Raw genomic sequence first — 144,179 nt, 5'->3', positions numbered from 1 at the left:
TAAATGTTTCTTGACAATCACGCAGGCGGCGAACGCTCTGACATCCCTCCGGCTGTCCCTCGCGCAGTTTGGAAAATGTGCTACAGTTCTCCTCCAAGTCGGGTTGTCGCAAAGGCTGGTATTGAATTGGACAACAGAGGCTGGACTTTCCTCTATATTTTACGGCCAATTCCAGTAACCGTTTTTACTTTTCGGAACAAGGAACAAAGCATCAACAATAGCGACCGTGGAACAGTGTCTGGTAGAACAAATCCACCTAGTTGACCAGATGATAGGTTTAATTATGCGACAAAATGCAATGGTACAGTATGTCGAACCAAGGGGAATACTCAGTACGTCAACCCAGCATGTGAATTAATGGATCACGTGAAATTATATCTGCGGTATTCTACAGGCAGCAATAATTTTTTCAGTGTCCATGTCAACTGTTGCAATGGGGTCGCACGGCCCAAAGTTGTGATACAATGCGGACACTCGTGCAACTGAGAAAAGGAAAGGACAATAAAAACCCGATGGTATGGTATGATGGTTTTGGACATGCTGTAGATATGCTGTAACAAACATTTTTTGAATGCTTTGATTCTTAATCAGGCTTTATTATCCATCTATCCATTTTCTGTACCGCTTATTCTCACTACGGTCACAGGCGTGCTGGAACCAATCTGAGCTATCTTCAGGCAAGAGGAGAACACCCTGACCTGGTTGGTGTCAATAGTGAGCACATATAAACAATCATTCACACTGATATTCACACCCAGGGCAATTTAGAGTCTTCAATCAACCCATGATGCATATTTTTAGGATGTTGGAGGAAACCAGAGTGCCCAGAGAAAACCCACACACGCATGGGTAGAACATGCAAATTCTACACAGGCCGGGCTGGTACTATAACTCTGGTCCTCAAAACTGTGAGGTTGATGTGCTAACCAGTCGTCCACTATGCCTCCATGTTTGATTATTATTACTATTATGTTATTATTATTTGTGTGTGTGTAATGTGTGTTTAATTAATAAAGAATAAGCTGTGGTATTAATACACTTTTTTAGAGGAAACATCCAAGAGTTGTTGTTGTTGATGCATTCATTCAAAATTACAAAAAGTGATAAAACAATATTGAAATGTATTCAATTATTATTATTCAAGTATTTTCACATATTTTTTAAATCTTAAACAGTGCAATGTTTTTTTTAATTATTACTTTAATTATTTACAGTACATAGAGTGAAGAAATTGAGTATTTGAACACCCTGCTGTATTGCAAGTTCTCCCACTTAGAAATAATGGAGGGGTCTGAAATTTTTATCATAGGTGCATGTCCACTGTGAGAGACATAATCTAAAAAGAAAAATCCAGAAATCACAATGTATGATTTTTTAACATTTATTTGTGTGATACAGCTGCAAATAAGTATTTGAACACCTGTCTATCAGCGAGAATTCTGGCCCTCAAGGACCTGTTAGTACGCCTTTAAAAGTCCACCTCTACTCCATGTATTATCTTGAATCAGATGCACCTGTGTGAGGTCATTAGCTGCATAAAGACACTTGTCCACCCCTTACAATCAGCAAGACTCAAACTTGTAACATGGCCAAGCCCAAAGAGCTGTCCAAAGATACCAGAGACAAAATTGTACAACTCCACACGGCTGGAAAGGGTTATGGAGAAATTGCCAAGTCGCTTAGTGAAAAAAGGTCTACTGTTGGAGCAATCACTAGAAAATGGAAGAAGCTAAACATGAAGGTCAATCTCAATCGGAGTGGAGCCCCATGCAAGATATCCCCTCGTGGGGTCTCAATGATCCTGAGAAAGGTGAGGAATCAACCCAGGACTACAGACAGAACTTGGTCAATGACCGGAAAAGAGCTGGGACCACCGTTTCCAGGGTGACTGTTGTTAACACACTAAGACATCATGGTTTGAAATCATGCATGGCATGGAAGGTTTCCCTGCTTAAACAAGCACATGTCAAGGCCCATCTTAAGTTTGCCAATGACCATTTGGATGATACAGAGGAGTCATGGGAGAAAGCTTTGTGGTCAGATGAGACCAAAATGGAACTTTTTGGTCTTAATAGAACTTGACCGTGTTCGGAGGAAGACAAATGATGAGCTCCATTCCAAGAACACCATCCCTACTGTGAAGCATGGGGGTGGTGGCATCATGCTTTGGGGGTGTTTTTCTGCTCATGAGACAGGACAACTGCACTGTATTAAGGAGAGGATGACCACGGCCATTTATTGTGAGATTTTAGGGAACAACCTCTTTCCCTCAATCAGAGGATTGAAGATGGGTAGTGGGTGGATTTTTCAACATGATAATGACCCGAAGCACACAGCCAGGAAAACCAAGGAGTGACTCCGTAAGAAGCATATCAAGGTTGCAGCCTAGCTAGTCTCCAGACCTAAACCTAATTGTAAATCTTTGGAGGTAGCTGAAACTCCGTGTTTCTCAGCGACAGCCCAGAAACCTGTCTGACCTAGAGAAGATCTGTGTGGAGGAGAGGGCCAAAATCCCTCCTGCAGTGTGTGCAAACCTGGTGAACAACTATAAGAAACATTTGACCTCTGTAATTGTAATCAAAGGCTACTGTACCAAATATTAACATTAGTTTTCTAAGGCGTTCAGATGCTTATTTGCCGCTGTATCACACAAATAAATCGTTAAATAATCATACATTGTGATTTATGGATTTTTCTTTTTAGATTATCTCTCTCACAGTGGGCATGCACTTACGATGAAAATTTCATACCCCTCCATGATTTCTAAGTGGGAGAACTTGCAATATAACAGGGTGTTCAAATACTTATTTTCTTCACTGTATGTTACTTTGACAAAGTACTACTGTTAACTATAAGTGCAGCCACCAATATTTCCAGTCATCTAGTCTCAACACTGACAGTATTACACACACATATGCACACACAAAATACAGTACTCGTGTATCAACCAGAGCCGAGGTCCATGTATCTACATTTGAGGGTGCGACTTAAGCAGGTGAATCTTTGACAATGAATAAAATCAAATGTAATGATGTTCACTTTTTGAACAAAGGCAATTGGGCACACAAGAAACATGTGTAGCTCACGGATGTCATTATTTTGGTGACCATTCAAAAGACTCCGATTATCTCGACGCAATCAAATTTTATTCAAGAGCTCAGTGGGAGAGGGACCGTTTGGTGGCAGTGCGCTCCGTTCGAAGGAGCTCAAAATAAGTTTGGTTATCATCACAGGAAATGGAGCGAAACATCCATTTCTCTGTCTCCCTGTCAGAGATCTTCCTCACCGGTGCTATCTTTCTTTGTTCATTCAACCTTTCCTCCCTTTTTCTCCCTCTTGAGCTTCCGCATCTCATCTTTTAGTTTTCATCCCTTCACTCAGTTTTTTTTTTCAGTTTTTGGCTCCTTTGAACTTTATTTAATTGTCTATGACATTTCTTTTTCCTTCCTTCTATACTGTAACTGTTTTCCATTATCTTGGCATTTCTTCAGGCTCCTATGCCCTTTCCACACATCCGTGGATCTTTTCAAAAACACAATTTCTGTATTCTGGAGTCCAAGACATTTCTTCCCATGCTAACGACAAAATAAATAAGTGAATACAATCCTTCCATCCACAAGTAATTGCAAATTGCAAGTTGCAAAGTACAAGCCAAACTCGAGTAGAAGTTTAAGGTGTTCACGCTGAAACCTGATACATATCCATTCTTGAAAATGTAAAACCTTTCGTAATGAGAAGACTATCTATTAGAGTAGAGACTGTTGTATTGCACCATGTGAAATTACTTTCTGTATGCTATTATGTTATTTCCGTATAGTACAAATTTTCATTCATCTGTAATTGATGATGACCCGAGTCACAAAACACTACTAATCATACGTTTGTGAAATTACACACGTTGTTTGTTTTCTCTATTGATTTGGATTTATCTGCAACTCACATATCCATCCATCAATTTTGTTTGTCACTTATCCTCACAAGGGTCGCGGGGAGTGCTGGAGCCTGTCCCAATTGTCAACGGGCAGGAGGCAGGGTACACCCTGAACTGGTTGCCAGCCAATTGCAGCACACATGGAGACGGACAACAGTCGCACTCACAATCACACCTCGGGCCAATTTAGAGTGTCTAATTAATGTTCCATGTTTTTGGGATGTGGGAGGAAACCAGAGTGCTGGGAGAAAACCCACGCAGGCACGGGGAGAACATGCAAACTATGGGAGGAACGTGCAAACTCCACACAGCCGGGTCCGGGATTTAACCCGGACCCTCAGAACTGTGAGGCCAACACTTTCCAGCTGATACACCATGCCACCCTGCAACTCACATACATATGTAATTACAGCAGGACAATAAGACCCTGACCTAATTTTGACCAAATTACATGCTTACTGGCATCAAGCTTACTTGTTAATTGGGTCATGTTACAGAGCACTATGATTTGTCCAAATGAGCTCTTCCTTGCCTCCAACGGTTTCGATGGAATCCAGAGACAGAGAAAAACATTGAAGAACACTCATGTTGTGTGGAAATAATACTCCTCTTTGTGGGTACAAAAAAAAAACTTCACTCCAAAGGCCTTTTCTTATTATTCAGTTGTTGTGCCTCTTAAATGATTTGGCTGTTTATAAGTGTAATTTTCTAGCTGTCCTTCCACTTTTTATCTGTACCGTCTGTCCATATACTGTGAAATATTGAATCCAGGTCTGAGGTCAATTCCATCTTCACCCAGGTCGGCTGGAAACCTTTCACGAGAGTTTCTTTGGGATCATCAATAAGCTATTTGAAACCCATCTTCACTTTTATCTGTTTGTTTTGCATATGGATCAAACCATATTCTGTAGAGCCAGCACAGATGCAGGCCAAAGCTTTGAACTGTTCACAAAAAGGAGCTCCTGCTTTGCACACCACACCAAAAGAGAAACTGAACGCAATTTCATCTGGTCCTCGCTTGGTAATTTGCATCCCTTTTCTCAGTGGCTCTCCTTCATTTTTGGTTTTCGCTTTGTTACTTTAATCTCAAGGCAGTGCTCATGCTACACACATAAAGTATATGCACAGCTCCTGTCATACCCATCAACAACAAGCACACACATCAGCATGCACTCATATTTCCAATAATTCTATCATATGCCTTTAGATAGATGGGCTTGCAGGACTGGCGCTCGATCGCTTAACATATTAGCGGCTTCCCGAGACTGGTCTTTGAGGCAGCTCACTTCAGAGAAGAGTCTGGTGGAATGACAGCAGATGTGGTGCATTAAGAGGGCCCCTGCTGCTCTCATCACACTACACAGCACTTTCAAATGTGTCAAGTTTGCCCAATGCAACAAGACTTGCTGACGATGTCAGCAGTGGTGTGCGATTATTGGGTATTGGCCCAATACCAAAAAAAACCCCACAGATGCTGATAGATACCCAAAAAAATGAAAATAAAATAAAAATTGAATAGATGCACAATCAAATTGCTAAATATAAATAAATGTCCAGCAGGAACTGCAGGCTCAAACCCAGGGCCCTGCATTTGGATGTTTGTTAACTGAAAATAAAAATTTCTGGTTTAATATTTCATGATCTCTGCAGAAATATTCCAACTGTATGCCTTGATCTCTTTTAGTTCGTCAAGTTTATAAGCTTTTTGAAGCGTTTCTGAGAAACCATGAGATTTTGAGAATTGTTGGACTTAAAGGAGCATGAAATGTGACTTCAACAATAAGCAACAGATCTGCCACGACCAAAGTTTAAACAATGAGGCTATGCGTGAGAGTTCAAAGTTGGGAGTCTTATAGAGTAATATGATTTACATATAAGCCCATTGCAGAGTTCAAATTTTACATCAGATCCCATCTGAAGGTTGTGGTCCTCCCCCCCAGTTTCTACGTCCTCCTTTGGATTATGCCTTTTGGTTATTTAAACTCCTGCTCCCTTTTTCCTTTTGCTCTTTGGGATTTCACTCTTTTCGGTCTTCTCTCTCTTGTTTCCTGCTGGTATCCCTCCAGCTGGGGAGGGGGCAAACCCCTGACCATTCTTTTGTTTTTCTTTCTTCTGTCCCCAGGTGTCCAGCCCCAGTGAGTAACAAGCGGCATCCCATGGGGTCCCCCAAGCTCGCCACCAGTTCAATCGGCAGGAAAGTGACGAGCGCATCCAAATAGGACAGCAGCTTTCCTGGTCCATTTCTGATTGTTTTATTGTTGGGAAACCTGCTTCCTTTCCACCTGAGGTACACAGGAAGACCACTCCCCAAATACAAGCTGATCTGCGGGCATGAGTCAACACAAAGCAATTCTTGACATCAGTGGCTAAAAATATTGGAGAAATTAGTAGCTTAGTAGTACACATTTATCTTCGCCCAGTATCCACACACATGACCAAAGGATTCTTGTCACTTCGCCTGAATGTTGTATGTCTAAAAAATCTACATGGTGCCTCTCAAGACAAACTTATTATGGTTTTAACGCTAAACCCTAAATTGGACTAACCTTGCATTCACAAGCATTCAACTCTGCCAAATTTATTTCCAAATTACATGACTTTTTATTCAAAGGTAATATGGCTATAGGTTGCAATACTTGCACCCTGTGTTATGTCACATTTTTACACAGAACTTAATTTCTGATCTTATTTGCAGGCTATTACAAGTAATGGTTATACCACTAAATATTAAATGGTACTCCATTTTAGTTAATTTAATAATGGTTGCTCCTGCCATGCGCTCTGTTTTGGTTGGGTTGGTTTTTTTTTTTATGTTTTCCTGCGTGTCATGTTTTCCACATCTCATGTGGTCATTTCGTTACCTTCATCCAGCTGCTCTTGCTAACCTCCTCCTCCCTTGTGTTGACCAATTAGCTCCCTCCGACTCCTGGTGTCTTGTCCAGGTGTTTGCCCTTGTCTGGTCAATTTCTGTATATTTAACTCCCTGGTTTCTTTCACTACTGTTCGCTCCATTGTTAGTTGATATAATTGTTGGTTCCTGGCTCTCTCTCCGTGCCCATCCTATTGTTTGTCTGTGCAACATCATGCCTTGTTTCCAGTTTGGGTTTATTGAAGGTTTTCTTTGTTACTTTGATTATTGGTTGTCGGGCTCTGTTTAGCTTGCCCATTTTGGATGTTAAATATCATTTTTTGAGACTCCTGAGCAGCTGTCTTGCCTCCCTGCTTCCCCACACTTGGGCCCTCCACATCTTTGCCTTCCTCGCTTTCACTAGGCCCAACCGTGAAAGTTCCAATACTTTTACTCACTTAAAAAGTGGGTGGCTTCAAATAAAAGGGGCTCTGTTCTGAGTTGTTTAACACATCTCGATGTAAATACCATGAAATGAAAGTTGTATTTTTGAACTCTTTGATCTGAGACCCAAATATCTTCAATATACAACTCAAAATTGGAAGGTATTGACCTTGCCGTTCTAACACACACACGCACACACACACACCATTTTCATTCTCCATTCAAGTGCATTTTATAGCATGCATACATTTTGATTATGTTCACACACTCACACCAGTCCGACTGTCAGAGCAGCAGACAACAACCATGCTACAGTACCGAGTCACACTGTTCACCACGCTCAAGTCAGCAGTGCATTCACATGCTCCTCAGTACAACGGGGGCTCTATGCTGCTGTGTCTCCTGGGACAAGGAGTTCAAAATATATCCAAAGGGCAGTGGCTGAGACAACAGAGGCCCATGTTATCCTCCTGCGGCGGTTCTGCTCCTGGCCTCGTGGAGGAAGCACAGTGGCTGCTGATGGAGAAGAGTTTCAGGTTTCAAAAGGTATGCCCCCCGATCCCTTTTCGTACTCCAAACCGATTAGAGTAAGTGTATGTGAGTTGTGTGTTTATTATTTCATTTGGAGTAAAACATAAACACAAAAAGAAAAGAATGTATCATATGAACGTCCTTTCCTGTGTGTACACAGCATGAAATATGTCTATAATAGATAGAGTGAGGAGAAAGTTACACAGAGTCATTATGTCACAGAGTCAATTCAACTCATATGTGCCTTGTTATCCTGGTTTCTCCTGACTGGGGCACAAAGCTCCATCATAGTGCTTCCATCACATGGTGAAAGTGAAGCCAGCCAGGAGATATCACCCAAGGGATTTGAGACCAGGAAGTGTTTGAGTGAAAGCAGCAGGGTCTTCCCTCCCCCTCCTCCATTGTACTTTGCCTGCCAGCTTAAAAACATCTGTCCACTCCAGATCACCCTCTCGACCCCCACATCCACACATCAACTCCAATAACACTGAAATGTGATTTGATGGAATTGAAGCTCAAACACCAATAAGCGTAATTGGACAACATTAAACAGATTGGATCAAAAATACTAAAGTAGAATTAGTGAAGTAGGACAGGATCTACTTCAGAGTACTCTGCACAGGTGGAAACCATGGAAATGAAAAATGACATACATAGCCCTTCAGAGAAGTAATTGTTTAAAATGGGATATATCACTGCTTAAACGATATGGGAAAATAAAAGATGCTGATTAGTATTGTATCTAAAACATTTCTGGATTTTTATTTTTTTTAAAAAGTTTTGTCATTCCGATTTGGCTTCAGAACAGGGTATTTATACCTTTAAAACCACAGTAATGAACATTGTACACAGATTTCAATTGCATTGGCATCCAGCATTACCATTTGACTCCTTCTGTAATTCTGCAGCAAGCACAGCACACAATATTGAACTGGATCCGCATTTAACATGAATTATGCAGCTGCAGGATTGGGACAGTGTCCAAAAAATCAGGCAAAATTGCATTTTGCTTTCTTTTTTTCTTTTTTTCTCTGATGTCTGTAATGTTGTCATCCAAATTAAGTAATTCTGTGTAACGCTTTTGTGAGGATGATGTCTCAACTATCATCCACATTTTCACAATACATACATTATAAAAACGGTAGCAGCTCAGATACTAGTGGTAATACCTATTTTATAGTGAAGTCTTAACATATTTTTAAAATCTTAAACCGTGCAACTTTTAAAAAAATAAAAGATTGCTTACAGTACATACAGTGAAGAAAATAAGTATTTGAACACCTTGCTATATTGCAAGTTCTCCCACTTAGAAATCATGGAGGAGTCTGAAATTTTCATCCGAGGTGCATGCCCACTGTGAGAGAGATAATCTAAAAAGAAAAATCCAGAAATCACAATGTATGATTATTTAAAGATTTATTTGTGTGATACATCTGCAAATAAGTATCTGAACACCTGAGAAAACCAATGTTAATATTTGGTACAGTTGCCTTTGTTTGCAATTACAGAGGTCAAACAATTCCCGGAGTTGTTCACCAGGTATGCACACACTGCAGGAGGGATTTTGGCCCCCTCCTCCACACAGATCTTCTCTAGATCAGACAGGTTTCTGGGCTGTCGCTGAGAAACACGGAGTTTCAGCTCCCTCCAAGGATTTTCTAATGGGTTTAGGTCTGGATACTGGCTAGGGCATGCCAAAACCTTGATATGCTTCTCACGCAGCCACTCCTTTGTTTTCCTAGCTGTGTGCTTCGGGTCATTGTCATGTTGAAAGACCCGGCCACGACTCATCTGCAATGCTCTCACTGAGGGAAAGTGGTTGTTCCCCAAAATCTCACAAAACATGGCCGCGGTCATCCTCTCCTAAATACAGTGCAGTCGTCCTGTCTCATGTGCAGAAAAACACCCTCAAAGCATGATTCTACCACCCCCATGTTTCACAGTAGGGATGCTGTTCTTGGGATGGAACTCATCATTCGTCTTCCTCCAAACATGGTTAGTGGAATTATGACCAAAAAGTTCAATTTTGGTCTCATCTGACCACAAAACTTTGACTATGACTTCTCTGTATCATCCAAACGGTCATTGGCAAACTTAAGACGGGCCTTGACATGTGCTGGTTTAAGCAGGGGAACCTTCCGTGCCATGCATGATTTCAAACCATGACGTCTTAGTATATTACCAATAGTCACCTTGGAAACGGTGGTCCAAGCTCTTTTCAGGTCATTGGCCAAGTCCTGTCATGGAGTCCTGGGCTGATTCCTCATCTTTCTAAGGATCATTGCGACCCCATGAGGTGATATCTTGCATGGGGCACCACTCCGATTGTGACTGACCGTCATGTTTAGCTTCTGCCGTTTTCTAATGACTGCTCCAACAGTGGACCTTTTGTCACCAAGCTGCTTGGCAATTTCTCCGAAGCCCTTTCCAGCTTTGTGGAGTTGTACAATTTTGTCTCTGGTGACTTTGGACAGCTCTTTGGTCTTGGCCATGTTACAAGTTTGAGTCTTGCTGATTGTATGGGGTGGACAAGTGTTTTTATGCAGCTAACGACCTTACACAGGTGCATCTGATTCAGGATAATACATGGAGTGGAGATGGACCTTTAAAGGCGGACTAACAGGCCTTTGAGGGTCAGAATTCTCACTGATAGACAGTCTTTCAAATACTTATTTGCAGTTGTATCACACAAATAAATCGTTAAAAAAAGCATACATTGTCATTTCTAGATTTTTCTTTTTAGATAATCGCTCTCACAGTAGACATGCACCTACGATGAAATTTCAGACCCCTCCATGATTTCTAAGTGGGAGAAATTGCAATATAGCAAGGTGTTCAAATACTTATTTTCTTCACTATATGTCATTTCTACATAATGTCTTTGAACCTAAATACAATGTAAGATTCTGGTTATAATTTACGTGTGCTTTGTAGCGTTTAGTTATTATATTGGTCATCAACACAACCTGCCGTTGAACACTCTAAAGACTGTGGAGATGATTGTGGACTTCAAGAGGCATCCTTCACCACAGGTTCCCCTGATGCTGTCCAACAGTCTTGTGTCAACCTTCATGTTCTTGGGAAGTCTCAGAGGACCTGAAGTGGGGGACGAACATCAAGTCCATCCTCAAAAAAAAAAAACAGCAAAGGATGTACTTCTTGGGGCTTCTGAGGAAGCACAGCCTGTCACAAAATCTGCTGAGACAGTTCTACACAGCGGTTATCCAATCAGAACTGTGTACCTCCATCACAGTCTGGTTTGGCGGCGTCACAAAAAAGAACACACTCAGACTGTAATGGACAATCAAAACCACTGAACACATCATATATAAATATATATATATATATATATGTATTTTTTTTTTTAATTATTTTTTTTTTTTTAATATTTTGTATTGTATTTTGTACACTTTTACTGCTCCCTTTGCACAAGTCTGGTCAAGGTTCTCTGTACAAGCTTAACACAATGTGGGACGTTAACACACTTAGTTCCTACCTGTTCTAGATGAAGAAGATTTTACATCTTGCGTGACTCTTATAAGGAATAGTTCCTATAAACAGAAATGTCTCTTGTTCTTTGTTGTTGTTGCTATGTTGTTCCTTGTTCTTTGTTCTGAATGAATGTCGTACCAGGGCAGCACCAACTGCCGGAGGAAAATTCCTTGTGTGTTTTTACACACTTGGCCAACAAAGCTGATTCTAATTACATTAAATGGCAAAAGAGTATTACAATTCAGTACAGCCTCAGCCAGTGTAATTCATTGGGTCGCTGCCCATAAAAGTACCAATTATCAATTTTCTATTCAGTGATGTATAGAGAATCTAGGTTTTTTTTAAATATGTAGTATTGCAAACAATTCTTTATCTTTAGTTGGGTGCTTACTGTAAGACTACCACTGAGAACTTTTATTGCATCTTTTTGAGAGATTTACCACAACGAAACCTCAGAGGGAGCCTCGCATGCATGTCCGACTTCAACAAGAATCTTTCTTTACTCTGCTGTCCGTTTTAAACCGGGGTGGCTTTTATCTGATTGTCAATGCTAGGTACTTCTTGGCTAATACCTTTGAAAGAGAACGCAGGTAATCTTATTAAATCCTGGTGGTGATGGGTTTCAGGCCAATGTGGACAAAACCTTATGGACATAATGTGGCGCGAGGGGGCAGGATGGCCAAAAGTGACCGGCAGTGACCGCTGCTCTCCAGATTCTGAAACCATCAAAAAAAGCTGCCATCGCTGTGACAGTGGAGATGACAAACCCAGTCAGTTGTAGTAAAGAAGATTGAACAGAACGAAACAAAGGGGGATGGGAGGCACATACAGTATTTTACTTGCATCTCATGATCCTTTCAGGTTTTGTCATATTCTGACAGGTTTGGGGTTTGGTATGTTTTGTCACAGTTCTCGAGGAAAGTAAAAGGATATGGCAGCCATTTATTCGCATTCAGTGAGGCTTCATCCCGGGGTATAGTTACAGTTTACAGCCGTGGTGTCATATAATGCGCTAAGTTCTAATCTGGTCTGACACACCCAGTGCAGTATTGGAGGCTGTGCATTGTAAGACACCTTCATTTGATTCTGCTGTGGACATAGACATGATCCAAAGATGCCCAGTGTCCTCTTGTAGCCTGTAGAAAGGCTTGACAGGACATGAAAAACCTGTAAGACCTTGATCAGAATATGAGACACGAGAAAGACCCCATTAAAGGGGGCCAGAAGGGAACTAACAAACTAGACACTCTAACCAGTTGCCCACCAAGCCAATGTGCTATGTTCTGCAAAAGAAATTACAGTACAAGTAAGTGGGTTTGCCATTAGTGGGTCACATAGAGTAGCTTTGTACAGTCATCTTTCACTTATTCACCAAATTCACATATTCACATAATATTTAACCAATCCTCTATAGTGAACAAAACAAACTCACTTGTTTGCATTTTTTTCTTCTTTTTCTACAACTTCCTTATATAGCACAAATTAAGATATACCCTTGTCTGAGTAGGAATTGGTCTCCAAAAAGTATGTTGAAATTATATTTTTCAAGGAAGAGGCATGTTTTTTTCTTGAGGAGGATCCTGCGCTGCGACTTCAGGTGCATTGCTTCAAAAAGCTAAACATATGTAAGCCATTTATTTTGATGATTAATACTGTAATATGAGATTGTAATGATAGTCAACAGTTTGGGATCATAGTTTGTGGTATGTTGACAGTTTAATCTATAATTATAGGAAAATAGAAACTTTTTTTTGGGAGTGGGTGTCAGTAATGGGTTTTTTTTTCTTCTCTGAGTTTTGTCCTGATCTCCCGTGAATAACGCATCATTACTGTACCGTAGGCCATATTTTGTTTGAAATTGAGTTATTGCTTTACGCAAGACTTCCAAGTTGTATTCCTGTTGTAAAGGGATTCCATAGATAGAGGGAAGCAATAATTTCGACATTACTTGAAGGCAGCAGGATTACCAGTGGCACTGCCCAGCCCCCACCCGCCTCCCCTTTCCTCTCAGGGTCTTACTGAGAGAGTTGTTAGAGAGCTGGTTGTGTTTTCTTTGTGTGGCCAGGCCTTGCTATCACATTACTGCACACATGCTGATGCAGCAGCTCCACCTCCACCCCAGCCCAACTCCATCCTAGCCTTTTTTTTTTTTTTTTTGCACACAGAACAAATAATGGAGGGCATTACTGTGTCAATTTGAGTCATGCAAAATCACAAGTTATCATGACAGACAGAAGGCATAACTTTTGTTATCCCCAGTTACAAATGTAAGATTAAACGGGAATTATCAAAGAACCACAACCAACCTCTGACTGCTTGCCCCCCCCCCTGATTAATTTTCATAGAATTACTCATTGTCACCTGATGAATCACACACAGTGGCTGAGTCCGCCTTTGCCTGGAGGAACTATGACTTTTATACTAATAATGAAAAAAAAGAGAAAATGAGATGACTTGGATTTTTATAGAGGATATATTTGATAATCATATGAGAAAATGTCAGGCTGTCACTATCGAATCTCTGAAGAATCGATTATCCGATCGATTTTTCACAGTCCTACTATACTGTAATAGCCAAATAGGTGGTTTAATAAGTTGCCTCATGTTAGTTCTAGTTTTAAAATCTGCAAAAACTACTTACTCCATTAAATAATTCAAATGAAAGGTGAACAAAAGTACAGTATAAACTTAGTGCAGTGTAAAATTGGCTGTAACAAAAGAGAGTCATAAGAAAATAAAAAAGGGATGCACCCATAAAGTCAGCTGTGTGTATGCTTTGCGGGGTTGCATGATTTGGGATGAAAATGCCCAGAATGTCCTAGTTCAAACTATTCCATTAGGTAATTTTTCCCCTGGCAGTTGTGACTTACTTTTGCAGGCTATGCAAAACTTTACACGAGCAATGATCATTTTTCCTGAGACAAGTGAATATGTTTGCATGTCAGACGTGGGATGGAACTTGAACAGTGAATAACATTTTACATCACAAACACACGGAAACATTTATTGTCTTTTCCCTTCAATTAACAGTGCGTAGATGTCAAACTTAAACCAAGTGAACCATTTTGAATTATGTTATGCATAAAACAGGAGACAAAATATTTAGATGGAAAGGGACCTTTAACAATGATTGTCTTATCTGTCTCTTGTCTAACAGATAATTCTTCTGAAAACCTTTCCCCTACTGTTACGAAGGGTTTTGTGTTTGCCACGATCTGACTCCGGTAGTGATTAGTTAAAGTCTAATTGAGCTCAATAGAAAAAATAATAATTCTAAACCAGAACAAACTGGAGGTCGAACAGTGGTTTGTCTGATCTCTAGTCAAAACAAATTTTCACATGTAAATATGAGAGGCACCACCGAGGATGTGGATGGACAGGAGGGGACACATGAAAGTGAAAATCCTCAGCTCTGTCATGGTACTGTAGCCAGAGTAAAGTCTTGAGTAAAACATGGCGGCATAAGAAAATGAAAAGGGATCAGTGAAGGGTGTTTATTTTTGCTCCCTGCAGACAAGGCCTCCGTTGATGGTTTGGGATATGCTGCCCATTTGGAGACACACAGTGGTTCAGACCTGGCTTTCTTTCCGTAAAACCAACCCCCCCTCTAAACGCTTGACGGGGCCTTGTAAAAGTCAATAGCCGCACGATGTGTTATTAAATAATCCACACTTTATTGGGATTGCCATGGGAGGGGAGCACGGGGGGAGTGAAGGTTAAGTGGGTATACAGCACAATGCACCTCTTTCAAGATAAAACTTAAGGCTGCCACTGTACTTACTGCCTGAGAGAGGAGTTACTACATCTTAAACTTAAAGGAACAGAAAAGTAGAGTGTTGAGGTTCATGTGTGTGTGTGTTAATGTGCTCTATGTGAAGAAACATTGATGTGATCTGATGTGTGCATTTCAACTGCTGCTGCAACAATGGGTTTTAACATTGTGGCCAGGACTGCAGTCTGTCTGTTAATGGTACCAGAAGCCTATACAACAGAGGGATTACAAATATCACATATAGTTCAGGTGCTTTCGCACCTTATGAATCAGTTAATGGTTATGTACATTTGCGCATTTCCATCCTTGTTGTTTTTTTTTTTTCTCAGATATTTCCCAACTGCAATGCACGCACTCTGCTCAAAAATACATGATTTGTTATTGACCTCTTTATGCTGGGAAAAACAATTTTATGAGATTTCTCCTAATTGCAACATTTGAGGATGCACATCTAGAAAAGGTAGAAATTAACATATTGCATGACGTGTATGATCCCTGGTCTCCATTTTGCTGCTGTGATCCATGTTCATGTCTACTCTCCAAAGAAATGTGTCCCCTCAACATGGCCAAGGCATCGTCAGTAATTGCTGTTTTTCACTGACAACTTACAACTCAGAGTCATGTCATGTCACCGCTTTTGCGTAAGTTAGTGAATTTGCATCGCTGCAGTGGAAATGGAATCACGTCATATACCCCTGTAAAGTGGGTGGGTTTTTTTTTAAATCAGTGTACAAATACCATACACAGTTACGTATTGATAAAACCTAATGCTCAGCTTTCAAATCATCCCAGTCATGAACACGTTAAACGCAAATTGGAGCCAAAGACCTACTGTCCGGTGGGAAACAATCATAACTCATACACAAATGCGACATCTTCCTGTAAACATACTATTTTACTTTAGTGGCAATATCTGACATTTTTCCAGGAGTCTTGCCATTTTGCAACATGGGAGTATGTCAGAATGTCATTTCAGACACAGGAAACCTCTCAGTCAAGGTGTTTTGACTAAAGGTCATTGAATAAATGTCTCCCAGCAAGTTCAAACATTGTGGAAGGCATTTCCCACATCAGAGCTGAATGTCGCTCTGCCCACGTAGCACTCAGCCAAAAGGACAAAGAGCTTGGGGAAAAATTGATAGATTAGAAAAGGCTCCTGTCACTCATTTATTTATTATTGGTTTTCCTATCAGAGAACCTCAGTGTTGCTATTTTACTGGCAACAACATAAACATAAAGGTTGTCATGCTTAAGGTGTTTCATAGCGGGGATAAGTATTGCCTCAGTTTTTCATGGCTGTGTCAGCTGCCCTTTAGGATTTAAAGATGCCATGGAAAGGCATTCATACGCCCAAGATCCCGAGAATGCAAGATATGGGGTAAGGCCAGGAGCTTTGGCAGACGGACAGAAGCTCAGTGTTTGGCCGGCATTGTCCAGACGTCTGTGGGGCCGTGCAGGGTCACAGCGATGGAAAATGCCGCAGGAAATACTGTCAACCTCACGCATTTGCCTCATCTCTAACAAGATGAACCTGTAAAATTAGCAGCCGGAAGGGGCCAGTTGCTTCAGTGGCAGAGGCATCGCTTCGACGAGGATATTTCTCAGGGATTGAATTAAAGCAGATGGCTCTCTGAAACCTCAAACCGGTGTGATTAGATTTCCACCGTGGAACAACTGATTGAAGAATGATTGCATTAGTTGACACTGTTTCATGGGTGGGGTGGGGAACAAGCTAAAAAAAAAAAAAAAAAAAAAAAAAAAAAAAAAGAAGAGATGGTTTCGAGCAATATGCCAGCGTTATAATCCTGGGAACCCTGTTGCTTGCATGTGTCTGTCTTTGCCAAGCCAGTGTGCATTGCCATCAAAAGTGTTATCTGTTATCACAGTTGGGTGGATGTAACCATGCTAGTCTGGGATGATAAGGATGTTAATCTGATTCATTTAACAAAATGTTTGTTTGGGGGATTTTGCAGTGATGTACTTACTGTAGGAACTACTATATCTGAAACAGCTATGATTTTGGTAAGCCAAGGATGATTTTTTTTTCAAGCACTCACTCATCTGAAATGAGAATCTAAATTCAGCCATAACACTGCTAAGAACTAAAAGACAGTGGGGGGAAAAAGGCACAATTTTAAACATTTTTCTCGCATTTGCATGAGAGCAAAAGAAGGCGATTCGTCAGTCTCTTTGCTGCAAGGATACTGATGAATCAGAGGAAGAATAAGGCTGATGTTTATTATAATTCTCCAGCTCAGGGGCCAAAGGAGAGGGGTTATTCAGAAACTGTGCCAACCTAAAACTGGTGGAATCCTGCATTTAGCCGACAGTTTCTTTGTAATTTAATAACACCATCAAACCCTTTCACCCCACAAAAAGACAGTAAATCACCACACTGTTATCCCATCCAGAGAAAATTAAGAGCAGTAAGGCAATCTGTGAAGACATCTAAATGAAGCGCACATCCAATACTGATTTATAGCTGGGTTACACGGTGAAATGAGGCACAAGAAACAGAGCTGTGAACCAGTGGTTTATCTATCCCACACACACAAATTCGACAAAATTAAGATACTTCCCATCTTACAAATGAGCTACCTGGACTTGAAAGGAGGCTCCTTCTTTAGTTTCTAATCAAACACCACTATTTCATCAAATAAATGAAGCATCTTTGTGAAGTGCCACTGAGAAGTAACTCATTTTCTACCATCTCAAAAAGGCTCTGATTAAAACCTTGCTTGTCACTTTCGATCTGGCTTGAATGAATACACAAGTTGGATCCAATTATGGTCTTTGAACTGTAATTTCCTTCTTCCGTTGGGGAAAGGCAGGAGCCACCCATCATACGGGACATGCTTTAATACACTCATTTCAATAGATATGAAGAGCCAGTCTGTTGTACAGGCAATGAAACATTGGGGCCATTCATTCTGGATTAAGCCAGAAAGCTTTCCCCCATGAAATTGAAATAATAATGTAAAATTGTGGAAGAAAGACATATGATGTTATAAAATAAAGCTTGACTATAACAACACTAGTTCTTCGTACGTGGATTTGATTACCCTTCTGTTCACTGATAAAGTTATCTATTGTATTCATATAAAAAATGAGGGCTCAGTACTGATTAAAGTAGAAGTTAAATGGTTCTGAATCTGAACAATTTGGTGTCCCAAATCTACAATAAACACATTATATGCATCATTTACAGACCTGCCTTCTTGCTGGCCTTTTTTTTTTTATGTCATGCAACTACCCAAGGGTACCAGGGATGGTAAATAGGAAATGTAGGCTGATGACCAGAGTACTGGAAATGATGTGTATTGCCGTGTTTAAAAAGGAGTGGTGCACATGACTTTCCTGGCAGCTCAGTGGTGTGCAAAAATCTGCCCTACATAGATTACACATACTCAATGTTTTTGTTGCTTATTTTGAACATGTATAAAATTGAAAAAAGATATTACAAGGACATATGAAAAAGGCAAACAAACAATTTACAGTACAATCAAATCAAAACAATCAGCAACGCAAATATCAAAGACAATAAAAACAAAGTGCAAATAGTATTTAAAACAATGCCGGATGATGATTAAGGTTGTAGGAAGAAATATAATTTTTCTGTTCATACTCCTTTAGTCTCCATTCTATTGTCATTATTGCAACCATGTGCCCTGCGATTACCTGGTAACCAGTTCAGGTCGTACCCCACCTCTTGCCCGATGGGTGCTGGGATAGGCTCCAGCACTCCCACGACCCAGGTGAGGATAAGCAGCTCAGAAAATGGATGGATGGTTGGATGAATGAATGGATGGAGGTTGTAGGTCCATATTCAGTCCATCCAAATTTTTACACACACACACACACACACACCTCACCACCCGTACAGATATTCAAAAATCTTCTCATTGTTGTGTTTGAGTACTTTTTGTTCAAATATGAAATGCTTGGTTGATATTACATTTTTCTAGGGTTGTTTTGTAGCATTATATGTGAAAAATATTACCTGAAACACTATCGGATGGCAACAATTTATGATGGATCAACTTTATTTAATTAACAGAAATCAATGGGGAAATTATGTTTTGGAATTTGACCAACTTATACATAACATATTGTACATACATAATATATGTTTCATATACAGCTCCAAAACTTATATGTATTCAGCATTAGTGGTGCCTTCACAGATGTGCAAGTTACCCAACCCTTGGGAGCAAACACGCCTCAAACCATTGCTGATGCTGGCTTTTGAACTTGGCGCTGATAACAATCTGGATGGTCCTTTTCCTCTTGGCCCCGGAGCAAACTATGTCAATGATTTCCAAAAACTATTTTAAATATCAGAACACAGCATACTTGTCCACTTTGCATCTGTGCATCTCAAATGAGTTTCTGCCTGTTGTTGATATACAGCTCGCTCGATATACAACTCGCGCCAAAATTATCCATTTGGAGCTGGATAATTTTGGCGCGAGTTTCTTAAATCTGAAAAAAATGCCTATGTCTCGTTTTGAAAACAAACTCTTCAATTGTACATTGAGAAACGTTCTTAAATTGTTGAATTAGTTTCTCATGGAATGGTACACAAAGTGGTGAACCTCGCCCCATCCTTGCTTGGAAACAACTCGGCCTTTTTAGACCCTCACGACTCTACCTGTTTCCAATTAACCTGTTAACCTGTAGAATGTTCCACACCGTTCCTGAACTTTCTTTTGTTGCCTCTGTCCCAGGTTTTTGGGAATCATCGGCTTCAAAATGAGACAATATTTGAAAAAAAAATAAATAAAAATAAGGTTTGTGAGTTTAAACATATCCTTGTCATGTATTGAAAAGGATTTACAAATTACTGTAAAGTATTTTATTGTATTCACATTTTACACAACATCCTATTATCATAGGTATCGGGATTTGGGGATGTGTAATGTAACAGATGATTACATTTAGACTATTTTAGAATGAATCCTCCTAATTGTGAACCATTTTGAGGTTTAAAACCTCAAAAGCAGTACTCAAACTACACAGACGGTATGATAAAAGACTCCATAAGATTAACCTTCAGTAGTTTTCTATTATTTATTTATTTTCTTTTTTACTGCGAGTTGAGCTGTATACAATGCACCTACTCTCATTGTCTTAACAAATCTCTTAAGCATTTACTGTCAAGATTTCAAAACTCAATGGAAATTTGGAGCAGGACTTCAACTGCTTTTTCAGTGTCATTCAATCAAGAAGACCCAATATGACCAACATGGGCATGTCGCTGCTTCGCCAGGCTGCTACGCCAGGCTGCTACGCCAGGCTGCTACGCCATGCTGGCCTGTCTATTTGTCTAGTCATACATGTGGCCAAATGGCATATGACCAGAGAGAGCCAATCACTAATGTTGCTTATAGAAGATAAATGTTGATGTGGTGACATGCAGTGCCTTACTACCTGTATGCTTTGTGGCACTATTTTGCAGTTATGCAAGCCAAAGGCTGCTCTTTTCTTATGCCTGTTTATGCCTGCATTATTATATTGAGCCCCCGAGCCCCTCCCGGATGATTGAGCTTCTCACCCTATCTCTCAGGGAGAGCCCAGACACACTGCGGAGAAACTCATTTCGGCCACCGTACTTGATTGGTATATTGAGAGTTTCGCGTTTTGACTTAGCTCTCTCTTTACCACAACGGATTGATATAAATTCCACATCATTGCAGATGCTGCACCAATCTGCCTGCCGACCTGCCGCTCCATTTTTCCCTCACTCGTGAACAAGACCCAAGATACTTGAACTCCTCGACTTGGGTCCAAATCTCATTCCGACCTGGAGAGGGCACGTCACCCTTTTGCAACTGAGGACCATCGTCTCGGATTTGGAGGTGCTGATTCTCATCCCAGCCGCTTCACAGTCGGTTGCGAACCGTTCCAGTGAGCATTGGAAATACCGGCTTGATGAAGCCAAGAAAAGCACACCATCTGCAAAAAGCAGATACTGAGGCCACCAAACCGGACTTTCTCTACATAAAATTATGAACAGAATTCATGACAAAAGGCACCCTTGGAGCAGTCCAACTCTCACCGGAACCAAGACTGACTTACTGCCACCAATCCGGGCCAAAAGGTCATACAGGGACCGAACAACCCATATAAGGGAGTTTGATACACCATACTCCCAAAGGACAACCCACAGGACTACCCAAGGGACACGGTCGAATGCCTTCTCCCAGTCCACAAAACTGAAAGTCAACCAGTATGATGGGATTTTGCTCATACTTGGAGGTTCCACAGTAAAGAACTTTTATTAGGTCAGCTCTTTCAATACTTAGATGAAAGCAAAATAACTTTTAATATGATTTTCATTTTTAATTTCACAGAAATATGTCATTCCCCTGAGATTTGAATGCCAGGTAAAAGTGATATTTTGTTTGTTTCACAACCAGAGGGTGAGGTAACATTGTAAAAGAGCTTTGAGCACCTCAGAGGTAGAAACGCATTATATAAATGAAGCCCATTTAACAATCGATGTCTCTAAGCTATAAATGCTCACTCAGAATTGACTGTTTCCCACATTATCTCCCAGAGTAAATTCCCTCCCAAGTCAACCCTGCTTGTTGAAGAGGACGGGAAAAAAAGGAAAAAAGAAAAAAAATTATAAAATTATGATCTACAAAGGAGATGACCTCTGCTCTGCTTCATAATAAGATATCACCCCAGATTCCTAGCAGTAGACCTGTTTTCTGAATGTGCAACACACTGTTCCTTGTTCAAGTTGATACTTCATCAAGCTTGGCGCCATCATTGTAGGATAGATCCCTGAAAGTGGAGTAAAAATAATAGTATAGCCTAATCTGGATTTTGAGTCCATAAATTGGTGATATGGAAGGAGATATTTTCATGTATTTACCAGCCTTTGTCCGTGAATATTTCCTCCTCTGTTGTTGCCGGGAAAGATTGACCTGAATCAAATCACTCATTTTAATCCCTCCTATGTGTAGTATATAAAGAGCTGGCTCTCCTGAGCCAGCCGGATAAGACCATTTGGAAAGCTAACAGCGTGGATTAAAAGTCAATGTGCACATGGTTGACGTCTGGTGGAAAATAAGATGTTTAACAGTTAAGTATCTTCAGCTATAGTCTGAACATGAAGCCTGCAGAATTTTTTCAGCACTTTTGTCTGGGAATTCACCATGCTGAGCATGAAGCACATCTTGACATTTTTATGTGCTTCAGCATATAGTAATATAAGTATTCATTGAACATGTTTATTCTTGCATCGGATGTTTGCTGGCAGTCGCAATATGAAGTGTTTTACCTGAACCAAGTCAAAGTTCATTGAACTCGTTCGTATTTGGTGCGAACGTGAACTGGACCAAGTGAATTTCTGCCTGATGCACATCAGGCAAAGAATAGTTTTGGAAATCAAAGTTCATTTTCTGTAACGAGTGCTTGAGTTTTGTTGGGGCTTCCAGGAACAGCCGTCTGAACACACTGCAGGACATACGAGCCCTCATATGTGGGAGGATACACGTTGTATGTTTTTTGTAATACAGTGCATAGTTGTAAAAATTCAGTTCAAGGAACTCTATTATTTATATCAGAATGCTTTAGTTAAAACTCTTTATGATCACACTGTCATCATATGGAATATTTTTCATATATTAAGGGAGAGCCGTGAGGAATGCAAACTTATAAATATCATTTCACCATTATTATTCTCATACTGAGTTGCTTGTTTTTGTTTGCCCATTCAGGACAATAGTCCTGCTTTTGTTTTGATTCCTCATTTTTTAAAAAAGACATTACAAGTTGCACATTTTTCCTCATGTTTTAGAGATTCTTGGGGGAAAATTGAACCTGGTAACTATTGTGGACTGAATGGGTGGGAACCATGGGAAAAAGAAAATGCCCCTATTTTTAGGGGAAGCACCTGTCAGCAACATATTGAGGAAAAAATACATACAAAGAACTATCAACGACTTCATTTCTGGAATAGCTAATTTACAGTACAGTTCACCATTCCCATGATGCTAGTTCGTCTAGAAACTTTCCCCAGTAGTGGTTAGCACAGCTGCCTCCCTCCTACATTCCAAAACATGCATGTTTGGTTCAGTGAAGACTCCAAATTGTTCATAGGTGTAAATGTGAGCATGAATTGATTTTTGTCCATAACTACCAAGCAATGATTGGCTTGCGATTGATCCATGACGTACCCGGCCTCTCTCCTACAGTCAACTGGAATTACATTTAAGATTGCCTGCAAGCTTAATGAGGACACTATAGAAAATATATCAGATGCTACATGTTATGGGCATCGTGTATTCCGATACCTCTCACCTTGTATCACATTGATGAACAAACGAGCAGATTAACAAATCTCTGGCAAAACTGATCACTCTAAAAGAGGCAGAGACCATACGACAAGGCTTCCGTCATAGCTTGTTGAGCGGTAAACTCCCTCCCATTTCAAATTTTAAATAAAACTCTTGGGAAATTTAGACAGTAATTACAGCAGTACAGAAGAAGCTTTGTCAGCTGATTGTAGTGAGGAGGAGCACAAACAAATGACCTGTTGTTGACAGAAGGCACCGCCCTAAGAACAATGTAAGTAGTGGGAGGAGCTTTCCATTATGCCTCTTCCTTTACTTTATATGAATGCTTCCTTCCTTGCCATTGTTGAGATGCTGCTGCTCTCAGATCACTTAAATAGTCATGCCAGTGTTTGACACACTTACACGACCTTAGTCCATACTATGCAAAGGTTACTCCAGCGCATTCATGGAGAAAGTTATTCTCTCAAATGTTATGGGTATTGTAACCAAAGGTTGTATGTGTAAGTTAATAGATGACATATATCACTTTGTACTATTACTACTATCCATTACCTTTTTACTGTTATCTATTAAGTTCTTCATGTTGCCTATCTGTCAAAAGATGTGTTTTGGCCTGCTCCAACAAGGAAGACAAAGATTAACCTATGCTCTTCTCAGTCATTTGTCTTTAAATTGTCCTTGTATGCTCCCAGTTGTTTATGGACAGGGCTATGGCTAAAGGTTTTGGCTTTCAGCTTGTTGACATTGCTGCACAATGACTCATGAACAAAAATACAAATACATTTGAGAGTGCTTCCATCAACCTCGCTGTAGCTGTTCAAACAAAATAAAAAATTAAAAAGCAATGAAAGGCTGCTGTTTGAGTGGATGCGCTCATTAAACAAACATAGCATGTTAGGATGAAATGTGATACAAGTTGAGATGTATCGGAATTCACGATGCATTATCAACTAAACACAGAAGCTTCACCTTGTAAAAAGAGTGATTTTATACATAAACATTAAACTGGATGAATTAAAAAAGAAAATAGTATCTGGGAGGAAACTGCAGAAACAACAACAACAAAAGAAAAGGAATTTTCAAAATGATACCGTGTACTGTAGTTCCATCATTAGGACAATGATATGGTGTCAATTAGCAGTAAATACAACAAATGACAGCTGGTTTGGATCTGTGACACTTGCAATGAGAAACTAACCCTTGTGGAAGGACTGATAGTAACCAATTAGAAAAGGGCACACACATTTGGGGGAAACATGGATGTTGATAAGCGAAAGATTCTGTCTAACTCTCAGGGGGAATCAACTGAAATTGTTCCATTTTTTAGCAACCCTTTAATGGGAGGCCGATCGCAAAGGTACGCCTCGATATGTTTGTGGGGGTTGGAGCGGAACGCTGCCCATCAATTGATGGAAAAACAATTGCACTGTGAATATGGTGATATAATCTCATGGTTCACATAGCTCACACATCCATCAAGGTTCCTCTTACACACAAGGTCGAGACTGGAACAGCATGTCTGATCGCGGTTTACCGAGCCAAAACCATACCATAACAAACGGACCTAATGCAATGCATCACGTGGTCCAATCATGCCTTTTGGGGTGACAAACCGGCCTTTGATGCTAACATTAACATCTCACAGCACACCTGGGCCCCAGGCACAGGGACAACATTTGATTTGACAGATTCCAACCCAGGTCCTCAGAACTGTGATCGAGACGTGCTAATCAGTGTTGAGATTCACTTTGCATTAAAAGGTTACCAGTAATCTGGTCATGCTGATATATATATATTTTTTTCATTGTGCAAATGATCCTCTAGCCATTTAAAGCAGTCTGAAATGACTAATTGGACAATAGTTTCTGGTACAGTGACCATTGTGAAATGGAAGAGTGTCAATTGTGCCAATGGTGCAGATACTTCTCAAGCACATGAGTAGCTAGTACTGGTCAGCAATAGATGTGAAAATAGTGCAGCATTATGAGACTACCACAGTGAGTGCACAAATAATGTATAATGTATACAAATATATAATAGATGGCATGGTGGATCAGCTGGTAAAGCGTTGGTCTCACAGTTCTGAAGTCCTGGGTTCAATCCCGGACCTGCCTGTGTAGAGTTTGCATGTTCTACCTGTGCCTGCGTGGATTTCCTCCTGGCACTCCGGTTTCCCTCCCACATTCTCAAAACATACAACAATAATTGGACACTCTAAATTGCTCCGAGGTGTGATTGTGAGTGTGACTGTTTGTCTCTATATGCCCTGCCATTGGCTGGCAACCAGTTCAGGGTGTACCCCATCTCGTGCCGGTTGACAGCAGGGATAGGCTCCAGCACTCCACCCTACCCTTGTGAGGATAATTAGAAAAGAAAATTGATGGATGGAAATATATAACATTTCATGGCCTTAAAGCTCTAAGTCAGTCAAAGGTATTGGAAATAAATGCAGGGGGAGTTTGAAAATGTTTAAAAGTTTCACATTTGATCCAAACTTGCCACACCGGTATGCTTCCTAGAGCCAAATCGGTTTTCAAAAAACAAAAACAAACAAACAAAAAAACTATTATTGCACCAAAAAAAAAAAAAAGTTTCAGACTTCAAAGACTTGTGTTTATTTTGTATTTCTCAGCGTTAATGCGGCACCCATGCCACTGTCTCTCTCTGCCAGTGCTCTATGCACACCAGACAATAGACAAAACCATTACTGTACACCATGACCGTCACACCAATGCCTCATATTCAACATGGCCACCACGTCTTTTAGAATTGGATCTAGTCGTGTTGGAAATCTGTGACCCAGAAATATGTCAGTCCCATTCGCTGCCTGCGTTTCATATACTGGGAATATGTTTTATCAAGGTGGCATTGTATGTTTATCCGTATATGTATATGAACAGAAATCATAATTCCCCAAATTGCCACCAGTCCCTATGCTGAGTCACCTCTTGCGTCACTTCAAAGGATTCTGATAAGTCATTTTGAACTGGTCAAAGACATTCCTCTGCAGTGAGGTTGGTAATATGGACTCATTTATGGATACAGTAATTGTCAACCTACTGCCTTTACTAGCGTGAGACATGTTGAGATCAATTGCGTTTTTGCTTCTGTAATTATACTTATCTGAGGTTTGCAGGAATTGAAAACAGGGAAATGTTTTGGTGGGAATCTGGCCTGCCAGATTAATTTTCATCAAGTCTATTTATTTAACGTCAGTCACTGGAATAAACATGGATTTTGTTTCACAGTTTACTTTGTTTGTGTTCATTTTCAAAGAGGACCAAAGTTAATGTGATGGCCAACTTTTTAACATGAATCCCACATTGTTTTCATAAACTGAAAGGGTTGTCGCTGCAATGCTTTTTCTTTTCATCTTTTACATGCTTCAGAATCCTAGTCAGGCTCCAAATTTCTGCCTTTATCTCAAACCCTTTACATGCCAAACACATCTGTGCCAGATCATCTTCCACATGATGAAAATGTGTAGTCGTGGGTATTGCACAATAATTGTGTGTTTATTATGATGCCTTGTTTGCTTGATAATCTGTCTTTGTAAGGATTTGAGTAAGAACCTTCATAGCGTTGCTGATAGTCAGACAGAAAATTCTGTACATTCAAGCGGCACAAGCAATTTACCATTGATGTGATGCATGCGCTAGACTACCCAAACAGAAATAAGCACTAGTCACTTTGCCGAATGTTTTGTTGCAGTTAGCGGAATTATAATGGATATATATCCACCCTTTGGGAACAGCCTATGCCCGTGTGTTTATTGATTTGGACTAGGGTGAAGAGCGCCCATGTCCTGTTCCATACTTACAGTACAACGAGACAAAATAAATATACTTAAGGGATGTTTTATTTTGTTTTTCTTTTCCTTCAAACATCCAATGTGTGGATATTATTACTCCACAGTTGGAAAACTTAATCTTTAGGTCAGGATTATGCATCTGGCATCATAGATTTAGTCTCTTTCGTGCAGACTGCAGACATCACGGAAGCAAATCATCAGAAATTCCATTTCTGAGCTTCATCAAAATTCTGTTGAGACACTGGATCGCGAGTAAACACAATTCAGGAGGCAGGGACCTTTGTCTTTGAACACCCCTCCATTTATTTTATTTGTGGTGTTGCCTTTTTCCAAATACATTTGCTTGGTTGCAAAGGAGGCCAACATTTTCTCACAACCAATCAACATACTGTGTTCCACCTCCAGTACTTATTTTAAAATATCTTACCCTTGTATCCCAACGGAGTCAAAATGTTGTACAATATGCATTTTTTCTTTTGCTTCCCTCAGATGGTGAAAGAATGTGTAGTCTATGTTTGCATATTTGTGTGGATTTTCTTCAGGTTTTTGTCAAGTAGATGTCTTGGAGACTAATTTCCAGACAGTTCCTTCAGCTGATGTTAAGTGGACCCACCAACACAAATTTTGATGTAAAACTTGAAAGAAATCTATAGCAATGTTGAGGAGTTTGTATGCTTGCAAAATTGTTCTTGGGTGATTGACAAATGGATCATAAAAAGGGTGTCCAATCATGTTTTTTTTTTTTTTTTTTTTTTTTTTCAACTGGAGCGGCAACTTTCTAGCGCGTGCCAATTGCTCATTTGGAACTCTGTTAAAAGGTCCGGGGAGTTTTCAAATAAAAGGTCATACCCAAAGTTGGGAGCGCCCCTGTACAAGCCTTCATTTTCCACAGGCTCACACGCACAAAGGAAGTGGTCTTCACTGGGCAGCTCATGACCGCTGGGGGCTCCTCTCGCCTGTGTTGGGGTCCTTGTTCACAGAGGCCAGTGGGCGGGGATGCATTTGTCTGCTTTTGAAAAAAAGAAAAAGAAAAAAGATCCGCCCAAGTCCTGCTGGGATGCGTGCTGCAGAAGCACACGCTGCGCCACGCACACGCACGCACGTTCCTACTTGCGCACTCCCTTTCGGCAGTGTGCAACATAGCGGCTGCTCCAGTCTTACGTGTGCCTTGTTTCTGGAACTTCTTGTGGAGGCGGGTTTTCAAACTCCTTCCAGACTCTGGATTCGGAAAACGCACTCAATTTTCTTTCCTTTTTCTCCCCCCTCCACCCCTCCCCAAAATTTATCCTCGTCGTCGTTCACGTCCTCGTCTGGTTTCCTGTTGCAAAGCCTTGGGAGGGAGTTGCGTGCACAGCCCAGTTCTTCCTTCGTAGAAACTCAATGACAGGATCGGTAGCTCTGATTTTTCTACATCGTCCGCACATGCAGGAGCAAAGAAAAGGAGAACAGAGAAGACATCGCGGAGGATGTGGAATGATTTATAACTTCAAATAATAACAATAATAATAGTAATAATACAAGAAATATATCCGCTGTATCGGAGAAGAAGAGGAGGAAGGTTGTTTTCGGCGTCCTGATATTAATAATAAGGTAAGTTTATTTTCACGTGAACGGGGATGCTGACGAGGCAGGCACTGGATAGTAGACGCTCCGAGTTGCTACTGTTTCCATGGCGCTTTTGGAGAAATGCTGGTATACGTTTTGTTATTATATCACTACTATTGTTATATTGTAATTCGTTGTGGTGCAACTTTATCTCCACTCGTAGCGCAGTGTAAACAAAACGCACTGCGGTTGGAGAGGATTCAACTCGGGAGCATACATCACTTCAAAATGCACTATAATGGAGCTCTCTCATCTTTCTATCTTTTCTTGTTTAACATAACTCCGCTACATTGATATGATGTCAACCATAGTAGGATTGAATGTCTGCGAACTTAAATGTGCTTTTTTTTTTTTTTTTTTTTTTTGCTGTTGTTGCCTGTGATTATATCAACAGTTTCTTAGCGTGCAGATGCTTTGCAGCTCTGAGGGGTATTGAAGCCAATGTAAAAAAAAAAAAAAAGGGGGGGAAAGCGATACATGTAGCGTCCTGCACCTTCCAGTCCACATTGGAATTTTGTTTTTAACTTAACATCAAATGTAATGATACGCCAGCCTAAATCTTTTACTCTTAAATGAAAACTTGTAATTTAACGACCTGTTGTGCCCCATGGTGTTTTGCCTTAATAAGGAACGTATGAGCTTTGCTTGAGTGTGTGATTATTGCAATTATTGAGCTGGGGGCAGGCGACCACTCATGGACAGCAAGGGGCATTTTGTTTGAGGCAAAATAAAGGGGGGGGGGCTCCTTTTACAAGTTGAATGGTGCCATTGCCTGTAAACTAGCAGACAGCGTGGGAGGGCTTGGGGGGTTGGAGAAGTTAGTGTTTATGGAATGGAGGTGGTTGGGGTCTTCGTTTAAATACTTTTGAAATTCACACTCGACCTCATGTGGGGGTCTTTGTTGTCATTTACTTGTTAGGAAGCAAGGAATCAATTTGCAAAAATGTACAGTGTAAAATATAAGAAAGCACAGTGTTGTATGGTTTAGTACATCTGCTTGAGCATTAAAAGGTCCTAGATTTGTATCAGGACCTACTTTGTGATATTCACATGCTTTCCCCGTGTTTGAGTGATTTAATGGGGCACTCTGAGTTCATTCTACATTGCCAAAACATGCACGTTATCTTCAGTGAAGATTCAAAATTGTCCGTAGGTGTAAATCAATGTTTGTTTATACAGTAGGTGCGCTGTTAGTGGCTGTTGACCAGTCCTGGTGTGTTGTTGGCCCAAGTCAGTTACAATAGAACAAGTGAAATGTAAAGTTCAGGAACGCCAACAGAATGCAAGCAGTAGGCTCTGATTGAGGATGACGGTTGGGTTGGATGTAGCAGAGGATAATCCATTTGAAATTCTGTGTATATTTGTAATTTGACAAGTCAAGTTCAAAGACCCTTCAAAATAGATATAATCCTTGTATATGACTAACCAGAGTGGATTATGCTAGATTGAGGAAGGTTAGAGTTGGATTTCACCAGGATGTAAATCACTTCCCCCGTCATCCGCATGATTCGCACTTGGGGAGGAAAACCTTCAAAATCAGTTTTCATTCAGGACAAAGACACAGGCACACACATACACACACACAAGTAGCCCTTGGCCCCAGATGTTAATGAGTCCGTTGTGAGCGCTACACCACTCCTGCCGACTTGATATCTTCATTGTCGCACAGACAATGGACGGCACATACTGACAGCCAGCCTTCTTCCCGTGTTGCCTCACATATCCTTCGTGTTCCTCCCTTCCTCGCTTTCTCTCTCTCTCTCTTTCTCTCTCCCTCTCTCTCACACACACACACACACACACACATGCACACACACAGACACACATGTACACCCATACTGTACTCGTCCCATATGTACAGTACACATGCAGTATGCCGTATATCCACCAGTACACGTAAACGCCCAGTATGCAGTATATCCTCTTATCCCACGAATAAATTTCCTCATTCAACATACGGCCATGTAAGCGGGTCTGTATTGTGTACATTATGTACTAAAAGTGAACATGCATTATAATTGATTAATTAATTGATCATCCTTCCATCCATTTATTTTATATACCACTTATCCTCATTAGGGTCGCAACCTACACAAACTGACTTTGAGTGAGAGGCTAGTACACCGTGGGGTGGTAAACAGCCAATTGCAGTGTAATCGATTAATTGATCATTAAGCTTCTGGTTAACTCTGTGGATTTGATTGTTTCAGAATTGTGTAAAATGAAGTACAATTCAATGAAGAATGCTGTTGTTGTAAACAACAGAAGTTTTGTTGTCTCCACAAGTTCCAATTCAATAGAATGGCAACATGATGGCAGCTAAGGGCAGTTGAGCGACTGAACAATGCAAAACTCCTCTATGTCACTCCATAGGGAAAAAAATTCTGCTTGATACAACACATTCACATTTCACATTTACTGAAAGTTTTCATCCCATTCAAATTGAGATTGGAAACACCCATCCCTAATATCAAAACGGACCCATTGATTTGCTGCCTTCTCCTCTGTTGATTTTTTATTTTCCACTAGTGTACACATCCTGTAATGTCACAGAAACTGTGTGTTTTGACACCAACGGGTCAACATTGCATCATGTCCGCTGCGTCGCCGCTGTGCCAGATGTCTCCCGCCTGCTCTATATTTAATTGTCATCAGTGTGTCACATGCATCACGTCAACGCAACAGATACCGGAGGCCACATGGCGAGCAAATGAATGCACAGTTAACTCCCGTGATAATGGGATGATTCCAGGTTATGTAACTTGAAACGACGCACATACAGGAGCACACACACGGTCCTTGTTCACGCCTGATATGTCTCTGAGCGAGCATGATGCGTTGGAATTTGCTAATGAATAGTTGGAAAGGCCTTTTTGCGTTCATCCTTTGCTGAGCAAGCGCTACGGCTCCCGCAGACAAAACAAGAGTATCGCAACCTTGATGTTTCCATTCATCGTCTGTCTGCATGTCGTTTGTTTTAAAAAGCTCTCTTAAAAGTCAGAGTCGATTTTGTTTTAGCCGTTGTGTGCTTTATCCTTGCTACTGTGCGCACATCAATTGTGGCACTGCCTCAACAGTATAACTTGACTCAGTTTGCTGTGACGCTTCACAGTGAGTGCGTGTGTTTATGTACCAAGTTATGGTTTATGTCAGGCAAGATGCAAGAAGGTCTGGAGAGTTGAACAGATGGGTGATGTTCGTGCGTTTGTGTGTGTGTGTGTGTATGTGTGTGTGAGACTATGCCAGAGGGGAACAACAGGAGGTAAGACTGGCCTGGACGGCCTGATGTTTAGAGATGAAGGAGCACAAGCAATTTTGTATGTATGCACATTTCGATCGTGGAACTTGTCAAGATGTACTTGAACATGCCAGCGTTATTAGTACGAAGGATTCATTCAGGAGACACGTCATTGGGTACTTCAGCACACATCTTGTGAAAAGCAGTACTTAGACTGTATTTTTTCCTCTCTGTATTAGCGTGTTGATTTTGCCTCTTTGAATAATGCTCCATTTTAACTGACGTCAGAGTGGTCTTGCTTTGAGAATGTGCAGTCTGCAGTGGTCTCAAACTACAATACAGCTTCATACCGAGACCTGTTTGACATTTATATTTAAACATGCATTTGACTGAGTTAATGTATGTTAAAATTTGAAATGTAATATACACTGCAAGAAACTAGTCAATTTAAAAGCTATTTTACCCTCACTCACAACACACTGCACAAACTGCCGTCCGCTCTGAGCACTTAAATGCCTGTTGAGTCGTTTCTGTCAGGCCGCTGGATGAATCCGGAGGGTTTTGGCAGGGGCTGTGATTGCAGTTGTTCCGAGACAAGAAGCTTTTGCTCCTCATGCAACTTACCCTTCCCTTTGATCTCTCTCTCTCTCTCCTCTCTCTCTCTCTCTCTCTCTCTCTCTCTCTCTCTCTCTCTCTCTCTCTTCTCTCTCTCTCCCTCTCCCTCTCTCTCTCTCTTGCTCTCTCTCGCCCTAACTCCAACATATGCCCCCATGCCTCCATCTTTGCTTCTTGTTGCTTGTTTTAGCTCACTCTTAGTAGCGTACTGGGGCGGTTCCTTTTTGCATTGCCAGAGAGTGAGCACTTAGCACTTATAGAGCTCAGATTTAACTGATCAGACGAGTGTGTGGTCAGCGTATTTCTTAAAATGAATGTGCCTTAGGAAAGCTGTGTAATAATCCGTATGGTGTCTCTAATTGGACTACTTGTGCTTTAAATGTCCCAGCAGAAGCAAATCAATTCAGTTAAATTAAATAAATGCTCGTCTTTATCATCTTCCAAAAGGCTTTCGTAAACTCACATTATAGAGCATGTGGCCGTAATATATATTTGTCACGCTCTATGAATGATGCAGCCCCCCCTCAAAACCCTTCAGCAGTAATCAATAAATGAATAACCCTTGAGGCCGGACTGTTATCCAGGAAAGTCATACTGGTGGAAAATTCAATATGGTGCACACTCGTGTTCCTGGAGGCAAATCAGAAGAGCAAGTACATTCGGCTGAACAAAATCTTTGGTCAGAATGAAAGCGCCTGACCCATAATGTGCTCTGCTATCAGGCTGATGAGTGTAATTTCCAATACTATGGGTAGGAGTATCACAAACCGACTCCTTTCGTCAAACACATTTGAATGGTTATATGGACCTTTAGATGAAGCGGAAGAAGCTTGGTGAGGCACTTCGACACTTCTGCATAATGTATAAATGGGTGGATGCAAGTAGAGGAGAGGCCTGACATCCTTGTTTCTTACCAGCTGACCACTGTTGGCCATCTGCTCCCTACCCGCCCACTCTATTTTTGTCTCTCAAGCTAGACCACATCACTACTTAATTTTCTGTATAATTTTCTCTATCTCTGCATCTGCAGTATCATCCTTTAGGGTCTTAGAATGTAAACCATCGCAATGTTCACGTTTTGTTCACAAAAGGAGGAGCAAAGAAGACAGCGAGCAACCTTTAAGATGAGCGCACCCATAAATGTTCTAATTTATGTCTTATCTGAATATTCACTAAAGATGTGGGAAGGTATAAGGTTGGAGCCACGAGGTCACTTTATCATCGTTTGCAAAAACACATTGATATTACAGGACTTACCTTGTCTTCGGGGCACTGCACTCTTCACTCTGTATAGGAATTAAATCTGTAAATCCTCCCTTTACCAACGACACCATATAAAGAAGTTACTGGGGGGTACAATTACTAGAACATTTATCAGGCAAGGTCTCTAGGTAGTCTGCTGTAGTTTTTACACCAAAAACAGAGTTTAGATGAAAAAAAAATACCAGTAGTACAACTTGGAAAATGAGATAGAAATAGTGTTGCCCTCATATGGAGAGGGAGGAAGGCAAAGGTCAAAAATTATAAATATCCTACTTGAATCTTACGCAGTTCTACTGACATAGCAGTTGATTGGAGCCTTTCCGAGCTAGGAAATTGGGTATACATTGCACCAGTCACCAGTCAGTCAGACGTCACATACACAGTGTTGAAGAGTAGCCAGTGTTTCAGTTACCATGAAAAAGTAACTTAGTTCATCCAATTAAAAGTGACAATTTTATTGGGAATGCATTTCAACATCTAAATATAAAGAATTTAAAATAGACTAAAGACAGCTTTTCTTGACTTAAGATTTTTTTATATTGAATTTAATAATGACAGTTGTCCTGGATTTCACTTAACACACATAATATGTACATAAATACATATATACTGTATTTGTTGCATCTGCACACTATTTTCTAAATGGTGTGGCAAAAACAAAAGAGGGTGCAAAGCCTACAGGTGCCCAGTCATTTGGGGAAGGAAAACCCATTTTGGGGACTTGAAAACACATACATGAAACCCCCCGCGGTCTCTAAATCTGAGATAATGAAGGGCGGGGACCTTCTGTCTAATTGCGGCGGTGTGTGCATGTGTGTGCACGCGTGTTTGAAATGCAGACGTCCGTTGACATAAAGCTAGATTTTCTGATGGCAAGCTGGTGGCTGCACTGTTACAGAAAATGTAATTAATGGATTTAGTTCTGGAGCCTCGTGCCACTGTGACTTGGATGCAAGCCAGATGAACGTGGCCATCTCACTCATACCGACACGCTTTTGTGTCACATTTGTATGAAGTTGCAACTAAGACAACACAACTTAAAACAATAAAGTGACCTAATATATTTCGAACACAAACATTCCATACAATTTTTTCAGCTGGGTACAGAAGAAAAAAAAATTTCTCAGTTTGCAATTATGGAACCCTTTGGCCAACAATGCTAATATCAACATGACACCATACTGTTTTTTCTGAATGTATGTCCACGTTATATGCAGTATTGCAGGAGATGTAGATATTTTAAAAAAAATGTTCACTTAGCAACACAAGGAAGCAAGTATAGAAAATACTAATTGATGATCCAATTTTTCCTTATTGAGCATTAATAATATATTGATCAATTTGAGCTTCTCTCGCCTAGCACTAATTGAATCCTGATTAACCAATCACAATCAAGTCCGAATGCTTTCAGTCCATACAGAGGCAGGCATTGCAGACATGTAAATTGCAAGTCAATGTAAGTGCTCTTTTATTTTTTTTCATCAAAAATACAGATTTACGTTCCTCCCAGTCAAACAAGCTTGCGTTCAGTAGAAATTTAAGTCTAACAAGTGACAATATTCAAATTTATTTTGAACACGTTTCACCTTAGAGGACTTTTTTAAAATTACTTCATACACAATGAACATGTGTGGAGTAATTTAATTACAATAAAGTAATTTGATTACAGTAAATTAGCACCTATTACTTCTGTCATGTAATGTTGCTATGACCTGATTGATTAGAATACTTAACCTGAATAGAGAATACTTTTGAAGATGCTCGGTATCAATTATGCTTGTTCGTGACTTTTACTGCAAAAAGGTCTCTTTTCCGCTGGAATACTACAATCTGATGTCAAACCCAATGTCTTTAAGCATTTTTACTGTATAGTATTGGCTATTCATCTTTCTTATTTTATTGGTTTTCCTGGGTCTATCTATCGTTGATCTGTGATTGAACACTTTAAGTTTGATTGGAGGGAGATGATAAAATTCTCCACGAGAAATCTTGTACATGAGCCAAGTGTGTTTCAGGGGCACCGTGTAAGGTATTTCTTCTGTTTTCAGACCTCAGTGACTGCAAGTTTCATATGCACTGACTCAGCGTTTGTTTTGAGGCTGAGTACGTACTATATTTTTGTCTTCTTATCCTATTATTTTGGTTGCGACGCCATGTCAGAACTGTTTCAACTCTCAATGAATGCCGAAGTGCCTATTGTTTAAAGTCAATCCCACTATTTCTTTTGCCTTTGTGTCCGTACTCTTGTATGTTTTTGCATATTCAGCCTATGCATTGTTTTGTAGATAATGTGTGCAAATAGATTGTCTGCGTGTGCATGTGTGCGTGTGTGTGCATGTGTTTTCATGGCGCTATCAAGAGCATGGTATTTAGTTTTCGTGACAGCCTTTTTTGGCATTGTTCTGGTCCAACAGAGCTCACACTCCCTACTGTGGGACTGCCCGTTAGTGGGCAGGAAGTGCTGGTAGCATGCTGCTTGAGCGCACCCACGGACTGTAATGCAGACTCAGTTCTGCGTATGGAAGCCCTTCCAATGCTATCGCCTCGTAAAGTTTTAAAAAGACAATAAAAAGTTGCCCTGTGGCTCGCAGCCTGGTAAGCTGGAGCTTATCCAGGAAGGAGCTGCAGGCAGGCTAATGGCCTCTCTCCAGGGTAGGTACTGCACAGGGGCCAGTGCAGGCTTATCAGTTGCAGGAAGGCCCCTGCGAGGCAGCTCTACTAGAGCTTCCCTCAGCCCTGTGGGCGTAGCTTAGCTATGGGAAAGTGCAGGAAACTTTTGCCTTCCTAAGTTGTGATTTTTGTGTTGTACTTGCGTATAGAGTGTTTTAACACCCTTAAACCACATACACATTTGTTTGAAGCTTAAGATACACACTGAATGATCTCCAAACTCAGTCTCAAGCCTTCTTAGCCATTGAAAAACTGATAACAGACAAGTGTAGCTCTTTCAAACTTTCTCGTGAATCCCCATTTATCGTCCACAATACTATTAAAAAAAAAACATAATATAGAATGACCATCTAGTTTCACTCTTTAAACACATTTAAGCTCATCAAAGGACAGTTTTTAAAGTATCCTTTAGTAGTATTAGTAATAATATAAGTACTGAAATACTTGTAAATTATTAAGTATTATTAAGTAATTCCTTTGTTCTCACTCTCTTGTTCTCCAAAGATCAAAAACCATAACAGGCTTGCTTCAAGATGTTTATATGATACTCCTAGTTGAAGTTTACTATAAAATGGACACATAAAAGAAAATAGAATTAAACATTGTACATTTAATCACCAAAATATTACCTTGGTTCTGACATATAATTAACAAGATGACAGATGGGCTAACAAAAATTAGCATAGCGATGAGAGTAATCGTAAACCTTACAACAACTCCTACACTGTTACCCGCATGGAGGAGCATCACTTAAATTAAAAGAGAATTTGAAATGATACATTTAAATACCAAAATATTCGACCAAACCATACATGACAACATTACTCATTTTGACTTTTCTCTCTGCTTCATAGAAGACCTCTGCTTTTCTCTTTTTATTAAACTGCATCTACAGTACATCTTGGAGAACTTGCTGCTGCCTGGCATGCAGCGGCGTACTGTGGTACTGCATTGAAGACATTCACAGTCACTCACATTTGAAAAATGTTCAGGTGTGGTCAGTAATGCATAAAATAAAATAAAGCAGATATAAAGTTGCGGGTGTGATTAGGTATGGAATACCAGTATATGACTACATTGGGGGGAAAAAACATAATTTTAAAACTTCTTGTTAACAGATTAATATAGCATAACTGTAAAATTAAAAATAAAATGAACAAATACATAACTTAAATAGAAAACAAAAAGTTCAAACAAATAAATGATAGTTTCCATTTTCAACTGATATTAGTAGAACATGAAATGAAACTTTTTCATCTGTAAAATTTCTTGATCTGACAAACTTATTCTGGAGAAACTGGCCCGTCAAGGAATAAACACGAACGGTCTATACCCACAATGTTTTGAAAATGCTGAAAGTTTAGTTCAACATAATCGGCGGTAGTGGCATTGTAACAAACATTCCTGTCGCAGTCACTCATATTTAAAAAATAAAGTTGCGTGTATGTGTTGTTTGTAATTATGAGTATACCCCTTTAAGAGCGGAGGGGGGGGCGGTGTCAGGTAAACTAGGAAGTAGCAGTAGGCTAAGCAGCAGAGACCATGTGCTTCCATGTTTAAAAAAAAAAAAGACGTCAGGCTGTGGTTCAATGCGCTGGTTTGGTTTTCATGTGTGATGAAAGTGTACAATTGCGCAGCACCGCAGCTTAAAGGGAACATTGGTCAAGACTACAAAAAATAAGCGACGTCTTTTAATATCTACGTATAACAAATTTTACGCGCGTGTTTTTACATGCTCGATTGTTTGGATTTGCGAGTGCGTTGGCGCGCGGGCGCATACGTGCCTGTCAAATCACAGTGACTGCATTCAAGTGTACATTTGGATTTGTCTCTATAGTGTAAAAAAAAAAACAGTTAAAAAATAATTGCTGAAAAATGTGTGGTTTTACAAAAGATAAATCATGATATAGTGGATGCTGCCTGTACTTTATTCTGGTACAACAGAGCTTTGGGTCAATGGCTCGTGACATTGTGTGAGATGCTGAGGTTTGTTTCTTCTGCAGAAGCCATTTTCAAATGCACATCTATTTCTAAACATGTACAAAGTCATGAGAAACAATGTCTAGCGTGCTGTGGGGAAGTTGTGGATATGTGGATTCCCTCTGATTGACTAATTCGATTCCACCTCATTTATGCCAGTGTGACAAGTCTAGAAACATTGGGACCCGCAAGCCACTGCTGCTTTTCTTCATTAAGCAGTAAGCTCACAGCATCTGCTGACGCTAACCTGTCGCTGCCTCTGTGTCCTTACAAAGATTTATGAAACACTGCTTTTTTTTGTTCCATAAAAAACAGATACAGGCTCAAATATCTTGTCTAAACATGCTGTTGGTTTTTGTTGACGATGCAGCCCTCTCACTGGGACTATCTCCTTTTTACTATATTAGCTTGAGTTGGAGGGGAGATATGGGCTGGAATGACATTATTTTTTACAAATTTACACTTATACTGTACAATAAATACACATAGGCTCCAGCAATCCCGCGCTTCTCGAGAGGAAGTGCAGCTCAGAAAATAGATGGATTGATGAATCTACAATACACATTTTATATTTGTATGATAAGCGATACACAGGAACAAATTATATAGAATAAATCATGTTTATAAATAAATAATGTTGACAGTATAGTCATTGAAAAATGGAGAGCTTGAAGAAACACACAAAGCAAGACACTTAAATCATTGAAATGAGTTTATCTCTTAATACAATTTATCTCATACTACCAGTAGGTGCCATGGTGGCCCAGCTCTAAAGCGTTCTGAGGACCAGCGTTCAATCCTGGCTGTATGGAGCGTGCATGTTTTCCCGGTGCCTGTGTGAGTTTTCGCCGGGCACTCCGGTTTCCTGAGAACATCCATATCTTTTCGTTCTCTTTTTCTCCAGAGTATAGCTACAAATTATTGCTATACAGTATTCAATATCCTCATAAGTTGACAGTATCCTTTTTCATACAAACAACAGCTAAAATCAGTTCCGCATCCTATAGTAAATCCTCTCCATTTGGTATTTATTTAAAAACGCTTCAAAGTAGTCAGAGGTTGACTTTGGAAAATGAACAGTTCTTTCATTTTCAAGTTTCTTTAACTGAACGGTTAATAAGGCTATCACAGGTTTACATCTTATTGGCCCCTCCTTGACACCAGTGCCTGCGTATCCCCTGAGCCCAGCTGTATAAGCAGCTGTAGCTATAAAAGTGCCATTGTTGAGGTGTTAGTCTGGATTGTGTGTTGGGGAGGTGGAAAGTGGCTGTAAGAGAGACACAGTCTTTCAGCCCTGAATCCACTCTAGATTCACCTTTGACCTTAGGTGGTTGTGCTGCTCCAGTGCTGCTATTTTTTTCCAGTCCACATCTCTCAGCTACATGATAGACTGTCTGAGGAGTCAGATAGAAAGAGATAAATAAACAGAGCGACGCAGGACCCTCACTGGGATGGAGCCACAGAGATGAGGGTGGAGATACAAAACTGGAGAAAGACAGAAATGGTGACCAATATCCAGGTAGGTGGGAGGGAAAACAAGCTTTGGTTGAGTTGCCAGGTTAGTTGCAGCATGCCCGGACAGGCGCTCTGACAAAACAAGATAAGAGACGGCCCAGGTCATTTATTGTTTCTTGGTCTTTTGTTTTCTACCCTTTCTACCGATATTATCTGATGTCATCTCATCCATTCAAGTTATCTACTATATGGACAAAAGTGGTAAGATAAACGTCATTATCCAAAAATGAATCCATCACATGTTCAGCAAGACCACCTCATTCCCCCTGATTCGTTAGAATATCAAGATATTTTAGAACTAGGTTTCTTAAGTGCCAAATCAAAGCCTGGCTAAATGGAAGGAAGGAAGGGATGGAGGGAGGGAGGTTAAGAATGAAACCACAAAAAAAATCACAAGTTGAAAGCATGACTTGCTGTGGTATCCCTCACAGGGGGAAACAGACATTTTGGACAATTTGATGATTGCAACTTTGTGGCAACAGTTGGGGGAAGGCCCTCTAATGTTCTAGCAGGACGGTGCCGCAATGCACAAAACAAAGTCTGAAAAGGCACGTTTGGATGAGCATGCTATGAAATGACCAGATACATACACATATACATATACACCTGCCCTCTACTTTCTAACCTCTGCGATTGATGACCTAATTTACATTACACCTAAATACATTCTCATATGGGTCGCAGAACAATTTGGAGTGATTTTATATACGTATAAACAGGGTTCGCACGTGTCCCTAAAAGTCCCGAAAAACCCCTAAATTTTCGAAGGTGCATTTAGGGGCTCCTAAAAGTCCTTAAAATCCGCGAAAACCGGTCAAGCCCCTAAAAAGGCCTTAAATTATAAAAAATCAAAAGGAGGACCTCTACTGCCAAAATTCTCCTGAAAAAAAAAAATCTTTTATTTAAAAAAAAAAAATAGCGATCTGTCTGGCGTCTAAAACAGCCGCAAATTGTCAACGGAAGTCACAGTGTTGACAACGAGTCGCCATCTTGTCGTCGATATTCTATTGTTTGTTTCCGTGAGTCGGCATTTCACTTCGTCTTCGTTACGTCTTTCATCAATCCAACTTGTATCATGAGGAAGTGCATTTTTCAAGATGCTTGGGTTGAAAGTAAGGAGTTTGGAAGCTGGGTTCGTTGAGATGCAAAAGATCGGCACATGCTTTACTGCCATCTGTGCAAGCAGAGCTACCAGCTAGGAAAGATGGGCGTCAAAGCGCTGGAGTCGCACCGGAAAAAAGGAGACACGGTGATTTGATGAAGACTCTCTCATCTTCCGTTGGTATGAATCTGTTTCTAAAATATAAAGATAGTGAAGCATCAACTTCAGGCAGTGGTACTAGCAGTGCATGCGCACCTACAGTTGTCCAGCCATCGACTTCAACCAGCCAGAAGTCAGGCTCTATGAACGTAGTTCAATACACGAAGGTGGACTCGTTAAAGGCAGAGATCGTGTGGACTTAAAAAGTGATCTGCAGCCATTACAGTTACAAATCTTGTGAAAATAATTCGAAAGTGTTTGCAGTCATGTTCCCAGACAGTGACATTGCTAAAAAGTACCACTGTGGGGAAAGGAAGACTTCGTACCTGGCTACATTTGGCATCGCTGCCCACTTTTCATCTCTACTGCCTCAAAGCCAGAATAGAGACTGACATATCAACGCTTATTGAGAAGGCTGACAGGCTGTGTGAGGAGGCAGAAGAAAAGAGGAATCTGAGGTTTATGAGGCCAATGCACTCAGAGGCAGACCAAAGGACAAGAGAGCCACTTTGGCACCTCCGCAGCAACAAATAGAGGAGGCACTGGGTAGGCTCAAGGAGCTAGAGTAGGGGTGCTGAAACAGACATCAGTAGAAGACATTTGTGTATATAGTTGCAATTGTAGTTAGAATCAGTTTTTCTGTAGACTGTTGTCTGAAGACATTGACAACGGTCATATCAATGAGAACTACCACAAGGGGCGACAGGTGATCACTGTCACAGGTACTGAGGTACTGGAACATTTGATGAACCAAGAACAGCCGATGGCACCATTAAGTGAGTCATTTTTCCTTACTCTTGATTTCCCACGAAGGCCCTAAATTCCCAATTTTTTTCCGCGTCAGCCCTAAATTTTTCGTGTCAGCCCCTAAGAATGGCCCTAAAAAGCCCTTAAATTTTTTGGGTCCGACTGAGTATGAACCCTGTATATATATATATATATATATATATATATATATATATATATATATATATATATATATATATATATATGATAGTGTTTTTTATTAATCCAGTGTATTTTGTCCTGTTTATATTTCATAAACTTTTTTTGTACTAGACCTCCATTATCAGTGGATTTTCACTCTTCCTAATCCCCATAAAGGCAGTCCACTTTACTATATAGTGCACAATATTTGATCAGTTCCATCTGTTAATTAGCTTTTTCTCTACAAGTTTTTTTTATCTGCATCAAGTCTTAACTTGTTTCCAAAGCTTCAGTGGCTAGTTTATGATTTCTCTTAAACTAAATCAAAATATCAATCTCAATTTAGAATCAGCTTCAGTGGTCAAGGATGTTACAAGACATACAAGGAATTTGTCTCTCGTAGTTGGAGTCACTCTAGAATGACAACAAACAGCCTTCATGACAAACGATACATTTAAGACCCTAACCCTAAAAAAATACAAGGAAGAAGAGTCATTAAGCATTGAAAGTCTGGTAATGCATGGATAATGACATTGTGCAAATGATGCAGCATCCTCAAGCAATTAAGAGCAATTTAAAGTGACTAATAGTGTAATGATCTTGTACAGTGTTGATTGTGGAATAAGGATTTGAATCTCTCTATCATGTGTTGTATAATAATCCTCACTTTTTGCCATAATAACAATAATGTTAATTTCTTGCCATCGGAATTTCACTTCATCTGCTTGATTGTACTGAATAGTTTACCGAGCTGTGTTTTTTGTACTTATTACTATAGAGATAAAGAAAAAAAACAGGAAGGAATTTTTAGCCAGAAGTCAAAGATGCTGCAGTAAACGCAGAATGACACACACACACACACTCACACACATTTAACTCTTCTCTGCGTGTTGTGTCAAATAATCAATAGCACTCCTCTTGAAAAAAAAATGCTTGAAACTAATAGAAAGAGACAATGAGGAAGAAATGGGGTTGAATCTCCATTAAATGCACACAAAGCCATCTTCCATTGTCTCTGGCGATCAGTTCCTCTCCTCTTCCTACAACAATGACTCTTTGAGTATTATGGGTTGAAGGAGGTTGCATCGTATGAAATTACATTAACCGAGCTCAATCTATTCCTTTTTAAGATTCATAACTGCCAGTCTTGCCTCGATTCATCCAGATTTTTTATTTCTACTGGATAACATATTTGATTTGTGTACCAGGGTTAGCGTTCTTAAATAATTTGTTTCACTCCCTCTGGGACATGGCCTAGCTTTTTAATTAATTGATTCTAAAATTCAGTTAGCTGCTGTGGAGCGGTGCGTTTTGAATAAGGGAGACGTGGTTGATTTTGCTTTATTCTTTCAGTGTTCTCCTTATTCAATGGCAGATAACCAGAGTGGAGGTGCGTCTTCTTCTGAGGGTGTGTCTAGGTATACAGCTGGCTACAGTTTCCAAAAAATATAAATACAATGGACATTTTTAGACCAGATTGCATAGTGCAGTCTCACTAAGTGGCAGCCACTTATTTGTAAATGCTGGTTGGGCCTTATGTGCCGAAGTAGCAAGTAAAATTTTGTGTGTTCAGAATTTAAAGGGAAACATTACAGACAATTTACTTTTTTAATAACTTGCCTGCAAATAGTCGGGTCTTTGGAGGGTCTGCTCACCCATCAAGTGCAAAATTAAAGTGGCACTAAACAGGCCCAAAAACTGTCATATAAATTTAATACACCACAGAGAAGGGTAATGTTAACAAGCCTGCCAAAATAGCTCTGGCTTTAAATATGAATAATAAGGCCGACTTCTTTTCTCTCAGACTCTGTGGGCATGTCGAAGAGGAATCAAACATACTGAGGGGATAATGTAGGATTTTAAATCACGTTGGGACGCTAAATGTCAAAACTGAGTGGTCATTGAGGACCTTAATTGTAAAAATAAGCACACAAGACAACTCACCCTCGCTGTTGGTGACATATCGTCACAGCCGAACATGGTACCCAATGACAACGGGACTGTAGATGGAAGCCCCGGTAGACAGACAATCAGCACTGCCCTGTTTACGTGTATCAAGAGTGAGTAAATGGGCTTGGTTATGGAAGCTAAGTACAGCTACATAAGCTGAACAGCAGAACCAAATGAAGCAACGTCACCTTGTCCTCATACAATGGGGTACAAAACTCATGCTACAAAGTATACAGCCCAGCCAAATGATGTCAAGGGCCTGTGTTTTAGCCTAGTCCACAAAATCAGGAAAGTTTAAGCGCTGCAAAAGATGCTAAGGCTATAGCTCAACAACTTAGCATGATTTTGTTATAGTTACAGTTGTGCCACCGTGCCGCCCACTTCAAACTTATTTAACGTATTTAAAAACATAGCATGGAAATGTCCTGAATGCCACTTTAAACAACCATGTCAATCTTTTGCTGTCAGCCTCTTTGACAGAGGCGAAAGTAAGCACTTTGTACTCTTTCTCTACTTAGGTAGAGGCTAATTACTGTCATTTCTCGTTTATAATGCGCATCCATCTTTAATACGCACTCCCAAAGTTGACTTCAAAATTCTGGAAAACTCTTCTACGGATGTATAATGCATGTTTACAATACATGATTTTGCTTCTACCCATATGATCAAAATATGAGGTATATGTAATCTTTCAAAAGAATCATTGTGAGGTTAATCACTTTGTTTGAATATGCGATACATGTACTTTCTCTGTATTTCCTTGCTGTTTTTTTTTTTAATTCACAGCACTACTTTTATATCGTGAATTATAAAACACACAATCGTGCTCATGTTTGGTTACCCAGGCTGAATTTGTAAGACATACAATTATTTAAAGAAGACATGAATGACCAGGCAAAACAGATTTATTTTAATGGTATTCAAATTAAACTGTCAAACGTTCCAAAAAAGCATTATGATTAAATGTAACATAACCATGAAGTAATTAATGATGTTTGTTGTTTCGGGTGGCATGATGCACGACTGGTTACATCATCTGCTTCACAGTTCTGATGACCGGATTTCATATCCTGGCTACGCCTGTGTGGATTTTGCATGTTCTCCTTGTGCCTGCGTGGGTGTCTTCCCACATCTCAAAATATGCTTTAATTGGAGATTCTAAATTGCCCTTAGGTGTGATTCTGAACGCGACTGGTTGTTTGTTTCCGTGTGCCCTGCGATTGGCTGGCAACCAGTTCAGGGTGTACCCTGGCTCTTGCCCGAAGATAGCTGACAGAGGCTTCAGCACTCCCGTGACCCGTATAAGACTAAGCGGCTCTGATAGTGGATTGATGGATTTTGTTTAGTCATCAGCTGTATTTAAAATGTGACTATTTCACAAATTCAGCCAGGGTATGTAAAGTCATGAGCACATCTTTAAATATATGCAGTCATACGTACCTCCTTTCATATCAGAATGAAAGTGTAGGTTACACCTTTTTCATAACCTCGAGGTGCGGGGGTATTGGAATCAACATGCACAGCTTTTCATAACCATGGCCGTATATACATTTGAACAAGGGGAAAGTTTATTTTGTTCTCCCCCTTTTCTTGTATAATGCACAGTGTTGACATTTTACTATTTTTTTGCTAGGAGAATGTGGATTATACACGAAAAATTACGGTATTTCTGTAACAAATGCTTTGGTAAAAGTAGAAGTACTGATTCAACTCCTAATGAAAAAAGTACAGCCTCTGGGATAGAATTAAATATGAAAGCATGAAAAATTTCCAAAATGTTGGAGACAGCTGAGATAATGAAAAACAAAACAGCATTACAAAAGAAATAGCTTGAAAAAACATTACCCATCTGTTTTTTTTTACATTAGACAGAGACTTTTTGAATGCCAGAAGCGGGTAATTTTTAGGCTGGTGCCAGACTACATCTTCACTACCAATCATTCTCAGGCTTACAACGTAAAATAATTCTCTCAACAATGTCCATTAATGGATAACCATCTCCAAATCATCGCTGCGCTCTGGTACGCATTTCTCTGTGTCACTGCTGGCCCTTTTTTCCACTTTATAAATTCTTACTTCATAAGATCAATCAAGCAATAAAATTTGGAATTGTCATTGACTTAACCTCCCAATGCTTCTATTTTATTTAATTTTATTTTTGTCATCCGGTAAGGTAGATAAAAGTAACAAACCTAATTTTACAAAGAAGTAAAATGTTCAGATATGTATTTTCAAATGCACGTAGTAGATATAAAAAGATAGTAGAATAAATAATTCAGCACACATACTGGAAAAATACTTACCTACATAAAATAATTAATTATGTGTTCTTCGTGACCACTGTTAGCACAGACAACCAATAACCTGCGGTCAAAAGCCATATTTGTCATTTGAACGAAACCAAACTGCCCCTCTCCCACACAAAAAGAAAAAGTGATTCCAATCATGGCATGACAATTTGATAGACATGAAGACCAGGCAAAACAGATTTGTTTTAATGGCGTTCAAATTAAACTGTCAAACATTTCAAAAAAGCATTATGATTAAATGTAACATAACCATGAAGTGATTAATGTAAAATTTTTACATTTTAAGTGTGATGCAACTATTCATCCTTTGTGTATGCTGACAGAAGAAGAAAGTGAGACACCTTTAAGTGAGACACCTGGGACGAGTTTTAAACTGCGAAGAAAATATGGCATAGTTTGTCTACATTTAACTGTGTCTCTAAGTGAGTATATACGTACGACCTGAGCTTTTAGCTATGTGTCCATGTGTGTAAATTGTCTTTTGCTCCTGCTGCATAGGCATTTGTGTTGTTCTCCATCTACTGTGCCGTGTTATTGAACGCCTCATGTATTATGCAGAATCAACATTGTCCATTTGTAAGCTGCATTCACTGTGGAGTTTTGCATGAGGTTTAGGCTTCATGAAGATTGTATTTGTATTTGTTGGAGCACTTGAACTGATTGTGGAGCTTTGCTGCGTGCTGCCAGGTCCACAGCGTCTTTCTCTGTTGTAATATGGATGCATTCGCTTTGAGTCTGTGCGTGCCTCTGCCTTTGTTTCACTGAGCCTGCATGACTCTTTCTTTGTGGCTGCAACGGGAATGGGAATTAGTGTGTGTGCGTCCTAATGTATTTGCTCCTCTGTTGATGTGTATTTCTACCTGTGTGTGACAAAAATATTCAGTGAAACATTCTGACACAACCTGTGAACACATGCAAACCCAATTCCAATGAAGTTGGGACATTGTGTTAAACAAAAAGAGAATGCAATAATTTGAAAATCATTTTCGGCCTGTATTTAATTGAATAAACTTCAAAGAAAACATTTAATGCTCAAACTGATCAACTTTTTTGTTTTTAGCAAATAATACTTCACTTCGATTTTTATGGCTGCGTCACCTTCTAAAAAAGTTGGGACGGTCATATTTACCACTGTGTTACATCACCTCTTCTTTTTACAACACTTTATAAATGTTTCAGAACTGAGCTGTTTAGCTGTTCAATGTTCGTATTATATGCTTCATAATGTGCCACATATTTTCAAGCAGAATGTGGTTTGGCATTGTCTTGCTGAAATAAGCAGGGCCGTCCACGAAAAAGACATTGCTTGTATCTTTCAGCAGTAACGGTGCCTTCATAGATGTGTAAGTTACCCTTGCCATTGGCACTAAGACAGTCCCATACCATCACAGATGCTGTGTTTTGAACTTTGCATCCACAATAGTCTGGATGGTTCTTTTCCTCTTTGGCTCAGAGGACACAAAATCCACAATTTCCAAAAACAAGTTGAAATGTGGCCTCGTCGAACCTCAGAACAGTTCTCTGCTTTTTTTTCACTCCTTCATAGATTAGCTCAACCCCAGAGAACCCGGGGGCATTTCTGGGTGTTGTTGATAAATGGATTTTGCTTTGCATACTTGAGTTTCAAGTTGCGCAGAAATATATTGACTGGCATTGGTTTTCTGATGTGTTCCTGAGCCCACGTAGTGATATCCTTTACAAATTGATGTCAGTTTTTGATGCAGTCGCCTGAGGGATAGAAGGTCACAGGAACTCAATGTTGGTTTTCGGACTTGCCATTTACATGCAGTGATTTTCTAGATTCCCTGAAACTTTTGATGATATGGGCCGTAGATGATGAAATCCCTAAATTTCTTGCAATTGTACGTTGAGGAACATTGTCCTTAAACTGTTGGATAATTTCTCATGCACTTGTTCACAAAGAGGTGAAGCTCACACCATCTTTGCTTGTGAATGACTGAGAAATTCAATGAAGCTCCTTTTCTACACAATCATGGCACCCACGTGTTCCTAATTAGACTCCTCATCTGTGGGATATCCCAAACGGGTGTTTGATGGGCATTCCTCAACTTTCTCAGTCTTTTTGCCACCTGTCCCTGCTTTTTTTTAATGTGTTACAACCATAAAATGCTAAGTTAATTATCATTTGCTAAAAACCATCAAATTTATCAGTTTGAACCTAAATATCTTGTCTTCGTAGTGTATTCAACTAAATATCGGTTGACCATGATTTGCAAATCATTGTATTTTGTTTTTATTCTTGTTTAATAGAATGTCTCGACTTCATTGAGTTGAATTTGTACATTTCCATGCAGTTGTTGTATAAGCTCCATCACACACACAACTACATGCACATACAAAGTACAAGTATTAAGTGCATGTTGTCATAGTTTATGATGATGATTTATATGCCTATCACACAAAAATAAACAGCTGTTTTCTTCTGATTCTAATGTTTACCTAAAATAATTTTGGGTACATGAAACAGCTACTTGTCACTTTTAAACACCTTGTTCTTCTCATATATCATCTTTCCTTCCTGGAAAATGTTTTTGGGGGGCTGGGGTGTGTGGATGGGGGAGGCGATGACGAACAACGTGGCTAACGTGGTGTAGCTCTGTACATTCACTTTCATTTTTCAAAGCGCACGAGGTGTATTCAGGGACTGATGGCCAAACAAACTATCTCAAACACAGGAAAATAAACCAAACAAAATGACAAACACTATCAATGAGGTACGCCAACAGCAAGATTCAACCAAATGCCGCCAAAGTTATACTTATGGAATTTAAATGAATAACAGCCCCCCCCCCCCTCCAAAAAATAGTGAATGTACAGAACTCTGAACTTGCGAGGGTTCACTGTCGGTAAAAAAAAATTAAACAAAAAAAAAACAAGCGCCATAAAACTAAATCTCTCTGGAGCAGCAAATTATCCATAATACAAAAGGAACAGAAGTGTAAAAAGGAAAGAGCACCTTCAATAATATATTTTTCAATGACAGATACAGTAATGCTGTCTTCTCATTTGTACTTAAGGGATGAATCAATCTTCTCAGCAGGATGTGCTTTCTATGTATGCAACTGAAAAAGCAATTTGAGTATATACATTAAATAAAGGCAACTATGGTAGGAAAGTAACATTTATTAAATGCCTTACACAGAAAACTGTCATAAATTGTAAAGGAAAGGGAAAATAGTCGTAAAAAAATGTGCGAGAGAAAAACATTCAATTAGAAAGATATAGGTGGAGACAAAGTGACTTGGTTGGCTTCTGCATACCTACTGTAGGCTTTTTCGAAACGGCACATGCATGAACACACACACACACGCGCACACACACACATACAGACACACACACACACACACTCTCTACCATAAACTGAAACTTTTTCCACTGCATTAACAAAATGTCCTAATTTTACCCCTTGAAGCTCATTCAGTCTTTCTGGCTGGGAACCATGTACAGGAGTTTGTATTTTAGCTTTATTGTGTCGAACTTTTGTTTTTCTCTGCACACGTTCAGTGCCTCTTACTTGCAGTCTAATAAAAGGCAAAATAATATCATTTTTATTGACATCAATTTGTATCTGAAAGCTGCCAACATGTCTGTGTCGTTAGCCCAGTGCTGGTTTGGATTGTGTGCTGCTGATGTGGCTTCCATTAAGCAGACCGAAGACAATTTTCCATCTCCAACTGGCTGCTGAGCTTTTATTTTTAGTGCTGACAGCATGTGAGGCCTCAAAGTGCGCATCACTTTTATTCAGAGGCAGTTTTGCAAACACAGTGGTACTTTGACTGACAAATCTCAATATTTGTGATGGGTTTTTAATAAATAACTATCATACTGTGTAATAAACAACACAGAAACGTACTGTAATACAATGTAATAAAAGAGTTTGAAGTGAATGATAGCTGGAGCTGCAGTAAATCAGTCTGGGAGCAATTAGTTAAGGTTTAGCGTCTGCTCTGGGGCCTTTATAGACGTTTTAAATTTGTATTTGTTTGTCCCATTCAATAAATGGCTGAAAGTGAATCTGCGACTCCGGCTCTACTTCACTTTATTTCACTTTGCTTGACGTATCTAAATAAGTCAACATGCTGGTTTCCACAGATTGTATCTCTGAATCTGCCAACTTGACTTTTACATGACAGGTTTGGTCTGTCAAAACACTTGTATAAATAAAATTTAATTAAATAATCTTTGCCAAAGGGGCAATAATAATCAGACAGTCAGAATTAATTTCACAAACCGATACACAGCAAAGGATGCTGTTAAAATGTTGGATATTTTGTCTCGACATCAAAAGAGTGAAAACCTGAATTATCAATGTTTTGTTCATAATGGGCTATTACTTTTATGACATTTCTAGCTCATCACCATCATCACACTTAAGAATGTTATATTTTTTTACCACTAGAAAGGTTACTGAGCTTGCTGAAATGTTGAATTGCCTCTTACTTTCTAAAAGGCATCAGCATTGCCAGAATTTATTTTAAACTCCTGTTCCAAATCTACAAATAATAAAACATTGACCACCTCCCGAACAAAAGACGATTTGAGTGGATGACTGGTCAGAGGATGGGAAATAAATTAAATCAGCTCAGTCTAATACCATCATGTCTATTTGTGATAAAAAGTTAGCTAAATTAAAAACAATAGCTTCGTAACAAAGCGACATGTGATAGCATCTTTTATGATCGGCACATCTTATTCTTAATATTTTAGTAGAATCCTATAAAGTTGATATTCGTATAGCCAACTGTGAAATAGATGTACGGTACAGCATATAAAGGAACTATATTTGTAAGCAGCTGGTGCAGCCCGGGGGGGGGGACTTGAACCTCAGTAGTGAAAGCTGCCAGCACGTCTTGAAGAATATTTCTTGTTTTTTTTTTTTTTTTTTTTTTTTTATTTAATGTCACATGTTGGTGTAAATGTTGCTTCAGATTTTCCATCCTGACAAGAATAAACTGCAAGGAGAGGCAAAATAAACATTTGTTCATTTCACTGACAAAACCTTGAAATGTCGTAAAACCTCTGAGCACCGTCAAGTATTCTCACTTTAATATAATAATAATAACAAGAGAGAGAACAACACATATGCATATTATACATATCAAGCAACATATTGATGTTGTATGCTGCATATTTCTTCTTAAAATTTCACTTTCTGCAAATAGGCTCACTGGATACGGTTCCAGTGTAACGTGATCACTTCTGAAGAGCTCATCTTCACGAGTCTTGACACTTTTTTAGCATTGGCTACAGGCCTGCTGTGCGATGTCATGACAAGACGTACTGTAACCCTTGTTGGTCATGGTGCTTGTGTTGACAGTTGTTTACCAGTTAGTATGCAGCGGAACATGGTGCTGAATGGTAATGCTGGCATCGCTTCAGTTTTCTGGGGAGCCATCAAACCTTCAAACACGTGTATGTAATTACTCACTGAGTCGTGAGAAAAAACTGAAACACTGTAGAAAAAAAGTGTTTTGGAAGCTTCCAGCTGCATAATTCATCACAACAACAGTGTGCACAAAGTCATCTGATTTGGGTTTGTCTCCTTTCCAACTTCCCCTTGCAATCCAAAGCAAAAGCATAAATACTATAAAATAACTTTTGGTTGGGTAAAGCAATAATTTCTTTGTAACTGTCATGTTAGTTGCTGCTGGAATTTTACAGACACTTTGCATCACTGCAAAATATTGATCTATCGGTGCTACGATGGAGCACACGCCATGTTAATCAAGATCTTTTGGGATAATCAGGTTTTACTACTTACACTTCAGTATCTTCCTTAAGTAACAAACTATTATACATGCATACAAGTTCTTCTGTAACATAATAGCACTCACATGATGAGATGCTGCGTCAATATCCAAGTAATTCAAGTAAACCTATTTTGTAATCTGTCACGTGGCCCACTCATGTTTGCAGCAGCAATAACAACAACAATCTTTGAAGTTTACTTGCTTCAATTGTTTGTCTCATGCCCCTTTTCTCACCTAAATCAATTTGGTTGAATAGAATAAAAAAACTAAGCCACTGTTTTCATTTTTGGGACCCTTTTATTGGGGAATTAAGTCCCATAAGTATATTTCATCAGTATATACACAATAGACTGTACCCCTACACATTTCCTAGTCTCTGTTTTTCTCCATCCTGCTGTAAATCCCATTATTTTAAGTTTGAGTTATTTTTTTATTTGTTTTATAATGGGTGCACATTGAGGTTAGCAAAAGGCATAATGTACTTTATTTACAGCGCATGGAGACCTTATCAGTTTTCAGCCTAGAATTATCACACTTGGGCTGGAAGTCAACAAGTAGCATCACGGGATGTCGTGTCTTGTGTTTGCAACAATTCTTTCTTTGGAATGGCCAGACGACATGCTTAATAAGCCAAAGAAAAAAAATGTGACTCAAACCAAAATCATAGCATGATTTGAATAAATTAATCACTGGAAAACATTTGGATAAAAATTGCTTTTAATTACAACTTTGTTGTTCAACACTAAGCTTTTCCCAGTGTCTTAATGGCTGCGACACAAGACCTTGATGAACCAGAACTTTCAGCTAACAACCTGATAAAAGCAGTAAGACTGGATTGGTTGGCACCTGGATGGAGAAACACTTAATATTAAAGCCAGTAAAACATGTTGCAGGGAGCACATAGATCTGAGCTAACGATAACACTAATATGTTTAGTCAAAGCAAGTCAAACTTTTTACTTGCAAGTCATCAAATGTTAGCACATCAGCCCAATTAATGTAATGTAGTAGATCTCTTTTTCACAAGCTATTATTTTTTTTATGGCCTCAGTGGTAAGATGTACACAGCTGTACAGTTTCTCGTAACACATCCTGATTCGAGGTTGTCACATCACCATTTCACGCAGTCACTAATTGTGAAAAACAGCCCCCTTGTGCGGTTTTAATAAAGTTTTCTGTCTGAGCACCTGCTAACAAACAAACAAACAAAATCTCTGTTGCACAGAGGTGCTTTTCACAATGAATGATCAAGTGTGTGTGAGATAGCTCAGGGGCACTTCACGGGTGCCTCACTGATCCCGGGTCAAACGTAATTGTCCCAGAATGCTTGCTACAGAGCAGGCATATGTCACTCTCCACCACACCATGATCTTAAAACATTTACACTCTTGCTCATTTGCAGAGGTACAGCATACAGTACGCAGACTCGAACATTCCTATGATTTGATGCAAATTTTTTTGGCTATACATCCCTCACACGTACATGCATGGACGCACACATGTACAAACACACACACCTGTCATCCTCGCATCATCTTGTTGAGATTCATCGCTCTCCTCTGCTGTCAGTGGGAACAAATGAGCCAGGGCATGTTTCTTGGTGCACATGTGCAGGCCAAACTTCCTGCCTTTCAAACCTTTCTCTCTTCTTCACTGAAAAACAAACATACTATCATCTGCTCCGCACTGTTACCCACAGACACATCACTGACACATCTCCTGCCATGTTGCATTGTGTGTGTGTGTGTGTGTGTGTGTGTGTGTGTGTGTGTGTGTGTGTGTGTGTGTGTGTGTGTGTGTGTGTGTGTGTGTGTGTGTGTGTGTGTGCGTGGGTGCGTGTGTGGTTACAGACTTCCCACCCCTCTACTGTGTCAGTCTGGCAAGTGCCATTTCATAAGGAGCTGAGGATGGGAGTTAGGATGGAGGGAGCATGAGGGCCTTGATGTGATTGTGTTTGTTGTCAGTGGGGTTTATTAATAAAGATGACCTCCGCTGCTCCAAGGGGGCCCTCGCTCTCTTCACTTTTTCTTTCTGCCTTTCTGAACGCCCACAATTCAATAAAATAGTCATTACTCCAAGAAACTATTTCGTTATTGTATTTGTGAATAAATGATTATTAGTCTATCATGTCCCTTTCTTCGTCTTTGATTTGGTTGCAAGACTGAGAATGCTGCACTTTGCATGCATGAAATCTGGGTCTACGTGGATATAACAGGGATAATCCTTTCGGATATGACTCCTTTTTGTCTCATGCTCCACGGATGTGATTATGTGCATCATTATGTTGGGCTAAGTAGGTTGAATCCTTGTGTGCGTGTGTGCAGGTGCCTGCGTGCATTGGAAAAAGCACAAAGTCTTCAAATAAGTTATTCTGTTTGTGTCAAGACATTTTTGAATAACATCCCCGTGGCAGTCTCGCTTTTTTTTTTTTTCCTGGAAGCTGAAGCGTGTCAACTTGCAGTTTATTTAGAATGGACAAATATTGTGTCATATTTTTTGCAAATCCATTGCTGTGACGTTGACAGTGTCAGATAGTCAGCCTAGTTGTATGGCTCTGAGGTTATAAATCTATTCTTGCCTAACCCTAACCATGTGGTCAATACTGTACAGAAAATTTCAAAAATCTAAATTAAGCCAAAGACTTCATGTTTTCTAACCCCCTAACAGGTGTTTTGGTGCTAAAACCTGCGTAGACTTGAGACTGAGTTGGGACATTCCTCATTGTAAAGACAATGTTTTGTTTTTTGTTTTTTTAGGAACGTGACACTAAACGTTATTGGCCTGTGACGCACAAGATCAATTTGGGTCCAGGATTGTACCCTTAGGAGATGATAATAGCTCAGTCCACATAGATTTAGCATGGAACCAAGGTTCAAGTGCAAGCTGGGTGGTGTCTTGATGCTCTTGAGCATGACACTAAACTACCATAAAGTCTGACATTGTTCCGCATTCCTGGTAGTCTTTACAAAACTAGTTGTGAAATTCTGTGTTGAATTGGACCCCACATCAACAGCATTTAAAATCTGAAAGGGTTGAGGGAGACATTTCTGATTGTTGGAGGTGATCTTATTTGTTTGGTTCGCCAAAACTGGACATTCTCCCTGTGGACTGTAGTTTTGAAGTTTATGCTGGTCTCAGAGGGGAACAGCAATTACCATGGAAGGACAAGGCAAGCTTCAGTGGGACTCTGCGCGCCCCACCAGATGGAACATACACAGGTGACAAAGTGTGTCAACAGAGTGCAGTCACAAAGACATATAAAGAGTAGGTGTTACACAATCAGGATTTTTGGGGCCAATCATCGATCAGAAAGTTTAACAAACCGATAATTGATCACCAATCGGATCACATGTTGGAAGAATGAGTTCACTTAAATGACCTGTTCATTTACTGTATATAAATATTTTTTTACTGAATAGCTAATTTATATGTATTTACAAAAATTAATGGCTTTCTATTAGTTAGCAGTAAGTACATACAAACAGGAATTAATGCATCTACTTGTAATATTTTTGTTTGTTGGAGTGCCGTGAGATTTTTCAATTGTAAAGTACGTCCCTTGGCTCCAACTTCACACAAAATAACACAACTTCTCATCCTAGCACTAGCTTGTTGGGCTATGTAATGTTTTTTTTTTTGGTTGGTTGTAAGTTGTATCGTATTAAAAGTACTTAAACATACCTCAAGCAAGACTTAAACGAAAGCCATCACCTCTCCTGAGCACAGTCCCCCCCCCCCCCATTTTCTTCTTATAATACAGTCGGAGCAATCCACTCGTGTTGTCATCCCAACGGTAACTACTGTATACGGTCACATTTGAGTTGACCAGAAAAAAGCCCACCGATGGTTAAAAAAAAAAAAAAAAGGCATGCGGTGCTATCAAAATACAATATTTTATTGCAGTAGTCTGACAGTGGAATTGTGAAATACCAAATTTGTTTTGTAATATGATCCGCGCCTTACGTAACATTTCCATTTCCCAAGCTGCTTATCCTCAACATAATGAAACAATACAAAATTGAAAACTATGAAGGAAAAAGGTTGACGCAAACTATAATAAATCAAAACAGCACCATGGAGCACAATGGAAGCTTGTCCCCGATACAACAAAGAAGTAGTAAAACAACTAAGGGAGCAGTTCTTGGACTTCACAAGTACTGGACAGAGACAAAATAGCAAAGTCTAATCTACACAAGAAAAGATAATACTCGGACTAAAGAAAAACAGAACTATCCATCGACCAATTTTCGGAGCCACTTATCCTCACAGGGGTAGCAGGAGTGTTGGAGGCAATCAGCTATCTTTGGGCAGGAGGCGGTATCTGCTTGCCAGCCAATCGCAGTAACTGAAATATTTACGGGTGAAAACAAAAGCAGGACAACACATGGACAAAAAACACAATCAAAGAGGCAGTGACCACGCGCTACAACATTCTAGCAACTATCCAGCTATCTGGCAGAAGAGAACCTAACTAAGCATGATGCCAGGCAGGTGTGTGCAGGGGGTGGCGCCCATCCACCGTTGCCAGAGGATGGAAAAATACTGAGGGTCAGCAGGCCCGGTGCCTGGAAAAATACAAAGTGTCAGTCACAGAACACAGGATCATCACAGAATGAATGTTTGAATGTAACTGATGAGTTAACAAACCCAGGAGGGATCACTTTGTTCTACTCGATTATTAAGTCTTTTCCCTTTATTTTTGGAGCACTGTGCTTTCTGGCCAGTTCTCCTTTAAAGCAGCTGCAATAATTGAAATGTTTAAATGTTCTGCATAACCTCAGCATCCGAACCCCAATGAAAAATGAAAATAGATATAATGGATTCTACACTACATTGTTCAAATATAGCATACCAAGTCCTCGTAACAACTGATAGTGTTCAGTTGTTGATTTTGATACATCATCAATGAGAAAAACAGAAAGAAATTGAAGTCTTCCAGTGAAGGAAGCGAGAGTGCTGCACGTTTTTTTGTCCGAGGGTATCTTTGGAGCAGGGATTTGTTCAGCTTTCTTCCTTTATGAGACAAATATTGGAAAGTTGTTATGAAAAGGTCGGAGTTCAACCCAGTGCTTTACCATCACATCTTTCCATTTATATAAACACACACCAGGCCGCACACACATGCACACCCACCACGTGAGCATGCATACACAGAGTCCTTTCTACTTATGCTACCGCTGCTCTCATTTCGTTGTTTTTCTTCAATCAAGTATTTTAACCTTGTGACAAAAGTAAAGTATCTTCCTTATGTAACATACCATATATAAATCCATACAAACGCTTTTTGGAATATACTCTGTATTTTTTTTTTTGTTTAGGGTTAGTTGAAAATGTGTCACATTTAACAGATTGTTAAAACATTTTTTTTTTAAGAACTGTTACTGTTCATATGAATAGATTAGACATTATAACAAAGGGAGTAACCCAGAAGCAAAAAAAAAAAATCTGAGTGCTTCTAGCTATTGCGTTAAACTGCTCTTTCCCACTGCTAAATATCAGGTCACTATATCCTAGCTGTAATGCCAGAGGCTTTGATAACATCTGTGCTGCAGGCTGCACTTACAAAATTTGGAACTGGCGAAGTGTGTGTTTTCTTGTGGTGATGGTAATGTAAGGACATTTCAAATCATATCAAAATAGCAAACAGCTCACTACCAATTTTCAGCAGCAATTTTACATTTTTGAATCAAATGCATGGAATGAAAGGATTTACCTTATTTTCAAACAGTTCCACAAAAATAAATAATGGACATTACTATATTAACATTGTGATTGATGCCAGATTTATTTCAACTTAGGGTTTCCATATTTGGGATCTGGATTTAACGCTTATAATTCCATTTTGTGTTCACTTTTTGCCGTCTGATAATATAGTGGGAACACAAAGACACTGTCTTTGCCAGTTAAAATTTGAACAACGATCTTGAAAATCCTGCATCGTAATAATTCAAGGTAGAGGCGCTCTTCATATGCACAGGAAGACAAATTTGTCGCCATCAGCTTGATATCAGTCGTCCCATGCTACGCTGACTAATCCATCCATTGACTTGAATTGATTGACGACTCTCGTGAGAAATTTTCGTGGGGATTGACTATGTCAGGCTCTGGCGCTGATCATGCCCTGAGCAAATGGAGAGCTCCTCAATTTTGGCTTTTAAATCACAACCTGCAGTAATAAGCTGTACTTAAAGGGGTCAAAGTTTATGACTAAATCACTCAAGAGGACAAAGACTCACTACAGACCAATTTTGGTGGGAGGTGGGAGTGCACTGCCCTTGACCAGATGTTCACCAAATAGGGAGTGTGAGTGTGAGTGTGTGTGTTATCAAACAAGTTTTGGGAGAGCGCTCAGCTATAACTGATACTGGCAGACCATTTTGTTGGACTTTTATTGCCACATGTCTCTTCCAGTCCTCACACTTATTCTAGTTGTCATTACTAAAATACTGATGTGCAGTTACGTGTGGACATACTCCACACGCAGACACACTTTGGCACACGCTCGAAATCTTGGGCTTCTGCATCCGATTAGCATCCCATTGCATTGTCTTGTGGAGAGATCAAACTGATCACAGCGTTGGGCTCCTGTCAGGGCTCATTGGAGGACGTGACGGGTACATATTCGCTCCATTTTTACTCAGCTCATCAGTTGGCTGTCAGCTCTGACAATATCAAATTAGGCACAATGCAATTAAAGTTCCTATCTGTCACAAGTCAGCCTGATGGGCAAGGCTTATATAGCATCAGTATGAAAACTCACACACATTAACAGACTTTAAGGCTTTATTAGAAATGTACACTTAGCATGCTCACACACATGAAAGTGTGTCCTCCCCCACCTGAAAGCACACACGATTAGCCCTGAAAGTGCGGGTTTAAACTGTTAGTCATCGCTGATTCACAAGCCGCTGGCTGCTTGCCACACTGTCCCTGATGGCGCTGTCAAACACACAGACAGGCAGAAAGAAGCTGGAGGTGTGTGTGTGTCTTTGATAGGGTGTTTGGTGTTCTTAAAATCCTCTTCTTTTTACTTATCTAACTTACCTCCTGGTATTTTGGGCCTCCCTTGTCCCAAGCTTGGTGTTAATAAGTCGATGGCGTGTGGACGCATGCATATTTGAGTATCAGTGGGCAGAACCATGCAGACTTAGTTCGCAAAAATTCACCACTGATTCCCAAAGTGCTGCCATGCAGTCAGATAATGATGGTTAATTAATTTATCGTCCAACATTTCTGAGCTGATTTATGATCATTTTAATGCGCTGATCCAGTTATCACAAAGAGTGTGGTCAGTTTTTTTTAACTGTGGACACATTTTTGTTTACACATACAGGTATTTTAGCTCGAGAAGTTTAAATAAACAGTTTCATGCCCTGAATTTTAAACAACGATGATGTATTACTTGATTTAGAGATACATGGTTTTTTCCATGTCTACGATTCAATTCACAACAAACTACCACTGCCGGGCCCACACGTAAGACCTTTTTGCCACGCGTGACCCTACCAGGGGCATGAAGCCCCAGACAGCTTAGCTCCTAGGCTCATCGGGACACACAAACCCCTCCACCATGATAAGGTGACGGCTCGTGGAAGGGCACTGTTAACAAGTTGCCATTAAATCTGACCTGAACAAGAGGAACAGATGTTATTTTCAGATTGAAAATGGACCCCAGTTGAATCATTTGTTTGCATACCAATTAGAGCGTATCTTAAGCTTAACCAAAATAGTGTACATACAGTATATATATTAAGAGCAGAGTAGCATGGCGGACGAGTGATTAGTCTGCTGTCACTCAGTAGTTCTAATCTCAAGTCAGCCACTCCTGTGTGGAGTCTACATGTTCAATGTTCTTGTGTAGATTTACTCTGGGTACTCTAACTTCCAGATCCCAGTAACCAATAACACAATGGCTTTGTGCTGTCTGATTGGTGAATTGAAGTCAAATGACACTAATGATCCCGCTGGATTGGCGCAACGATGCCCTATGCAGAAGTCGAAGATGATGTCTAAAAATAGATCATCACGCAATAATGGATAAATAAAAAGAGTGAGCGGCATGTCGACAAGTAACATTTATCCAAACTGTTACTTGAGTAAATGTAACAAAGTAAATGTATCTCATTACTACCCACCTCTGCGTATGGGACAGCAGCATTATCTAATTTTACCCTTCATTTGTAATACAGTTGTCCAATTCCTTAACTTTTGTGGCGAACTGGAGATAAATAATCCAGCCAAGAAACAATGGTAAGTCTCCATTTATGAGTCTGTGGTTTGTGTGTCCCCGCCCCCCCAGTGTGCATGAACAAATGACTAGTTATAAAATAATAATTGGAATGAAATGATGTTCGTTTTTGTATGCAATGTAGCACAATAATATGAAGCTCAACTTCCAGAGGCTTGTTTTTTGACTTTGGTGATTGAAGTATGATGATTTCAGAGGTGTTGGTGCTTCTTTTGTTCACTGCCTCTGTGTAACCCAAGCCAGCCCATACAGTATGTTGCTGACAGTATCTGCATGACCCGTGGCGTCTGTCATTGTGACTCGTGAGCTAGTGAGCCGCTGATGTTGACATGATGCTGTTCCTGGTCCCCGCTCATGAACATACATGCATGTACGAAACCACTCGAGGACACAGTTATATGAGCTTCATTGTGATCATTGGGATCCACTCGATGTGAGCCTTGAGGGCTGAGGCTCGTGTGCATACAGTACATGTTCAAGTAAAACTTGTGTCAGCCCCCATCCATCCATTTTCAATCCTGCTAATCGCGTTCAGCGTCATGGAAAGCTGCAGTCGATCACATACAGACAGTTTGTGGGGTTGGACAAGTGTGTAACTTGGCTTTCAACTTGCTTTTTAACACGTTACTCTTTCTGTGTGCGTGTGTGTGTGTGTGTGTGTGTGTGTGTGTGTGTGTGTGTGTGTGTGTGTGTCTGTGAGTAGATACGCACAAATATTGGGTAAGGCAAGATTTATACATGCAGTTTCATGTAAAATAAAACATTAGAGCACCTATGACAACCTTAAATGAGGCTACATCCCCAAATTTTACTTACTCCCCCTGTTTGTGTCCTCTCTTTTAGTCAAATGTGACCATCATACGAATAGAGTTTCCCTGTTTGATGTATAGGAGGAAAGTTTACAGATGCACAGAGAAGAAAAACAAGTTAGGGAGTGCAAATGGTGAAGAATAAAAAACATCAACATCTGTGCTCTTCAGAAATCCAAGTGAAAAATTCAGAAAGCAAGGATGTAGTGTGTACGTGTGTTTGTGTGTGTGGGCGCACGCATATTGGGCATGCAAAATCAGGCACGAATGAAGAGAAGTAAGAACATAGAGTGCAGATGGAAAGGAAATCCACGGTGCGAGGGGGATGGTGGTACTTGTCAAAACAGGACATGGAAATTACAGGCAATTTCAGGTAGGCCTGTAAAGAAATCATTTCGATGCAAAACAAAGAGAAAGTAAAGCACAGGGCATCAGATGGCGTAGATAAGAAAGACGCAAATAAAAAGACGAGAGACAGGGGAAAAACGAGGTGAGGTAAGGTATTGGATGTCAGATCTGAAAGCATTTCGTTCAGGAAAATTCTGAAGGTTGTGTGTGTGTGAGCTTGTTCTTGCATGCGCTTGTGTGTTTGTAAAACTGATGTTGCACTATTTCGGATGGAACACAAAAAGAGAGGCAAAGTTGGAATGGAGGGAGAAAATGGAAATACATGAAAACAATTTATGGACTTTGGCATTGATATTAGCGAATATGAATTTCCTTTTCTTACATCCAGTTTGACTTAAGGGGCTTCAACTGCTTCCTTGTGGGATAAGGACCACCAACACAATGAATCATAAATTAAACACAAAGAAGCAGTACTAAAAAAAAATGGCTTTCAGTTTATGATAGGTCCAACTCCGAAATCAACCAAAAAACTGTGGCTCTTAAATGCCCAATAATGTAATCCAGTAACATGTTTTTAAGAAGAGTTCAATGCCTCAGGCTCTCACCAATTGAAAGGAAAAAGGTTCTCCTAATGATGATCATTCGTATCCTGATTAAAGTACACCACTACTTTTTACATCCCGAAATACAATGATGCAATAAACTGCAAACCAGGGTGCTATTAATTATTTTTTTGGTCACCTAAAACTGGGGTTTAACTTTTATCCATTTGCTATATTCACACTCGCATTCACCCCTCTAGACAATTTGATTTCATAAACCTAACATGCAAGCCTTTGAAGTATGGAAAGAAACACTCACAGAAAACCCATACAGAGTGGGAAGAACATGCAAACTGTACCTCGTAAGGCTGTAGCTTATAACAGAACCCAAAACTCATAACTGTGAGGCATACATGCTAAACACTAGGTGACTTTTACTGTCTACAATTTCTTGTATTAGACAGAACGCTAATGCAAGCATTATTACCATCCAAATGCACAACACAAATACATTTGTTTTTTTGTGTTGGATTAGAAAATGCTTATTTTGGCACACCAATTAAGAAAACTATGCAAATAAAGCCCATTATATGGTGAATTATCAGCAATGTGAATATGAATGTAAAAAATCTGTAATTTGTGAAGCATGATATAACCAGGCGATACTGTAATCCAACATCAAATTTAACACTTAAACATTAAAATCCTTAATGAGAATTCTTGAGAGATGAATAGTTTTCCCCACCAAATAGGTAGGACTAAATTTGGTATTTTGCAAATTTGAATGTTACATTTCTTCTCATTGTATCTATGATTACATTTTTAAATAATATTCTTTGATATCCTGTGCAGATTTTTTTTTAGTGCACAATCCATGTACATGCTGTACAGCAGGTACCTGTAGGTGTTTGTTTAGTCGCTGATTGAGCGAGTATATTGGAGAGGCAACGGCAGTTTTGACCATAAAATAGGCACAATGCAAAGAGCGTCTATTATTTACGAGTCGCAATACTGCTTCAATGCTGACGCCAAACCTATGTCCTTGTCACGGCAGCATACTTGATGTTAGGAGCTATGGCTCTGTGGATATGTGATGCATGTGATGAATGTCTCTCTTATTTGCAAGTTGTTGTCAGTTTGATGGGGCAACTAGTACACACAGCAGACTTTCCTAAATTGACTCAGAATAAAAAAGTCATTTTTATCCGGCTACAAAATGCTACGGCGCAGGAGCAAAATGAGAGTATGCTTAATTATGTCCTTAGCGTTGTCGAGATATAGGGAGAAAGACAGCTTCAGGTAATAATTCAGCATTCGGTATTTTTCCTTAAAGTTGAAGTTTGCCTCGCTTTCTGAATCCCCATGCGCCTATTGAACATCCATTCTAATAATTTCATATCTGTGTCTGTCTGTCGCATTTTGTGGGGATATTGGTTGTCCAGGTTCTCTTTGACAGGATGCCATCATAGAGCTTGATTGAGGAAAACAGGCTTGGATGGGGAGAGAAAAGTGGAAAGGAGGGGGCTCTGACAGGGAAATGAGATAGGGGAGGGAGGAAATGGAGGGTGAAGGGTGATGGTGGCGGTTATATACATCAAAACAACCTGACATTTGTCAGGTAGAAGCATATTAAATGTTTCACTTAACAGCGTACCCTCTTACACATCTTGTTATGACCCAACACTGACAGAACTTTGCAGACACATGGAATACAACACCATTTGCTTTCAATTACTGTCCAACTTCTTTAGCGCTTTGTCCTCATTAGTGTAGTGATTTAACTGCAGCCTATCCCAGATGACTTTGGGTGAGAGGCAGGTTATACTTTGGACTTGTCGACAATTAGTCACAGGGCATGTTTCAATCACCACAAACTCTTTATTTTCGTCAGTCAGTCAGTGATTTATTAAAACAAATATACATTTTAGGCATGGCTTAGATGGGGTTCACATTCTGGGCTCACTTCATAAATCCACCATGGCGGGCGGCGTAAATCTGTGCAAGGACGAGTTATACCAGGTGTGTATACCGGTGTGTGTGCGTGTACATACACAGACACACACACAAGCACACATATATTTATATATATATACACACACACACACACATACATTTTCTTAGCCGCTTATTCTCACGTGGGTCGCACGAGTATTGGAACCTATCCCATCTGTCATCGGGCAGGAGGCAGCATGCACCCTTAATTGGTTGCCAGCCAATCACAGGGCACATGAAGTGTATATAAGAATATTGAATATATTTCAGCAGCACCATGGACAACGGGTTAGCACATTGGTTGCAGTTTTGTGATTTCAGTGACATTATAAGCTTGTATTTTTTCTTTTTTTTTTAATAAGAGGAAAACTCAACATGCTGGGAATCTAAAATATTAAGGCAATCTTTCTGATATTTTCAAAGGTTGAACTAGACATAGGCAGAAATACCCACATATATTTCGGTGTCAATTGCTCATGACATTAAGCTATTTTAATTATTTTCTCGAAGTGAGCATATGAGGAGTTGCCAAAAGGTCTCCAATGAAATCAAATATTCAATTTCAACGCGACTCCCTGGCAACCTGACGAGACTCCAGAATAGTCCAGGTTATGTCACGGAGACCTGTCTACAAACAGGGGACACTCAAGTTGCCATCAGGTTGCCTAATCAATCATAGCAATAATTTTTTAAAATAATTTGTTTATATAGCGCATTTCATACACAAGGTAACTCATTGTGCTTCACATTACTAAAAACATTTGAATATGAAGAAAAAAAATTGTCATAACCAGAACTCTAGTGTGGACCCAAATGCATGACTCGGTAGACAGGGAGGCAGTTAAAGGAAGGTCTTTATTCGTTCCAAGGTCGTAAGCCGGAGAGTCAGTCAGAGAGAGCAGCCGTATCAAGAGCATGAAGCTTACGGGGTTGGTCAGAGGACAGGCGGAGGTCGGTACATAGGGGTTCAGGATCAGGAACAAGGAAGTGAGGGAACGAGGCATGGATGGCAACGATCTGCCAAAGCCAGACTGTCCGCTGGGTCCTATATATACTAGGGTTAATTATCCCTGATGAGGCGCAGGTGTGCAGGGGACCTGCACCGCCAGGGCTGGGACCGGCAGGACCATGACAAAAATGCTTAGAACATTTAAAACACCAAGAAATATTGAAAAGTTGAAGTACATGCATGAGTAAATGCATGAGAATTTTTTTTATGTTTAACCTGGATTTAAAAATATTCACACTTGGGCCTGACGTCACTTCTGTTGTCAACCTATTCCATTTGTGTGCAGCATAACAGCTAAATGCTCCTTCACCATGTGTGTTTTAGACTTTGTGTTCCACTATTTGACCTGAGCCTGTCTATCTCAGAGCCTTACTGGGACCTAACCCCTTTCGTGATTTATAGAACTGTAGGAAAACTTTAAGATCTAACATAAAAGTGACTGGAAGCCTGTAAATACATTAGAATAGGAGTAACATGCTCTGACAATCTGCAGCATTCTGAATGAGCTGGAGCTGTTCGATGCTGTTTTGGGGGAGTCCAGTCTGAAGACAGTCCGATAGTCAAGTCACTTGAGATAAAAGCATGAATGAACTCCTCTATTTAGGACCAAAGAAACCCGCAAAAGTTAGGAATAAGCAACTTTATGGTGCTGCATTCTAGTCTGAAAAGAAATATTATTAATGTGCATTAATGCTGCAGCAATTTCTAAGATATACAAAAAAGTAAACAAACCCTTTGAGAGAAACATTCCAAATTCAGGCACATCAAAATGCTAATACGGTGGGCATCTGGAGAAGTGTTGTTAAGTGCTGTTATTGACGCCACAGGAGTAATGCAGCAGTCAGTGTAGAGCATATTTAAAGTCCATAGTGGACGTGTATTTGTACAGTAGATGGAAGATGTCTTAAATGTTACCCAACAACACTACAGTCAACAATTGCAAAACAAATGAGTTGATTCTGACTCTGATGATATAATTAATTTCGACATTTACTGCATTTCATATCATGTTTGTAAAACCTAGGAATCTGGCTGTGCTTGTGTGGTATTATATCTTCTACTGCATTTCACAATCCTGTACAAAAGCTTGTATTGAGGAGAAATTTGCTTTTTATGTGTATCTGTTTGTGAAGTGTATACCTTACAGCAGGGGTGCTCAATGCGTCGAATGCCTCGCGTTGGACCAGTCGATCGCGGGACGCTGTGCCAAAAAAGAAGAAAAAAAAAACATCAGCCAATGTTCCCTCTAAACTCCGCGCGTGCGCAATTGTCCACCGCTGATGCAGTCTCTTCGCAGATATTCTGCGTTGCGCGCAAAAAAAAAAATTAATGCAAATTGCAAGTATAACATACAGCTATTCAGTTTGTGGCATTTTGTAATGTGATTCAACGAGTGAGGGATGACTGGTTGTTCCATCCAATGGCACAATTCACATACGTACTGTATAAAAATGAAAAGAAGTAGCCACTGGTTTCTTTTAGGCAGCACACGGAACTTTCACTAACAACGACTGCTGCTCCGCCACACTCTCTTTTTCCTTGTTTACCTTACCCTCTCCCCACTCTGAAAGACGTACACTCATAATTATAAATGTTAGAATACTTACGCAGCCCATCAATGTCTTTTATAATGACACCAACCACCACTGCCTTAATTAGAAACACAGTTTGGGCAACGTAGAGCAAAGATGAGCTAGACATGCTGCTTATGTTTACTTTCGATATTAATGGAGAAAGTTAAAAAACAAATGCTGTTGTTTTAAGATACAATGACTGTCGGAGTATGTGAATAATCAAAGAAAAAGTCATTAAACTGGATGAGATTTTCTCTCTTTTGAGTGAGAAAGGTCTGGTCTGAAGCCAAAGTAGAAAGTGCAGGATGAGATGGTGTGTAATTTTAAATTTCCATCTTGTCACAGTCTGATCCAGGATGAAAGCACAGACAATACAGTGCACAAAAAGCTAATTCTGTACTTTAAATATAGGAGGCAACATAACATTAACCTTAAAACGCTAAACCCCACACCACACCCCCGTTGGTAGCTCACGAGAGGCTGGCTGCTTGAAAAGTAAATCTTGGGGTAAAAAAGTCTGGGCACCCCTGCCCTACAGCTATGCTGTAAGCCCTATTTCACCACCACCATGCAAAGGATTCGGGACAGATAATAGATGGTTCAAAGTTAAACCTTTGAATGGGAAAATGTAACAATATCAGACCATAAATTACCATTAAACCATCTTAAACACAACTCTGTAGTTGGTCCTCTCATTCACTTTCAGTTTTTTTTCATTGCGTCTATTTGTCATCATCCTGTTATTGAGGTATGTTTCTGTCCTTTCCGTCCTCGGTGGGAGTCTAGCTACAGTAGGTGTAACCTTTCTGCCTGACGGCCCCTTACTGGGCTCCCGGCTCAGCATGGGTTCTTGAACTCTTGTGAAAGTAAATGCTCAAAGAAAGAAGCTAAGGAGATGTTGAGGACAAGGAAAGCTGGAGTGAGAGTAAAAGAACATTAGTGGACATCTATCCCACTAAGAAGAACAGTGTGTGGCTTCGCTAAGCCAGAACGCAAGGTGATTGAAAGCCAGCGAGAAGGGCATCCTATGGATGTGTTCTATATTCATACCCTACAGTTGCTCCTTATAGAGACAGAGAATATGATATGGTGTGCAATTAAATAGATTGTTGAGAGACTTTCTTTGTTTGCTTGTTTGTTTGTTTGCTTGCTTGCTTGCCTGAACCTGGCCTGGATTAAGTGGTTTGATTGGAGTATTTGTTCAAGAAGGCAGATTGCAAAATGCACTAAATGGATCAACATATGAAAAAAGCTGGTCTTTACCCACACTAAAAACTAAAGAAAACACACAAAAGAAACATTTTCCACTTCATGATGCCTTTCTAGATTTTAGACTTTATCAGTGAGATTTAATTGAATGCATCTAGAAGAACATGGACAAGAGGGCATGACTGTTCCAGTTCGTGTTCAAGGTGATTGAAGGAGTTGAAGTTACGACTCACATGTTCTTAAACATAAAACTCCACGAATCATAACTTAATGGACCTTTTCCCTCCTTTTTCACTGTTCCAAAGGTGAAAGAAAAGGTATACAAATCCATCCATCCATTTCCTGAGCCGCATATCCTTACAAGGGTCTCGTGAGCGCTGGACCCTATCTCAGCTGTCTTTGGGCAGAGTATGCCTTCAACTGGTTACGAGCCAAACACAGGGCACATGTAAGCAAACAATTATTCGCGCACATATACAAAGAGTCTCCAATCAACCTACAATGCATCTTTTTGGGATGTGGGATGAAAATGGAGTGCTCAAAGGAAACACACGCAGGCACGGGGAGAGCATGCAAGCACCACACAGGTGGGGCCGGGATTTGATCCACAGTCCTCAAAAACTATCCAAAATGTTTCGGATAAACAAATAAGATTCGCTGGAAAATAAGTAGTCAAGTTTAAACCCTGATAAATATTGTGGTGTGTGTGTGTGTTTGTGTCCGTGCGTGCAAGTGCAAATCCATACATGTGAGCGGTAGTGTATATACTATAACCATTGCAAGTACATTGTATGAGTAGAATGCAATGCACCATTTTACGGTTTCACATACAGTAAGGTTGGGTGACCTGCATCATGAGCAAAGACCCGTACAAACACACAGACACACACGCTCACAATATGGTCTATAGATACATGTGCATCGATGTAGGCTGTAGAGTGCTCTTCCAGACCAGCATCCCTGGGGCCTACATTCACTGCTGGCAGGTTGAGTGCAGAGGGCTGTTACCTCCTCTCACTGCACTCACGTGCTCTTCAACAACGTGGCTGAACTGCCAAACACAAGGTCGAGCAGAAAAAGAGGATGACAGCGTTAGACGCTTACTTTGTCAAGTTTAAAACAGGACAGGTTATTTTCACAGATTTTTAGTGTATCTTATGTTTATGTTTTCTTTTTCTTTTTTTTTTTGTTTCCCATCCTAGGAAGGTCAGATACTCATTTATGAATCAACCCATTGTTTTTAAACCTGACAGGCTAAAACAAAAACAAAACAAAAAAAAGCTTGAAATAATTTCATATCTCATCATGAAAAGCAAATATTTGCATGATTACTTTATTGCCTGCGATATCAATATCAGAAGCGGTAGCTCAATATTGTTGACTAGATGAATGTACAGTTAGTATAGCTCCATAGTCGACTTCCTTTGAGGCAAACAATTTAAGTTAGTGCTGTTGTGATTCTGTTTCGATTCACTGGTCAATATAAACGGTTGAAAAGGCACAACTGAGTGCTAAGGCGATTATCGAGGAAGTAACACGCATCCCTGATATAGAACACCGCACAAATTCACGTGCTGAGGTGTGGTATTTTGCTTTTTACAAGTAATGTATTAACAAGGGAGGCAGCTTGATGGTGCACTTACTTTTAAAGCAATATTGTTCAATCTCTGCACAAGAGAGTGGCTTTTATAAGATCCTGATCAGCACATTCCAGCAGAGAGACCTGAGAGATGCTCTGAGTGAGATTAGTTGCCGCAGTGATTGGAGAAAATGGAGCTCCAGCAGAATAGATGAGATCCATTGATTAAAGCTGTCCATGAACACTAAAATGTCTTCACTCAAACTGAAAATAGGGAAAAAGAATAGCTTTCATGATTCAAGTTTGTTAATCTTGCATTAATTGATTTTCTAGGCCATTCATGGTGCAAAACACGGAACCGATAACCGTGACATATTATCGATCACCTCATAAAGATAGTAAGCAATCTGTCTTGCCTTATTACCAGATAGGTATTTGCATTCTCTTGAATTTGAGTTCTTGTCGCTCTCAGGAATCCAAGAGAATGATCCAAATTCCTCTACTCTGTTCTGGTTCTTGAAAAGTCCCAAGGGAAATTTGTGACTCTTTATATTCACAAGCTAATTGCTGACATTGTCTGCCTGCATTTAAGTGTTAGATAGAGAGACTAATCAGAGTACAGCTATATACAGTTCAGAGGTTTTTGCGAGAAACAGTTTCTATAGTGATCAAGGCTGCGCAGACAGACAAAAATAGTTTCACACTTTGACGTAATTTTCGTTTGTCAGCTGGGAAGAAAACATACCCAAACACCAACCACATTGGCAACACTCGACAGTTTGGTCCGTAGCAATAGATCAAGCTCTATAATGACTGATGATAACTAGTACTTTTTAATAAAATGAAGTCTTGACTCGACTTTATTTTGAAGCACTTTGAAAAAAACTGCAGTCATAGAAATGTTGTACTGTACATATTAAAGAGCAAATGTAAAACGTAACACAATAAATAAGAGAATAATACACACTGCACTTACATACATACATACATACATGCTGAACATAAAACCAAGCTAACAGCTGAAAAAAGTCATAGACAGAGTGTACGAGTCAAAGGTGGACTCTTTCCTAATTATAGCAGTCGCTAAATTGCATGATCTGCAAAAGTAAAATCATAGCAAATCTTTCATTTAGCCACAGAGCTCACTTAAGCCCAGTAGATAAATCAAATTTATCATTTGGAACTGCTGCATAATTTAGTTAACAGTTCCATTACATATACGGGATGAATTCAGCGCTCATCACTTTTTCCATTATATGACACAAACTTTGCTTTCATTTATTGGCTTTATTTAAAAATACAGTTTAAGAAAGGGGTGTCGTCCAATTCAGTGTTTAATGAAGTAATGTGACAGGACTTTTGACCAAATTGTATAAATGATGTGTGGCGCTTTCATTAAAATACATTGTACAATGGGTAATTTGAGCCTGCTAGCTCTATGAAATCTCCTGTCTTATTTATGTTTTAGCATATGGTATTAAGCTTTTATTTGTTACGAGAAGCTTTGCTGATCATATTCTCAGTTATAGATTCATCCAGGTTCGCGGTGATGGAGGATTTTATTTTAGAACGTGATAGAAATACATATCTCCATCCTGCAGCATAGATTGTGAATAAGATGTACTTCAATCACAGACACGGATGGCATACCGTCCGTTTGTAGGGACAGTCGACCTCATTGGTTTCTTCTCGCCTCTGCATCCTTTTTTATCACTTGGTCAAGTCTGAGCAGGTGTTTGGCCTGTGGTCAGGGCCCAAATCAGATCCATTTCATCTGTAATCAGATGATGCCCCTGGCAATGATGGAGGAGATCAGAGAGGTGATCAAAGAATCATAAGCCGGCCACGCCTGACCAGCCGACCGTGACATACATAGACAAGGCAGTGAGCGGGAGAGAGAATGTCCGTGTGAGTGTCAGCTACAGCAGATATGAAAGAAGGCGATCCTTGAAGGCCCAAAGAGTCTCTCGAGGGGGAAACATGAAAGCTAGTTGCAGGGAGACAGTAACTGCAGCCCCATGCAGTCCCATAGGGTATGTTCTCTGACATTCATCAAGTAGAAATAGGTTGTCTTCAAAGGCGGGCCTAGGTTTTGCTTCACTTTGAGGTCATTAGAATGGCAAGTGAATGCAAGTTATCCTTTAATTACAAATTCACTGACATTTACTTGCAATGGATTTGAATGGGTGGATGGTTCTGCGGCGGTTTAGAAAATCATTAATTGTATGCAAATAAAGCAAATGTGCTTCGGTGCATGAATATTAATGAGTGGCTCGCAGACTGGTGATCATTTAATGTCTGAGATTTCATTCATACGTGTTCGCACATGTCGGGCAGTGGATCAAAACAATGTTTGATGGATTGCCACATTGCAGCCGACCAGCACAGCACAGAATTAAACTTTATTTAACTTTTAAAGTTCATTCAACTCCCTAGTTTAGTTTTTCTCCAACCTTTATCACGCAAACACACTCATTTTCATTTTGCAAAAATCCAACGCATTACTGAACAAAAACGCAACAACAAATATTCTCACTCCAATAAGACAATCTTGTCTCATTCTACTCACATATATCTTTAATTGAACTCAAAACTGATTTGGTGGCAGGGACCCAAGACCTTTTCTGTTCCATGAATGGCAACAGGTTGATTATTATTATATTATATACAGTACATTATATATATTTATTATACATATTATACATATAATAAACATGGTTTATTATACTTTCGAATATCCAATGGAACCTTTTTTTTGCCTAGTTCCTAGATAATTTTCTGACAGATTATACAAAATCAGTTCGTTTTACATTATCTTGGATGCAGTCTTACTATCATGCAGCCATAATAGACACCCTTAATGATTTAAAGAATAAAATGTATAAAAATGTCTTTCATCAACATCGATTTTTAGTTAAAATATTTTACTTTTATTCAAAATATAAATACATATAGCATTACAGCTTCAATAATATACTAATACAATATTATATAATATACAAATAATACGTACATTTTCTTCACTTTCCCTTAGTAATCACGGACTTGAATGAATGAATATCAAAAACAAACATCACACGCAAAGACGGCTGGCACGATGGTTAACCTTTTACACCATTTATACAAGCAAATTATTTAATCAACAACGCGTTAGTTAATACATAATTATTTCTGTGGCTAAACAGAAATCAACAGATGAAACAAAGAATCGGAGAGGTTATGAACGAAGTTTTCAGTATATGCAGAGGAGAGCAAAGGAGAACTCTTCTGAGGGTCCACAAAAAAAATAAATAAAAATACAGGTGCACGGTAACGCGCGAACTTCAGAGAGGCTAAAGGATTGCGTCACAGCATCAGGCATAAAAACACGAGTTTAACCGACGAAAGCACCACAACAGGCCCAAAGGGGACGAGGCGCGTAACGAATTTGGACGTTCTTCTACCAGCATCAACTATCAGCGGTACGTGTATTTCTTTCTGTTACAGTATTTCGCACCGTTTGCCCGAACATAGTAACCTAACTGCGTATCTGGCACCTTTGCTAACTGTTGGCACTGTTAGTAATGCCATTTGATAATTATATTATCGATTTGTGCGCTATTTTCGAGTTAAACCTTGGCATTTACAGACATTCATTTGTTGTTTGTCGATGTACGCGCAAAACAACAATTAACACCATCCCCAAAGCGTATTTTTGCGTGTTACTACGAGTAGTCATCTTATAGTAGCCGCTGGTATTTAAACTACTGTATTTCCATTTAGTCATCCAGGTTGCTGATTCTGACGGTTAATCCCCAAATCAATACTGAGTATAACATGAACGAAACGTAGCATTAGCTCTCATCATTAGCGTCTTTTCTCATTTGAGTGAAAGCTCCATAACAGATTTGATGATTTCACTCAGACTTCGTGATAAACTTGACATATCACACTTCACACCTCAAATCATCAATTTTGCAGAGGTTTATAAAGTGATTTTTTTTTTTTTTTTGGGGGTGGGGGGGTTGTCCAAAGTCTTTTTGCTCCGAAGTTGAACCCAGATCAACTCACTCAACTGTACACTTCTCCATTAATAGTCCAGACACAGAGCAGCCAAGCAGAGTGTGAGGGCGCTGGGATTGAAAACGCTTTGGATGCTGTTGAGAAAGCTATGTTTTAAAAAATCTGAGCCATGATCCAAATATTTTAGAAAACAAGAAACTTCCCAATTGTAAAAATTATGTTGCATCTTATTCTTTTGGCTCCTATGATGTGTTTTGAAACTTGCAGATAAGTTGTAACCTTCAGAGTCGCAAAAATAAACTTTGGATGAACTCGGGTCACAATCTACCATAAGGCAAGAATCATATTTCACAAGATTGTGTTTTGCGCGATATATTTTAAATAACTCTCTATGAGCATGAAAAACATGTGTCTGAAACAGCTTTTCAGTTAGAGTTTGTTGATCTGGTTCATTTGAGATCTACTTCATGTAAGCAATTTGGTGAGGTGGCTGTGACGATTTTGACCAACTTGTTCAACAGAATACTAGCGGGCGAGAAAATACCTGAAAAATTGAGGAAAAGTTTGCTGGTTCCCATTTTTAAGAACAAAGGTGATGTGCAGAGTTGTGGGAACTATAGAGGAATAAAGTAGATGAGCCACACAAAGTTATGGGAAAGAGTAGTGGAGGGAGCAGTGATAATCCTGAAGCAGTTTACCAATGAGAGAAAATCTCACCATGTTCAAAACCAATGGGTTTTTCCCAAAACTGATGAGATTTTTATAGACACGAATGAGATTATTTTTCATATATACTTTTTATTCCACTTATTCATGTTGCAGTAATTATAATGCATGTGAAAAAGAAGAAAAAACAGGTAATACTTTAACTCTCACTGTGTTTGTCTTCCATGCGGAAGTCTGGTGTGGCAGAGAAATATGTTAGAATAGTACAGGACATGTATGAGGGCAGCAGAATTGTGGTGAAGTGTGCTGGAGGTGTGACAGAAGAATTGAAGATGCAGGTGGGACTGCATCAGGCATCAGCTAATGGGACAAGTTGAAAGGAAAAGAAGGACTTGATTCCTCTTTTTCACGTTCATGTTTGTGCGTGACATGCTGAGAGTTTCCTAGTCATACTCATGATCCCTATTATTCTTGATGTTGTTTGGACTTTTTCAAATGACCCACTACTTACCAGAGTATGTATTAATTGCTCAGTACACTTCAAAGGAACATTGTGTAGGGGTTCTCGGTCACAAATTGTGAAACTGTTTGATTCCCCATTTTCTATGTTGCCAGAAACTATGTGAGTTTGTTCTTGTTCTCTTGTGTGTGTGTGTGCCTTTTAAATGCTGGAAAGGAGTATAAGATGTCCGATTGGGAGCGGAAAGGGTAGCAGGAAGGAAGGAAGAGAGTTGCTGGTCGATGAAGTGTTTGTTTTAGAAGGATGCGAGAGTGGAAGGAAAAGGGTGGGAATTGCCGTTTACTGAGTACGTGTGTGTGTGTGTGTGTGTGTGTGTGTGTGTGTGTGTGTGTGTGTGCACATTCACGGGTTAATGGATAATACGCTGTGTGACAGTCAGGTGTAGACCAGCCCTGTAACCCACCGATAGGTCAGAGGTGAGGAGTTAAAAGTCAGAGAATGGGTGGGCAGTCAGCTAGGAGTTGTTGGCAGAGGAGAGGAAGGAAACAACTGTCAGTAAAACTGATGGATAACATAAAGGTGATGTGGAGGGCAGGGTAAAACAGCATTATACATTGAAAAAGAGAAACAACAGTATAAAGTTGAAAATATCCCTCATCTTTTTTTTTTCACTGAAATTTAGCCCTGCGTTGAGGAAATTCCCCCACTTTTCTTCTCCCTATAGGGAATCGTCTTACCCTATGTACATGTGGGTGGATGTGTGCGTGTGCACGTCTGTGTATGCGTGTACGTGCGCGCAAGCTTCACCAAAATACACACAGAGGCTCAGAAACCCAATCAGACCATGTGGCCTATTTCACTAGATGTTTTAATGAGTGCTCTTATTGTGGAGTTGTGACTGATATTATTTAGGCTGCCATGTCGCAGCTCATTAGCTAATCCATATCAGGACCAGCCTCGAAAAGATGATTTGAATGAGGTGACACTGCAGGATCTCATCAACGCAGCAGGGACAGGCACGATGCAATTGCTTGAATGTGGTCATAATGGGAGACCTGGGATGTGTGTCATTAGCTTCAGCATCATTATGAGATCATAAGAGTTAGTTTGATTCAAATAATAACAGTGTTTGTAAAGTTCTGTACTTGCAACTAAATGACAAATGATGACATTTTCGTAGTACAAATAAAAAAAACGTATTATTATGGCGCCAAACTTACTAACTGGTTTGAGCATCTGCCTCACAGTTCTGAGTACTGGGGTTAAAATCCTGCTCCCCACCTGTGTGGAGTCCCACTGCCTGTGTGGGTTTTCTCCGGGCACTCCGGTGGTTTCCATCCACATCTCAAAAACATCCACGGTAGGTTAATTGAAGATTCTAAATTGCCCTTAGGTGTGAATATGAGTCCGAATGGCTGTTTTTTTTCTTTGTGTCCTGTGATCGGCTGGCAACCAGGTCAGGGTGTATGCCGCCTCCTGCTGATGACAGCTGGGCTAGGCTCCAGCACGCCCGCGACTCTTGTGAGGATAAGCGGCTCAGAAAATGGATGGATGGCTAGTTTGTAAAATACAACCTAAGGCAAACTATCAATGCACTTGTATTTCCCCCAAAATGATACAAGGCTGTTGTGAAATAGTTATTTGCAATTAATTGCAGACATTTCACAGATATGTTTTTATCGAGAAAGATTTGTTGGAGAATTTATATTGATGCATTTCGATAAAACAACCTCACAATAAATAATTACAGTGTTCCCTCGCTACAATGTGGTTCACTCGACGCGGCCTCGTTATTAGATTTTTTTTTTGGGTGTGTGTAATTTTTTTCGGTATTGCAGGTTTTTTTTTTTACAGTGCATGAATGCGGATTGTGTTCTGTATCCTGGATCGCTAATGTAAACTCTCCATCCTGCACTGCATCCGGATTGGCTAAGGTGGACCATTGTCAACTGCCCAAAGTTGCTGCCGTCAGACCCCGTGTTGTGTCCGCATAGTGCCGCGCCGGCGGTCCCAGTATTTAGGGTTGGCGTTTGCGGCGAAAAAAATAAGGTGCTCTCATAAATCGGTCATGGAGGTTAAGAATTGTTCTTCTGAGAATTTACAATACTTAAATAATATTTGCATTGAAAAGTGAGAACTTTCGACTTCCCTTTCATCCGGATTGCTACTTGGTTTAACGTGCTGCCTGGCCAACGTCATATAAGTTCTTCTCCCTGGCTTCAATCACCCACAGTTATCGTAATTAAAGGCATAACCTCGTCATCTTTTCTTGTTCTTCACCTCAAAATATGGTGGTGGGAGCAATGGTGTTTGCAAGTGTATTTATATGCCCCCAATATCTCGCTCCCCCCACCACCTCTCTGTATCAATTAAGAGTCTTTAGAGAAGTATATTGGGAATAATGTAGTGTTCTCTGTTGTCATGTGAATTCTGCACTCAGTTACTGATTCAACACTAATACAGTTTCTAAGTTATTGGTTCATGTTGATGTAACTGTCACTTGTGTGGTGTACATTACCAAGTAATGGGTACAGTTAGCAAATGCTTTTTTTGTAGCGGATAAGTAATCTTCCTGCCACTTGGCAACTGCTCTTCTGAGAGTTGCCACAACAAAACTTAACACGAGACTTTGATCCAGTGGCAAAAAAAAATGGGTGGGATCAACAATACAACACTGTTCCCATTTAAAGCAAATGTAAGTGTTAACACTACAATGCTTTTTTTGTTGTTGTTCTTTCATATGTAAGCATCTGCTAATTTTACAAGTCAATGTGGCCCCTGAGCCAAAACGTTTCCTCATCCCTGTCCTACGATTGTTGGGACACACAAACCAAGATAAGGTGACAGTTCAAGGAAAGGAAGTGATTGTAAATATATATGTATTTTTAAAAAGCTTAAAAATGTTTGAAAGTGTGGCATTTTATCCAAACGTACGACACCGGTGTGATTTGGCATATTGTTGATGAACTGTACTCATCATGGGCAAGTTGTCTTTGTGCGTCACGAGAAATAAGTCTGCTTATGAGTTCTAAAACTGTTGCCGGAAATGAATAGCTTAAAAAAAAAATACTGTACCAATTTGGAGTGTTGGTCTCACAGTTCTGAGTACCAAGGTTCAAATCCCGGCTCCGCCTGTGTGGAGTTTGAATGTTCTCCATGTGCCGGCGTAGATTTTCTCCAGGCGTTGTGGTTTCCTCACACATCCCAAAAAACATTGATTGATTGGAGACTCTAAATTGTCCCTAGGTGTGATTGTGAGTGCAACTGTTGTCAATCTCCATGTGCCCTGTGATTGGCTGCGAACAAGTTCAGGGTGTACCTCGCCACCTGCCCCATGAATGCTGGGATAGGGTCCAGCACACCTGCAACCAGGTTAAGTGGCAGATGGGAACTATTTTTGGACACATTGTTCAGTCTTGATGGTAGGTTTTATTGAGGTTCCACTGTATTCTGAATTTTTTTTTGTTAGGGTTTTTTATTTTTTTTGGGGTGGTGGTGGGGGGGCGGTAAACCTCATCATCCCCATTTCACATAAGAAGAATCTCCACTGGGCCTTCTGCCACAATCTTCCCCCAGTCCTCTGCATCAGCCTTTGCAGTGCGTCTTCACTTAATCCCGCCTCCAGGATGCCCACTTCACACTGTTTCCTCTTTGCATAGTTAGCTCTCCCCATGTTTTCTAAAAAAATGTTCATCTGTTCAACCCTCCCTCCAAAATTCCACCCCCCACCCCTTTCTCAATGTTTTCGTGACTCACTCAAGTGTTAGCCGCTAAGGCCTCCAGCATCGATCCAATAAAGTTGGTTGTGTGTATTGTGAGACTTGGCACTTTCACCCAAATGTAGCATTTGACCATGGTCATTTAATAACACGTCACCATCATCTGATATGGAGGGATTTTTCTTACCCTCTTATTTTCTTCTTATGTGCAGAATCAATAAGAGCTATTTTGTTTCGATTTTTGCACACAAGAGCATGCAAACCCACACACATCTTCAGATTTTATTTACGTGCACCAACAGTCAAACAAATTGACCACATTTGTTTGCTAGGAATGTAATATCATATATCCTTCTGTACATGGGTTAGTTTGTATAAGGATACAGAGGTAGGACATACTGTAAATGAGCTACATAAACATTTTTGCATCTTTGGATTTAGTAATTATAATTTAAATCCAATCCAATTTAAATCTAGCACCGCCTGTGTGAAGGTAGCATGTTCTCCCCATCACTGCATGGTTTTCTCCAGGTACACCAGTTCCTTACACATCCGAAACATGATACATGCATGATACATTGCCTGACATATGTCATATTTTTCCATAAGTTAAATTTGATGGCGGCATGGTAGAGCAGCTGTAGAGTATTGGCCTCACAGTTCTGAGGATCGCGGTTCAAATCCCGGCCCCACCTGTGTGGAGTTTGCATGTTCCTCACGTGCCTGTGTGGGTTTTAATTGGAGACTCTAAATTGCCCCTAGGTGTGAGTGTGAGTGTGACTATTGTCTGTCTCCGTGTGCCCTGCGATTGGCTGGCAACCGGTTCAGGGTGTACCCTGGCTCTTGCCTAATGACAACTGGGTTGACTCCAGCACTGCCACGACCCGCATGAGGATAAGCGGCTCAGAAAATGGATGGGTTTCATTTTTCCTGATGAATTTATATAATTGCAAACACTGCCATAGGGACTGCTGTCATTGAATTCGAGTGCCACACTGTAGTTTTACACTTGACATGTTCATTAGGTATGAAGCTGTTCATTTACAGCAGACTGCTACTGAATCGTCCTTGCCTCAACATTCATATCCTAGCACATTGGTGTCTGAGGCATTGCCAGCACAATTAACTTTGATAACGTAGCCTCAGTTTAATATACTGCTGCTGAATTGGCTGAACAAGAGTGTGGTGATAAGCAGTTTCACAGCTTTTTGAGTGGCAATAGCTTTTATTATCAATGCGAGTCAAGGTGGGACACAAAACTTTCCTCCACAAACCTCCAGCCCGAGGTCATTAAATTGTGTTGTTTATTATTAGCGGACTCATGCTCAGGAACTATTTCAAATTATCTTCTGTTTTTATTTGTCTTAGAGATTTTCATCCATCCATACATCCATTTTCTGAGCCGCTTATCCTCACAAGGTCCATGGGAGTGCCAGAACCTATCCCAGCTGTCATTGGGCAGGAGGCAGGGTAGACTTGAAACAAGTTGCCAACCTTTTATTTTGGGCAATTTTGTATTTTTCTTAGTGTGTTTAATTTTTTTGTTCTGTTGTTTCTTTTTTTAGGGAATCTACGACAAGATAAAAACAATGCTGTATTGATAGCCGTCATTTATACAAGGATTTTAGATTTGCACAGTGTGGTCATGTCCCTATCTGCCCCAAATAATACTGGGGTTCCACTCAAATGACAAGCACTGTTGAAAAAAAATCTGGGTTTTCGTGATCATATTAAGTCTTACAGAATACTGTGTCTGAAGTGGATGTTATTACAAGTAGGTTTATGTGTGGGTTCTTGATGATGTGCAGGTTCTGTCAAAATAGTTGCCAATACACAACTGAGTCAGTAAAAAGAGAATTTTTGCCTCCATCTGATGTGTTTTTTCTTTTCTTTTGGCAGGTTGCCAGGACCCTGTCAACTCTCCTGAGTCTTGGTTATCTGAGAGAGGTCTCAATCTATCACTCGCACCATTTCCATCACATGGTAGTTCACATCAAAGAAATGGCCTGGGTAAAGGTCTTTCTCTTGTTGTGCCTATTTGGATGTGAAAAGTCTCTTGGACTCAACTGGAACCCAATCCCACGCAAGACCGTGCGGTATAAGGGTAAGTGACCTTTGCAGTACTGTGACTATGTTAGACTTCGATGAGTACTACTGGAAAATTACATTGAAAGGTATGAAATATCCACAAGCCTTCTTTGGATTGGCACAGCAAAATACAACTGTTTGTCTGGGATTGGATGTTTGCTCACAATCTTGAAACCTGGTGGCAAAATGGAAAAATGTCTCTTTATCGTCGTAAAAAGGTATGCAAGGCTTTAACCAGTCTCTCTTCTTTCCTCTTTTGGTCGATAGTAACAGCAGTCAGGGTAATATGTTCTTTTCTTGAACTTCGTGCTTTAATGTTGATTGTGATTTCAGTTCAGTCACTGAGTTTTTTTTTCGCAATTGTTTTTCGCAGTTGCGTCAAGTTAAGCCATGTCATTCAGTTTACAGCTGGCCTAAGAAGACTCTGTGCGAGTTAGGTATGGGCATCTGGTGGCCCCTGAGCCGTACACTCTGAGTGGTCCCTCAATTAAGTTAAGGGAAATGTTTTTAAAAAGCATTTTTTAACATTTGGTAGAAAAAACGTGTCTGGCCCAGATGCAGTGGCCCCGCAATTATTATTATTTTTTTAATGATAAATAAGATTCCATTACCATAACAGAGCAGTTTTAAGTTGTAATTTCATGTCATGGAAATAGGAGACATCACTTAGTATCACACCAGATCTCTATCAGTGAGGGTGAGTGTTGACATAATAATGAAAATCCTCAGGAAAAGAGAGTTTTGATGCAACGTCAAAAAGCTGCAGGATGATAAAACTGGACCGAGAAAATTGCGCTCCCATGTGGCGCCCCGATATTGGTGACAAAAAATTCTGGCCCCCGCCATCAGTTAAGTTGCCCATCCTTGGACAAGATATTGAATTATGGTTGTGGTTTGTTTTTCCTACCTCTAATTGATTAATCTATTAAGAAGTGTGTCACGAACAAACAAGAGTCCCAGAAAATGTAACCTCCTTGGTGGTGTCCCAAGATGTATTCTGTTTTGACGGCTTTTCCATTATCAGGAATGGCTCATGTCAGATTAATATTAAGACTCTGTTGTTGACCTTTCGTCAAATAAAAATTTACGCCAATCTAATCCTGGTGCTAAACTGCATTTGCACCCTTTACATCTCTTGTCGTCCACTGCAGCCATGCCTGGCTTTCTTCACTGAACAATGCCAATTGTTGCAGGCAGACTTAGAAATAATGCCCGTTTTAATCCATCAAAGGGAAAGTGCAGCATTCTTTTACTTGGGGATTTTCCAAATACTATTTTTCCAACCTCTCAGTATCATCTATCGCACCTTTCATCTCATTTATCTATCTTTCTGGCTCCTTTTTCTTCTTTTTGGCTTTTATCCTTCCCCTCCCATATTGCTTTGTAGGCTTATTGAATAACCTGAAATGCTCCGATGACGTTTTCGTAGAGAGATCAGATTTCTTCAATTCTCCAGAAGAACGGCACACTTGTGGTGGTGTGGGAGCTATTTCACAAAGGTTGTTTTGTACCTACAGTACCCACTGTCCCTTTTTATCCTATATGCCCCTCACATTTTTCTTATCCTACAAAGTGTAATTCACAAACATGGAACTGAAAAAAGAAACGGTCATCTATTAGCAATTAATGTTTGTACTTTTTGTGATATTTTTGTTTTTTGGTGGGCCGTGAGATTTTTCAAATGTAAAGTATATTCCATAGTTCCCACAAGTTTGGAATTTGCTGCTCTGGTCAATATCATGTGTTCAACAAAACTGCAGCATGTTTACACACAACCACAAGCGTGAGGACAACCTAGCTAGCGTTTTGTTGCCTACTTGTGAGCCATATCCTATTTAAATTATGTGAACATATCTCTATCAAGCCTTACACGTCCTCTCCTGTCCTGAGCACAGGTGTCCACCAACATGTTTTTTTCTCCCCATTTTCTTCTTATAATACAGTTGGTGTGATCCACTCGTGTTTTCGTCGCCATGGTAATGATTCACATTTGAGTTGACAAGATAAAGCCCATTGATGGTAAAAAAAAAAAACTGAATATGTTATCAGAATACAAGGTTTTATTTTAGTAGTCTGACAGAGTGCAATTGGGAAAGGGAATTTGTCTTGTAGTCTGATCCGCCCATTTCGTGCTGTCTCTCAGCTGTCATCTCTTCAGTTGTCAATTATTTTAAGTTTTTAATAACTTTATTGGCTATCAATTATTTACACTTCTAGGTCAACAGACACTCTGGAATGCTAAAAAATAAGTCACCTTATATTGAAATATACTTGGCACAATGGCAAGATGGAGTAAATGACTTTTGCGGAGTTGATCAATGATGACAATTTATAACAATAAAATCGATGAACCAATCAGCATAAAATGCTCATGACTGGCCGATACCAATCTCACCCATCAGATCGGCATAATGTCTAATATACCATCACCCAAATCCTCCTACTCTTTGTTAGGACTCACCTATTCCAGTGGAGCACAAATGGGGACGAACAGGGATAGATGCAAATTATTCTTCAGAACTTACTCATTCCTTCCTTCTTGTGTTTCCCATTTCCTTAGGTCTGAAACAAGTGGGTGAAATTAGAGGGTATTGTCACTCCCATTACAAGTAGTGCAGCCTTGAGTCTTGAAAACTAAGAGAATCCAGATCCCTCACCTCATATCTCCTTTCCTACGTGATTTGACACTTGAGTGCAAAAAGATTCTCAGCACAAATTGATTTATATCGGAAACAAGTAGATTATCTTACTCAATGAGAGATTTCTCCTCTTGGTTGAAGAAAAATTTGATTTTCAGGCTCAATACTGAGGTAAATGACTGATATGGATGAAGGAGAAAGGCGCAAGATGAAATGGAAAAACAAACCTGCAGAAAGAGGGGGGAGGGGGTTCCAGATGGTGATGGAGAGGAAATATAATGGGAAGGAAGCATGAAAGTGAGATAGGTAGATAGAGAGGGAGAGGGGCCATTCACTTACTGCCTTAAAAGGACAAAAATCTCTGTCCGTCTGTCCATCTCGTTATCTAAGGATGCATCTTTGGACAGACATTCAAAATTCATTCTGTCTTTGTGTGTAGCTGTCCAATAATATTTTTGTTCATGTGTGTACAGCTTGGGCTTGCAGTAAGATAGATTTGGAGCTCTGAAGCAGAGCAGAAGAGGTCTATGTCTGTTATTATGTGTATGTGTAGGTTGGAAGTGTGATAGTGAAGTCTAAGCAAAGACGAATGCAGAGATATTTACCCCCTCCCCTTCCTACCATTGCTCGTTACCCCTCCCTGTAATTACAAAAGGCATACAGGGAGATGCAGAACAAGAAAATAAACATCCTCTGTTAGTGTCTGGTTGCCACGCAATCTGCTATCCCTTTTTTTACTCTTTAAAAGTCAAATTTTGACATTTTAAATCCTACCATTACGATGTTGTCCTTACAAGCTGTTCGTCACATTATAGACAAACAAGTTGCATAAAAAAAAAAATCACTGCATTTTATTTCAAATAAATACAACCATCCAACCATTTACCATAACACTCATCCTCATCATATCGCGGGTTTGCTGGTGCCGATCCCAGCTGAGGGAGAGTATACCCTGACGCTGTCGCCGGCCAGTCACAGGGCAAACATAGAGAAACAAACAATCACACTCACATCCACACTTACGAACAATTTAGAGTCTTCAATTTACTTAACATGCATGTTTTTGGAATGTGGGAGGGTACCCAGAGAAAACCCACACAGATACCAGTAGAACATGCAAACTAACCAGGCAACATCAGATTTTAACTTGGCACTTCAAAACTGTGAGGGAGATATATTAACCAGTCGGTCATATGTTTTGAAATTGCCCATTATATTCTTCACTGTGAGTCACTGATGGTGTAGTTATAATTACGCCCAGTCACTCACATTTGAAAAATGTAGTCAACAAACATCAAGGCTGAATGCATGACCTGACAAGATTTCCATAAGAACTCATCCAAATGCTGCTTTTCATTGTAATTGGGGTCCCATGTGCCCATGTAAACCCTGCAGCATGACAGATATGCCCCTTCATCCTTTGTGCCAGTTCTACCCCAACCAGTCTGTTTCTGCCCTGCATGGTCGCTTTTTCATTGCAATTTTTTTAGGCCGGGCTGTAACGATAGCATCATTCTTTGGACCCTCCTTGATCCTAGATCTAAAACACAGGCCAAGGGAGGGCCATGATGTCCAACAGATGTAGGCACGCCGCTGAACCCAACTGAACTGTCGCATAGTGTGCATTTTTTGTCGAGTCTTTATGAAGGACTGATCAGTCTTCCTCTGGTTTTGCTGGAATCAAAAATTTGAATCATAGTCTTAACGTCGCAGCTTTCGCCAATCAAAATGCAGATAAACATTTCCTCAGAGGTTTACCGAGCCACACCACCTCGAGCCATAGTATAATAGTAAAAGTAAAACGTCAGCAACAGTACACTAATATCCTGTGAAGTCACACCGTGTACTGCAACCTTAAAGCAGCTATTGTTCTGTGGTTGAAATGGGAGGTGCAAGGATTTTGTCCATATTGGCAGAAGATGAAATATAGTGGAAGATGAAAGGTGCAATAAGGAACAAACATGTCACCTTCTTCTTGATCCAAACCAATCCCTCCCACTTTTGATTGGTGGCTTTTGTAAAGGAAAAGCAAAGGAGGCCAAAGCGAGCAAGGTCAGGCGCAGACTGGGGCCACGCCGCTCTGGAACTTGTAATGGAAATACCCCAGAGTCCTGCCAATAGCGACTCTGGAAGCATGACAGAAACGCTCAGTAACCCCAAACATAACTCACACATTACATTTTGTTGAAAACTTAGCTCCTGGACACAAGAGACACCCTCCCAGTATCCTTCCGTGTTTGCATTTAGCATTGTGACCACAGTCTGTTCCAAGAAATTTGAAGATACAGGAATGTGAAGTTGAACTACATTTTCTTCATATGCTTGATGCTGTCAGATAAATGTTTAAGTCAGTGGACACAGGTAACACAGGGGACTTACATTTAGAGATTTGTACTTTTATTATGTCGAGGCTTGCAAGCAATATTGTTCAAGATGTGCACCTGTAATGAATCAGCCTGACGTATGAACTTTAAGTCAACTTTTCTCAGGCAACTAAACCTCGTTTGTTTGTGAATATTATGGGGTCATCTTTTTTCTTCATGAACCTCAGACTTTGCAGCCTTGCTTTTCCTGTTGTTTTCTTAGACATGCATACCCGCACGCGAGCACAGACACGCCCCCCCTTCACACATACACACGCAATTATAAAACATAGACAAGCCCAGTGACAAAGACCAGTAAGCCAAAACTATGCCAAAATACAGCAGCTGAGGTTAAACAAAGAACAGAGGGAAAGAAAGCAAATAAGGATGGGGAAAACAAATCGAGCCCAAAGAAATGTGTTTGGAAATTGAGCCCCTTTGATGCAGTAAATGAACCCTGCAATTTGCAAGGAAAGCCAAAGCCAAAACCTGCCTCTTGTTATGAAAAAGAAAGAGAGAGAGATTGATGGGTTGATATAGAAATGCTGGGAGATACAAACAGCAAAGGATGGATGTAGAAAGGGGCCAGGCCTCTGACCTCTCGAGAACTCCAGTTTCTCTCTCTCTCTCTCTCTCTCTCTCTCTCTCTCTCTCTCTCTCTCTCTCTCTCTCTCTGTCTCTCACACACACACACATTCTTTCATGCTTGCTCTTGCTCTTTCTCTCAACCTTTCTTTTCTTGCATTTAGTTTCTGCCATTTCTTCTCAAAGCCTCCAATTACAGTAATGAGTAGTTCAGAGTGATGCAGAGGAGGCAGAGCAAGGTTGTGCATGACTGGCAGGACAGATATGGGAGGAGGAGAAGGTAGGGGAAGATTCATCACTGCTTCTCTATCTGCGTTGAGTGTCACTCATTCGCCGCCCTTGAGCTGATTGGTCGCTAGAGATGAACAGCCTGGACCAGATGTCACGACCTGAAGTGTGCACTGTTGTCACACTGACTGGGAGAGCTGACGTGTGACCAAGTGGGCATCTGGATTAAAGTGGAAATGCCACTCCAGACTGCTCTTACGCAGAGAACTTAATTGCAGGAGTGGGTTTTACTGATTCACTGATTTAACGCTGTTGGCTTTATATTGCAAAACAGGATAGTTCATTTCAATGGAGCGTTAAAAGTGAGAGTACACGCCAAGGGGCAAAAGTTATATCTCAAAGTGAATTAAGCATATAATGTATGAATTTCACACACTGATGCATTTGTGCATGCGTATTCATGAAACATTTGCCACAAATAGGTGATCAAATGGGTGATCAAAAATAGGGCTTTCCCCTGATTTTGAGGATGTATTTTAATTTGCATGCATGTAATCATTTTTGTTCCAGCACACATTTACCCCTGAGGTTGATGTGATGTCCATTTATGGGAAAAGGATTCTTTCTGGGTTTTTTGACACATTCTACAATGTTTTTACTCCACTTGACAATGTACCTCAGGATGTAGGCGACCTGAGGTCCTTATTCCATCATTAAACCATAATTGAAATGCTCACATGAATTGGTTGTTGATAAATTCTTACTAAAATCCCAACTCCAATGAAGTGTTTTAAACAACTAAAAACAGAATACAATGATTTTCAAATCATGTTCCACCTATATTTAATTGAATACACTTCAAAGACAACATATTTAATGTTCAAACATTCATTTGTCGACATTAAGACTCAAATAGTGGCGACGAAGTTGTCACATTTGTCGGCATGAAAACTCAAATAATGGGTACGAATGTTATAGTCTTTCAGCACTGCAACATGCTGTGAACACACCGAACATACGCGTACAGCTTTCCCATTAACTTCTGTGAATAAATAGGATGACCATTTTCATGGAACATAACAGACATATTGGGGCAATGAGGGTGCCGAAGCACACATTAAAAGTAGCGTACCATAGAAGCCGTAATAAATAGCGCAGACAGTACACAAAGCAGCTACTACAGGACTACACACTTGACCTACTTACTCTGTCCCGGTATGAACGGTTTGCTTACTGAACACAATTGTGATTGCACCATCCAGTGAACACAATCAGAAAAGCATTTGCTTTTATTGAAAGATTGCAGCTCTTTTTTTGCGTCCATGCCCATACCATCTATTTATGCTTTGCAAAATCATATCACCATCATCATAACCCTAACCCGATTAAACCGGGTTGCAGGCCGGATTCGGCCCGCGGGTCAAACATTTGACACCCTTGCTATAATTGCTTAACTTCAGACCGCGGATGCTCAGGACCCCATCCAATCAATCGAGGGGTGTGATCAGGCCCAGAGTTTCAGCAGCCCGGCGGACTTGACGTAACAGTTGGGGGTTGTCAGGCCACTGACTGCTACCTAACAGGCAAATCCCCCCACCTCAAGACCCACTGTTCCCCAGAGATGGGTTTGGATCATTAAAAAAAAAAGCGAAGACTAGCCCATTATATTGTTCCATTCGTATTGCGGTCCTCTTTCTGTGATGATTCATTTAAAACATAAATTCTGCAATATATTTCCGAGTGTACAGATTTTATTTGAGAAATCTGATTGGGTTAGTGTTTTGAGATGATTCCATGACACTTGATTTTCAGACTATGACTTCATATTTTTTCCCACAGAGAATGTCAAACATTGTGTCACAGTGTGTTCTGGCTAAGAAAAAAAATTACAATTCGAGTGACTTTAAACTAAATGCTGCTATTTATTATGATTTTAAAGATGGAAAGAATAATTCAAAGGTAAAAATAACACTATAGAGCTCGTGCACGTGACATTACCATTTTCACGGCGCCACATTGCCAAAAAGAGCTGATCGACAGTGTGGGGGACATTGAACCGGAGCAGAATATTCACAATGCCTGAGACTTGTTGTGCTGTTGGTTGTTACAACAGATGAGACAGATATTCAAAGAGATCATTCTATGGAATACCAGCTGAAAAGACCAGAAAATATCGATGGATTTCGGCAATTAAACATAATGGATGGTGCCCAACCAAATACACATGACTGTGTAGCTATCACTTCATTTCAGGTTGGAATCATTCTTCTCAATCTCAAATACCTAAGAAGTATTTATAATGCCAAATTTGCTCATTTGAAAACAATGCGTATTTAAAAAAAAAAATGACAGTGAGTCATCTCCAACATACACAGAAGCGTGTTGCGGCTAACCTCTCCCTGACAGAGGTTTTTTTTTAATATGCATTGTTCTCAAATCAGTGCAGTGAGTATTTAAAAAAAAAATAAAATAGACCGTCGGTCACACAGAGGTTTACGTAGGTTAACGTGTGGCCGCAACACGCTTCGTGTACGGAGGAGCCGCCTCGTTTCTTTTTCCTTTTTTTTTAATGCATTTTTCTCAAATTAGCCAACTTTGCATTATAAGTACTTCTTGGGAAACGCTACGGAGGATCTGACTCACTTGTCCTTTTTTTTTTCAATCATAGTTAATGAATGTAAAATAAAAAAATATGTAAAACCAGGGGTCATTTATTTAAATATTTATATTTGTATTAAATACTAGCTGAAAAGATAAATGGATTCCGACAACACACAACACACTTCATAGTGTCACGATGCGGGGCTCAAGGGTGGACCCAAATGCACGACTCCAGAGACAGCAGACAGTACAGAGGAAACCTTTATTCGGTCCGAGGTCTGAGATCAGGCAGACAGTCCAAACAATCCGAAGTACCAGTACGGATGGGCTTACGAGGGTGGTCAGTGGACAGGCGTGGGTCGGTGCACGGAGAGCAGAAGTCAGGAAAACAGGAGTGCGGGAACGAGGCATTAAGAACAACGATCTAGCGGAGTATTTGTCATCCCCCGGGTCCTATATGTACTGGGTCTAATCAGTGGTCATGAGGCGCAGGTGTGCGCCTTCTGATTAGCTGGCCACGCCCAGCCCGGGCTGGAATCCAGGAGCATGACACTGGGTTCACAAGCTGTCAAAACCGTCACTATGTGGGTATTATTCCTGATGAGAACAGATCCAGCAACAAAGTATTCGGATGTGTCCAGACTTTTATAAGCTTTCAAACTCTTCCGTGTAAATCTCGACGACTTACTCACCAGAATTAACAATCTAATTTCTTATCGGGGAAAACACAGATTTCGGCATTAAATATGGGTCCTCTATGCTGAGTTTATCTAATTTTTCCACGTACCGTCATTTATTTTCACCTTCTAAATGTCTGACGGTATCGGGCAAGACTCTCGGCGTTGTGGTACATGTCATCTCCAACCAACTTAGCATTGAGGAATGCTTAGCTTGACCGGGAATATGGCAAGGTAAACAAAAATCACGTGATTTTATGACGTAGGTGCACGAGCTCTATAGTTAGAGTCAATTGTTTTTCTGCATTTGGAGAATACATTACCTGAATGCAGACAATTTGACTGTTGGACTTTTGCAAATCCAATCAGTAAAAATCAGGACATGTCTAGCTTACCTGTTTTTTTCTCCTCATGCTCTCATTCTGTCTGCCACCTGACGCTCTTGGGAACTCTCTCCATGAAACAGAGAACTGTGTTCTTGCCCTGTGTTTTTCTGTGTGCATGCATTTATTATTAAAGTTTTAGGGGAGTTTTCTTTCACAGACAATATCCTCTTAGAAGAGGTTTTGTCAGCGCTGTAAGTGCATTTGTCTTAAGGCTTGTGCCACTGTCCTACCCAGTATCACTCCCTTCTGTCTGTTTCAGTTTCCCACTCAGTGATTGTTACTGCTTGAAAGCTCTCCCTAAAATAGGCCTTTAATCATAGTTTGGAGTGTGTGGCTGGGCGGTTAGAAGCTATAAGGAGAGGCTGTATATATTTATAGCAGAGAGGGAGCGCTGGTGCTACAAGGCTCATGAAAGCAGATCACAAAGTCATGGGTCTTAGTAGACCTTTACAAACAACAATGAAGCAAAGTGGATCCCCTCGCTTCTATCTCCATTTGCACCTTCAATGCTGGCAATAATTTTGCTTTTATAATGCATTATTTCTTGTTTTTGACCATTTCCCCAAAATGTCAAACAATTGATTTCCTACCTTTAGGTTGTTTCTGGTTTCTTTTCATATGAAAATGAGCTTTTTTATCCTTAAAATTGAGCCCTTATCTGTCCAGTTGAAATTAATCTTTCATAGCTGTAGCCTTTTCAGAAAACATAATACGAAACATCTGTGTAGAATTTGCAATTTTTATTGAATGAAAATATTTCTTCTCATTGAGTATACTTGAAGAGATGCTCAAACAATTTTCTTAACACAAAACATAATCATTACAGAAGGAACAAATCCCATTTGAAAAGTCAAAAAGTTTTTCTTCTTTTTAATAGCCATTACAAAATTCACTTTAGCATTCCAGTACTCTACTGTTACTTCCCATTTGATTGCTTTTTGGGATCATCTTATACTTGTTTATAATATGTGCATAGCCTATATTTCTTTTTATTATGTCAATTTATAATTCTTCAATTAATTGGATGGGTGTGGCACAGTGGGGCGGCTGTAAAGCGTGGGCCTCACAGTTCTGGAGTTTGCATGTTCTCCCAATGCCTGCATGGACTTTTTCCGGGAACTCCAGTTTCTTCCACCATCCCAAAAACATGTATTCATTGGAGATGCTAAATTGCCCTTAGGTGTGATTGTGAGTGTGATTGTTGTCTGTCTCCTTGTCCCCTGCGATTGGCTGGCAACCAGTTCAGGGTGTACCCCACCTCCTGCCCGCTGACAGCTGGGATAGGCTTCAGCACTTCTGCGACCCTTGTCAGGATAAGTGGCTAAGAAAATGGATGGATGGATGGATGGATGGATGGATGGATGGATGGATGGATGGATGGATGGATGGATGGATGGATGGATGGATGGGATGAGCTGTTGTGGATGCCAGAAATAGTGTAACCAAAAACAGAGGAGGTGATCAAATTATCCCACCACACACAACCAAGTTTATTAAAGGCAGAGGTCGACATTAACGGTGGCCTGGAGCTGTTGTGAGCTATTTTCGGTGTTACTGTATTTTTTTCCCAGAAGTCTGGCTGGAACTGTGTTACAGTGAGCGTAACTAACACGGAACAGCAAAATAGCAGACAAATTAATAGAAGTCTGGTGAAAAAAAACAATACACAATAAAAATACACAGCTCCACAGGACCGGAACCAGAAACAGGAATAGTATTGCAGTAGTTACTGCAGATGTCAGCTGAAAGGAGGGGCTGAAAAGGTTAAACGTAAATAAATGAAATAAATCAAAACAATAAATAAAATAAATAAAGTCGTTATAATTTTAGCATTATTTTTTGTTAGCATAATAGTGTGGAGTTTTCATTTTGACTGAGAGCTACACAGTAAATTTTCCCAAAATTACATATTTTATCCATTTAAATTGATCAAACCACTCCACACAATTTTCGCACACCTAGTAAACAATCTTTGTTCATGGGCCAGAATAGAGATACTCCGCTGGGGCTCTACAGTAACCTTTGCACTAGTTGCCCAAGATTTGGTTACACATGTGACTATTTTGGTTGGGGACTTGAACCCTGTTCTCCAGCCAGAAATAACCACAAAAAAACTGAACATATTTTGTTCCTCAAAACTGGTTAATCTTTAAATGTGTTTGTCAAATTGAAATTGTTTAAATTTGATATGTATGAGTGTGTAAATTAAGCCATGTGTATTTACAGTATGTGCAATCATTGAATCTTATTGTATTATAATTTACATCATAATTATACAGGGCCAGTACCAGTTCTAACCGGGCCACCACGGCATCTCTCATGGTGAACCAACAAGGCCATTATGCAAAAGGCTTAAGGTTGGACTCTGGCACAACTTTGAGCAGTAACATTAGCTTTGTCACCCTTTCCAAACACAATAGACGTGTAAGAATGTATCCATGAATATGAGCACACGAACACCTTAGTAGGTGATCCTGGGTCACCTCGACACTAACAGAAAAACAGGTGTCCTTTTTCTAAACCACTGTACCTTCTTTGTTACCAGCTAATTTAAAAATAAACTTCCCTCTCCACAAAGACAAGAAGGAGTACTTGTAATGCAGTCACCTTTGATCTCGTCTGTTTAAAAAATTGACCTCGGCTCTCTATTTCTGTACTCCCTTTTGTTTGTGTTGTTCCATGTGTATCACTTAGTATGCATCCTTTTACTGCAGCATCATCTTCAAAACAAATTCTTATATTTTAGTTCTTGCAGAAGGTTGTATGCTAGTATCAAAGACATACATTCTCCTGTACCTTAGAGTTAGTGAGACTGTAGATAAATGTACCACCTCGTATATACAAGCATTTATATTTGCATAAGAGCCACAGGAGTTAAGTTTTTTTTCTTTTTATTCCCCCCGAAGTTATTGCATCAGGGTTGCCACAGTGTGGCAGAGGGTCAGTAAATCTAGCCACATCTTTATACATTGACACTAAAACAGGACACTTTTTGGGTGGGTCAAATCAGTGATGAGCTACTCCAGATAACTGCCACACTCATGACTGTATATGTGCATCTGTGTGTAGCACAGCAACAGATGTCTTCAGTCCTCCCCCGAGGATACCGCGTCGTTCCTCATTTCGCTCATTTGTACGTCTCCCCAATGTTTATATGCTCCTGCTCCTTGGATAATAAGCTGACTTCACTACTTATCTGCCAGATACTTTTACTCTCCTCATCTCTCTGGTGCCAAGCTGCTTTTCCTCTACCTTGTCCACTCACTACCATGTTTCCAATGATATTTGGTGCAAATAATGTTTACACAGGAAGACCACTGGATCTTGATGTGTCCAAAGATGACTTTACCAAATGTTGACCTCAAAATTCTTGTAAACCCTTCTACCTATGTATAATACATTTTCTATTATAACTATAACTCTTATATGTATTTTGCTATTTTTTTCCCAAAAATTATTCTGAAGTATTAAAAAATCATTTCCAATGAAGTTGGGATGTTGTGTAAAACAAATCAAAACTATAAAATGATTTGAAAAACATGTGCAACCTATATTTAATTCAACACACTACAAAGACATTTAATGTTCCAACTGCGAAACTTTATTGTTTTCAGCAAATAATCATTAACTTGGAATTTTATGGCTGGAAAAACATTCCAAAATAGCTGAGCTGTGGCAAATAAGACTGAGAATGTTGAGAAATGCTCATTAAAAACCTCTTTGGGACATCCCACAGGTGAAAAAGCTAAATGGGAACAGGTGGGTGCCGTGATTGGTTATAAAAGGAGTTTCCCTGAATTGCTCAGTCATTCACAAGCAAAGATGGGCTGGGGTTCACTTCTCTGTGAACAATTATGTAAGAAAGGTCCCAACAGTTTAAGGACAATGTTCCTCAATGTACGATTGCAAGGGATTTTATCATTTACACTATATTTACACTATACAACTATAATGTCATCAAAAGTTTTAGAGAATCTGAAGAAATCACTTCATGTAGCGGCAAGGCTGAAAACCAGTATTGAATGTCTGTGACTTTCGATCCCTCAGTCGGCAGTGGATCAAAAATCGACATCAATCTGTAAAGGATATCACCACATGGGCTCAGGAACACGTCAGAAAACCTATGTCAGAAAATACAACTCAGCGCTGCAGACCTCCCGGAGTACAGAGGGACCATCACTGCCTCCATGTGGAAGTGCATGGATGACGTTATGGTCTCCAGAACCATCTCCATCAGGGCTAATCAGAAGCCATGGCGGACAGGGGAGATCCACAAGCTCCTGAACGCCACTTCAGCAACAGCAGAGCCACCAGGAACCTGTGCTATCCAAACTAACATGGACTACCCAACAGACCTGCAACAACTCTTCGCTGCCAAGTCAGTTCATTGACTTCTTTGCTCACTTTGAGGCAGACAACACCACCCCAGCACAGAAGATCCCTCTGCCTCCCAACATCTGGGTGCTGCTGCTGACATTTATAACACCGCCACCCGCAAGACCACCAGGATCGCTGGTGACTCCTCTCACCTATCTCATTGCCTCTTCAAATTGCTGCCTTCAGTTAGGAGATGTAGAGTCATTGGGCCACAACCAGCAGGCTCAAAGACTGTTTCTTCCACCAGGCAGACAGGCAACTCCCTTTCTGCTTTGCCTCCATTATTATTATCCCTCCCTGGCACCCACCACCATTGACTCTAGACCAGAAATTTAGCTATTTAAGCACAGTAATCACCTTACCCCTAAAGCGCTCTGGACATTACGCACTGATTGCAGCTCTTGTTAAATTAGCCAGATTGACCATATTGGTTATATATACTATAAAGCACAATGCAGATGTTTTAGGTAGACTAGTTTATTTACATTTTATTGATTTATTTTTTACTCTTTAGTCTGTTATAGCACCACAGGTCTGAGAGGAACGCTATTTCAGGTATGTTGTATGTGATGTATGTACAACATATCTGACGATAAAGTTACTTGAACTTGATGTCCGGATTCTTCTTTTTTTTTGGCCTTCTTCACTGATGATGTCACAAAATCATGGGACAACGTGAAAAGTATGGGTAAAACAAAAGTCCGAATGAAGCTAATTTTAACACACTGGACAACAAATTAATTACAGATAAAATGTCCTTAATGCCCAAAGCAAAAAATTTCAAACAATTAAACAAGAAATAAATAAGCAAAGGTACAATCACCATGTGCACCCCCTGAACACAGTGATTGTCACTCTGTCAATGTATACTAAGCGTTTGTGCTTCCACATCTGTCCTAAATGTCTTCCTGCTTCTTACCCACAGTTCCACACTGCTTTGGAGTAAACCAGGGTCATGTAACTATTCACCTTCACAATAAAATGTCTTCACACAAAACATTTTGTGGAGCACATTTCAGAAGAAGTATCATCTGCAGTGTTGTGAAAATTTATTCGTCCCCTTTTTTTTTTTTTTTTTTTTTTCATATCCATTACACAGAAAAGTTTCAAATCATAAAACCGATTTTAATATCACTCAGAGACAACCCAAGGAATTACAAAATGTAGTTTTAAAAAGAAAATGACATTTATTCAGGAACAAAAAAAAATCCAAACCTTTCTGACCTCTGTGAAAAAGTAATTCCCCCTTTGTTAAATCACAAAGTCTCTGTGACAAACCACAAATTTCCGAAAGGGGAGTTTAATTTCATAAACCACACCCAGACCTGATTACAGCCATACTTGTTGAATCACTTAAATAGAAACTGTCATAGGACGTTAAGTAGGTTACAAGAGCTCAAGAACTATTCCGTCATGCCACGATCCAAAGGATTTGAAGAAGAAATGAGAAAAAAGGTAATTTAAATCCATTAGTCTGGAAAAGGTTACAAAGCCATTTCCAAGGCTTTGGGGCTCCAGTGAATCACTGTCAGAAAAATTTTGAAAATGTTTTTTTCAATTTGAGTTTTAGTTATTTCATTTGGGCAGCATGGTGGAGAAGCTGTAGAGCAGCTGTAGAACTTGGGCTCAGTTCTGAAGATCGGGGTTAAAATCTCGGCCCCGCCTGTGTGGAGTTTGTATGTTCTCCCTGTGCCTACATGGGTTTTTTTCGGGCACTCCGGTTTCCTTCCACATCCCAAAAACATCCATGAATTGGAGACTCTAACTTGCCCATAGGTGTGATTGTGAGTGCGACTGCTGTCTGTCTCCATGTGCCATGCGATAGACACTTTTCACATGACCTCATGAGTCACATGACTTGTTTACCACGCCCTCTGGGCGGCAAAACGACAATACAACTTGCATGTTTGAATGATCTTTTTGTGAATATTGGCTTGCTTATAACTGTTTTACGGCCTTTTCATCATGGTATTTGATTGTGTGGGTTATGGTTGTTAGAACAGACAAAAAGGGGTCTGACACTTCAGACATTGTTTACCTTTTGCTGGGCATTCGGCTAATTTACTGTGCTATCCTCCACAATTTGTACATATCTTTACGGAGGTCTTTAGGCTGTCAATATTCCTCCTTTAACCCGCAGTGAAACTTTGCTTTCCAGGTTTGCGGTGGCTCACGTGAACCTTAGGGCTCTCCATAGCCTTTAGCTGCACTTTTGCCAACTCGTGGGAGCGGGCTATGTCGATCGCTTTTTTCGATCGTGAGCGCCAGCCCCTGGCTGAGTAACTTTTGCGCACACTCGGTGAGTTGTTAGCGAAAACTATGCGGTCTCTGACCATTTCATCGCTGTTTGTGTAGTTACAGTCTTTAAGCAACAGCTTGACTTCTGTCACAAATTGCTCAAATGACTCACAGTTACCTTGCGCCTTCTCGTGAAACATATATTTAACAAATACGGGGTTTGCTTTCGGAGTGAGGTAATCAGAGTTTTTTTCATAAGTTTTTAGCAACTTATCTTCGTTTCCACTCAGTGTCCACATATTGCTGACATCCTGTCCTTTTTCGCCGATCCAGAGCAAGAGGAAACTGCACTTTTCCTCTTCAGCTCTGTTTTTAAGTGGTCCTGTGAACATGAGTTCGGCGTGTTGCTTGAATCTCCGCCAAGCATCTGGTAAATTGGGTGAGTTGGAATACCAAACGCATCCTCGTCGTCTTCGTTCCATTTTTTTTTCCCTGTGAGTTCGTTTTTTTTGTCTTTCCCGTGAGTCCGTAGTTATGCTTCCGTCACTCTGACACCATGTTATGATATTGCTGTCGTGTTATTGAATAACGTAGACATAGGTCTAACTTTATTTTTTAACGTGGGTGATATTTATTTCGCTACCCCCTTCAGCTCACTTCCTTATTGTCCTGTCTCATCGCACCCTGCTGACGTCGACACAATGCTCTCAGTTTCACATGTGGCCAGCACAAATGCCTCAATCACTTCTGGTTACAGTGTTCGTTTTTCAAAGGACTTTCAAGATAAAAGATCAAACGATAAACGTAGCCAAAACATTACAGGAAACATTTATCGCTTCCTAGCCATGATATGTAGACAAGATCATGCCGTCCAAAACAAACAAACACATGGTTGGCGTGACGTCAGTGAAAAGTATCTATTGGTTGGCAACCAATTCAGGGTGTACCCCGCCTCCTGCCCGATGACAGCTGTGATTGGCTCCAGCAGTCCCGTGACCCTCATGAAGATAACCAGCTCAGAAAATAGATGCATCGATTATTTCGCTTGTTTTCATTTTTTTATAAAAACATGGCTTTACACTGATATATATAACATTTGGACTTTCTTAAAAACTTATTTATCCCATGCAGCTATAATAATTATTGACACAACAGTTTCACATAAAACATAATCATTGACGCTTAATGAATGGTATGTTAAAATTGCACAGATATTCTAGAATTTTTAGAGGATTTTTTTCCTTGCTGTTACTTTAAAATATTGTGCTTTTTTTGTTCACACTCCCATGAAAATAAGGGTGGGTTCAAAGAAAAAGTAATTTCACGTTGTTTGTTTGCACAGCCGTGCTAAATGGGAGCGCCTTATCTCACTTCTGACATGCAGATCTGAAAAAATGGCTGAACTAACCTGCTGAAAGTCGTGAACATCACCAGTAATAAGGCCTTTTGTGGTACACTCTCTTCCCATGATATTAGTTTTGATGTCTGGATTAATTGCTACCCGAATAAAACTTCACTGAAAGCAAAATATTCATTCGTTGAATAATGTATTTTCCTGGTTGCCTACTTTAATGAGGTTACATTACCATCTCATAGCTGTAGAAGGTCTTTTGATAACATCCATCCATTATCTGAGCCGCTTATCCTCAGAAGGGTCTCTGGATTGCTGGAGTCTATCCCGGGTATCTTCGGCCAAGAGGCGCGGTAGACCATAAACTGGTTGCCATCCAATCTCAGGACAACTCTTCACACTTACGGACAATTTAGAGTCTCCAATTAATATATGTTTTGGGGATGTGAGACGAAACCAGAGTAGTTGAAGAAAGACCACACAGGCACGTGGAGAACATGCAAACTCCACACAGGCGGGGGTGGGATCTGAACCTCAGTCCTCAGAACTGTGCAGCAGATGCTCTAACCCACAGGTGTCAAACTCAAGGCCCGGGGGCCAGATCCGGCCCGCAACATGATTTTATACGGCCTGTGAAGGTATATAATGTGGCAACTTCTATGGTTCTTGTAAATATCTGAACCAAAACTTCTAATTTTCACATCATAAATGCTAATGAGCAAATGCAGGCATTTTTGTGTTACTAAACATGAACAATCGTTGAAAAAAACAACCTTGATTTCTGATTCCAACACCAGTTCCAGTGTAAGGTATGATGAGGCAATTCAAGATTTTTATGGTTTCACAGTCATAATGGCCCCCTGAGGGAAACCGTAACTACAATGTGGACCGCAACAAAAATGAGTTTGATACCCCTACTCTAACCAGTTGCCCACTGTGCCGCCTTTTCATAACATTTTAAATTCTGAAGTTAAAATGTGATTCCAAAGATCTACAACAAATTGTATCACAATTCTGAAACGTTTTTTTTTTTTTTTTTCTGTGGAAAGGCTCTATATTACTTACTTGCGGGTGCAAGCCCTGGGACGGGAGTCATCGTGAGTCCTGTGTACCATTATTCTTTTTGCATGTTCTAATACATTACATTTGCATGAAAGAAAGAGTTGTAGATGTAATCTTTTATGCTCTGAGTTAAAAACACAACGCATATGCTAGAGTCCCACCAGATTTGCGAAGGTGTAGTTTGATGAAATGCAATATTTTCAGGGGTCGAGACTGGTCAAATTTGCGACCTTTATTTCATCTTGTGCAATTAAAAGTTTTATCTCATACGTGCGTGAGTCCATCCCTTTTTGCAATGCAAACTCTTCCTCCTACACACTTTTCTGAGGGAGAGAGTGACCGCTGTCCCAATCATTGCTTTGAACTCCATTTGTTTAAACCGATCCACTGAAATTTTATTGTCTGCATGCTGTCTGCATCTTTCAGCTTCTTTCAGTTAGGTACATGTGCTATTTTCCACAGCACCGTTGCAAACATTCGCACCACATTCAGTATGTGCGTCACAGATGTGCCAGTATGCGGTTGTGTCTGGTCACCACGTACCTACTGAATATTGATGTTGGCTGAGCTGCTACTTACTCATTTTAAATGACAAGTGTGAGCTGTTAACTCATCTGGACTGCTAGAGAACTAGCTACTCAGCACATACTTTTTAAAGTACAGTATGACAGTAAATTCCTCCTACCACAAGTCATCCACGGCTTTTGTAGGCTTCATGTGTTCAGGTTTTTAACAACTTTATGACGCTAGCTTTGAACTTATGAAGATACGTACAAAGTTAAAAATCCCAGACTCCCTTACAGGGTTCGCACGCGGCCCTAAAAGTCTCTAAAAATCCCTAAATTTTCGAAGGTGCATGTAGGGGCTCCTAAAAGTCCTTAAAATCCGCAAATACGGGTCAAGCCCCTAAAAAGGCCTTAAATTAAAAAAATATCAAAGGGAGGACCTCTATCGCCAAAATTCTCCCTAAAAAATAAAATAATCTTTTATTTAAAAAAAAATAGCGATCCCTCTGGCGTCCAAATCAGCCGGAAATTGTCAACGGGTGTGTGTATGCTCGACATATTGGCCACACCTGAATCAAGCGACGAGTTGGATGATACTCCAGGGTTCGCACGCGGCCCTAAAAGTCCCTAAAACCCCTAAATTTTCGAAGATGCATTTAGGGGCTCATAAAAGTCCTTAAAATCTGCGAAAACCGGCCAAGCCCCTAAAAAGGCCTTAAATTAAAAAAAATCAAAGGGAGGACCTCTCCCGCCCAAATTCCCCCTAAAAAAAGTAATTTTATTTATTTATTTTTTTTTTTTTAAGCGATCCGTCTGGCGTCCAAAACAGCCGGAAATTGTCAACGGAAGTCACAGTGTTGACAACTAGTCGCCATTTTGTCGATATTCCATTGTTTGTTTCCGTGAGTAGGCATTTCACTTCGTCTTCGTTACGACGTAGCGTAGTTCTTTCATCGATCCAACTTGTATCACGGGGAAGTGCATTTTTCAAGAAGCTTGGGTTGAAAGTAAGGAGTTTGGGAGCTGGGTTCGTCGAGATCCAAAAGATCGGCACATGTTTTACTGCCATCTGTGCAAGCAGAGTTACCAGCTTGAGAAGATGGGCATCAAAGCGCTGGAGTCGCACCGGAAAAACAGGAGACACGCTGATTTGGTATGAATCTGTTTCTAAAATATCAAGATAGTGAAGCATCAACTTCAAGCAGTGGTACTAGCAGTGCATGCGCACTAGGGATCGCAAAAAAACGCTTACTTTCATAACCGGTTTTAACCAAACAGCTGTAGCAAAAAAACGATTAACGGGTTTTAAAACCGGTACCATAGTGGTGTTTACATAATTCACCCGCGGGACCTCGAGTTGGGGTGCGGGGTTCCGCACATAGTGTTTTTTGTTGTTGCTCTTCCAGAGTGACGAGTTCACAGAGTTCCCCCCGTTATGCGAGTAGTGTTTTGATGTCTGCCAATAAAACAACTTTTGTTCCTGTGTCCGACACTCCGCCTCCGACTCCTTTTTTCCGGCGCTACACCATCGATCGTTAATTTACTCCGCGGTAATGGGGTAGTTTGTATACAATATTGACAAACAAGCTTGTTGAATGTGGCTTTCAACAACGCAATCGTGTAAGTTATTTTATTTTATTTATTTATTTTTTTATTTGTAAAGATGTTTTAATGTTGACATTCTTTCGGACTTTCAGAAAGGGCATGAAAGTATACCGAGCGTTTCCTCGATGCCATGTTTGATGTTTCTTTGATTTAACTGAATGTTCTTTTGAGTCCAACTTTATTCTAACAGCGAAACTTGAAAAAAGTGGAAATGATGTTGAAAAAATAGCGCAATGTGGAGTACCAGAACCGGAAGAAATGATTGGAAATTTTAACCGATTTCGAAAGTCCGATTACGGTTTTGGTTTTAAAAAACCGAAAACCGGTTATAACCAGTTATTTGTAACCGGTTGCGATCCCTAATGCGCACCTACAGTTGTCCAGCCATCGACTTCAACCAGCCAGAAGTCAGGCTTTATGAACGTAGTTCAATACACAAAGACGAACTCGTTAAAGGCAGAGATCGTGTGGACTTTAAAAGTGATCTGCAGCCCTTACAGTTACAAATCTTGTGAAAATAATTCGAAAGTGTTTGCAGTCATGTTCCCAGACTGTGGGGAAAGGAAGACTTCGTACCTGGCTACATTTGGCATCGCTGCTCACTTTTCATCTCTACTGCCTCAAAGCCAAAAAAGCCAGAATGGAGACTGACATATCAACGCTTATTGAAAAGGCTGACAGGCTGTGTGAGGAGGCCGAAGAAAAGAGGAATCTAAGGTTTATCACCGAGGCCAATGCACTCAGAGGCAGAGCAAAGGACAAGAGAGCCACTTTGGCATCTCTGCAGCAACAAATAGAGGAGGCACTGGGTAGGCTCAAGGAGCTAGAGTAGGGGTGCTGAGACAGACATCAGTTGAAGACATTTCTGTATATAGTTGCAATTGTAGTTAGAATCAGTTTTTCTGTATACTGTTATGTGAAGACGTTGACAATGGTCATATCAATGAGAACTACCACAAGGCGCGACAGGTGATCACTGTCACAGGTACTGAGATACTGGAACATTTGATGAACCAAGAACAGTTGATGGCACCATTGGGTGAGTCTTTTTTCCTTACTCTTGATTTCCCACGATGGCCCTAAATTTTTCGTGTCGGCCCTAAATTTTTTCCGTGTCAGCCCTAAATTTTTCGTGTCAGCCCCTAAGAATGCCCCTAAAAAGCCCTTAAATTTTTTTGGTCAAACTGACTATGAACCCTGCCTTAAAGAGGATTGCATAGAGGGAAAAAATAATTAAAATAGACTGCGATACTTTCAATAGTAATTTATAGATGTTCTATGATTTAAAAAAAGCAAATGGTTTGTTTTGCTAGTGAATAATCACAAACACCATTTGTATATGGTGGTGGTACACATGCACTTGTTTTTAAATTATACTGTATCTTTTATAATCCCAATACATTCATGCAACCCTGAATTATACAGCTTCAGAGTGATTTATCCTTAGAGTAGAGATGTAACTAGCCATTTCCTTATTTTATGGACGACAAGCTGCTACTTTTTCTCAGGCACATTTAACAATGTTGGTAAAATATTGTTTTGTTTTGTTTTTTGTTGCTAGCGGCTATGACTTTAAAATAACAATAAAAACAAACAAACAAAATGGTTAAAACATGGCTGTTCTCTACAGTGCACTCGGGTTTGGGTATGCTCCGATGCTTCCAATTTTCAAGTTCAGTGCATTTAAAAGCCGAATGTCCCTCAATTATCTGTAGAAGATGACACTAGTTTTTAGTACCCTCAAAGCTACAGAGACGCACAAATGTAAAATATATACATTTAATGTGATTAATTAAAAATCTTTCACAAAAAATGGCCAGATGCAGAGGTCATCCTTGTCCGAGGTCTCCGAGTGGATCTTAAAAGTGTGGCAGAGTGTGAAAGAATCAACCATCACTAACAGATTAAAAGACTGTACTGCTGCATGAGGAGAACAGGAAAACATCAGCGGTAATTCGAGTTGAAAATGACATTGAGAGCGACAGAGAGACTAGGACTTGAAATTGAGGGTGTTGTGGAAAATGACCTACAGATAGGATGTGACCTAAAGGTGAAAGAGAAATTCTGGAAGGAACCAGATGAAATAGTTGTGAGCACTGGTGCAAATTCTAATGGACATGTTGGTAAAAGAAACAGGGATGATGAAGAAGCACAGCATCCAGAAAAAGAACTTTGAAGAGACAGGAACATAGGGTGACCTACAAGAGCAGATGTGGAAGCATGCAGGTGGATTAAATTTTGTTCAGACGGTGTAAACCAAAAGAGGTTACCTATTGTAAGGTAGTGGTAGGGCAGAGTGTAGCTACCTAGCAAAGGATGGTAGTGTGTAGGATGGCTCTGGTGGTGGGAGAAAGATTAATAAAACAAAAGATAGCGTAGAGAACCATGTGGTGCAAGATGAGAAAGGAAGAGTGTTGTGCGGCTTTTTGGAAGGAGGTAAGACAAGCCTTCGGTGGACAGGGGGAGCTCCCGGAAGACTGGACTACGACAGCCAAGGTGATCAGAGAGAGTACCGTATTTTTCGGGCTGTAAGTCGCATTTTTTTTTTTTCATAGTTTGGCCGAGGGTGTGACTTATTCTCCAGAGCGACTTATAATAAAATGAAATTATGTAAAATTATTAACACATTACTACATACATACATCTGAGTCGCTTATCAGTTATTTTCACACTGACAACAGTAAGAGTGCACTCTAGGCCCGTGTATCTGTACCTGCTACTTTTGAAAATTCTGTTTTTCAACATTAGCTGCAGCTTCTAACAACTTAGAAGGGCTGAACAAAAATGCCATTGAAGAGAAAATCATACTCTGCAGATTATTTTAAATAACATTGTTATGATATTGCTAACCAATGACAAAAGTACTTCTTACCATGAACGCGACTTGTGGTGCTTCATACGTCATTAGATTAAGCTTCATGCAGGCTTTAAGACTTCTGTCCCTTTATCGTGAACGTAAATCAATTTGATTTTCCACCATGGCGGTGCAATGGTGAACGGTTCTTGCTGACAAAGGCATGTTTTTTATTCGTTTGATTATTTTGTTTTTATGCAGAGTTGGCAAAATGTTTATTGGGAATATCGAGGACGAATGCTTTGGCATACTCCCCATCTGTGAATATAGACCCACAGGAGAACCCTCCCTCTCCACAAAGGCTGTCCATTCTTGTTCAAAACTTGGGTATTCCTCGTATTTTTTTCTTTGAGCGACCTTTGTCAAAAGCTTTTCCAGAATTAAGTAGTTGTTCCGACACGATCAGCATTCAACCCAAAGCCTGTGGACTACGGCAACCCCACTAGGACAAACTGTCTATATGTCACTTGCGTTTACTGCTGCCCCAAACTACGACAACTCCACTAAGACGAACCTTCTCTGCATCATTTGCGTTGCCCACACGACAGAAATCACATGTACAGGATGTCATTACGAGAGCTCCGGAAGTCTTTATGCAAGCACAAAAGAGCCAGGTATGGCTCCCGAGCCTTTGGTTCCCGACCCATACTGTGAAAGCAGCGGATGACGGATGGAGAGTGTGGTTCCATTCCTAAAAAGAGTACCACAGATGCATTTTTTGCCTTGAGGATGCTCTAGGAAAAGTGCAGAGAAGGTCAGAAGGAGCTACATTCTGTCTTTGTCTGGAGTGGCAGAGAAATATGTTAGAATAGTAAAGGACATGTATTAGGGCAGCAGAACAGTGGTGAGGTGTGCCATAGGTGTGGCAGAAGAATTTAAGGTGGAGGTGGGGCTGCATCAGGGATCAGCTCTGAGCCTCTTCCTGTTTGCAGTGGTAATGGATGGGCTGACAGATGAGGTTAGACTAGAATCCCCTTGGAGCATGATGTTCGCAGATGACGTGATCTGGAGTGAAAGCAGGGAGCAGATAGAGGAACAATTAAAAAGGGTTAGATATCCGCTGGAAAGAAGAGGAATGAAGATTAGCTAAAATGAGACAGAATACATGTGAATGAATGAGATGGGTGGATGTGGAAGAGATAGCCCAAAAAAAAAATTGTTACACAGAGTGGTTGCACCTTATTTCACCTGTGCACGCTGTTGTCCGGGAAGTATGATATTGTTGAAAGGCTGAAAATCTGAGGATTTGGACAATTTTCAATCAATTTACAATCAAAAGATGTACCTAAAGCAATCAATTTTTCAATTAATTTTCAATCTATGAATTATTGAAGTATTGTGTAAGTAGATCATATAAAAGAGAATGGTGCTCTTAACTCTCAACTGGTGTAAATATGATCACTTTCTTCTGATGATTATGGTGTCAGTATACTGTACAAACTGAAAGTGAAGAAACACTGAATGTGTTTACTGAAACTGTGAGAACGGGCTTTTTTTATTGTTTCTATAAAAATGATGGTGATTGCAGTGTAGGTTGAATGTAGGTGGAGGATGATATGGGTTGAATTTGAAAAGCAGAATTACTGTCCATCTGTGTGCTGCATAAGAACCAAGAAATGTGTGTGAACTGGAGTTCGGTGGATAATATTAAGTTGGGGCTGTATGGAAGGAGGGTCATGCCAGGCTCATAATAATTAACTGGGACATGGACACATTTTTTAACAATTCCAGGATAAAATGTTCTCTTCTAGCCTGTCATCTGTGAGGATATAGTATGTGGTAGCAAATGTGGCAAATAGTGTAAAGTTAAATTCTATCACTTTTGTATTCATCCAGATGTTTTGGACAGCATGGCCAGATTCACCATTCATGGAGTGTTCAACTACAACATGCTAACTCTGTCGGACCATGAGAGAATTTTGTACGTTGGAGCACGCGAAGCACTGTTTGCCTTGGACCCCAATGATATTAGCAGGCAGCTTCGCCCACAGGTAACGCACACAGGCACATGCAGTACAGATACAGTAGTGTTCAAAATAATAACAGTCCAATGTCACTAACCAGTTTAATCCACCTTTTCAGTATGTTTTTTATTGCTACATGTCAAACAAGTTCCCAGTAGGTGCAGTAGATTCTCAGATAACCAAAGACCACCTCCTTCTGAAAAGCCACACAACACACCCCTCCTTTCATGATATATATACTCTTAAGGCTGTGCATTTGGGCAATTTGTTGAAAGGGGTGTGTTAAAAAAAATAGCAGTGTGGCATTCAATCAGTGAGGTCATTAATTTTGTGAAGAACAGATGTGAAACAGGTGGCCCCTATTTAAGCACAGCACCTGTTGAACATGCATTTCTCCTTGAAAGGCTGAGGAAAATGGGTCGTTCAATACACATTGGCCTTACACTTCTGAGGACCGGGTTTCGAATCCTGGCCCTGCCTGTGTGGAGTTTGCATGTTCTCCCCGTGTCTGTGTGGGTTTTCTCCAGGCACTCCAGTTTCCTCCCACATCCCAAAAGTGTGCAACATTAACTTTACTCTCGAAATTGCCCCTCAGTGTGATTGTATGTGCTGCTGTTGTCTGTCTTCATGTGCCCTGCGATTGGCTGGCAACCAGTTCAGGGTGTAGCCTGCCTTCTGCCTGATGATATGACATGCTATTAAATATAATGATTAAATGATCAATGCTGTAGTTCCTGGGCTTTTTATTAGTCAGAGCTGCTTTTATTAAAGCTTAGATTTTCAGAAGCTAATGAGATCAAACTGTCAACCATTTTAATCCATTCTTTGAAAGTGTTAAAGTACCGTCCTTGAAGGGTCATAATCATAGTAAATTGTGTTAACTGCTACTGTTGGCTAAATGGAGGATGGCTATCTCTGTCCCACTTAGATAAACTCAAAAGTAGCATTTGTTTTATGACGTCAATTATTAGATGAAAAATATAACCTTGCCTGTGACAAAATTATAAATGATGTAAATGAGGGTGAAAAGTAAGTCAAGATTTTGATACTACTAATACTTCTTTTCCATTCGGCTTGTCCCGTGAGGGGTCGCCACTGAGTGTCATCTTAGATGAACGCTTATTTGTTTGGCACAGTTTTTACACCGGATGCCCTTCTTGACGCAACCCCTCTGGATTTAGCCGGGCAGAGAAGCTTACACCACCTGGTTTTCCCAGGGAGTCTCCCATCTAAGTACTAACCAGGACCCTACCCGCCTAGCTTCCGAGATCTGACGAGTTCGGGCGCTCTCAGGGTAGCATGGCCGTAAGCATTAATACTACTAATAAAATTTAAAATATATGCGGATCTGCTGGTAAAGTAAAATTTTTAGTGCTTTCGTGTTCATAGAACGCAGGGAAATCCAAAACTCTCATACCATGGTTGGAGAAACAAAGACCACTTTATCTTTTTCTTAAAATTGTTTGTCTATCACTACATCTATCCTTTATCCATTTCCTTAGCCTCTTATCCTCACAAGTGTTGTCAGAGTGCTGGAGCCTATAGCAGCTGTCAACGGGCAGGAGATAGGGTACCCCCTGAACTGGTTGCCAGCCAATCGCAGGGCACATAGAGACAAATAGCTGCTCCCACAATCACACCTAGGGACAATTTAGAGTGTTCAATAAATGTTGCATGTTTCTGGGATGTGAGAGGAAACCGGAGTGCCTGGGGAAAACCCACACAGGCACAGGAGAACATGAAAACTCCACACAGGCGGGGCCAGGATCAAATCCGGGTCCTCAGAACTGTGAGGCCGACGCTTTACCAGCTGATCCACCGTGCCGCCGCTAACAAAACATGTTTAGTAAAATTGTATTATAATTGAATTGTACACCAAGCCTCAACCCTCATTGTTGACTAAGTATCTTCTAAATAAAACTTAATTAAAAAGTTTTTTTTTTCTGGCATGATATAAAAAAATGGTCTTTTCAAGTATCAATAGAAAGAAAAGAACTTTTGAAAAAAGATACACACTTAGTTTCACGAACTAGGAAAGTTTCTGGGACTGACTTTTTATGTAATTTTGCCAGATTATTGCTTAGTTTTAAAATGTTTTTGCATAGCCTGTTCTTAAGCCTCATACAATAATAGTCTTCGAGGGCTGCCAAATATTAAAATTATAATGTATGCTACTTCTGGGTGAAAAACACAAATAATTCAGGCTTTGGTTCTGTTTATCAAGCGCTTATTCCGTCCTGTTGTATGAGCCACATTTTTAATATCTGCATGTCATTTTGCGGAAAGTGTTTTTTTTTTTTTTGCTTCAAAATTGACACTCACATATTCAGAGAGAAGATGAAGCCATGGAGACCCAGTCTGGTGTGGCATTGGGCCGTCAATAACTGACCTGCATTATGATCAATACAATTACAGCAGGTTTGTGAAGGCATACGAAGCAGCATGCAGTAGTTTGGGGATTATTATCTGATTTACTGTAATGAGAAGTTATTACATACTCACACAGAGACACACACACAAAAAGAGTCACATCATGCAAACGCAGGCTGTTGTGGTTTATGAGTCTTGCAGTGAAGATAAGACCACCTGCTAACATCCACTCCAAGTGTGGAACAACGAGGGAAGTTGCCAGAATTTCAAAGTTTGCCATCCAACGCCATCTGCTTATCACTCATAACATGAGACATTGTTTTGCAACCTAAAACACCCCTTTATGGATTTTAGTTATTCAGTCATGTTGCTCAGTTGATTTGGGTTAGTTTTTGATTGAACTCAGCTGTCGCTTGTTTTGTTTCCTCTGCTGCTATAGCTGCAATTATGAAGATTGGAATTGCCATGTTCCTGGGGGGGGGGGGGGGGGGGGCGGGTCAACTCCTAGAAACATATGATACACACAACAGATAGATAAATGACCCAAATAACACAATGGCGATACTAAATCTCATCAATAATTTACTTGGAAAATTTTGTTTAAAAATGAGATTTTCAAGTTGTCATGCTCCTGGCTTCCTGCCCAGGCTGGGCATGGCCAGCCAATTAGTCGGAACACATCTGCACCTTGTCCCAGGTGGTACATATAGGACCCGGTGGGACGACTAGTCCTCCGCCAGTTGCCTTTGATGCCTCGTTCCCGCACTTCCGTTTGCCTGACTTCTGCCTTCTGTGTACCGACCCACGCCTGTCCCCTGACCACCCTCGTAACCCTGCCGTTACTATTACCTCTGCTTGTTTGGACTGTCTGCCTGATCCCTGACTTTGGACCGAATAAAGGTTTCCTCTGTACTGCCTGCTTGTCTCTGGAGTCATGCATTTGGGTCCGGCCTCGAGCCCCGTTCGTGACAGAACGATCTGGCCACAACATGGACCCAGCCGACTCAGAAGCTATCCGTCACTCACTGCAAGTCCAGGGCAGACGCCTGGTTGAGCAGGAGGCTGCTCTCCAGGTAACCAATCAGAGGCTCCATGAGATCTGCGCCCGGCTGGAGCCGTGGCTAGCTTCCCAGGCTAGCGTGGCTGCCACGCCAACTGTGGCCACTCCACCTGTACTACCGGTTCCGCCCGCCACGGAACTACCCCGTACCTGTGTGACCCCGCTCTCCCAACCGGAACGATTCTCAGGCGACTCAGGGAACGTTAAGCCTTTCCTCGGCCAGTGTGATCTCCATTTTGAACTGCAGGCGTCCGCCTTTCCCACAGACCGCTCCAGGATCGCCTTTGTCATTTCTCACATGACGGGAAAGGCGGAGGCATGGGCCACGACAGAATGGAGTCGTAACTCAGAGACTTGTCGTTTCTGGATGTCATTCGTCTGCGCACTCACTCAAATGTTCCAGTATGCGGCGCCGGAACGCAAAGCTTCTCTCATCATCCTTCGCCAGGGTCGTCGTCGCGTCTCGGAATACGTGATTTTCCAGGGACTCTCTCCGCAAATCCGTGGTCTCCTCATCGCCGTGGATTTCCCTCCTTCGCTCGACGCGTTCATCGCGTTGGCCCTCAAGGTCGACCAGCGGCTGGTAAGGCAGGGGCAACTAGATGCGATGACCAAGGGGGAGAGAGAGGTGTCCAGTCCGACCGCTGCCCGGCCGTCCACGCTGCCCTCCATGGCTGAACCCAGATCACCAGTTCGTGGTGGAGGTAGACGCATCAGACTCGGGAATCGGAGCCATCTTTTCCCAGAGAAGTCCTAAGGAAGGAAGGATCCACCCGTGTGCGTTCGTGTCAAGGAAGCTGACCCTGGCAGAGAGGAGATCGCGAGCTGCAGTCAAGACGGCAATGGAAGAGTGGCGGCACTGGCTGGAGGGCTCACAAGTGCCATTCGTGGTCCTCACTGACCACAAGAACCTGAAGACCGCAAAGCGGCTGAACGCCCACCAAGCCAGTTGGGCCCTATTCTTCACCCGCTTCCACTTTACTCTGTCTTGCCGGACGCCCTCTCACGGATCCACGAGGGGGATCGCACGGAATCAGTGGCCGATCCTATCCTGCCAGAGTCATGGGTGAAGGAGGCCCTGGGAGAGACGCCGCCGCCCGCGGATGGTCCATCTGATGGCCTTTTCGTCATTCCATCACTGTGGGGAAACGTCGTAAACTGGGCCCATACCAACAAAATGGTCTGCCACCCGGGTATGGCAAAAACGCGTTCAGTGGTCAAACAAAGATTCTGCTGCCCCAACCTCAGCTAGGACGTGAGGGAGTTCATCAACGCCTGCCCGGTGTGTGCGGCCAATAAGACTTCCCACTTACGACCTGTTGGAGAATTGCGACCTCTGTCCATCCCCTTCCGCCCGTGGTCACACATCGCACTGGACTCCGTCACCGGCCTACCGTCCTCCCAAAGGAACACAGTGGTGCTGTCTGTCGTGGACCGATTCTCTAAGATGGTCCACTTCGTGCCGCTTCCGAAGATCCCGTCAGCCAAGCAGACAGCCCAGCTGGTGTTAGACGAGGTCGTCCGCTCCCACGGGCTTCCCCGGGACATCGTTTCAGACAGAGGTCCGCAATTCAGAGCCCGCTTCTGGAAGGAATTCTGCACCCTCATCGGCGCTTCGACTAGTCTGACATCGGGCCATCACCCGGAGTCTAACAGCCAGATGACGAGGGCAAATCAGGAGTTGGAAACCGGACTTCGATGGTTGGCATCCAGGGACCAGAGCATGTGGGGCCAGCACCTCAAATGGGTAGAGTACGCCCATAATTCTCTACCTTCCACTTCAACAGGTATGGCTCCACTCCATGTTGTGCATTGCTATCCTCCCTCTCTGTTTCCTTCACTGGCCACAGACTCCGCGGTACCGTCGACCATGGCGGTGGTAGGACGCTACAAACGGACCTGGGAGGACGCTGCTGCGCATGGGCAGCGTATACAAGTCGGCAGCGGACCGCAATAGGAGGGTCGCACCAGAACTCAGGGTGGGACACCGAGTGTGGCTCTCCACCAAAGATCTCCCCCTGCGGACAGAATCCCGCAAACATGCTCCCAGGTTTGTTGGTCCGTTTCTGATTACCAAGATCATTAACCCGGTCACTGTCTCACTGGAACTGCCCAGGTGGATGAGGGTGCACCCTACGTTCCACGTCAGCAGACTACACCTGAATCACCCTTCGCCGCTGGCTCGTCCAACAATCCCCCCCCCACCACCAGCCACCCACCCCCCAAGGGTGGACGACGGGCCAGGGATATGGCCCGGAGGAGCACTCTTGGATCCCCTCTCGCTTCTTCGGGGACCCCTCCCTCATCAGGGACCTCCACGCGGCCCATCCAGATGCTCCTGGACCGTTGGGAGTCGGCCGTCGAGGGGGGGGGGGGGGTACTGTCATGCTCTTGGCTTCCTGCCGAGGCTGGGCGTAGCCAGCCAATTAGTCGGCCCACACCTGCACCTTGTCCCGGCTGATTACACCCAGTACATATAGGACCTTGGGGGCGACTAGTTCTCCGCCAGATCGTTGCCTTTGATGCCTCGTTCCCGCACTCCCGTTTGCCTGACTTCTGTCTTCTGTGTACCGACCCACGCCTGTCCCCTGACCACCCTCGTAAGCCTCTGCTTGTCTAGACTCTCGGCCTGATCCCTGACTTTGGACCGAATAAAGGTTTCCTCTGTACTGCCTGCTTGTCTCTGGAGTCATGCATTTGGGTCCGGCCTCGAGCCCTGTTTGTGACACAAGTAAGTGATTAATCTGTGATTGGCTGGCAACCTTTTCAGGGTTCCCCCCCGCCTCCTGCCCGTTGTCAGCTGGGATAGGCTCCAGCACTTCCCACGACTCTTGTGAGGATAACCAGCTAAGAAAATGGATGGATAATTGATTTCAAGAATTTTCAAGTTCATCTGTTCTTGACTCTTTTTCAAAAATATAAATCACACATTTCACAATTTTTGCAGGTCAAAAAAACACCATCTCAAATTGACATACCTAAAATATTGCAATGTGTGATACTTTGTCTCTGCTGAAGGCCATTTTACCTTTACTAAAAGCACCAGTATAAATCTAAAGAATATATATATGTTTAAATGAAACGCATTTGATCATTATGTAGCTGTCTGCATACATCATGTAGAAAGCATTGTCTAACATTTTAGCATTCCCATGTTTCGAAAATAATGACCAAAATACTTGGGGAAAAACTCAATTGTGGTATATTTGTCATTTTACAAAAATAAGAGAACATACACTATATCTTGGTAGTAAAATGTGATTTCTTAAACTTGCATGCAGATTGATTGGCCAGCTCCATTGGATAAGAAGAGGGAGTGCGTCATCAAGGGGAAGAGCAACCAGGTAGGCTGGCAGATGACTAATAAGCGCAAAAATACCACGACTTTTATGCAAGAACAGTTTTTACTTTTTATCATCAAACTTCATTAGCTAGTTGTGGCCAAAAGTTTTCAGAATGACTCAAGTATTGGCTTTCAAAAGTTTCCTGGTTCACTGTTTTTATCTATATAAAAGTATAATTACAATAATTTCATAAGTGTCATAGGCTTTTTTTTGGCAATTAAATGAAATTTATGCAAAGACTCATTATTTGCAGTGTTGACCCTTCTTTTTCAAGACCTCTGCAATTTGCCCTGCAATGCTATCATATCAATTAACGTCTGGGCCACATCTTGACTGATGGCAGCCCATTCTTGCATAAACAATGCTGGAGTTTGTCAGAATTTGTCGTTTTTTGTTTGTCCACTCGTCTCTTGAGGATTAACCACAAGTTCTCAATGAGATGAAGGTCTGGTGGAGTTTCCTGGCCATGACCCCAAAATGTCAATGTTTTTCTGCTTGAACAACGTAGTTATCACTTTTGGCTTATGGCAAGATGCAATATCATGCTGGAAAAGAACTTGTTCTGCGCCAAACTGTTTGTGGATGGGTTGGAGAAGTCGCTCTTGGGATGTTTTGGTACCATTCTTTATTCAGGGCAGTGTTTTTAGGCAAAATTTTGACTGAGCCAAGTCCCTTGACTGAGAAGCAACCCCACACATGAATGGTCTCAGAATGCTTTACTGGTGACATGACAGGATGGATGGTAGCGCTCAACTTTTCTCCAAACTTTTTTCCAGATGACCCAAACAATCGGAAAGATAAAATGACTTTACCCCAGTCCTCAGCATTCCAGTCCCTGTACCTTTTGCAGAATGCCATTCTGTCCCGGTGTCAGGGGCGTGGTCATTCCCCTGCTTCAGACGCACCTGCTCCTAAAAGCAGCCTCCCCACCTGTGCCTTGTCTGTGTTAATTACACCACGCATATATACCTTGTATCTCATACACTTCGATACCATTTCTTTGTTCATTGTTGTCACGTTGCAGCATTCCTTCTTCCACGTTCTTGACTCATAATAAGCTAGAACCTGTCTTGTTTTTTGACCTTGCATTTTAGCCTCACGATTTGGATACTGTTGCCTTTTGGACTGCCTGCCTGTGTACCGACCTTTCCTTGCCATTAAATCCTCTTCTCGAATGGAACGTTGTCTTTCAAGTCGTTCATTTGGGTCTTGTCCCGTGTTCTGCCCTTGATATCCTGATGTTTTTATTGGAGATTAGTGGCTTCTTTGGTGCCCTTCGTGACACAATGCCATCCTCCAACAGTCTTCACCTCACTATGCATGCAGATGCACTCACGGCTGCTTGGTGGCATTCCCGAGCAGGCTCCCTCGAGGTGGTGACCCGAATCCCGCAGCTGAATGAACTTCAGGAAACGGTCCTGGCATTGGCTGGACTTTCTTGGGCGTCCTGAAGCTTTCTTCACAGCAGTTGAACCTCTCTCCTTTAAGTTCTTGATGTTCTGAAAAATGGTTGATTTTGGTGCAATCTTAATAGCAGCAATATCTTTGTCTGTCAAGCCCTTTTTGTACATCACAAGGTTGAGTGCACGTGTTTCCTTGCCGATAAACATAGTTAATAGAAGAAAAAGAATGATTTCAAGCACCACCTTCCTTCTTAAGATGTTATTCTAACTCACTCAGCAAGGCAAAGTGATCTCAAGCCTTGTCCTCATCAACACTCTCACCTGTGTTAACGAGAGAATCACTGAAATGATGTCAGCTGGTCCTTCTCTGTCAGGGCTTAATTGCAGTGGAAATGTGGCGGGGTGATGAAATTCATTTTCATGGCAAATAGGGACTTTCCAATTGATTTCATTTCATCTGATCACTTTTCATAACATCGTGGAGTACATTCAAATTGCCAATTATATATTATATAATTTAAGATCTATTAATTTTCACTTCTTTATAAGCACATAATGGTGGTTTGATTTTTCTTTTTGCTTTAGACTGCTGTGCATGTTTCAGGGTAATTTCTGTTTAAGACAGTGCAGTTTTGTAATGCTACTAAATAGGACTGCGCTATACTTACCGTGAATTGTCAAGCGAGACCAAAGAACTAACAATAGCATAAATAACACTCCAAAATCCACCTGTTTTGGTGGGCATCTGTGATTATCGCAGAATGCTGAGTAAAAGTATTTAACTTATTCAGGAATGACCATAAGTTGCTTATACTGTATGTTGTCCTTTTAAAACGGAATGGAAAATCATGAAAATGCTCCAGTTCCTTAAGATAAAAACTTCACTGCTTGTACGTCTTAACACTAAAACAAACACATCTAAGCATCTTTTGCATTTCTGTTCACCACTACAGAGAAAACATTGCATCATAAAACAAAGCAAATTTCCGCAGTTCATATATTTGTTTGAGATGATAATGTTCAAAATTGATTGATACATTTAGGGAAATATAATCTATAAGTATTTGTATTTCTTGATTGCAGTGATGTAGAGGTATTCCGCATCCTCCTGAAATGTGTTTCTTATTAGGCTCCTCTTATTTTGTTAAATAAGGTAACTCCAAAAATTTAATGTACCTCTTCAAAAGATGCAGTTCCTGAATCTGATGTTACAAAACAATCTTTAGAAAATAAAATCACGTGTAAGTCAAAATAAATATTCTTGCAAATACATAATATTAATAATTGTAACAAAACATATTGATTGAAGTTGACTGACTTCTAGCGATACATAGTAACTCATTTGTGTTGAAAGCAATTGCCGTTCTCACAGACGCTGGGAGTGACATTGCCACACATCAAATTATCTGAATGTGTGAAGCTGCTGGACTGAACTGACAAACAATGTCCTGTTTGGGCAAGTTCTGGCCCAACAGGCGGATATATTCCACTTTGCTGGGAAGGCAATGTGAGGCAAATCAGTTCTAACAATTTCTCCTCTTTCCTTCAGACGGAGTGCTTCAACTACATCCGCTTCCTGCAGAGCTATAACCACACACACCTGTACACGTGTGGAACCTACGCCTTTCAACCCAAATGCACCTACGTGGTAAGAAAGTGATACAGATGTGTCACTAGATAGAAAATCCTTTCTGACAGAACTATAAACTTGCCACTGTGCAATTGAATTCAAACTATCTTCACCCTGGGCTAGCTCAATACAGTAATCCCTTGTTTTTCACGGTCAATTGGTACCAGACCCACCCGCAAAAAATGAAAAACCTCAAAGAAGCAGGTAAATGTGGTTATTTATTTATTTGTTTGTTTGTTTGTTTGTTTATTTGATTTGCTTCGTTGGTCTGTGTCGGCACACCAGTATGCAGCGATCCGGCGGGGAGGTCAGAAATCCGCGATGCACTGAATCCGCGATACGTGATCCGCGGAGTAGAGAGGGATGACTGTATACAGTTAAAGCCAAAAGTTTACATAAATTTTTTGTCCCACTAAAGTCAAATCAGACTAGACTTCGCCTATTTCAGGTCACTCAAGAGCACTAAAATTATTAAATTTTGTTAAGTACTACAATTTTAAGAGAGAGAATTTCCAAGAGAATTTTCTGTTATTTTTATTGAGTTTACATACAGTACATTTAATGAGTGTCAAATAATATTTCCTTTGAACTGCATGACTTAAGTCAGGGGTGCCACGACTTTTTTACCCCAAGATGCTCCCAATGTTATGTTATTAACATTAACCCTAAATATGTATGCATATTTAAAATACAGAATTAGCTTTTTGTGCACTGCATAACCTGTACTTTCATCCTGGATCAGGCTTTGCCAAGGTGGAATTTTAACATTACACACCATCTGATCCTGCACTTTCTGCTTTGGCTTCAGCCCAGACCTTTCCCACAAGAAAAGAGGAAATCTAATCCAGTTTCACCACTTTTTCTTCTATTATTCACAGACTCTGACAGTCATTGTATCTTAAAATAACACCATTTATTTTTTGACTTTCTCCATTAAAGGGGAAATCCAGTGCTTTGCATGAAAAGTGTATCCAATAGGTCATGAACCCTATTGTGACAATGTGATGTTAAATCCTCTCTCATTTAATAGTGGTTTGAGAAGATTTTTATCGACAATTACGAATTTTCAGGGGCGCTGCCATTTTCACGAGTCACATGATGTACGTGGGAGTATTTGACATATACCGTGCCATTCCAAACGCTGGAATACATGGGACACCATTCATGCCCAGCGCTGATTTCTCTGATTTATCCTCATCTGATGAAGAAATAGCAGTATCGGTTGATCGGGAAGATGGAGGAATACTTCCATACAGATTCAAACCTGTGGCTGTAATTAATGTTGAATATTCGGATGGTTCTTAGCGCGGAATGACGCGGAGTCTGACTACTCGGAGGCCTACACGCGACATAAGTGCATAAACAAAGGCCTTCGGGAGCTCCGGACCGGCGGCCGCGAATGGTTGTTCGAATGGGAATGACACGGAGTCTGACGAGGGAGCTCCGGCGGTGGGCCGCGAGCCGAGTTTCCAGTTGGCGGAGGCCGTTAGCCCCAGACACCGAAGCTCGACGAAAGGCCACCGGAGCTTGGCTAAAGGCCTCCGCCGCTGCTGAAGCTCGTCTAAAAGCCTCCACGCCGCCGAAGGCAGGCTGCGACCCAGAGCTTGCGGCCCGCCTTCGGCATTATAAAACACATTGATGGCTGTGTAAGTACTGTTATATTTGTAATTATGAGTGTCATCTTTAAGAGCGGCGATGGGGGGTGGGTGTAAGGTAAACTAGGAAAAAGAAAGTGTGGCAGAGCAGCGGTCGTTATTAGAGAAAGTTCTGTGTGCTGCCTAAAAGAAACTAGTAGCTTCTTTTCATTTTTTACAGTACGTATGTGAATTGTGACATCGGATATAAAAACCAGTTATCCCTCACTCATTGAATCACATTGCAAAATGCCTCAAAGTGAATAGCTGGATGTTCTTCTTTTTCTTTCGGCTTGTTCTGATTAGGAGTCGCCACAGCGTGTCATCTTTTTCCATCTAAGCCTATCTCGGGATCTTCCTCACAAACACCCACAGTCTTCACATCCTCCCTCACCACATCCTTCAACCTTTTCTTTGGTCTTATTTCACTCTTTTACTTGGCAGCTCCATCCTCAGCATCCTTCTACCAACATGGTCACTCTCTTGCCTCTGAAGATGTCCAAACCATCGGAGTCTGCTCTCTCTCATCTTGTCTCCAAAAAATCCAACTTTGGCTGTCCCTGTAATTAGCTCATTTCTAATCCTATCCAACCTGTTCACACCAAGTGAGAACCTAAGCATCTTCATTTCTGCTACCTCAAGTTCTGCTTCCTGTTGTTTCTTCAAGGCCATCATCTCTAGTCTGTACATCATGGCCGGCCTCACCATTGTTTTATAAACTTTGCCCTTCATCCTAGCGGATACATAGGACACCAGACACCTTCTGTCATCTGTTCCTCCCTGCTTGGACCCATTTCTTCACTTCCTTACCACACTCTCCATTGCTCTGTATTGTTGACCCAAAGTTTTTGAAGTCGTCCACCTTCGCTATCTCTTCTCCCTGGAGCTTCACTCTTCCTCCTCCGCCCCTCTCATTCACGCACATATGTTGTGTTTTACTTCGGCTAATCTTCATTCCTCTCCTTTCCAGTGCGTACCTCCATCTTTCTGACTGTTCCTCCGCCTGTTCCTTGCTTTCACTGCAGATCACAATATCAGCTCCGAACATCATGGTCCAGGCCGAATCCAGTCTAACCTCGTCTGTCAGCCTATCCATTACTACCGCAAACAGGAAGGGGCTCAGTACGGAACCCTGATGCAGTCCCACCTCCACCTTAAATTCTTCTGACACACCAACGGCACATCTCACCGCTTTTCTGCTGCCCTCATACATGTCCTGTCCTGTACTATTTTAACATATTTCTTCGCCACACCAGACTTGCGCATGGAGTACCACAGTTCCTCTCCTGGTACTCTGTCATCGGATAGAATAGTTATACTTTCAATTTTCATTTTTTTTTTTTGCGCGCGCAACGCAGAATGTCTGCGAAGGGACTGCATCAGCGGTGCACAATTGCGCACGCACGCAGTTTAGAGGGAACATTGGCTGACTTTTTTTTTTTTTTTTTTGGGCACACCGTCCCGCGATCAACCAAGCCTGCCTCATGATCGACGCATTGAGCAGCCCTGACTGGAGTCATATGTTTTGGGTAACTTTTATACAAGCTTCTGACAGTATGTCACACCCCAGCGGTGCGGAAGCGGACCCAAATGCAGGACTCCCAGGCAAAGGCATAATGATCTGTGGGTTTTTTTCTTAACTGAAGAGATGCACAATTACACAGTCCAAGAAAGCAGGATCCAAAAAACGAGAAACAGGGTTTGATGATTGTGAAGCTAAGTAGCAGAGTAACCCGGGATGCAGAGAAGCATCATCACTAACACAAAGCAACGAACTGGCAAATATCAGTGACAAAACTCCAACTTAAATACTTGGTCTAATCATAGTGCCTCATGCGAAAGAGCTGTGACTGGTGACAGGTGTCAGAGACGACAGCAGCGGCCCGGCCAAGCCCCTCCTGGTAGATGCCAATCTTTGCTCATGACACAGTACCTTGCTGGCCCTGGCCCATTCCTCATTGTATGGTGTTCTATGATCTGCAATCTTCCCAAACAGCTCTACTTAATTTAAACCAGATCACAGGACTTGTCTCCAGAAATTAAGATCATTGTCTTGATGCCTTTTTGCAAACTGTAATCTGATGTTTTCTTTATTTAGCAGTAATGGCTTTGTTCTCATGTCGGTCCAGGATTTGGTTTCACTGTGGATAATGACACTGTCTTACCAGATCCATCTAGCATCTTCACACGGTCTTTAGCGTTTGTTCTGGTGTTGATTGGCACATTTTGGACAAAAACATGTTAATCTCTGGGACACAGAGCCCATCTCCTTCCTAAGCGGTGTGATGGACATTACCATGATGTTTATACTTGCGTATAATTGTTTGAATGGATGAACATGGTACATTCAAGCATATGGAAATTGCACCCAAGGATGAACCAGACATGAGGAGCTCCACGATTCTTATTTCCTGGATGACTCTTTTGATTTTCCCATGATTTCAAACAAGGAAGCAGAGTGTTTGAGGTCTGGCCTTAAATGCATTCCCAGGTGTGCTGTCAAATAACTCACGTGTATTCAGTTAACCTATCAGAAGGTTCCAAAGCCATGACATCATCATCATGTTGGCTTCTCCATGTTCTTTAAAGACATAGTACTTTTTGTGTATGTTAATTTTTGACCTTGAGGAAAATAATATCAACTTCTCAAAGAAATGATCTCTCTCATGCTTGTGGAATATAACAAATAATTTTGGTGATCCAAAATGACCTGAATCAGGAGAGGTTTATTCTAACTTGTTTTCAGACAGTCAGACAGAAAATGAAATGTGTGTTTTAGCACAGTGTATGTAAACTTCTAGCTTCAACAGTATGTCTCCATAGGTGTGCACATGGGATTCTGTCACTTAAATTGTCATAAAACAATAATGAACCACCTATCCTTATATCTGCGTGCTTGTGTATTTGCAGAATGCAGATTATTTTACTCTCAGCACTGCTCCCCTGGACGATGGGAAGGGCAAATGTCCATATGACCCTGCAAAGGGCCACACTGGCCTAATAGTAGGTTAGTCAATGAGTGTGTGTGCATGTGCGCACGTGTGTGTTTTGAGTTGTGCGTGCATGTGTGCGGTGTTCCATTGCACTTGCCTTTTGAATTGAGGAACAAATGATTTTGAGCGCTAACAGAGTCATAAAATGTACCTGAAATCTCTACAAAGTACTCCTGCAGGGTTTCCATTTTGTTTTGTTGCCATGCAGTTCCACGGAGAATCCGGGAGTCCAACGTAACTTTGCCTCCTGCATTCAATTTAGTTTGCATGATTTAACTGGACCTACAAGCAACCATTCTTCATTTGTGTTCCCCCAATGGCCTGTCGACCTCCGTTAATTTAGCTTGAGTTTGATTTAAACCAAGGATTTTTTGTTGGTACAGACAAGGAGCTCTACTCTGCCACGCTCAACAACTTCTTGGGAACAGAGCCAGTCATACAAAGGAACTTGGGCCAACAGCACTATAGTCTGAAGAGTGAATACTTGCCTGCCTGGCTCAATGGTAAGTATGTTCTGAGATAAACACAATACCTGTACTGTACTAATCAGATTCTGTAAGTAAACCACTTGTTAAGAAGTAGTGGAGTTAATGACAGAGGAAATGAATGTCAGTGTTAAATATTTAACCACATGAACAGAATTGAGATTTGTTCCTTAATAGAACGCAGCAGTGAAAAGTAGTGGTAGTGTAAAAGTAAAAGTCATTTTCCAGTTTAGAGCATGACCAAATAATTGTAGTGTGTCAAACCTTTTGTTTCGGTACAAACAAAGCTTATTCATGCGGTTATTCTTGTGTATTCATGACATGGTTGTCACACAGTACGCAAAACATAGTTCGAGTAGTGGGTTTGTTTCATAAAAGGGTTCACCTCTCATTCAGATGAAATAGTTAATCTTCCATAAATAATGTGGTACGGTACAAAATCTCTAGTTCTGTTATCACTCGATTAGATGCATAAGCACTCATTAATGCAGCAATTTTAAAACACTTCATAACTAAAATATCCACAGGAAATGTTCATAAACAAAGACATATATTACCATATCTCTGAATTTCACAAATATAAATTACATTTTTCAACAGTACAAGCATAAGTCAGCGCTGACACATGAATGAATTAATCATGAAAAATAAATTACATTGACAATGGCGGCTGTTTCTTTCAACAGATTTTAATTAAAAAAAAAAAAGTTCAGGAAATAAAGCAGAGCATTTGGCCGCCGGTATGTATTGTTATCTTTTGAAGGAAAGAAATGAGGACAGAAAAAAATGAACGGAAAAGATGATGAGGTCACAGCAATTGGAATTGGTGTGGAAAGGGAAGACATAACGGTTGGCTAAGCGCCAAAAGAGAGACAAGTAAAAAGAATGGGTGAGTGAGTAGCCATACTGATGAGGCCAAGAACAAATCTAAAACTATTACATTAGCTAGGGTTTCATCATAGTGATTTTAGTGTCCCGTGGTGGCTTAACAAGCTACTTTAGAGGAATACAGAATGTGTTAAAAACAATGGCATCACACATTGTAGTCATGTAATGCAATATAATGTCCAGAACATTCAGATGAAGACAATTGCATGAAGAGTGAATCTGTAAGACATTTTCAAAAAGATGCAAATGGGACAGTATATATAATAATCTTATCTCTTAATGGTGTTTGTGTGTGTACGTAGAACCAGACTTTGTGGGCTCAGCCTTGGTTCGGGAAAGCAGCAGCAGTAATGAGGGAGATGACGACAAAATCTACTTCTTCTTTAGTGAGCGAGCTTTGGAACTGGACTGTGACACTGACATCAATGTGGCGAGAGTGGCTCGCGTCTGCAAGGTAATCCTTACACCGCAGAAAAGATGACACTAATTGGTTTTGTTTGGTTCGAAAAGGGTTTTATAAAAATCTGAGTTTAATTTGATGCCGGGTGATAGCCTAGCCTCAGTACCCTTCAATCATGGCCTAGTTTTTTGCCTTTAAGTACAAAGCAATACACGTGTTGTATGAAAGTTGTTAGATTTAATTCAGTTTTAAACTTTTACAAAATATTAAGAACAATCAGATTTTTCTTTAAGATTTGAAATGTGCTTTAGGTACCATAATTTGTGATTTAAGGCACAAACATTCATTCACCAGTATTTGGAACAGAAAAGTGAAAAATACAGTGTTTCACATAAAAATTTAAATCTTATCAAGATCTAGAATTATTTTAACTTCATTCTGTACATATGCAAACTAAAATGAGAACCATTAAATGTGTGTATAAGAAAGACCCAAAGTGCATAATGTTTTTAAGTTAAACGTGCATAAAAAATAATGGCACTCCATGAACGCTAGGATTTCACCAAAACAAACTCTTTTGGATTGAAGCTGTTGACTAACATTTAATAGCAAATTCTTTTAAGGATAACTTGTAACATTTTCAGTTGGCTACTGGCCAAAATGTATGCATTATCATTGGTGTATTATGACCTCTGCTAATAATGTCATAGATTCTCGTTAAAGAATTTGGGATTTGATTATTAATGAGTGGTGGTTGAGTTGGGGTGTGCTATGACAGTCTGGCATCTTGAAACTACAGCTGCTGTACGAGACAACGTAACTATCCACCCAATAATTGTGTTGTTCCCTGCGATTCGGCACAGAGATTAAGATACCAGAGAAGATCATCTTATTACCATACCCCGGCAAATATGTTCTACTGCAGCAGCATAATGTAGGACCATGGATATGGAATGGAGAGAGGCAGTTCCAGTAGTGTTCAGAATAATAGCAGTCCAATGTTACTAACCAGGTTAATCCACGTTTTTAGTATATTTTTGATTGCTACATAGATTCGCAGAAAACAAACAAGACCCAGCATTCATGTTATACACACTTAAGGCTGTGGAATTGGGCAATTTGTTGAAAGGGGTGAGTTTAAAAAAAGACCAGTGTGGCATTGATTTTCTGAAAAACACGCGTCAATAGGAAAAATGCTGTTTTTGAAGCAAAACCAAGAAATGTAAATGAATTGTGGAATGTCGTTAAAGCCTACGTCACACCATGACTTTCTGGTCAACGTCCTCTGAACATTTCAATCGTTCTATTTTTCAGCGTTCTCAAAACCGGATGACACATCTGGCGTGTGATTAACATGTCTCTAACGCATGACTTAACGTGTGTCTAACGCACGAAAAGCATGTAACAGCGACCAAATAAGATACCCCTAAAAACCATTAGTGTGTGCAAACATGTCATTGGGGCGCGACGAGCGATTTGTCAACGTAAGACGAGCGCGTTGAGCGTGTGAGCAATGGGTGAATAACGACAGAAAAGCGTTTTGCTGGCAAATAATTTTTTACAATGGAACCGGGACTAAAACGTTGGAAAGTTCATAGTCACTTCATTTGTTGTCATGAGTTAGAACAGTGACCATCATGCCGCCAAGAAGAAGAAAAGTTAGGGCAAGGACTTCAGCAACTAGCGCTCCTAGTAAGAAAGCTAAGCCTCTTTCATCACAAGCAATGTGTTTGGAGGAAAAAGAACAGCAGGAGGAAGAGCACGTCTGCGAAGTCACGCACCATGTGACACCCCAGGGGACCCTAAACACCTTGCAAACCCCAGTGAGGACGGTCCGACAAAGAGACAAAAGAAGCAGAGAAAGGATTGCAGGATCCTGGACCGGGCTGTTGAGGATAGTCTGGTGGAGTTTTTCCATGAAAACGAACTGCTGCTTTCTGGATCTTCCATAGCAGGTGCTCTCTACTGTAGCTTAATATTAAATGGACCTTGCTTACAAAGCATCGGTTTATATAGCCATATGCATGGAAGTTCGGGAAGCACTCAAATGATGCTCAATGGACGCCAAACGACGTTCGTTTCAGTTTAGTTACATGCTGTGTGCGCGAGGGGATTTTTCAGTGGTCATTGACAGGTCGCCAGTGAGTCGTTCACTGCAAAGCAAATGATTAAGTAACAACCAAGTAAAGCTAGAGTTACGACTGACTAACGATAGCCAAATGCGTGCAACGCTCGGCGAACCTTAGTAAAACGTTTCACGGATGTTCTTGAACGTTCTGCAGCGTTTAAAATTAAACATTGATGAATGCTGGTCTCAGTGAGAACTTTTGTGCATGTTCAAACCTTTTTTTCCGGACCGGCGTTCTCCGCCAATTCCCAGCGATCATTGACGTTTACTCGCGTTCACACAACGCTCTTCTGGAGCTATCCCGGCGACCATGGGCGACTGCAAACGTTTCCTCAAACGCTATAGAACGCTGGCCAGAACGTCATGGTGTGAAGGGGGACATAAGGAATTTTAGAGTGGAATAACAGCTGAAAGGTGCCACAAAGTTGTTTTGGTTGACTCCATGACACACAGATGTTATAAAAGAAACTGAGGTCATACAACTGAATATAAGTTTAGTGATTCAATCAATTGGTAAATCCTAGAAACATAAAAGATTGTACAAAGTAGTTTTGAGTTTGCAGAGTCAACGGCAGATTGCTTTGTTTGTTTTTTTCAACACACCCCTTTGAACAAATTGTATATCATGAATGGTGAACTGCACCTACTGGTAACTTGTTTGACATGTAGCAATAAAAAAAATACACTGAAAATGTGGATCAATCTGGTTAGTCACATTGAACTACTATTATTTTGAAAACTACTGTACACCATTAATGAGAAAACAAAAAGGCCAATTTAAACAACAGAGCATTCAAAAAGGATAGACATTGGGTGGAAGGATGTCATGAGAGAAAAATATTTTAAAAAGGACGCTGAAGTTGCCAGCTTTCTCCTTGCCAAGTAATGGCTTGGAATCGTCGAGACACTGCATTGCATTGCCATTTCGGGTACTACGGTACTTTTGTTTACAATTGAAGAGATTCTTGGTCACGCTGTTGCCTCACTGTTAACCTCATATTTTGTCATGCGAATTGAAGTATGGTGAGACATTGACGTGTTACATGGAGTGGCACCTCATCTCATGATCGCAATGGAGGGAAAAAAATGGGCAACCAACTATTTTTTTAGAGCTTTCTGAAAGGTGGTATTTCTAGAGGTTTTAGCTGACATGATATCGCTTTGATGTGAGCTGTAAAATGATAAAAACAAAATGTTAACGTTTCACATTCGCATGATAATGGCATTAACAAAAGAACTATCACTTATTATGATAGTTTTAAGGAAAGTTTATTGTCTTGGAAAAATGATTATAATAGGCCCAGTGATGAATGAAGTCTATCGTAAACATACATCCACAGCGGTAAAGTCTGTCCACCCTAAGATCCACCAACTGTAGCTTTTCAATGAAATTACCCACACCAGTCTAACTGCCTCTCGCATACAGTGCGGGATTTACACCATTCACAAAAAAAGTTCCCTATGTGTTAATAGGATGAAGATGTATGTAATTAACCACACTGGCATATACCTTTTAATGTCTACTCTGTGAAGAAGAAATTACAGACAGATGCTCCACACATCATAAATGCTGGAGCAATGAATAATTCAATGCATTCTGGTGACATTGGTTATGAACCAATCTGCTATGTCTCATTCTAATGGCTATAATATGACCATTACCATCTACTGTATGTCTTCCTTGAGCACCCACAATCACTGAGGACATTGAGAATGATATTCGTTGGTACAATGGCTTTTTTAAAGGTTTTATATGAAAATAAAGACAATTATTTGTTTATAGTGTAACTGAATAATTAATCTTTATGTTCCTGACACAGATGCTAATGAAATCTCACAGTAACATCTTAAGCTACTGATGAAAGCTGCTAATATCACTAATAAGAAGCCTGTGCCACAATCAAGTCCCATAGACACACAAAATAGATCTTTTTTTTTTTTATTTAAAATTTTTTCCGAGGTGTGAATGTGAGTTGAGTGAGTAAATGGTTATTTGTCTGTTTGTGCTCTAAGCTTGGCTGGCAACCAGTCTGTGGAATACCCTGCCTCTGATCCCAAAGGTATAGAAAACCGTAAACGTGGAAAGGCTCTTTTGTAACTGTAAATGGATGTCTCTTCTGTAGGGTGATCTTGGTGGTACCCGGACGCTGCAGAAAAAATGGACCACCTTCCAAAAAGCCCGTCTGGACTGTTCCCTCCCCGAGCGTCATGTCTCCTTCAACAACCTCCGGGCTGTCTTCACGCTGCCTGGGCAGGATTGGAGGGGTACGACTTTCTTCGGCATCTTTCATGCTCAGTGGTGAGTCAAACACAAACAAGACCAGTGGTAAAAATAACAGAAAACAAACGTTGTCATTGCCATTATTTAAATCTGATTTAGGGAAAGACAATGCAATGCGATAACAGCATGTTTGATTCTAACAGCTTTTAATAGTCTCCTCCTGGTTTCAGAAATAATAACTAATAACAACACTGTGTGATGGAAAAATTGTAAGTTGTTTCTTTTCAATTGATGTAGGACAATTTTTTATCAATAAATCCAAAATTGACATCAGTCGCTCATGTTCAGGTCAGGTTTTTAAGTCAGTCATCAAATCAGGTTGTTAACAGTTTATGACAAATGTTACAAAATGTGCTTACCGTAAATTGAATAGTACACATTGATACAAGTATTGTAAATTGAATGTTGGATCACTGGTCAAAATTCAGGACGTGATGTTTATTTGAACAACTAAAGCAAAAATACATGTAGATGTAAACAAAAACCTGTGGCCAGAGTTCAAAAAGTTGAACTGATTGAGCAAAACAGATGTGATATTTGGATTTAGGACATTAAAACTGTCCTAAAACAAGGAAAAAAAATTCTTAATTTTTGTGTTGACTATTGTAATTTATTGTATATGATTTGGTATTCAAGGCATAATTGGATATATTGTATACACTGGTGAAATCACGTTAGTCATAAATTATTTTTCCAACATGTTTGATTCTAATGGCAATGCAGCCCTATGGGGGCACAAACCAGTGCAATCTGTAGGCCGGTCCCAAGCCCGGATAAATGCAGAGGGTTGCGTCAGGAAGGGCATCCGGCGTAAAAACTGTGCCAAACAAATATGAGCGTTCATCTAAAGAATCCCATACCGGATCGGTCGTGGCCCGGGTTAACAACGCCCGCCCCCAGCACTGCTAACCTACAGGGCGTCGGTGGAAATTCAGCTACTGTGGGTCGAAGACAAAGAAGAGGAGGAAACCGGATCCAGCTTCAGAAGAAAAAGAGGAATGCACAGAGCCTACAACTGAGTGTAGGGACTTTGAATGTTGGGACTATGACAGGAAAAGCACAGGAGTTGGTTGACATGATGATTAGGAGAAAGGTTGATATTCTGTGCATCCAAGAGAGCAGGTGGAAAGGTAGTAAGGCTAGAAGTTTGGGAGCAGGGTTTAAATTATTCTACCACGGAGTAGATGGGAAGAGAAATGGAGTAGGGGTTATTTTAAAGGAAGAGCTGGCTAAGAATGTCTTGGAGGTAAAAAGAGTATCAGATCGAGTGATGAGACTAAAATTTGAAATTGAGGGTGTTATGTATAATGTGGTTAGCGGCTATGCACCACAGGTAGGATGTGACCTAGAGTTGAAAGAGAAATTCTGGAAGGAACTAGATGAAGTAGTTCTGAGCATCCCAGACAGCGAGAGAGTTGTGATTGGTGCAGATTGTAATGGACATATTGGTAAAGGAAACAGGGGCGATGAAGAAGTGATGGGTAAGTACGGCATCCAGGAAAGGAACTTTGAAGGGCAGATGGTGGTGGACTTTGCAAAATGGATGGAGATGGCTGTAGTGAACACTTATTTCCAGAAGAGGGAGGAACATATAGTGACCTACAAGAGCGGAGGTAGAACCACGCAGGTAGATTATATTTTGTGCAGACGATGTAATCTGAAGGAGGTTACTGACTGTAAAGTAGTGGTAGGGGAGAGTGTAGCTCGACAGCATAGGATGGTAGTATGTAGGATGATTCTGGTGGTGGGTAGGAAGATTAAGAAGACAAAGGTAGAGCAGAGAACCATGTGGTGGAAGCTGAGAAAGGAAGAATGTCGTGCGGCCTTCCGGAAAGAGGTGAGACAGGTTCTCGATGGACAACCGAAGCTCCCGGAAGACTGGACGACGACAGCCAAGGTGATCAGAGAGACAGGCAGGAGAGTACTTGGTGTGTCATCTGGTAGGAAAGGGGAGAAGGAGACTTGGTGGTGGAACCCCAAAATACAGGGAGTCATACAAGGAAAGAGATTAGCGAAGAAGAAGTGGGATACTGAGAGGACTGAGGAGAGGCGAAAGGAGTACATCGAGATGCGACGTAGGGCAAAGGTAGAGGTGGCAAAGGCTAAACAAGAGGCATATGAAGACATGTACACCAGGTTGGACACGAAAGAAGGAGAAAAGGATCTCTACAGGTTGGCCAGACAGAGGGATAGAGATGGGAAGGATGTGCAGCAGGTAAGGGTGATTAAGGATAGAGATGGAAATGTGTTGACTGGTGCCGGTAGTGTACTAAATAGATGGAAAGAATACTTTGAGAAGTTGATGAATGAAGAAAATGAGAGAGAAGGAAGAGTTGAAGAGGCAAGAGTGAAGGACCAGGAAGTGGAAATGATTACTAAGGGGGAAGTCAGAAAGGCACTACAAAGGATGAAAAATGGAAAGGCAGTTGGTCCTGATGACATACCGGTAGAGGTATGGAAGCAATTTGGAGAGATGGCTGTGGAGTTTTCGACCAACTTATTCAACAGAATACTAGCGGGCGAAAAGATGCCTGAAGAATGGAGGAAAAGTGTTCTAGTTCCCATTTTTAAGAACAAAGGGGATGTTCAGAGGTGTGGGAACTATAGAGGAATAAAGTTGATGAGCCACACAATGAAGTTATGGGAAAGAGTAGTGGAGGCTAGACTCAGGACAGAAGTAAGTATCTGCGAGCAACAGTATGGTTTCATGCCTAGAAAGAGTACCACAGATGCATTATTTGCCTTGAGGATGCTCGTGGAAAAGTACAGAGAAGGTCAGAAGGAGCTACATTGTGTCTTTGTGGATCTAGAGAAAGCCTATGACAGAGTACCAAGAGAGGAACTGTGGTACTGCATGCGTAAGTCTGGTGTGGCAGAGAAGTATGTTAAAATAGTACAGGACATGTATGATGGCAGCAGAACAATGGTGAGGTGTGCCTTAGGTGTGACAGAGGAATTTAAGGTGGAGGTGGGACTGCATCAGGGATCAGCTCTGAGCCCCTTCCTGTTTGCAGTGGTAATGGATAGGCTGACAGATGAGGTTAGACTGGAATCCCCTTGGACCATGATGTTCGCAGATGATATTGTCATATGCAGTGAAAGCAGGGAGCACGCAGAGGAACAATTGGAAAGATGGAGACATGCACTGGAAAGGAGAGGAATGAAGATTAGCCGAAGTAAAACAGAATATATGTGCGTGAATGAGAAAAGTAGAGGGGGAAGAGTGAGGCTACGGGGAGAAGAGATAGCGAGGGTGGACGACTTCAAATACTTGGGGTCAACAATACAGAGCAATGGAGAGTGTGGTCAGGAAGTGAAGAAACGGGTCCAAGCAGGTTGGAACAGCTGGCGAAAGGTGTCTGGTGTGTTATGTGACAGAAGAGTGTCTGCTAGGATGAAGGGCAAAGTTTACAAAACAGTGGTGAGGCCGGCCATGATGTACAGATTAGAGACGGTGGCACTGAAGAAACAACAGGAAGCTGAACTGGAGGTGGCAGAAATGAAGATGTTGAGGTTCTCGCTCGGAGTGACCAGGTTGGATAGGATTAGAAATGAGCTCATTAGAGGGACAGCCAAAGCTGGATGTTTTGGAGACAAGATTCGAGAGAGCAGACTTCGATGGTTTGGACATGTTCAGAGGCGAGAGAGTGAGTATATTGGTAGAAGGATGCTGAGGATGGAGCTCCCAGGCAAAAGGGCGAGAGGAAGACCAAAGAGAAGGTTTATGGATGTGGTGAGGGAAGACATGAGGGCAGTTGGGGTTCGAGAGGAAGATGCAGGAGATAGGCTAAGATGGCAAAAGATGACACGCTGTGGCGACCCCTAACGGGACAAGCCGAAAGGAAAAGAAGAAGAAGAAGTTTGATTCTAATGGCAAATAGGTATTTGCAATTTTACAATGCTAAGCTTCTTCATGGATGGGGAGAAGGAGAAGGGAGAGAGGCATGGAGGGAAGTGTGTTTACCATTTACCATTACCAAATTTAAATGTTTTTGGGCCACTCTGTAAATGTTATGTGTCGATGAATTGTTTGAGAACCAAGAAAAAAGGAGCAAGGGCAGGAGTTTTCTTTTTTCCAAATTTAGACGTCCCCTGTCCCGAGGCAGTGTTCTTTGACTGGAGACTTTTGTACTCTTGTTGAAATATTACGTGGCAAAGTGAGTGAGCTTTGAACTTAAGCTTTGTTTCTTCATAATGGGTCTTAATCCTTTTTTCCCAATGTGATTTGCTGGGGATTCCTTCTAGCCCCCGAGCTTTGAAAAAGATGACATTAAGATAATTTAATGATTCTAATAATGACTTTACAGTTTAAACCATTATCTGATCGAATCTGCTAGCTTTTTGACATGCTGAGATACCAGCGCTGTTTTGTGATTGAATTCATCATATTAAACTCAGGAGCTGTGATTTCCAAATTATAAAAACACGTCCCTCTCAGTACAAGTTCAAAATATCCACGGTCCATTTTAAAAGCACTTGGGTTATTACCAAATATGCTTCCACATATGATTGAGGAATAAGTAGCTGGTGACATCAGCCTGGTTAGCACATGATCCGCCTCACAGTTCTGAGGAGGCGGGTTCAAATCCAGGCTCGCCCCTGTGGACTTTGCATGATCTCTCTGTGCCTACATGGTTATTCGGGTTTCCTCCCACATCCCAAAAATATGGATAAGGTTAATTGAAGACTCGAAATTGCCGTAGGTGTGAATGTGAGTGTCAATGGGGGTTTATTTATATGTGCCCCATGATTGGCTGGCAACCAGCTCAGGGTGTTCCCTGCCTCCCACCCAAAGATAGCTGGGATATGCTCCAGGACACTTGTGACCCTAGTCAGGTTAAGTGGTGCAGAAAATGGATAGAGGGATGGCATTACGCCCACTCTTCTTTTGCCTTGCTGGGTGAGCAGCAGCACAGAAGCTACTTGCAAGCGAAACGTCACATTTCTCACAACAGCATGACAGCTAATCCGTCTCTCTCCTTTTATGCCACTGCACATCACTAACTTCTTGCTTCGCCTGCAATGTTTCAGGGGTGACGTGGACGTGTCGGCGGTATGTCAGTACCAGATCAGTGATGTGAAGAAGGTGTTTGAAGGCTCCTACAAGGAATACAGGGAGACGTCGCAAAAGTGGGGGCGCTATAATGGACCTGTTCCCAACCCACGGCCTGGATCGGTAAGAATCAGATGTAGAGAAACAAGAAAATATGGTTATACTGTTGTCGTGTGATGTGATGATGGTGAAAAATAGATGAGAAGAGGTGAAAAGCTCTTGTAAACTCATGATTCAGAATGAAAATATACAGAAAGTGGTGTAGTGGTACGGTCCGGGAGTGAAAGAAAAAGAAAGGCATGCTAAAAACTTTTCTTCTGTTTCCCTCTTGTCGCATTCATTCTGGACACTCCCTACTTCATTCTCTTCTTCTCTTAAATTTGCATTTTTTTCTCCCATTCTAACTTTTTTTTCCTTCTCTGTGCTTCAGTGTATCACAAACTTAGAAAGGGAAAGCGGCTACAACAGCTCTCTGCAGCTACCTGATGCAACACTCAACTTTGCCAAGAAGCACCCACTGATGGAGGACAAAGCACTTGCTCGCCCCCTGCTTCTCACCAAGGGTGTGAACTTCACAAGGCTGGTCGTGGATCGGGTTACTGGTCTAGATCAAAGAGCCTACAATGTTCTCTTCCTTGGCACAGGTACAAACTATAACATGTTTCGGGTTTGCCAGTTTCCACCAAGCAGTATATTATGGTGATGACTTATATGCAAAACATTGTGCAGGTTACCAAATACTGTACAATTTCTGGCCACAATTGGTGATGTACAGACCGGGATTAGTGGAGTGGCACGAGATACACTTAGGTTTGAGTGCTCTTCAGAGAATCATGACTTCACTTGGTTTCAAACATCTTTGTATCTCTTCTTTACGGGTCTTGTTTATTCACAGTACATTGTAAAGTTCCTTTGTTCTATACTGTGCCGTGGTAAGTCTAATTGAAAAGTACTACTTGGTGGAAATACATTTTTAATGTTATGATTGTTATTTTTACACACCTCTTAGTGTATCATACTGTATTGTGTCTTGGTGGTGAAAATGTATTCAGTGCACAGAACATGATAATTTACCAGATCCTTCTAAGAGTATGTCTGTTATTTAGATGGGCAGCACATAATATTGTTGAAAAGATGAGCATTTTCCGCTTATAGCTTTATACTTAGACAGGTACTGGTATTAAGCAAGGTGGCAAAAAAAACAACACACCATCTGGCCACATTTCAGCTGGGTTTCAATTAAGTGCTTGATTTGCATGCCAAGATTCATCTTCATGCATCAAAGGAAATGTCAGCGTATGTGCGACTTAATTAATATCTCTCGTGAATGGCCATCGGGTCCATGTGCAGGTGTCCTCTTTTGGCTTAAATCAAGCTTAATCAGCAGCTATCTTAATCATGAGCAAAACAAATCAGATTGAAAATTCTGGGTGATGTTACATAAATGAAAGGGAAACTATTTAGCATTCAGTTAGCCGCAGTCGTTAAATGACGACTGCGTGGCAGGTAACTGTTTAGAAGCAGCAGACACGGACTGTGGGCAGTGCATGAGGCCAATGTGTGCACACATTGGTACACACACACACACACAGGCTCTGTAATACATGTTCACTTTTCCTGAGCCAAGTGCAGATCCTCCCTCGTTGTGCTTCACAGCACAAACTCAACAGGGCCCTTGGCAGACGTGCACTCATTGTGCCAATTGGGCTGTCGGCTTGATTAGCTATTAGCTGCAACATAGCAACAGCTGATGGAAAATGTAAGGGGGGAGGACTTGTCCAGTGGTCTTTTTTTTTGTTTTGTTCTGTTTTGTTTTTTTACAACACTACACCATACAATTTATCATTTCGCCAAAAAAAAAACTCTATACTGAAGTAAAGGCATAACAGTATGTCTTGCTACACCACCAGTACTTCACACGAGGACATTATGCTGTGACTGACAACTTCAAGTTGCATTCTTTTAACGTGGTATCTTATCATTCATAATTGGTGTCTGCCTTAAAAAGGTGTTTATAGTATATGAAAAATACATCATATTATTTACATTATTAAGTAAAATGCAGTTAAACCAAGACAATGTTCTAACCCCTGGCTTTACAATATACTCTTGTCCATTTGCTGTTCAACATTAGCATACTTGGGGATTTTCCTTTCATTTTTTTTTCATAATGTGCTTTATTTTCGCAACTAAAAGGTGCACTTAAAAGTCTTAAATGTTCTCCATAACGGACAGGGCACCTTATAATGCGGGGCACTTTATGTGTGCCCTGAGTTCCAAAATCTGTAAATGTTGTGTAACTAGTCCAATGAGGTACAACCAAATACACCAGTTACATTGTTAGCATGCATGCAAGCTACCATATGATGGCGCTCACAAAGCACCGAGGAACAATAGCACTTTTATTTTTGTAAGCAGAAGAACGAGCTTACATTCCTCCACATAGTGACAGTCGAGGCAAGTCATTTGTCAACATATCATGCACAATCGTGGTGTCATCTCGAAGCTAAAATTATCACACCACAGCAAACAGAATAGCATAACTAGCAAATGATAAAACAATGACTGAATAAATAATTGACATAAAACTTGCACTTTGAACACTATTTAAATCCTGAATGCCACATAGCATACTGGGAGCGCCCCCAGCCTCCCAGTGACGCGACAGTATTGTATTGTAGCGCTCCCGTGTACATACCTCATGAATAAGGAAGGGTATACTGCATGCATTTTTCAAGGTGAGTGTAATTGACAGACGAATTATATCGTGAATTCAATGTTTCATCTTGTGTCTCACGGATCAACTAAAAGTTAAGTTATGTTAATCCACTTTGGGTTTCCTCTTCTGTGTGTTACAGCTGAGGGCTGGCTGCAAAGGGTGGTTATCCTTGGCTCTGAAGCTCATGTGATAGAAGAAATACAGCTCTTTGATATAGCCCAACCAGTAGACAGCCTGACAATTTCCCACTCTAAGGTAAATACAGATTTTTGCTGTTTCCCAGAGTCTACGACATGTGATACATTGTAGTGTGGCACTAGTGAAGCTCCGACTGAATGTATCAGAATGTTTCCAGAATAATATCACAATGATAATATTATACAGAGAGGGTGAAAGATCATCATAGTTCATTAAGGCTGTTACTCAGCAGTTCAGATTTAATTTAAATTTTCAAACAAATATACAGTCTAAAAATCTGAAGTCTAATACTGTTACTTAAGGCATTCCTAGTTTTTCATGCAAAATCTGTTTTTCTATTTCATTTGATTTGTCTTTATATGTGAATACTTTGGTGGAAAGCATTATTTGCCTACATTTATAAGTATATATATAAACTATTTGCAGCTTCTGATAAGCTTTCAAAAACATCTTAGACACAATACCAGAGCTTTATTAAGAGTCCTGAGACATTACCATTTTTTTTACCTTGTCATCAAGCTGCCCTTTGTCACCTCATGAATCCCAAAACCGGCTTCACAATAACAGTAATTACAATCCTGGGCTGCCGTTTTAAATTGAACCTGTGTCGTCCCCCTGCTGTTTTCTCAGTCTGCCTGCTCTTCGTTGACACTTTATTTCCCTGAGCCTCCATATTGGCTTGTCCCTCTGTATCAATGCGTTTTTGTTGTTCTTGTTTTTTTGTGGGCAGCCCTGGAAATCCACTGTTTATCTCATTGATGTTGACTCAGCCACAACAGATATTTTATTGCAGCTTTTGTGAAAAGAGTGTAGCCCAGATTGTATTGGAAAGAGGGTCGTGGGGTAAATGTTATTGTAATTGAGAGTGATTATCCCATTATCTCCTCCAACCCCGAAATGAGTCTCTTTCTCTCAGTGTCTCTGTCGGTATCTTTCTTCTTCCTTTTCAGCGGTCCTTTTATCAAATTCTCTCTTTTCTCTCTCTCATTGGTTCTCGTTAGAAGTATGTCTACATCGGCTCTCGTTCAGAGGTTCTCCAGTTGCCCTTAGCCAACTGCAGCCGCTATCAGTCTCAGCCAGACTGTCTGCTCGCCAGAGACCCCTACTGCGCTTGGGACAGTGAGGGTCGCGCTTGTGTTCGCATTGACCTCCACCGAGGGTAAGAATATACATTAAATTATTCATTTAAATATGTAGAATATTATTTGTACTTTAAGTCTTGATGCCAAAGTCTTCAAAAGCCCAACAAAAATGATATCAGTCTACACCTAAATATATATCACAATAAATAAACATTAAATGATCTTGCAGACCTTTGCTTCAAGGAATATTCTTGATTTGGACCTTTTTAAATTTAAGTTGAATGCCACAAGCATCCAGGATCAAATCTTGTCTTTAATAGTATCTGTCAAAAGAATGTGGTTCAACTAAAAAGTGTGTTCTCCTCTTCAGATCCACGTCTTCTCTGTCACAAGACCTAATGCTGGAAAGGTTCAGCCGTGGAAAAGCAAAGTTTGACAAGCCCGTCTCCATCCCAAGCCCTGGTGAGTGAGTGGGTGTGCCTCAGCAGTGCGCTCTTGTGGGGGTTTCTATGAGTGCATGAACAAGTAAGACGCTCAAGTGGATGTACTTGATATAATGAGGGAATGCATTTAGTTCTAGCTGAGTAAATTGTGTGGATGAGAGCTTGGTCATATTGAATATAAATTTGAATAACAGTAATTGACACTAAATCTATCATCTCTCCTGTCTCCTTCCCTACCTCCTTTACTGTTCCTCTCTAGAGCACTCTCGCCTTCGGAATGTTACAGTGGTGGTGGGCTCAGACATGGTGCTACCCTGCCAGTTGATCTCCAACCTGGCCCAGTCCTTATGGGTTGTCAACGACCGGGAGCTCCTTCTTGGTGACCCCGAGGCCGGAGGGCCACGTTTTGACCGGACCCTCAAGGCCCTTGTTGTGCCTGAAGCGGGCCAGATCCAAGCTGGGCGCTACATCTGCTATTCTGAGGAAAAAGGGGTGAAGTTTCAAACCGAGCGCTACCAAGTGGCTGTAGTCGCAAGTGCTCCTGTCTTCATGGAAGCCCGTGCTCCAGACAGAAGAATGGGGTTGTTCTGGGTGCTGGTCATCACCCTTGGTGCAGCGTGCATCCTGCTCCTGGTTGCAGCTCTCTACCTTCGCCGGCGACTGAAGCTTGCTTTAGGAAAGGGAGCTGACATGAAGCCTCTTGAAAGCACCCTGGTCTATCCCATCACCCTTCCGAAGGAGCCACCCACTTTTGTGCCCAGCAAAATGCCCAGCGACGAGGACCGCTTCTGGGAAACGGGTGCCAATTATTACTACTCAGACGGCTCACTTAAAATTGTTCCCGGTCACGCCCTTGGGCCCAACAGCGTCAGCAGCACGGCATCACCCAGTGCCATTCCAGGCCAGCCCATCCACTCTCCCAGCCGTCTCAGTCTTACCAACATCCGAGGCTCCGGTAGCAATGGTTACATTCGCCTGAACCTGAGCACAGCAGGGGAGGAGAGGGCTAGCGGGGCTTGCGCTGGTGCTGGCGGGCTGAGCGGTCTGGGCATGGGTGGGAATGACTACTCGAGCCCATTCAAAGACGAGCTAAGACGCACTTTGCAGCAGAGGAGTGTGCTGCCCGACGCCAATCCAGAGGAGTCGTCGGTCTAGGCATTTCCTCCGCCGTCATTCCGCCATTCCCTTGAGTTGGAAAAAAAAACAACCAACCTACCTCCCTCCTTTTGAGGATGCCTGCTCTCTCTCTCTCTCTCTCTTTTTCAGTGAGTGACACGTTGTCACCTACAAATGCTCTTTCCCTCGCCCTGCCAATGCCTGTTTGGCTCACTGCAGACATTTATAGCATGTTAAATATAGACTCTCACCCATGGTTCACCAACACATACTCATAATTATTGTGTGCTCTGCACTACCAAGTCTTGAACTTTCTCTGCTTCCACTGTGTCATGACCATTCATCGAAATTGTGTACTTGTACAGGAGTTACACCCTAGGCATGGTAATCAAACCAATGGCATTATCTGAAGGGTACATTTAATACATGTGACTACCAGCATTTGTGCTGGGAACGTTTGATGGATGGCAAGGAAAAGATTACTATTCCACCGAGACTTAAATTTTCAGCTTGTACTGCACTTATACCTGGAAGCCAGTCTTCTCTTATTTGTAATTGTAAGCCAAGAGGAGGCTAATTAATGTTGAAGGAAGACAACAATCATTTTTGAGTATGAGGAGCCTTGTGAAAAGGCGATACAAAGAGAGAGAGCTACATAAGTGGTATAAAATGAAGACACGGGAGTTTCTCAATGAAGGACAATCTCTGTAAATGTTTTGGCCCAATTCCTTTTTTTCTGCTAAGTGAATTCCATTTTGTTGTGATGGTTGATTTGAATTTAGACGTTTCTCCAAGATTTTTTTTCTTTGTTTAATTTCTTGAGGACCACTGCAGTCTTCAAGTTGTTGTCAAGTGACTTATGTCAACCTTTTGTGAAGAAAAAACAAGTGCTTACATTCCAGGCTCCACCATCCACGGTGACCTTCAAAAGCACCTTCAATGTACTAAAAGTGCATGAGAACCACATGTTGATGAGAATTTGTGTTTGACTTGAACTCTTTTGGATATTTTCTCATTCCCTTGGAAAAGAAAATGCTGTTGGCATTCAGCAATAAGACAAAAGACTGCAGACGTTCCAACAACACAAAGACAACAAAGCATGGAGAATGTAGTTTGAATCCTCACTGTCGCGACTGCTGTGGATGTTTTCAAAAGTGCTTTATGTTTTGTATAGTGACAGTGGTAACTTGCCCTGCAATGAAGGAAACTACAACGCTCATTCACACACCCAATGCTTTGAATGTCTACAAGCCTGGACTATAGTGTGTAACAGGATGCCATGAATCCCCTGCCTACCTTACTGAGGTCCGGAGACCCAAGTTTGGGGTTGGTGTCTTTTGGACATAGAGGTGAAGAACAATGAGAAGCACACAAGGCTTACTTCCACACTAACGGGCTGCCGGACGACAGCTTCTCTGAATATTTTACAGGTATCATTTCACTGCATCTACAATAAATAAGTGTCTTTTTTTTTGCAATCTTACTGTTACTCAATTTTCCACATTTTCTCGATTTTTTTTTTTTTTTTTTTGTCTAAACAGGGGTATTCTTGGGACATGTCTGGATGGCCCAGGAGAGCTGAGCAAGAAGTTAATATTCTGTTCTTAAACACACTGTGGACAATGGTCTAAAATCTTGCATATCCCAAATGACTCCATGGTCAAAGAGGTACTAGGCCGTCAGAGCAACTTGTTGCATGACCAACAGGAAAAGGACTCTACATTTTGATCATCCTTGTACAACATTTTTTGGATAAAGCATTTTTGGAGTTTTGAATATGATACAGTATTGTAAAACATTAATGCTTTCTTTGGAAAAAAAAAGCCTTGGTTTTATGGTTCAAGGAAAGGATTTTGTTTCATGGCTGTGTTCCATGCGTCACGTCACCTTTGGGTAAGCCAAAGTAGACTGCAGATGTTTTTTCTGTTGTATTTTTCCTAAATTATTTTTCTGAAACAGTTCAATAATCAGCTGTCCGTCCTCTTTGCAACCCTGAGCTGATGTCTGCAAGCTTTCTGAATATTTTAACTGCAGCAAAATGTTCCCTCAAGGAAGAAAATGGCTTAAGGCTAATGGATTTTCTGTTTGTTTCCTGTTTAAGTGTCAGCTGTGATCAGCTGGATCTGATTCTTTATGAAGGCTTACCAATGTACCAAAATCATTATTTAATTGGTGAGCTGCCAAAAACCAAATATGAAACTTCTGATTTAAAGCAGATCAGTGGTAGAATGTGTGCACTTGATTAGTATTCGATACTTTGACAAAGTTAACTCATCACTGAATACTCTGGTACTTGGTCGTGTTATCTGGAGTTTTTCTTCTGCTATCAGGCTTTGCTTTACTTTGCATTTTGCCAAAAAAAAAAAAAAAAATCTAAAGATTGATTGAACAGGTCGAAGTCCTTTGCTGGAGTAAAATGCATGTGTTTTAAGTCTTAATCTGTTCACATTTGTTTGCCATAACCACTCCAGTGAAGTATTTTCATTTGTGTTCATCCCAGTTTTCATATGACCTGGTTTCACTTTACTATCTTATTGATCTTTTGTTTGTTCTTAAAGTAATGTTAAGTAAATTATTTCTTGTACAAACACGTTGATATTTATTATCATTGTACATATTCCCTTATTTTTTATATGTGTGTATATATACATACTATATACACAAATAAAAAAAGAGATCTACTTCATTTGTGTGTGTTTTGTTGGTCAAGTCCAGTTCATACTGAGGATTTTAATTTTTTGTGGGCCTCACTGTGGAGATGTTTATCATTGGGGGTGGGTGTTATACTCTTAGCTGTACGGTCAAATAACCATAAATAAAACAGAACTTAGGATAAGTGGGACAGAGAATTGATGAAAATAGTGGTAATGATAAGTTTCGATGAAATGTTTTTTTAATTCTAAAAACAATATAATCTCTGTTTTATCAGAAATGGCCAACCAGTTGACAAAATATTGTGGTGCTTTGAGTTACGTGCACCTTGACCTACCAGTAAGAATTTTCAAGACAGGAGCCATCGTTCTGCCGATTTATAGCTTTGACTTGAGACCTCAATGTTGAAATACAAGCACTCTATGGTGGCAGTGTCAACTCACTTCATAACGGGCAGCAGCTCGACAGATAGTGAAACATTCTTCAAAAAAGAGAGTTTCAGATGTTCATTGCCAGATGTACCTCAAAGTTAACATCAAGTTGAACACAAATTTTAAAGAGCAACATTGCTTTGTCTAAGGTTAGTCTGATGACCTTACCGAACAAGCAATGGAATCACCGTAAACTTGCTAAAAATATTGATGCTGCAGTATCGCAAAAAAATTTAGGCAGTGACGATTCAAAAATAAATAGTGCAGCAACACATGTAGGCAGACAATACGGGCATATGTTTTTTATTCTCTCTGAATATGGAGAGGATAACTGGAGGTTACTAGGGAGCATCTACATCAACTGTAAAACTCGAAGCCCAGAGGCTAGCCCGCGACATCTTTTTATGTGGTCCATGAAAGCAAGTCAACTACCTTCCATGATTTTAGCTAAGATGTGAACTAATATTTCCAACTTGGCACGTCTAATAAATGTTGAGCTAATGTAAAAAAAATATATATTTTTTTTTTTTTGGGGGGGGGGCAGCTGCCTTTGAAAATAACTGGAACAAAAGTTGAACAAACTTATCCTTTCCAACTGATTTCAAAATTTGGTTATCCAGTAATTTGTTGAGTATATGTAATAATATATTGAGGCAATTTGACATAACGGCCCAATGAGGCAAAGCGGAACTATGTTGTGACAAACATTTGACACCCCCTGGGTTCCATGCAACACTTTGTCTGTATTATACTGACCCTAAGTGGCCAAAAAAGGACACACCACAAGAAGTAGCACACTCAGTTAAGTAAAAGCTGAAAATGTGCCAAAAAAAAATCAATTTTACAATGACATTGCAGTATGTTTTATAAAGTGCAATATCATAGAATGCTATTTATTAAAAACCAAAGTACTTTTCAAAAAATCTTGACTTTGGGTGAGGGGCAGAATAATGGCAATTGCGTTCATTCCAATTGGGAAAGATGATACGAGTTTTCACAAAACAAAATTAAAGTTGTATTTCAAGGAACTACTGTTTAACATCTTTCATCATTTCATTTAACATAATTTCAGTGGCTAGTGTGGGGTTGTGTGGTCAGTAGTAAAATTAGCTCCATCTGCTAGGTGTAACCTCATGAAAAGTGTTCATGGGAGCCCCATGCCCTATGCGTCCCCCAGTTTGAAAACCACCGGGTTAACCTGTGTTGTTATTAGCAGTCCCAGCACAAGCAATTAAAGACTATAATGTGTCAATCGAACCTATTAGCAATTGAACATCATATTATAGGCACGTTAGTCAATTGGTGTAGGGCTGAGCTGACACATTGAGGAAACAGGGCTCACCTCATGGTTCATGGCTCTGGTACTGGTCTTCTGGAGGGAGGTTGGACTCTCTTCCATTCGGAAGTTGCCCACCTTGAGAGCCATGTGTGCACATTGATTGCCCCCACCTTTTTCTGTTGTGGGACTTCAAAAGTCATGGGACGCTGACAGTGAGACCTGGAAGGGCATGATTGAGAGGAGGCCCGCTTATATGGAGGCCCTCCAGTGGTGTTCTGTTGTCGGAGGTCTGTGCTCGTCATGAACCGTCCACAACGAAAACAATGTTCAGACATAAGGGTGACCACCTACGTTTGGCACCAGGTAACCCTAGACTGCACTTCGATGAGCCACTGTGATCATATAGTCGGACACGTGCCCACAAAACGTTCCTAGTGGGAGGAAGCCCCAGTGACGACCCAGGACACGGTACAGAGACAGTGTATCCCGGCTCCCAGCTGGAAAAAGGAAAACTAAATTCACATTTTATGAATGTATTCCGCACCCCAGAGTTGATGAGAAAGGTGTGCACTTTTATTCTAATGTACCTCCACCACCTAGGGGTTATGAAAACGGTGTAGCCTGGACTTTCATTCTAATATGAGAGGGGTGCATATGACTGTATATATCTACAGTTGTGGTCATAACTTTACATACCGTGGCAGAATTTGTGAAATTGTTGGGTTTTTTTTTATGCAAATGATGACCGAACGACAAACATCATTCATTTTTTTATGGTTATATTTTGTTTGCTGATAATGCCTTTCTGAAGTGCTTACCAGGTTAATTTAATTATCATTAAAATAAAATTAAATGCGTTTTGCCTGGCCCTTCATGTTTTCTTTCATCAATCTTACGAATTCTATCTGGGTGATCAAACACTTGGGCACAATTGTATGTTCTAAATAAAACTAGGTCTGTGAATTCCAAATGAATAAAAATAAGTTAAAGAAAATATTACATGATAATGTTTAAATAAAGTGCTGAACTTCAGAATCACTCATTGAAAAAAAAAAAAACCTCACAAAATAATCAACATGTTTTGATCATATGGGTAAAAGTATAATCTTGCTTTGTAAAAATGCATTATACATACTATAGGTACAAGGGGTTTTCCAGAAATTTGAGGTCCACTTTGAGATCACACATGGGTGTGCAATATAGAAGAGACTTTACAGTGATATAAAAACAAACCCAATTCCAATGAAATAGGGAAGTTCAACATAGATAAAACCAGAATAAAGAGTGACAAGGAGGTACAGTATTACCTTTCTGACCATACCGTTTGACTGCTTTCAGTAACTTACCAAGAAGCTGTCTGCTTCTATGTTACAAGATCACAACAGCCAACTAGACTGAGCAGAATGAGAGCAGGAGAGCGGCAGTGTATAAGTCAACTGTACATGAATTATAAATGCTGCATATGGAACTGTGAATGGTACAGTGGATGACAAGGGCAAATGTTCCACAAATGCACAAACACTGCCAACGCAGCAATGATGCAAAACTAAAAACAAAGAAACAAGCAAATAAAGAAATCAAAAGAAATCCAACAGAAAGTACTGCTATAATAATAATAATAATAATAATAATACTGGAAATCACATAATCAAAGACATAGAACCAAACAAAATAGAAGCAAAAATGGAGAATGAAAACCATACATGAATAAACGAGTAGCTTACAGTATAGAGTGAAGGTGAACAGCCACAAGAACAGTCAGTAGTACTGGATGTAACAAAAGCAACGATGTAACTATATTTGTATTATCCATTCATGCATCCAACAATTTTTAAAACTGCTTATCCTCAATGGCGTGCTGTAGCCTATCCCAAATGACTTCAGGCGAGAGGTGGGGTGCACCCAAAACTAGTTTCAGGCACATTAAAACAAACATCAATTCACACTCATAGTCATATTCAAATGAAATGAGGGTGGACATTTCAGCAGGAAAATGATTCAAAAAAAAATACTGCCAAAGTAAGTTCCAACAGGCTTCAAAAAAAAAAAAAAAAAAGAAAGAAAAAGGTAACACAATGGCCCAGCCAATAAACTGACTTGGATCCAATCAAAAATCTATGGTAAGAACTGAAATTCAAGGTTCATAAATGAAGTCTACAAACCTTCAAGATCACAAGAAAAATCATGACATTTTAAATACTTACAGTGAAGAAAATAAGTATTTGAACACAACGCTATATTGCAAGTCCTCCCACTTAGAAATCATGGAGGGGTCTGAAATATTCATCGTAGGTGCATGTCTGCTGTGACAGAGATAATCTAAAAAGAAAAATCCAGAAATGACACTGTATGATTTTTAACAATTTGTGTGATACAGCTGCAAATAAGTATTTGAACACCTGTCTATCAGTGAGAATTCTGACCCTCAAAGACCTGTTCGTCCGCCTTTAAAAGTCCACCTCCACATGATGTATTATCCTGAATCACATGCATCTGCAATCAGTAAGACTCAAACTTGTCACATGGCCAAGACCAAAGAGCTGTCCAAAGACACCAGAGACAAAATTGGACAACTCCACACGGCTGGAAAGGGCTACGGAGAAATTGGCAAGCGGCTTTGTGAAAAAAGGTCCACTGTTGGAGCAATCATTAGAAAATGGAAGAAGCT

At 40.7% G+C, this 144,179-nt stretch overlaps 1 protein-coding gene and 1 pseudogene across 2 annotated transcripts; one reads left to right on the top strand and one right to left on the bottom strand.

The window, feature by feature from the left end:
• The first annotated feature begins 28,221 nt into the window (after positions 1-28,221).
• Positions 28,222-139,815, top strand: sema4c (sema domain, immunoglobulin domain (Ig), transmembrane domain (TM) and short cytoplasmic domain, (semaphorin) 4C). 2 transcript variants are annotated; one of them, XM_061817013.1, is made up of 16 exons: positions 28,222-28,728; positions 80,298-80,502; positions 105,795-105,949; positions 112,634-112,696; positions 115,649-115,747; positions 120,274-120,370; positions 120,740-120,859; positions 122,032-122,183; positions 126,381-126,556; positions 131,570-131,714; positions 132,022-132,235; positions 134,450-134,565; positions 135,510-135,667; positions 135,961-136,052; positions 136,293-138,579; positions 138,691-139,815. In XM_061817013.1, exons 2-15 carry the CDS (start codon positions 80,379-80,381, stop codon positions 137,186-137,188), a joined length of 2,607 nt encoding a protein of 868 aa, XP_061672997.1. In that variant the 5' UTR covers positions 28,222-28,728; positions 80,298-80,378; the 3' UTR covers positions 137,189-138,579; positions 138,691-139,815. The 2 variants fall into 2 exon arrangements, with proteins under 2 accessions (XP_061672997.1, XP_061672996.1); XM_061817012.1 differs by lacking the exon at positions 28,222-28,728 and adding an exon at positions 72,833-73,012.
• LOC133500106 (5S ribosomal RNA) lies at positions 107,115-107,233 on the bottom strand (annotated as a pseudogene).
• Positions 139,816-144,179: the final 4,364 nt, after the last annotated feature.

This window comes from Syngnathoides biaculeatus, chromosome 4, assembly GCF_019802595.1.
Source record: "Syngnathoides biaculeatus isolate LvHL_M chromosome 4, ASM1980259v1, whole genome shotgun sequence".
Taxonomy (NCBI): Eukaryota; Metazoa; Chordata; class Actinopteri; order Syngnathiformes; family Syngnathidae; genus Syngnathoides; species Syngnathoides biaculeatus.
The sequence above is the reverse complement of the archived record's forward strand: the minus strand, read 5'-3'. Positions and strand labels throughout refer to the sequence as shown.

Coding starts and splice junctions, on each gene's coding strand:
- sema4c (XM_061817013.1), top strand. CDS start 80,379: ATGGTAGTTCACATCAAAGAAATGGCCTGGGTAAAGGTCTTTCTCTTG. Junction 126,557..131,569: donor GGCATCTTTCATGCTCAGTG/GTGAGTCAAACA, acceptor GCAATGTTTCAG/GGGTGACGTGGACGTGTCGG. Junction 135,668..135,960: donor CGCATTGACCTCCACCGAGG/GTAAGAATATAC, acceptor TCTCCTCTTCAG/ATCCACGTCTTCTCTGTCAC.